This window comes from Poecilia reticulata, chromosome 12 (assembly GCF_904066995.2).
Source record: "Poecilia reticulata chromosome 12, P_reticulata-male-v2, whole genome shotgun sequence".
Taxonomy (NCBI): Eukaryota; Metazoa; Chordata; class Actinopteri; order Cyprinodontiformes; family Poeciliidae; genus Poecilia; species Poecilia reticulata.
In genome coordinates this window covers 2138134-2262917 of record NC_088841.1, presented here as the reverse complement: position 1 = coordinate 2262917, position 124784 = coordinate 2138134, and the positions used below count along the sequence as shown (strand labels likewise).

The 124784-nt window shown below is 40.8% G+C and overlaps 7 protein-coding genes across 14 annotated transcripts; 3 read left to right on the top strand and 4 right to left on the bottom strand.

Annotated features, from left to right (window-relative positions):
- Positions 1–12528: 12528 nt before the first annotated feature.
- On the bottom strand, positions 12529–15931 carry LOC103473152 (cytochrome c oxidase subunit 5B, mitochondrial-like). Its single transcript, XM_008423146.3, has 4 exons — positions 15630–15931; positions 15004–15074; positions 13124–13223; positions 12529–12986 (listed from the first exon to the last, which is right to left on the bottom strand). Exons 1-4 carry the CDS (start codon positions 15724–15726, stop codon positions 12874–12876), a joined length of 381 nt encoding a protein of 126 aa, XP_008421368.1. The 5' UTR covers positions 15727–15931; the 3' UTR covers positions 12529–12873.
- A 1384-nt stretch (positions 15932–17315) lies between these two features.
- Positions 17316–19315, bottom strand: LOC103473151 (cytochrome c oxidase subunit 5B, mitochondrial-like). The gene is made up of 4 exons (XM_008423145.3): positions 19157–19315; positions 18167–18237; positions 17877–17976; positions 17316–17795 (listed from the first exon to the last, which is right to left on the bottom strand). Exons 1-4 carry the CDS (start codon positions 19251–19253, stop codon positions 17683–17685), a joined length of 381 nt encoding a protein of 126 aa, XP_008421367.1. The 5' UTR covers positions 19254–19315; the 3' UTR covers positions 17316–17682.
- Positions 19316–27842: 8527 nt separating this feature from the next.
- LOC103473149 (drebrin-like protein B) lies at positions 27843–47164 on the bottom strand. 2 transcript variants are annotated; one of them, XM_008423141.3, is made up of 19 exons: positions 47087–47164; positions 39243–39373; positions 39104–39159; positions 37904–38016; positions 37109–37183; positions 36873–37013; positions 35621–35698; positions 35389–35540; positions 35254–35308; positions 33579–33656; positions 33359–33510; positions 33224–33278; positions 32560–32625; positions 31295–31403; positions 30470–30640; positions 30026–30094; positions 28917–29011; positions 28660–28732; positions 27843–28084 (listed from the first exon to the last, which is right to left on the bottom strand). In XM_008423141.3, exons 1-19 carry the CDS (start codon positions 47147–47149, stop codon positions 27942–27944), a joined length of 1875 nt encoding a protein of 624 aa, XP_008421363.2. In that variant the 5' UTR covers positions 47150–47164; the 3' UTR covers positions 27843–27941. The 2 variants fall into 2 exon arrangements, with proteins under 2 accessions (XP_008421363.2, XP_008421362.1); XM_008423140.3 differs by lacking the exon at positions 47087–47164 and adding an exon at positions 39524–39640.
- On the top strand, positions 42119–58149 carry hpse (heparanase). Of its 2 annotated transcripts, none has more exons than XM_008423144.3 (12): positions 42119–42527; positions 45036–45151; positions 47929–48057; positions 48129–48302; positions 49418–49589; positions 50262–50309; positions 50589–50682; positions 50766–50872; positions 52127–52241; positions 56035–56159; positions 56341–56487; positions 57588–58149. In XM_008423144.3, exons 1-12 carry the CDS (start codon positions 42301–42303, stop codon positions 57745–57747), a joined length of 1614 nt encoding a protein of 537 aa, XP_008421366.2. In that variant the 5' UTR covers positions 42119–42300; the 3' UTR covers positions 57748–58149. The 2 variants fall into 2 exon arrangements, with proteins under 2 accessions (XP_008421366.2, XP_081469633.1); XM_081613507.1 differs by lacking the exon at positions 42119–42527 and adding an exon at positions 44442–44463.
- Positions 58150–63648: 5499 nt separating this feature from the next.
- ppp3ccb (protein phosphatase 3, catalytic subunit, gamma isozyme, b) lies at positions 63649–100018 on the top strand. 3 transcript variants are annotated; one of them, XM_008423138.3, is made up of 14 exons: positions 63649–64227; positions 80677–80874; positions 82028–82152; positions 86977–87088; positions 87181–87326; positions 88653–88792; positions 90136–90213; positions 90323–90417; positions 90519–90644; positions 91881–91958; positions 93125–93209; positions 95574–95671; positions 96694–96720; positions 98451–100018. In XM_008423138.3, the coding sequence occupies exons 1-14, from the start codon at positions 64176–64178 to the stop codon at positions 98624–98626; spliced, it is 1536 nt and encodes a 511-aa protein (XP_008421360.1). In that variant the 5' UTR covers positions 63649–64175; the 3' UTR covers positions 98627–100018. The 3 variants fall into 3 exon arrangements, with proteins under 3 accessions (XP_008421360.1, XP_008421359.1, XP_008421361.1); XM_008423137.3 differs by having other exon boundaries at positions 98442–100018; XM_008423139.3 differs by lacking the exon at positions 96694–96720 and having other exon boundaries at positions 98442–100018.
- Positions 100019–102889: 2871 nt separating this feature from the next.
- On the bottom strand, positions 102890–119529 carry dmtn (dematin actin binding protein). 4 transcript variants are annotated; one of them, XM_008423135.3, is made up of 16 exons: positions 119202–119522; positions 113696–113743; positions 113529–113609; positions 113019–113162; positions 112684–112728; positions 110509–110617; positions 109758–109802; positions 109536–109670; positions 109247–109350; positions 108360–108465; positions 108228–108277; positions 108085–108130; positions 107584–107591; positions 106216–106281; positions 104536–104616; positions 102890–104047 (listed from the first exon to the last, which is right to left on the bottom strand). In XM_008423135.3, the coding sequence occupies exons 2-16, from the start codon at positions 113702–113704 to the stop codon at positions 103934–103936; spliced, it is 1143 nt and encodes a 380-aa protein (XP_008421357.1). In that variant the 5' UTR covers positions 113705–113743; positions 119202–119522; the 3' UTR covers positions 102890–103933. The 4 variants fall into 4 exon arrangements, with proteins under 4 accessions (XP_008421357.1, XP_017163354.2, XP_008421358.2 ...); XM_017307865.2 differs by lacking the exons at positions 102890–104047; positions 104536–104616; positions 106216–106281 and adding an exon at positions 118771–119023 and having other exon boundaries at positions 107401–107591; positions 108228–108280; positions 119202–119529; XM_008423136.3 differs by lacking the exons at positions 102890–104047; positions 104536–104616; positions 106216–106281 and having other exon boundaries at positions 107401–107591; positions 108228–108280; positions 119202–119528.
- Positions 119530–120307: 778 nt separating this feature from the next.
- On the top strand, positions 120308–122443 carry pbdc1 (polysaccharide biosynthesis domain containing 1). The gene is made up of 6 exons (XM_008423132.3): positions 120308–120459; positions 121265–121330; positions 121401–121460; positions 121544–121684; positions 121935–122046; positions 122124–122443. The coding sequence occupies exons 1-6, from the start codon at positions 120430–120432 to the stop codon at positions 122213–122215; spliced, it is 501 nt and encodes a 166-aa protein (XP_008421354.1). The 5' UTR covers positions 120308–120429; the 3' UTR covers positions 122216–122443.
- The last annotated feature ends 2341 nt before the right edge of the window (positions 122444–124784 follow it).

Here is a 124784-nt window from a genome sequence, read left to right as displayed (position 1 = left end):
TTAATCAGCACATGGGGCTCTGAGTGGCAACACACACTTATTTTGAGCTTTTAACTTGCTGTACATGTGCAACGTTATGCACATTACCCTCCAAATGTCACAGTCGCATAGGAATGTTTTGGACAACAGGGAGCTCTATTGTGCCGTTTTCTTTTTAATAACAACACTAGAAATGGGGAAGTAGGGCAGAAATATGAGATAAATGATTTTGGAGCCATTTTTATTGCTTGATTTTTAACTTTTAGCATCGGCTTTAAGTAGTAGTGCATTTGGAGATCTAAGAAACTGATGTTACAGTGGAATAACTGTTTGAAATATTCTGTACCTGTAGGATAAGAAGATAAAAGCGTTGTTTCAGCGGTACTGATTAGATTGCTGCACCATTTCTGATGACTCTTCTGTCTGCTTTTGAAGTTTTTGATAATGGGACCTTTTTAATTGGTTTCTGTATCACCAACTGAAGCAAATAATGAATGTTGTGGATTCTGTTCCAGCTGCATAATAATTTCTCTGAGACACAATGGAATAATTAAAGATGCTTTTCTCCTCCTGTCGCCTGTCTCCAGTGATAAGACATCCAAAGATCAGCTTTTCACATTGGAATCACTGGGATGAGAACATTTGCAAGGGTGGTTTTTGATGTCTATTATTTATCTCCTTTCTGCTGGTTGTCAGCTGCCTGCTATACAACGGACTTTTATGTGGGTTTCTGTTACACAAAATAAATCAAGATGAAGCACTGAATAAAAGCTCTTTTGAAGGAGCTTTAGGGTGTATTCACACCAGCCATGTTTGGTTCATGATAATCAAACTGCAGTTTGTTTCCATAGAAAGTCTGGTGCATTTTGCAGGTGTGAATGCACAATCAAACTCTGAGGTGGACCAAAAAATGAACTCAGTCCCGTCTACAGACCTAGGTTTTAGTTCAGTTGAAGTGAACTCTGGCGCAGTTCAAATGCACGAGTGAACGCCAATCTGAAACATTATATATTTTAACCATTCGCCTGGCGGCTGGGGGGAGCATGATAGAAGAATGTGCCATTGAGGCAATTTTCAATGGCACATCCATTGTGAGGTTTTAACTCTTCCATTTGAGGTTTAGGAGCTCAACACCTGGATGGTTAGGCAGACCGTCACCAGAATGAGACTCTGTTTGACGGTAGAGGAGAGATGAGGGGTTCAAGAGTGACGGCTAAATGCAATCAATGTGTTCACATTGAGGGAGGTACAAGGAGGAGCATGTTGGGTCACTTCATCACTTGCCTTCTTCAGCTCGGCTGGCTCACTTTTTGCATTATCCATTTTGAACAAATATAAATCCTTTATTTTCATTCTTCATTGTCACACTTTCTAGCTATGATCTAAGACTTCAAGTTGTACTGATGGATGGAGAAGAGACAGTGAGGGTAAGGCTTATCCAGCTGTGTCAGACATACTCCTCTGGTTCAGTAACTGTGCTTCTATTATTCCTTTCACATGGCTTTGTTTAACAGAAGAGTTGAGCAGGTGAATTTAACGTACAATGTGAGATGCTCTGTCTCTGGCATTGAACCCACAACCTCTTCTTTCTCTCACCTTCCCTTCGCCTAATCTGCAAAGAAACCCAGTTAAAAAGTCGAGCTGCAGTCTCATTAACTGCTGAGATGAGGCTGTCCCAATCATCACACATCAAAGTTGGAACCTGCCAGGGGTGGGATGGTGGAGAACTGTTGCCATGGAGACCAAGTGCAGTTGCAGCCCAACCTGGTTTTTAAGAGAGAGCTTGTTTTGTGTGTGTGCTGTGAGGAACCTGCGTGTGCTCTTTCAAGCTCTCAGGTTGGTTTTTCATCTTCCTGCCTGTTATGTAACGCTCCAGTGTCTGCTTCTAAATGTTGGCATCACTTGTTTCTCTAAGATGAAGCTGAAATGCTAAACAGCAGAAGATGGAAAAGGAAAGAGACACGGTGATGTCAGAAATTCACCTCCGCTCTTGTAACACAAACGTGAAAACGTCCCTGTATTTAAATGGAATGTGACAGATCAGATCAGAATAAAGGGGTGCGTAAAATATGAACTGCATGTTTTACGAATTAAAATCTGAAAAGTGTGGTGAGCATTTGTGTGCAGCATCTCTGAGTCGATATACTTTGTTGAACCACCTTTTGTTGTGGCTACAGCTTCAGGTTTAAATGGAAATCTGCTAGGCCAGATGAGAATGGGTTTTTTTGTTTGTTTTTTACATCTCAAATTTAGTCAGATTAGATGGAGAGCATCGGTGAATTTATTATATATGTGGAATTTGACTGTCCCATTCTAATACATGAACATGTTTGCTCATGTAGCAAACCATACATTTGATTTAAAGTTGGTTTCTAACTGAAGGTTTGTTCTTGTTTTGGCCTGTAGTTCCATCCACCTGGCTCCTCGCTCCATGCTGGATTCTTCCATTGCTTCATGGTTCCTGGTTCCCTGTACCTTACTAGGATCCCTCATTATTTGTAAATTATTACCTTTATTGTTTAATAAAACCTCAACCACCCCTGACATTTTGAGCGAGAGGCGGGGTCACCCTGGACAGGTCGCCAGTCTGTCTCAGCACCAGTGGTGTTGGTTTTTCAAAATAAAGTAAATTTTAGCATTTTATGACATTTAAATTCATTTCAAACTCTGATTATGGTTAGAACAAGTTTTCAAATATAGGCTATATACATGTATGTGTCAAAAGCCTTATTTCATTTAATATAAATTATTACAAAAAAATGTAATTCTGAAGGTGCAGAGCTTCTACAATGTGCACAGATAAAAGCTACATTAGCTAAACTAATTTTGCTGGTTTGGCAGTAAGTGCTGCAGTAAATATCTGATATATATCTTATCACAGAGGTCAGCAGAGTACTTAAAAATTGTAATCGAGTAATAGTTGTAATATACATAAATTGTTTATAAGTTAGGAAGGAGGTTGGGGCTGATTTTGTGCTGTTTTAGCAACTCCATAGCAACTGCCTGTCAAGAGGGCTGTAAGGTTCAAAGTTCATGGATGTGTGATGTCACTTGAGAAGTAAATATTCAGGACATTTAAATGTGGAGTTTAGATATCTGTCCCTTCATAGTGCAAAATGTCGACAGAGATCTGAAGTAATCAACATGTCATCTATCAAAACCATGTGAATACAAAACAAAAGATTACTGACAACAAACAAAACACTAGCAACCTAAAAATAATAAACATTTAAGCAAGAAAACAGGGAAAAAAAACTCCAACCATAGAAGCTGATATTTACAATACACAATACAATATAATGCAATTTTACTTATAAAGCACTTTAAAACAACACTATTGGCCAGCACAACATCAAAAGTCCTGTTTTTAGCTTTTCCCATTACAACCAAAAAGATTGTATAGCAGCACCAGTTCATATGACATCAGAAATGCCATTATTTGTCTTTTTGACTCGTCCAATTTTCCTGACAATGGCGACGTTGAGTATGATGACAATTACATGAAGACATTTTGGTATCAACATGCCTGAGACAGATTTTTTGAAACTAATTTATCGAGTTATGATGGGCCTATGCCAGGCAGGTGCAGTGGGGGGGTCTGGGAGTGCTTGAGCACCTGCCCTTTTTGCTCCTTGCCCTCTTGTGACACATAACATGTACTAAAGTTATTATTATTATTATTATTTTATTTTGATTTTTTTTGTACAACATAATAAGCCCTCTGGTCACCTTGTTACCTTTGACCTTTTGCCCGTGACGCATGATGCAGTTGCCTCTCGCACATTGAGATAAGGCGGCTAACTGGAGCTCAACATAGCGAACGTTCCAGGTTACAGAACAGTTTTTGGTGAGAAAAAAAAAAAGTTTTTGGTGAATAAAGTGGAGTAGACTTACTACTTGTCAGATGACGGAAAATGTTGAACATATCGTTTCTGCTTCAGCTCGGAGTCGCTGTTTAAACAGAGAGGTAATGAAATACAACAGACACTGACAGGCCTCTGCGTCTGCCTTTCTCTGAAGAACTACTGAGCGGGAGGAGACAGCCAGGTGAGGAGAAACTGTTCTTATCTATCGATTCAGTGTTTTTATCATACAGACATTAGGCTGTTGTTGTTGTGCTATTAGCTAGCTGATAGCTAACGACTTTGCTAGCAAAGCAAGATAACTGAAAAGCTTCTTCCCTGTACCGTTAATGATATCAGTCATTCTTTAGTAGTTATTATGCAATAAGGGAACATCGCCCGTCCAAAACCGATCATCTCCATAATGGATATATGTCCGATCTTCTAATTTCCTTTGCTGCATAATGTACATTTCATTTATTCTGGCGTTAGGTAAATTTATCTTGAAGGAAAATAACACTTAAATAAAAGTCCAACAAGGATATTCATTTAGAATTTAAAATAACTCACCCTGAATTACCATGATAGATACAATGAATGTAATAAAAGTGTCATTAATGAAGGGGAAAAAAACTCAACCCAGACTTTAAGTGAGTTTAGGGTCTGGTTCGCAGAGTATGAAGTATTTTTTTTTTCCCCCAATTATTCAATGGGGGGAAAAAACTAACCTCAGTTAAGTAAAATAAAATTGTAATCAAAACTTTTGGAATTGTAATGATTCCTTTTTTAAAAACAAATCGTTTTGTTTAAAAAAATGTTTTAATTAAATAACTAATTTTTGTCTTGTGAACATAAAACGTTATTTGCCAAACATAAACTTTTATTTGCACACATTAGAAATCTTTTGTTGTGATTTTAGGCCCCGCCCACAACTCATGTGAGAATCACAAGCCAAACTTTGAGTCACAAACAAAACCTTAGAATATTAAGAAAAGATTTCTGACATGTAAGTTAAGTTAAGTTTGTTTTGCAAAAACAAATTCACTTCATGAGACGAATGTGATTTAAATGTTTAAAAAAGTTTTCTAAGCAAAACTCAGTAGGCTTTTCTCATGGTGACAAACATTAACAATTAAATATTTGCTTTTGTTTTTTTTCTCCAGTTCCACATTAAAGTTTGATGCAGCTCTGCTTTCCTGAATGGACCATCTTCATCTCCACTGCAGCAAACAGGCAGCTCTTTTATAGATTACAGTCACTAAAATGTTGCATTGTGCCCTTGTTTATATTTTTAATAGTGTAATTCTGTAAAGACAAAATATGTCTGGTGGTCCAGCTCTGATTTACATATCTTGCTAAATTGCGGGTTTGAATATTGCAATACTTTCCTATAACAAAATAGACCTGCAGAAAGAAATTACTAATAAAATATCTTACATATGCATAGTGTTATGCTCTATGTAGAGATTCTTAGCTTTGATTGTATATCTCACAATTTGTAATTTATCATTGTTTATTAAACTTTGAAAGCTGAGAGGCTGTTAATATTCTGTCTTAAAATACGGTTGGATGTGCCCTTTTTTTTTTTTTTTTGAGCACCTGCCCCTTTAGTGGTCTCTGCACGGCCCTGGCCTGTGCTGTTTCACAGATGAACAGCCTATGTGCACAGTGTACAGTGTCCTGCACACTGTTTCAATTTTGGAAGTCACATGAAGTCACAGTCAGACAGCTCTTTGTTCATGTCCAGGACATCGTCCCCTGTGATCACGGGAAATACGACTTCCTCAGGTGGTTCCTCAAGTGATGCAGCACATTTACAAAATGCTAATCAATAAAAATCAGACATTGTTTTTGAATTGTAATTCAACAGAATCATTTTTAAAAAAAACTAATGAAAGAAGCCTGGGCAAAAATGATGGTACCTCTACAAAAGATTGGGAATAATTTGGCCGTAGGGACATGTTAGCAATGTCACTATGTTCCTTCACAGAGAAGTGCCACAGTGCAACACTGTACTGCGTCTCCTGACACGCTGCAGGATGGGAAAGGTTCCACATAATTCCCAGAGCTCAGTGAGTCACCAGGTCTTGCTGGGCGGCCGCGTCATCTGACCGCAGCTTTCACTCATTTAGACTTCTCTAGTCCACTCACCTCGCTCCTGCTAATTTATGAGCAGTGATCTGCACTTAAAGACGACCTCTGACATATTCGTCTGCTGCCATCTGTTTGCCCCCCGCTGTGTGCACCAGCGTTCCTCAGCAGCCTGTTGGCAACGTGTTGCTCCTTGCAGCCTGTTTTAATCTGTTCCTGCCTCCAAGCATTTATGACCAGCATGTCGCCTGCCTCCTCCATCTCTGTCCCTCTGTGAAAATAAAATGCTGCTGACTTGCAATGACTTGCTGATTATTCGACCCCGTGCTGCAGGTGAAGTGACACAGACTGTTGCTCTGCAGCTCAGTTGGAACATCAGCCTCTCTGTGCACCTGCCCCCACAGCTCTGCACTGCTTTGACCTAGAACATGGTTCTGATCCAAAGCCTCACCGGCTGGTTCTCTGTGTCAGCTGCGTCCGCCCGCAGGCGTGAAAACTCACACTCCATTAAAGAGACGAGAGGACAGACGGCAGTGCGGGTCCACTTGGGCCTAGCTACAACAAAGTCCCAGTCTTTACTGAGCGTGCAGCATTAGCTACTAATGTTTTAGCTTTCTCTTTGTTGCTGTTTGACATTTAGCGGCGCCTTGCTGATGTGTGAGCTGTTTGCAGGCATAAGCCACATGAGGGCAGTAAAATATTCAGCAGGAGTCTTTTAGCTGCAGCTTCCTGCTGGGAAGTTTGTGGGAGATCAACAACAGCTCTGTCACTTGCACTCGGGGTCGCGCTGGGGGTGGGCTCTAGATCTGCAACTGGTTTTAATTCAGGGTCTAGCTGCAGATTTTTCTGATAATTTTCTGTTTTTCTCGTGTGAAACATCTAATAAAGCTCTCACATTCTGAGGGGATTTACGTCTCTGTGTTTCTTCAGTTTCTTTCTCTTTCTCCTCCAGCTGACACCAGCCTCTACATTTGCGTCATTAGTTATCCCTTTCTGTACAAAAATGCAATGTTTTTTTTTATTGGTCTGACATATTTTAATCTGAAATGTTGTGTTTTCATCTACTGTATGCAGAAAATGATCAGAATTAGTAAAAATAAAGACTTGACAGTGTCACTCTGTGTAATTACTACATGTGTTACAGTCGAGGGGTTCCTAAACTTTTCCAGGTCATGACCTCAAAAACAGCATCAGCTTCTGATCTGTGATCCCCTTTGCAAACCCATAAACAATACAAATATTTAAAGAAACATTGACATTCAGAATGTTTTTTTCCACTGTATTATTGTTATGTTTGTTTAGCATAAATGCTACTGTACACCTTCTGATTTTAGCAGTTTTTAGTGTTTGTCCAGCTGAGTCCTCCACAGAACGGATACTGGAGGATCTTTCTGTCTTTTTCTTGACAGAGACTTTAGCATTTCACACTAGCTATGCTAGCTTGAAGAGCAAAGCAGCTTAATGCTGTGTTCAGACTAAAGGCATTTCATGCAACAAAAAAGCGTCTGACGGTTCAAATTAGATGCGTCAAACACTTGACCACTTGCTCTAGATACGCATCAGGAAGAGTTGTTGTTTTATGTTGCTGGCCTATTTGTGCAGAGGTGGATAAAATTGAGAGAGTGGCTTGGCTGTATTTACTTTGACGTGCGCTGGGAAGAGCCTCTTGTCTTTTTTTTCCTTCCCCGGTTACTTTGAGCAATGATGGATGAAATATTGAGAGAGCGTCTGTTCTGAAAGCAACAGAATGTTGTTGTGTTTGGACTCGGTTGAAATGCGTTCAATGCTCAAAATGGTCGAAAGGCTTCAGGCGTGCAGTGCTAGACTTTGCGTGTAAACCAGACGCCCATTCGGTCTGAACGCAGTATAATACATTTTATTGGCAGCCAATCAGAAGGTTGAGCAATGCAAATCATATTTCAATAAGTTATTCTAAGTTATGCTTCACATTAATGACAGTTTAAATACTATTATAAAAATATAGAACTGGTGGTGTGCTGTGGCGGTGCAGGGGTTAAGCACAACCCACATATGGAGGCCTCAGTCCTCGATGTGGCCGTCGCAGGTTTGATTCCCGACCTGGTGACCTTTGCTGCATATCTTCCCCCTTCTCTCATTTCCCACTTTCCTGTCAATTAACTATCAAATAAAGGTCACTAGAGCCAATAAAACCTTAAAAAATATATATAGAACTGAAATGTTATCATATAAAAATGGCTAAATAAATTTTTTTATTAGTTTTGCATTTTCATTTTTATTTCTTTACTGTCTCACTGAAGTGAATGGACTTTAAAATAACATTTTTGATGTACTTGTGTTCTGTAGCTCTTGTCTTTTATGAATTACATTTGATTTATGACATCTGTTACTAGCTCAACAACAGCATCTGCCAACGTCTTTGTTGACATGTTTCTCTATGATAGATGTGTGTACCTTGGTCTGATAGCCACTCAAGGGTCACAGTCAGGGCCATTAGGCAGCACTCAGCCTTGCTGTAATATTTTTTGACATTCCTTCATCTCCCAGTGGCTGAGATATGAACCAAGTTTACTTGAGCTGTGGATTTTGATATTGGATTCTTTGAGCTTGTTGTTGTTTTCTTGGTTTCCCCTCCACATGTAGACACGATGAAGCTGCTCTGTTTTTTGTTTTGCTGCCTGCAGCCATCAGCAGGGACAGCACTGAACTGACATCAAATTTCTCTAACAATCTTCTGTGATCATGCAATGAGCCACTGGAAATGAAAAGCTCTCCGAAACGCCATAGCCTCTGGTGAGCTATGGTTCCCATAGCAACCAAAAGGACAGAGATTCTCAATTACCCAAATCCTTAAAACCTATTAAAAACTACAGTCACTGTTTTAGTGACGGTGCTGCATTTGACAGAGAAACGGTGGCATTGTCTGGTACTGCTACCAGGATTACTGTGTGTTATTTGGTGATCAAATCTAAGCATGTAAAAGATCACATGTGATCACATGTGGGGAACCTCAGGGTCCTGTTCTTGGTTGTCTCTACTTTTTTTGAACCATTACCTGAAATTATGGAACACATTTTACAATATATGATGGCACAACTTTATATTTGTGCCATCATTGGCCGTTGTTCTCTAGAATTACTTCAGACATTTATAAGCAGCTCCAAAACCAGGACAGTCCTGCTTTACAGCCCAGGTGAAAAAAAGTATGCATTAGTATACTAAATTTTAACATACTTTAGTATACTTTTATCGATTTACTTAAACTGTACTATTTTGGAACAACTAATTTTGTTCTTAGTATACTTTTTAAATATATTTCAGAGCTTTATTATTGTATTTTGATATTATTATATTTTGAGTGTAATAATTCTGTCTCAGATTTATATTAAAAATATATATTTCATATACTTCAAATATATTTTAAATATATATTAGTAATGTATTTAAATTACACTTAATTTTTATTTTTGATTTCCTGCTATTGATAATAAACTACAATTTTAATTACTCGTGAAAGTCTTTATTCCTACGTACCCATTTTGTAAATGACATGTATAACTACACTACAGTACTTACATTGTTCTAGGCTAAAATTACATGGAAAGATTAATTACACAGTAGAACTTAGTTATTTACAATCTTGGAGTTAGCTTGATTATAATCCATTATTCAGCAAACATAGTTTACTCCAAAGTCTGTGGAACCCAAAAAGTAGAAGTGAACAAAAATGTTTTGTTCTTTAAAAAAATAACAGACAAAAAGAAAAGGAGGAAACAATTTGTCTTGACCAAATAGATCAAGCGACAAGAATTCAAAAATTGACAGTGACAAGGGAAATGTATGTAAAAAGACTGAAACATCACCCAGAGGCTTGTGGTGACTCTGGAGCTGAGCCCTGGTCATGAGTGCAGACGTTTGGCTGTGAGAGCTGCTCCTCTCAGCAGCCTGGCTGCAGCTGGCCGAGCCTGAAAGACGACAAATGGACAGCAGCCCACATCCTCCATGTTCACCAGGTAATTTATGAGATGATTTAACTGACACTCTCTGCTTCCCTTTCAGGAGCCAGCGTAATTAAATTGATATCAACAACACCCAGCGGCAAAGAGCTACGACCGCTGCAGCATCTGTGGTTTCAGACACACTAACACCTGAGACTGAGAGCTGGACAAACCTCCGCAGACGCCAGTCCTTCTGGAATGCTGGAGGAACTTAACTCTGAGTGACAGGAAGTGCCAAATACAGATGAACATCATACAAGCTTTTAGTGTAAAACCAATCCTCTCCTCCACTTCAGCACCATGTTGGCCTATCAGCTAACCTCATTCAGCCCCCAAAATATTGAAGTTTATCCTTGTAATGTGACAAAATGTGGAAAAGTTCAATTGGTGTTTATAGTTTTCAACACATCATGAATTTCAGAAATGAGCTGGAATGGAGCCATTTAAAGACAGACAAAAAGATTAAAACGACATATTGGAATTATAAATATGTAATTGTGACCATATTGTTTTGTAGTGTTATTCTTAGGGAGGTTGTTGTAAATCTCTACATAGGTTACACTCACAACTACCAGCTAAAACTTTAATGTGTAATAAAGAAGTCTAGGTTCCAGCCACGGAGCCCACTCTCGTTTTGGGTGGTTTTGGAGCCTGGCTCCCCCTCAGTGTCTCATTAACCATTGTTGACTTCTAAATCTGCTGCAGCCTGTTTCCTACCACCTAATGAGCTGTGCAGATGTCTCTGCGTCTTATGGTGCTCCTCTTTGGTCTATGTCTTTTTCTGCAGGGCTCTCCTTTGAGTTGGCAAGTATTCAGACACTTCCAGTTAACTTTGAGTCAACCCTGTGCGCAGAGAGGGAGTGCACCAGCTGAGTTATTGTAGCTCCACTTTTCCAAAGATATATTTCACATCATGTTTCACAGAACATCATGAAATGTCTGTGAGGAACATCGGGAGGGGGCGCTATTGCGCAGGATAGTGAATTTGAGTTTTTAACTCATAAACCATAGACCCTCCCCTAAAACCCTTGGGAGATTCTCCATCGCTTTTACTCTGGCCACACCCACTTCCTCCTAACTATATATATTTGGCTATAACACAATAAAGACAAAACCCAGTTTTGATTACATCTCACCTATGGACTAAACAATATAGAAAAAAAAAGGAAATAAAAAAAAACTGTTCAAGCAACAAAACAGTGACTCTTGGTGATCACAACCTTTCATGATTGCAGAACAAACACTCAGATCCTAACGGGGGATGGATGACATGTTGCCCCTTTGGTGACTTTTATGCAGTTTTAGTTTTAGTGAAGGTCAGAAAGTTTATGTCTGGAAAACCACTTGGCAGATTTACACCAAACTCTGCACAGATGTTTAAGACCACACCCTGAGTCCATATCCTGAATATGATTATGAAGTGGACATGGCTTATATGCTACCTCATATTGGACCTTTGATCTCAGTGCACTCAAATGTTAATATAGCAGCTACACCTGCTGCTGACCGGATCTCAACCTGGTGAGCACTACAGCGGGACGAAATGAAATTGGCTGTGCTCGTGTTGCAAATAAGACATCAGATCTTAACAGATAAACAGGATGATTCACCAGTGGGCATAAAATATAATGCAATAGTCAATTCAGATGTGCAGGTTTTGAGTTATATTGTGAACAACAGACAGAGTGCTGCCATGGTGAGCAGAAGCACTGAAAACCGAATAATCCATGATGATTACAAAGATCTTCTATAATAAAAAAAAAAAGTCTTTCAGATTTGAAGCACTGAGGTAAATTCAAAGGTTATTTAAACTTTGGATGAGAAACTGTCCAAACTTTCCACTGGCATATGAGTAGGCAAAAAGTTTTGGTAGACAGCGCTCTCTGCTGGTAGACTGAAGAACAACACAAACACGCCACAAGTGAAATCCTCAGTGATTTGATTAAAATGACAGGCTCAGTTCATTTGACCAGTCCAAAAAATATTACCAGCAAGAATAGAACTGCAGACTATGGATCAGAAAGAGGCATAATATTTATAATCCATAAAGATTATGGATCTTAAAAAGTATGTTCTATTATGTTCCATTGAGGTTCTGTATGACCAACATGCGATTCGTCAGGGCGTTTACTTGAACCATGGTCATAATAACAGCTGCCCTTAGGAGTCTTCCTCCTAAGATTGCTTCAACTCGATATTTAGAAGCACATTTTACTCCTTTCACAGCTGATCCTGGGTCAGAGTATCAGACAGTAACAGGAAAATGTAGACTATAACTTTAGTTCAAGTTAAGCTTTTTGTAGTTTAATGAGAACCTGTAGTTGATTCAGAACTTTAGTGTCCAGCAGTCACTGGTTTCATTCAGAACCAACGGGATCCAGAGGAAACTGCATCAGTAGCTAGTTTGACAAGTCATTAAAAAACAAGCTGATCCTCTACTTCCTGTTTTCTTCTTTGTGGTTTGCACCAGTAGTAACATCCAGATGTTTTGACTTGTGATGCGAAAAAAACTTTTGGCGCAAAATTGCCATGTTATAATTTTATTTTGAAAATGTCAAATTGCGCAATTATATGGTAAATGGAAACAACTATTGTCTTCAACCTGATTTAAAAATAAAAAAAATCTGAGCAGAGACAAATGAGTTCAGAACTTTATTGACTGAACAATAGGAGTGGTCCGAATGTAACATCATACAGTACAGTCAATGTAAACTGAAGCTGAAGGTCCCAAAACAAATCTGAGTTGTTTGGAAATGTAACATGTGAAGCCAAAATTGAGGTTAAAATGTAGATCAAGTGCTAAAACAGACAAAATAAACATCAGACCAGGAAATACACCAAGCCCAAACAACAAAAAGACAGCGTCTTCAAGCACAGTGAAAACTTAAAACACTGAGTTTTCTTGGTCTAGAGATAAAATTAACATTTCAAAGAGAAGCCAAATTGGTACTGTAAATACATTTACTAAAAGACTTAGTTTTAAGTTAGTGGGAGAGGTTATGGGGCACCAGTTTGTAGTGGGCACCACAGGAGGGGCAGCGCTGGGGCTCGCCCTCATGAAGCCAGAACCAGATGATGGCAGTGTTGTCTTCCTCACCTGCACAGAGAAAATAAAAACATGAGCCAGAAGTCTGGAAGCTGAGGCTGCTGAACAGCTGAACTGTGTTTTTAGAGAGCTGGCTTCGTTTCTGCCATGTTAGAAATGTATTTAATAATTCTGTTATTGTGACTTACAGATGCAGCCCACAACCCTCTTGTTAGTGATGGAGGGAACCAGGTGGGGGTCGTTCTTGGAGCCAGCGTAGCTCTTAGGCTTCATCATGTTGTAAGGATCCTGCAAGGAGAAGAGGAGGAAGATGATGATGATGATGACAGTAGGACTAACGGTCCTGCCATCCAGGAGCTTGGTCTCAGCTGGGATCAGGGTTCTGTGTTGGCTGATTCTGAAATAGCCTCTGACAACAAACATTATATCAATAAACAGGTTTCCTTAGTAATGGATGATCTAATTAAGATAAGAGCAAGTAGCGCCATGGAAACAATGCACTGAGAAATAAGCTGACAGCTGGAATCTGAGGCTAGATAATAAATCTAATAATAAATTACAACAGAGCTGATCCATGTCACTAAACATGGAACTCTGATCCAGAATCGCTCAGCATTCTGGGTGATGTAGGCAGAGGAAAGACTTTAGCTGCTCAACCTCTCTTGGTGAGTGGCATCAGCTAACTCACTCTTTGGTTACCTAGCAACAACCTGTTGCACAACCTGCACAGCAGCAGTTTCGGGTTTCATCGACAAGCCTCATGACATAAAGAACAACGGAGTGGAAAGAAAACTGTGGATGAAACAGGAAGTGACGTCACTAGCTTGGCTGTGTTTCTGGTATTTAAAACAAAAAAACTAATCAATAATTATCCGTATTGACTGATACAAAATCCTTATATCGTGATAAATTTTCCACCATATTGCTCAGCACGACTGGAATCTGGACATTTTCAGCTTGAACAGCCCTGAGGGCAGCTGGTCAGTGCCACACCAACGCTCCACCGGGTCAGACTGGACACAGCTCTGTGCTGAACGGGGAAAAGTTTGAACACAAGAACCAAACATAAAAAGGTAAGACACTGTGTTACAGCTGCTGTTCTCTCAGTCATGGTGATACTGCCTATGATCCCAGCATATAATTAATAATCACTCAGGCAGGAAAACCAGGCTAAAAATATTTCATTGTTCTTCACGAAAATCCGAGATCATTCATCGGCCACAACAATCTAATTACAGAAACTCCAGAAAACAGGAAAAAAAAACTAAAAAACTTCACAGTCAGGTACGGTGGTGGAGATCTGGGCTTCTTGTGAGGCCCAGAGACCATTACAATAAATAACAACTGTTTGGGGTCATGAACCTGAACAATTGCTATCATGGTTATAAACTTGGTAGGTCAGGATTTGAAATGCAACACTAGTATGTTGATGTAAAACAAGATGATCAATAACAGCCAGCGACATCACTGCAGTGTCAAAACAAGGACAATGTCTGAAGATTCACTGTTGTGTTCCTGAAATGAGTTTAACACATTTTAACGTGCCTATTAGCATGTTTTTATAGAGACAACTGAAATCAGACGTTTAAGATACTTTTCAGTTTATTTTTAAAAAGTTAAATCTACGATTATAAACTCAACTTTGATCAACCGGCACTTCCTGGTAATGCTGTACCAGGAAGTGATCTCACTTAGGATCAAAATAAAACTTGAGCTGTTTTAATTATCACTTCAATTTTTTAGAGGTACTGTTTAAAAGCCCATCCAGGGACAAGTGCTGCGAATTAGCTGTTGCTATTACACCATGACTCAAACATGGGACTGCTTTCTGTTCAGATTGTCTATGTCGATGTCTGTCTGTCCCCATCAAATTAATTTAATAATAATAATCTTCACAACTAATGAATGATTAATTTAAGAGGCTTTTTCTTCAGTACAAAACCTGAAAAATAAGCAGGTGGGATATATTTCCATCTCTTAAAGGAAAGACTTCTTCTAACCAATTATTTCACAGAATATAGTTTCATCTAAGTGTAAAGCATAACTACATGATGTAATGTGACGTTACCTTTCCCTCCTTCATGGCCTTCATGATGACCTTCTCCAGCCCAGTGGCCTGCTCCTCATCAGTGGGAATGCCTGGGAGCAGCAACATGACAGAGGAGGAAACTCAGGATGTACCACAGAGCCGCTCACTCATAATTTCACAGAACTATGAATAAACTACAAGAAACTATCAGTCAAATCCAAACCATTATGTTTATAATAGCGATAAAAAAAATTAAAAAAAAACACGATAAGACCCGAGTAATCACTTTTCTGGGAGATGGGATTGGGTCATGAAGGTAGCAGCTCTGAATAGAAACAAATGTAAAGCAGATGAATAACAGAACCACCGACCCTCAGTTATCTAAACAAAATGTGACCTCTTTGCAGTCACTGTTAGCCTAGTGCTAAGCAGCAGGTTAGCTCCTAGCTTTGTTTAAGAACATCTGGATATTCAAAACCAGCTGAACACAGACAAGCAGAAAATGAACTTATTACAACCGAAGACATTTTGCGGGTTTTTACTACAAGAACCGAACGTGTCCTGGCAGAACTTGGCAGAGAAAAAGCGTTCCGCGGTCAGACGGACTAGCCTAGCTAACACTTCAGTCTGTTATCTAGATGGTTGTGTGTCCGTGTCGGCCTCACCTCCAGCCGCCATGCTGCGGCTCAGAGCCGGAGCCCGGACAGCCTGGCAGGTTGTCACGGCTCTCAGCCCGGAGCGGAGCAGTAACCTTGCAGCCATTTCTCCTTCAATGTACTGTTGTCAGATAGTAAAGACTGATGGACTTCTTCTTCTTTTGTGTTTTATTGGCGAATGGCAACCAACTTAAGGTGCATTTACCGCTACCTACCGGACTGGAGTGTGGTCATCAATGATATTCAGAGGGAATTTAATAATTCACATATGGTGAATTATTGTGTATGAGTGTACAAATTTACACACACTCATAAACACATATGTATGCACATGCATACACACATATACACTTTTAAATACGATTAAATAAACATGTCATTAATGGACTACTTCCTCCGAAGAAGCTTTTCTTCTAATTTAGTTACATTAGCGCCCCCTGTCGGTCTGGTCCATCATAGTACTTCCAGGGCTCTTCGTAACCTCATTCACCACCTTCTATATTCTGTTTTCATTTTGTGTTATCTAAAAAAAGTTTTATTTTTAATAATGATTTTCTCATTATCCACTTCTGTTCTTTAAATTTCCCATTGACTCCGTTCTTTTCCCCTCATTCTCTCGTTAACGTCACATATTTATCTTCATCAAAATATAATACTTTCTTTGTCTCCTCACCTATCACAATTATTATAAATAAATAATATTATACTATAAATAAAAATTCACTTATGTATGTATAACCTACTCAGTCGCCGATCTGTTTTCGCATCCACCTGAATAATGTGTAGTTGCGCCACTGATTAGACCTTCTCTTCTGTTTTTTTCTCTATAGTTCTGTTACAGATTTTATTTTTTTTACAATTGCCTTCCTTTCTTATCTTCATTCCATCTTTTTTGCATTTCTATTTCTTTTCCTTTAATTATTGATTTACCCTCTCTGGAATCTACACTATTTTCTTCCCCAAATCTCTTTCAACAAGTTTTTTTTATGTTTAATTTCGAATTCAACAGAACTGAGTATCTATTCTGCCCCTGAATAAATTGTATTTCTGAAAGATCTGCTATTTCCTGTAGCTTGCAAGTTTTCTATGACTGTCTTGGAATTTGTGCAGTTTCACCTACATCTACAGTAACTTACCCCACCCAGTGAAGGCTAATAATTATCTCTGTTGTAAATACAGATAATCGATTGTTTCAGCATACATACTTCAAAACCTGGAATAAATTATAGAATTTGAATTTCTACATACATCAGTATACTTTTTAAGATGATTATACAGGCTACATTAAACATGTTCAAAACTCCTCCATTGCAGTGGAATTAAAACTATTCTGTAAAAACTGCCAGAAACTGACATCTGGTTCTCTTGCCATCTTTGTCCGGAAAGCTTAGTGAGATGAAAGCTGCACTGAGGAGCTTGTGGAAAACCAGGACATATCTCTCATGTTGAAGCCAAATCCAAAACTCACCTATTCCCTCTTGTGGACAAATGTGTTAGTTTGAATCCATTTTATTATAATAGTTTGACAGTAAAATCTGATTGTAGAATGTTTGAGGAATTTTCTAATATGCACTTTTTTATTCCTGGCTTCACAGTGCAGCTACCAATACTTCCTGTCATGTTTTTGCATGTGTACCATTAACTGTAACATTTATCAGATAAAACATGTAATAAATAGTGCCAAGGAGACATGCATGAGTAGGAGTTCTCAATGTTTATTGGTTGAATAACAGCAGTAAAGTGGACCCACTATAACAGCGTACAGTACATAAACCAGAGTAAACTGCCTGAGTCTTCCAAACACATTGTATCTGTGTGGAAATTTAACATGTAAAGCAAAGACTGATGAGGTCAGCAGGTAGATCAAGTAGAACAACAGAACAAGACGAGCGGACCAGGAAGGACGCCGAGCTGGAAACATCCTGCAGGACGTGGATAATCTCACTCTTCTTGTACTGAAGGAGGAATGAATATTGCGACAAAAAAAAAAAAAGCTGTAAAAGGTACAGATGAGTGCTGAAGGCGTAAACACACACATCTGTACAGGTTACAGGGCTGCAGGCTAGTGGGGCAGCTCATGAGGCACCAGTTTGTAGTGGGCACCACAGGAGGGGCAGCGCTGGGACTCGCCCTCATGAAGCCAGAACCAGACGATGGAGGTGTTGTCTTCCTCACCTGCACAGAGGATGAAGGCAAACATCGTTACGAGCGTATGTGCAATCGCTCCCCACAGCGAGCTGCTACAGGACGACTTACAGATGCAGCCCACAACCCTCTTGTCAGTGATGGAGGGAACCAGGTGGGGGTCGTTCTTGGAGCCAGTGTAGCTCTTAGGCTTCATCATGTTGTAAGGATCCTGTAAAGAGAAGAGGAAGATGCCGATTATGCGAAAATGTAAAATAACTTGTTTTTGTTCATGTTTTATCAATCTAACCCCCTGCTGCAGATTCATACAGCTGACTCTACACAAGAACCCCACCGAGTATTTTTAAAAATTTGTTGGGTTTTTTATGTCACTTTTCTGCACTGCTGATTGTAACACTCACTGTTCCCTCCTTCATGGCCTTCATGATGGCCTTCTCCATTCCTGTGGCCTGCTCCTCATCAGTGGGAATGCCTGGTGGAGCAGCAAATTATTCACTCAGGTAGCATTCATTTTAGTGACATATAGTGATGGTGACAACATTAATGAGATCATTCAGCTGTTTTTTTTGTTGTTGTTTTTTTTTTACCTCAATTGTTCTGCTACACTTTAATTACTATGATTCAAGTAAAATCAGGAATTCTGCCCTAAAAAGTCAGATCTTAAAAGTAACAAATTCTGTTTCTGTATTCCACCTAAATGACATTTATTGAAGCAGATTAAAAAAAAACCACTGAGATCAAAACCTCTTTCAGAAGAGTGACCTGGGCAAGAAAGGCAGCAGCACACATCACCATGGATAAAACAACAGAAGTAACAAAAACAGACATTAGAAATATATAAATGCCAACAGTTAGACAATGAAGGGCAGTAATAATTTAAGATTTAAAACAACTGATACTGTTGACAGTGTATCCATTGTCAGTTTTGTAAAACTTTGCAAAATGCATTCAGTGAAACGAGTTCTGACAATTTTAGTCGACACAATATACCACTAAAACATCATCATTATCTGTTCTCTCAAATTGCAACAATATTTTCTGGAAATATAGTTGCAACATGTTGAGCACCAGTCATCAGCTATTTGCTCTGTATTCAATGTGACGTCTCTCATGAAACCAAAATACTATTTGAAAACCTATTTCATTATTTTCAAAACCAGCCGAAATAAACTAAAGTTCCTACTTGTTTTGATAAATAAACGACGTGGCTTTATAGAACTAGATGAAACTATATTAACAGAAATGGGCAATTTCCCTATGAAGCCCGAGGTCTATGAAGGAACAAACAGAAAGCGGTCCGCCGCCATGAATTTCATTTGTTCTAACTACGGCTAATCTCTCATTTCAGCGGCTTTTCTGGGTGTTCCTGTCGACCAAAGTCCCATCCTCACCTCCAGCAGCCATGCAGCGCCTCAGGGCCGGAGCCCGGGCAGCCCGGCAGCTCGTTGTGGCTCTGAACGCGGTGCGGAGCAGTAACCTTGATGCCATGTTTTCCTGGTATTCTTCGTCGTTTTGTTTGGGCGGACTAAACGACTCAAAAGCGTACTGCTGCCACCTTCTGTTTGTTTTTATACCAATCGGTCTGTGGAGGAGGTCGCGGCCACCACAATGTGGCTTCACAATGTTGAAGATGAGAGAAGAAAAATGCAAAAATAAAAATACTGACTTAGTTTTTTTTCTTTACAAATACATTTTTAATTGTGTTTTTATCATAAAACCTACTCTGTTTTTCAATCATTATTATAAGATATGATATAATAATTTATTGAAATGTTATTTGCCACACTCATCTTTCTGATTGGCTGCTAGTCAAATAGCATAGCTAGCAAATGCGAAATAGACATGTTTCTGATAAGAAAAAGACAGAAGAAACTGTCCAGCAGTGAATAGAAGTGTGACATTTGTTTGTTTACATATTTTGTAGCATTATCTGTGTATTTACAAAGGGGGTCCAAGGTCAAAAACAAATGTTGTTTTGGGGGGGTGGCACCAAAAAGCTTAGGAACTCCTGGGCTAAGATATACAGTTTAAAGGAGTAATGTCTCCTTTAAACTGTTATGCAGTTTCTGCCAGGAGACATGTTGAAGTGTGTCTGCATTAGAGTCATGGTGGACAACTTCTATCATTTTCTGCGGTCTAGAGATGTCCCAGAGGAGGATATTATGCACACGCAATGAGACTAGTTAAATATTACTAATTATATGGAATAATTTTAAAACCAATGCTTCATAACATACTTGACTATCAAGTTTAGCTATCAAGTTTGATAGCCTTAGCCAAGAGCTGCTTTGAATGTTATCAAGAAAAAATTGTTTTATTTCTTAAAATTTGATCACGCATTCTGCAATTTTTCTTTTTAAAAATGTGTTACTATGGCAACGGTACAACAAATTATGTGACCCATTGCTAGCCTTGACAGCAGTGATAGTGTGCATTTTTCTGTATGCACGTCCTCTAAACCTGGAAGAAGAAGATCATTTAAGGTCTTACCATCGCATTTACAGATAAAATATTTTTTTATGATCAGCAAGTATTAAATTGAATAACTCTTGATTGTAGAGAGGACGTGGCAGTATTTTCAAAAGAAGAAAAAAAGGGAGATGGCAAGAAGGCAGAAGAGAGAAGAGAAGACATCAAGAAAAACTGAAATTAGGTGGCCTCATTTTAACATTGATGAATACTAACAACTGAGAATAAGAAATGGAGGCGGAACGAGGAATGCAGCAATGGATAAAAGTACAACCGTTTCTCAAATTCTTGAAATGGGAAAGGAGTAGTTGTTCTGATGGGAACTCCACCGAAGGGTGTAATTGAAGAATATCTTTTTGAGGTTTGTGACTTCAAAAATAATTAGATTCACAGTTGTAATTATCTCCCGGTATGGATATAAAGTATTTTGACAAATTCACTAACATAACATTATGTATTATTTTATTTGGTCAGTCTCCAGAATAATAAAAAAAGAGTCATAGAATAAATTATTTTGGAGTTGGAGGAGCTACAAAGGAAAGGGGAAGCCTACGATGACGATGTCTTTTCAGACAACAGTTTCTGGACTACAGTTTGCTACGGACTTCAAATTCCTAACATGTCAAAGAATTGCTATAGTCTACAGAAGTCATATTTCACACAAGCTGAGGAGAACATTTTGTATGAAGATGTATGAAGCAAAATGCTAAGATGTATGAAGTCTTAACGCTTCATACATCTTAGCAGAAGATGTATGAAGCGTTAAGCAGAAGGTAAATAGCAGAAGGTAGTGATGGGCAAATGAAGCCTCATGAAGCAATGAATCTTTCCAGCCCTTTGCTTAGCAAAAAGGTTTGTTACTAGATGCTTCATTCATGACTCACTAGTGACATCTGCTGGTGAAACTGAAACAACCTAAAATTACTAAATGCAATATTGTGAAAGTTTTCATCAAACTCATGTTTAGTAACAGGAGAATCAATGAAACCATGTTTAATTGTCATATGTTTTAGTTATTAAACTGATTGCAGCCAACCTAATCCAACTATACGTTGAACGTCAGAGTTGGGGTTGTGTTGGGGTTGTGTTGGGGTTTCTTTTATGTCAGACTGATTTGACAATAAATACATGTGATGTTAGTGTCTTGGGAGTGCAGTGCTTGTTGGGGCGTTCACTTTTTCTTGGATTTTTAATTGGCTCTGATCCCTTATATTTGGCCACATGTTGAATTTTAGTTCTGCAACAGGATTAAATCCGTTTCTGCTGTGATATATCTTTGCTAATCAGACTACAAATAGTGGAACTTTCCAGAAGGTGAGAAATTGGGAGGTGGAGGGATTAATTATTGTTATCTAAGAAGAATTTTATTGCGAGCAATAATCTCAAAGAATTCCCAGAAGTCAGAGATTTTCCTCTTGCTGGCTCCATTTCAGACAATCAAGTTTATTTGTGTAGCACATTTCAGCAACAATGCAGTTCAAAGAGATTTACATCATAAAATCACAAAAATATAAAGTCATTTAAAAAAACACTCTACAATTGAGAAAACCAGTAACAAACATTACATTTTGATGAGTGCCATCATCAATACACATCAAATATGTTAGTCAATGTTAATTTTATTTTGGCCACTGAAGACAAATATTCTTCTCTGATGTGTGACCAAATGGACAACAACCCATGAAGCAGCATCGCGCTTTTATTTTGAAAACCGACACGCTAAATGAAGCAGTCACGTGACCCATGCAATAGAGACAAGTGAGGGATCGTTTGTTGCCAGTCACGTGGTTTTCAGAAAGACAACACAAGCCTCCAAGCGGGGCTTCATCGGATACGCCGCCTTTTTATTCGGTAAACACCTCGAAGCCTGGCTTCAGATAGCCCATTACTAGCAGAAGGCTAGGAGCTCAGAACTGGTACCAACTGGAATAACCTGAAAAAATAAATAAATAAAAATAAACAGGCACAGGGAACAGACACGACAAACCACAGTATTGACAAGGAGCGGCAAGGAAACAGACTAAATACACAAGGAAGGTAATCAGGGGCAGCTGGGGACAATCAAAGGGTAGATGGGACAACACAGACTCAACTGAACACAGAAAAACCAAATCCTTACCAACATTAACATAACACTTTATTTTGATTTAGTAACAGGGTTGTTTGAATAACAAACTGAAGCATTAAGAATTACAAAAACAAAACTGTTAGGAAAAACTTCTTTAACCACTAACATTGTTTATATCAGATTTGCTGGAGTCGTATTTGAACTTAAACTATTTCTTTCAATGCTAGTTTATACGATAACTCATCAAGATTATGATGATACAGAAAAGATACGTTGAAAAATTGGCAAATAAAATGTGAATGAGGAACAAACACTTTCAAATTAAATGACATGGAGCCTTCTAAAAACTAAATATTACAAGAGTTGACTCCACTTTTACTATCAATAGCCTTCATACATCTTTAATATGGTTTCATAGGGTTTTGTCTCACAAATACAGTATAATGGAACAAATCATCAGAAACAACTGATGGTGAAGCTGGTTCAACAAGTGGGTAGTTCAAGTATTTCCAAATTAAAAAATATATCACATTGAAATAAAATGTATCTCTTTTCCTCTTGAAAATATTAGGTTATCATAACATTGTCTTAACAGCATCATCACAACTGGCTTGGGGTCCGGGCGAGCCAAGATTCTAGATGACCTTCTCAATATTTTCATGAACAAATGTGTTGTGGAGTCTGAATTAAAAATGGAATTCACTGATGAGATGACTGTGGATAACTGGCGTTTCCAGGGAAGTCTACGCTGCTTTCTGGAAGAAGGAGAGATTTCCAAAACTAAGACTAGACTTTTCAGAAGATCGGTGGCATGCACTTGGAAGTATTTGGGGACTGATTGACCATGGAGTAGTTCTAGTCTGGTATTCATTATTGCCTCTCTACGTGGTTTTCAGTCGGTCGAAGAAGCTTTGATGTCCTCCTTTGCAAGATATTTTCCGACAGTGTACAAATTACCATTAAGAATGTCCTCGATTGAGAACGGGAGGAAGATGAGGGGTAAAATTTGTTGGATTTTTTTCCACAGATGGTGCTCATAGCATTGTCAGGGAAAGACCAAACCAGCTATCCAAATCACGGCTCATAAGCTGTATTACAAGAGCCAAAGTATATAATGAACTGCTTTTCTGAAACTCTAAACTTTAAAATAAAAATAATCAAATATTTTTGATTTACCGGTCGATCTACGTTCCCACCCTCATCTATGGTCATGAGCTTTGGGTCATGACCGAAAGAACGAGATCACTGGTACAAGCGGCCGAAATGGGTTTCCTCCGCAGGGTGGCTGGGCTCTCCCTTAGAGATAGGGTGAGAAGCTCGGTCATCCGGGAGGGACTCAGAGTAGAGCTGCTGCTCCTCCACGTCGAGAGGAGCCAGTTGAGGTGGCTCGGGCATCTGGTAAGGATGCCTCCTGGACGCCTCCCTGGTGAGGTGTTCCGGCCACGTCCCACCGGGAGGAGGCCCAGGGGAAGACCCAGGACACGCTGGAGGGATTAAGTCTCTCGGCTGGCCTGGGAACGCCTTGGGGTTCCCCCGGAGGAGCTGGAAGAAGTGGCTGGGGAGAGGGAAGTCTGGGCCTCTCTTCTGAAGCTGCTGCCCCCACGACCTGACCCCGGATAAGCGGAAGAAAATGGATGGATGGAAATATTTTGTTATGTAAAAGTTAAAATCTTTTAATGCAGGTTAAATTGCCAATGTCTAATATTTACAGGTGATGGTATACACATAAACAGTAATCTGTATTTTATGCAGGAAAGCTCAATCATCACAGATTGAGCTTGTGTCAAAATGTTTCATTTTGACACAATGGTGTCAAAATGAAACATTTTTGTTACAGCTTACAAAAATGGTTTTGGTTCAGTTTCCAGTAGAAACTGAACCAAAACCACTGGGTAGTATTTGGTGTTTTGGCAGTGAATGATCAGTGAACTTCTTCAGCAGCACAGTCCCAGTCAACCGGGCTCCAGCCGGCTGACCTCGGCGCTCAGCAGCAGGTTTTTAGCGTTTAGCTGTTCTTGAATATGACACTCAAGAGACGGAGGAAGCTCTACACGACCTGAAGACCTGGGATGGGGAAATCTATGACAGTTCTCCAGCAGAGCAGTTCAGTTTTGCTTTTGACAGAAAAGAGGATTATGGAAAGCTATGCTCAGAAATTGTGGATAAAAAAGGAATCAACATTTTTGCCAGATTTAAGTAGACTTTTAAAATAAAACCCTTGCAAAAAAAAAAAATTAGCTTGTTTTCATAGCTGGAGCCTGTCTCCATATGAGATACAGGTAAGAAGGGAGACAGTAATTGGCTTAGCTTAAGGAAGTATGATTATTATTACTATTATCTGGTGGCATCATTTTGCATCCTGTTGCAGCATGTCAGCCACTTTTCTGTGGTGCCTACATGGCAAGGGGCTGTGAGTGCCAAAAAACTCATTTTCATTAAGTAAAAAGTCACATTAACTATCAATGCTGTATGATAATCCAGCTGTTGAAGGCCTTTCCTTGGACATAGTGACAGCCTCCACTGTGTCAGATTCAACTACTTTTGCCATCTCCATCAAGTAAGTTCAGTCACAATAGTCAAGGTGTTGCTTGGTTTATTAACTAATAAAATAGTAATTGAAAAAAATTATTTACAAACAGGCAATATAACTAGCACATTTTCCAAAAACTGGCATTGGCATACCCCAAAACGCCAGCAGCGGGCATGGCAGCTCCGACACTCTGGTGACCTAGTGGCAGCTCTAGTGGAAGCTAGTATCAGCTGTTAGAAAAGCTGTAGCATCTGACATTTCATTGCCAGCTGTCTGTGTGTATATACATGTTTGTTTTGTCTTTTTTTTTTTTAAATAAAAGCAAAAACAAAAAAACAATTCATATGAAAAAGTATCGCTATTGTCGATACTGGTGCTGTATTCACTTGGTATCGGATTGATACTGAAATTCCCAGTATCACCCACCTCTACCATAAAGTAAGCAAAGCCTTGACATAATGACATGACACTGGCTCCGCCCATGCAGAAGTAGAGCAAACCCTGACAAACAGTGTTATAATAGCAAAGGTAGTAAAACTCAATGCGTTACCTGATACATTTTTTGAGTCGCCTTATCAGCCAACACCGAGGTAAAGACTGAGGCGGGCCAGAAATTTCTTCGAGTCCTACTCTGTAAAGTTATTAGCAGGTCGTGTTTGTAACCTCGGAAGGTTACTCTGATGCCGGCCTCTTTGCCAACTGGGCATCAGGGAGGGGGGCATCATTTCCTCAGAATCTGAGCTAGCTCCGCCTACAGTCAGCATTCCCTCCCCCCTCACTGGATGTTTCACGCTTCCTTCGGCTCATCTCCTCCTCTGCTGATTCAGGCCCTGGAAGCCTTGGGGGTCCTCCTATTGCTTAATCTTGATTTGATTATCAAAATGCGTCATGACAAAAAATGAGGTTTACGATCGGTGTTCTGTTTATCTGTGCTACCCATAAATCCGTCCTACCTTGTGGTAATGCGCATGCACACATCAATGCTACGTCACATACTGCTTACTCAGCAGATATCTAATAAATACGTCCAACCTGTGGAAGTTTTGTTTCATGTGTTTAATTTGATAAACGATTGCGGGAAGCTTTTTTTGATTTATGTTATACCTGGCTTTCATTAAGCTACTGTATTACTTCATGTTTTAGTTTACATGACAGGCAATTTGGTAATATATTTATAAATTGCTTTAGTTCGTCATGATGTGTTCTGTGGCCCTTAGTTGTTTTTGTTAGCCCGGCCACTTGGGAGTAATTACCGAGTTTCTAATTGTATTGTCCCCAGTTTAAGTTCACCTGTGTCCCTTGTGTTTTGTGGAATCCTCTGCGTTCACTAGCTGTACTTTCAGTTTAGTTTGATTTTCTGTCATCTGGATACGTACCAGTTTGTAAAATAAAGCTTCTGTTAATGCTTTTTACGCTCAGCTGAACTACCTTCATTCACCGCAATGTCTAAACCTGACAGTTTGCCTTTTGAAGTGTCAGTGCCACTGTAAACAAGTCATTGTTTTGCCGGATGTTTTTGTGGGCTGTTACTTATTATTGTATTTGTAGATATTGAATAATTTAATTTCAATAAAAACTTGTTTCCCCTGTCTGATACTGTTTTATTCTTACAAACACCTCTGTATTTAGAATATTTTGAAAAACATAGTGTATTCTAATACAAGGTTTAGTGCTATCTATAGCTTTTGTTGAGAGACAGAAACAACCATTGCTTCAAAAACACATCTCTCTACTAGGGTCTTAGATGTTTTAGGCAAGACACAAAAATGAGCCACAAACTAGAATGTAAAATCACTCACAAGACATTTATTAAAATAATGCCTTTGGCCAAAATGGAGACAGAACTCACCCACGAACACGGACAGCAATGAATCCTTACAGGAGGAGGTCACATCGTCTGAGTACGGGTGAGGACGTCAAACTTTTATCTCTCATCCTCACACCCCAAGACATTGCGAACCCCTCCAACTATTCCCATACACACAAACTATACCTGTCAAATACTTTCCTGCATAAAACACTCCACTCTTGGCTGCTAATCATTTAAGAATTAGTGTTTTCTTCTATGTATACTAGACGTTACACCTTTCTACCAGAAACTTCTGCTTGTTAGAACATTCTGTACAGCTACATGCTGTTCTAGCATAATTTGGGCTCCTTATCCAAATATTGCATGCAAATAAGGTTATTCATCTTATCCTTAGCTGAAACATTTCGAACTATAATGAGAATACAAGTTTGTAAAGGGCTTAACAAAGTGAAGCAATATAAAGCATTATATTTGATATTCAAAAAAGTGTGATTACAATATTCAAAACTCACTCAAAGCATGAATATATACTTTATTACATTTTATCTATCGACACTTTTCATTTTAAAGGGGTAGGATATTCAGTTGATGGAAGTGAGCTTGTTGTTTCGTCTTGTATATAAATTGTTCCAATGCTAAGCTAAGCATAATTCCTAAGCTTCCACTTCAGTCCCGTCACTCAAATAATGTTAACAGATACTCAACATTAACACAACCCGCTATAGTTTTTGGTTTGTAAACATTTCAGTAGCAGTTTTGGACACATAGCACCAGATGCTATCTATCCGTGCTACGGTAGGAAAATCTGACGAGGTAGCACTGATAGAACACCGGTTATCTTCATGCTGACTAATGTAGTAGTTGCTGTTGATCAGTTTTATTCAAGTGATAATGAAATGTTTTTGGATATGACGGTCAGTAACTGTTGGTCTTTTACCGTTTTTTTACCGTTAATTTACTGACTTTTTTTTTTACACAGTGCAGTAAAGAACACAATATTAGCTAATAATATGTTTGCCCTAAACTTCTTAGTTTTTCATGGGGCTCTGGGCAACTTGTCTGCTGATGCTATTTCAGATTAGTTGTATTTTTACCCAACATTGTTGTTCTGCAACCAAGAGTGTTGGTCACATTTGATTTGAACAAGAACTTTAACAAGAAACAGGCAGTTTCCTTTAAGGGAGCATTGTAGAGTGAGACTGAAGATTGGTAACATTTTATTCATTTATTTTCCAAGCGGGTGGTAAACAAAGACATGAAAAAGTTAATAATCCATTTTCATATCATGACTGCCACTGTTTAGTCATTGAGGAGCTCCACGTAGTTGGCAGGGAACAGGCCGTAGTTCCCATCAGGTCCAAAGCCTCTCCACCAGCCTTCATCCAGCATCTCTATCTCTGTTATGATGTCATCTGGGTCAAAGGTGATCTCAGTGTCATCAGCTGTGGACGACAGGACAATCCAGGTAAGAGGGAAAAAATGGAAAGTCCAGATGCTGTTATCTTTCATTTAACTTTTATAACTTGCATACTTTTGTGACTGATCTGTCAGATAACATTTAAGCAATAATCTGGATACACACAGATGAAACCAGGAGTTTACATACACTACTAAAAGGACATCTCAGTTTGAGTTCACCTGGAGTCACCAAAATTATTTCTATTTACTAAATGCCAGAATAATGAGTTTTTTTGTTTTTTTTTACATTCTTCAATGTCTGTAAGGTTCACATCAACTGAGTCTGCCTTTAAACTGTCAGATGGGAGGAAGGAGTAGAACCAAAGTGCAGACAGCAGAACGGGACGTCATACGAGCCACGATTTAATGAATGGAGTCCAAAACATTTACAAAAGCTGGAAACCAGAACATGAGACGAGGGGCAACATGGAATAACACAGCAGGGAGCAAACAGTGAGGGAGTTTAAACTGTAAACTGTAAAGGGACTCTGCAGCAGCGTCACAGTTGTCTGTATCAATGCAGCTCCAACATCAAGACAAGCATGATGTGTTTCCTTACCAGCCTGGTAGTCGTACAAAGCCCTGGCCTTGTACCGCTGCTCTCCATCACCTGGATTATTATAGTTCTGAGACTAAAATTCAAAAACATTTCATTATATTTAAAGGCTCCATACACAGAGAAATATGTGCAAATGATATGGAAACCATGACAATAAGCTGGAAGCACATAAACCCCATTACTGTCATCCAGACGGGTCACAAAGACTCGGGGGTGTCCAGGTATGATCCATCCTGTGACACACAGAGCAGACTCACCTCTGTCTGATCCTGGTAAATATTCTCATACAGATGGTCAGCAGTGCCAACTGGATCTGGACTCTGGTACAGATCCTGCTGTACTGGACTTTCAGCTGTGGGAGAATGACAGGAATGAATGAACATGGCAACAGAGGAATTACAGAGAAAACGTTTTCAGATACAGAGGACAGTTCTCTGTCTGGTCGTACTGTCACCTCAGAAAGGTTGTTAGAAGTCTGCTTTAGGTAGAACCTGGAGAACCAAAAGGCTTCTGTTCTCATTGGCTTGGAGTCATGCTTAAAGCTGCCTTGCAAAATAATTTATATCATTTTTTAACAACCAGAAATGATACTGTATGTCTTGGGAGAAACTGATGTTTGCTTATGAATAAAATATTTAATTTGGAACTCTGATCATTATAAATATGTGAATAACATGGTGTGAATCTGTCTTTGAAAAACGAACTTCCACATTTTTTCTATGTGACATCTATGTAAATATTGCTGTTTAACTTTTAATGGTGATGCTGCAATAAACTCATGAGTAAGCATCAGTTGTCCATAGCAATTTCTTTAACCAGTTGGCTCCTTCAGTGTGGAAATTAAAAATGTTGTTTTCTTTTCTATGAGATGCCATAAAAACGTATATTTTTTCATTCTTCAGCAGACTAACTGGGTTTAGAGTTTCCTGGCACTGGGAACTCTAAATTTACAATTTCTGACTAATTGAATTGGAAGAAAACCATGTACGAGTTTGGATTTTCTAAAATGAAGCCTGAATGGTGAATGGAGTGAACTGATATTGTGGTTTTCCTGTCATACTCACCAATCACACATACACAAACATTTATTTACTTACCATTAAGACAGCTTATTGGTAAGTAAATCCTTATTGTCATTATTCAAGAAAGAAAGCACAACAAAATTTTTATTTTAAACGTGTGACAACAGGAATCTGGAATCAAACCTACAACCATCCAGACGACTGACTGACTGACCTCCTACTGAGTGTTAGCAGTGTTGAGCTTTATAGCTCATGTATAACAGAACTTGAAAGGAAAACACAAATGATGCATTTTGGGGTGTAAAAGGTCAACATGATGTTTGGTGATGTAACAGCCATCATACCTGGAGTCATTTCATCTGCATCATCATCAAACTCATCTGACCCCTCTGCCTCCTCAGTGGAACCGCCCTCTGTAATCAGACAGGAGAAAAACGGAAACATTCAACTCAACACAGTACAGCCTCGGTTCGCTAACGGTGGCGCAGCTGCCATAAGTAGCTGGGATGCGTTTAGTGGAAGCCATCTTAAAGGAAATGTAGGTCTAAAAATACTTGCAAAAATAAAACCACCAGATTAACTGTGATGTAGAGATAATCAGCAGCGACAGCCAAAAAGACGAATTATCCAAACACAAACTATTCAAAAAGAGAAGTTCAGTGCAGAAAACTGCTGCAGTATTTCTGGCAGCAATTTACTGACATCTGAACCAGGCTAATGATACCTGAATGGAAATGATCATGATTAAATTACTGCATATATAGAGCTCAACAGGAAGTGTGTCTGACCTGCAGGCTGCTCATGTGAAGTCACCGTCTCTTGGAGGGTGGGCGAGAAAGCTGCAGCTGAGGAGAAGGGGTTGGTCACTGGGTAGTGGACGTCCGGCGGAGGACTCTGAGGCTTCACCACTTCTTCAGGCTCAAACAATTTCTGAGACAAAAATATACTTTGGAGCTTCCCTGAGGGCAAAAACAGGAACATCAACCATCCATTCTGCTGCAGGTGGTTTAGTGTCAGCAGAGGTACTGTAGAAGTTACATTTACTCAATTACATTTACTTGAGTAACTTTCTTTTGAAAAAAATAACTTTTAGGAGTGTTTTTACTACACTGTACTTTCTACTTCTACTTGAGTAATTTCATTATGAAATCGCTCTTAATTCAGTAAAATCTTTGGATTCTTTATCCACTGAATGAAGAACAAACATGTTTTAACCAAAAATTCACCAGGCACAAACACAGACCTGCAGTTTTTGTTTAAGTTTTATATTGAAAGAAATTGATTTGGAACATTATTCTTTTGCTTGATTTTGTTTTTTTTTTGTTTGTTTCTTATATGAATTATTGTCATTTTGGTCATTAAAATATCACAATTTCTATATATTTTGGTCCATCTGATGATGTAATTTTTAAATATTAAATGGTTGATAAATTTATCACTTACTCTGGAATTGAAAATACTTTTTACCAGATATTTTTTACTCTTCCTTGAGTCATTTTTTGGACGGCTACTTTTTACTTTTATTTGAGTAAAAATATGTTGAAGTAGGGCTACTCTTACTTAGGTACAATGTGCTCTGCCCCCTCTGAGTGTCAGTTTGTTGTGTTTCTGACCTGGTCTGGATGTAACAGGAGACAGTGAGTTGGCCTCAAAACTCTGCTCCTTCTGCTTGAAGATGTCTCTGGGATTGAACGCTCTCTGAGAAATCAGTGACTTTGCCTCCTGTGAATGAAAGAAAAGACACATGACCTGTTAGAATCTGAAAATCTAAAGGAGAGATCATCTACAATGGTACATTTAGATGTAAAGAGAAACAGCCAATCAAAAAGCTTTTAAATTGTCTAATACCTGCAAAAAAGTGCAGGATATTAAAATGACTTTAGAGTCTGATGCTTTAACCACAATTTTTACCTCCGATTTCAGAGTGTTCTGAACTTGTCACTGTGGTGTAGTTTTCTAATCCTGCTGGATAAAGTGGTATTTTGAATTGTTAAAGAGGCAGTACTATGTATTTTTCCTACACATGTTGCCATTTTAAGGAGCTCAGTGAGGGAGGGCTGCTCTGTGAGGCAGAAGCTTAGAAACTGAATCCCTGAGGAGGAGCTTCGCCTTGAGGGCGAGGCGAGGTGCAAGCAGGTGTTTTGCACAGCTGAATGGTTGCCATGAAGATTAAACATGCACAGAACTATCAAGGTAACACACCAGGTATGTTTTTGATTAGGGAATAACTTTGTAACATGATGTGGAGGTCAGAAAGTTTGATTTTACATAATACTGCCTGCAAACATTTGGAAAAACAGCAGAATCCAACTTGGACACCTACAGTTACTAAATTACCTAAAATATTTACTCATCTGCCTTCACACACATGTGAAGACACACTCCTGATCCACAGGGTTGAATGTGACGCTATGTTGCATAGCATCCACATGGTTTTATGGGAGCTCTTGACCATTCTTCCAGAAGTGCATATGTGAGGTCAGACATTGATGTTGGACGGGAAGGCCTTGTTGTTAGCTGCAGTATTAACAGTTACTATCATTGTAACTAGAGAGCTAAGCCCAACTCCTGAAAGACAACTCCACCCCACAGTGCAGTCTGGTAAGTACGGTTTAGATGGCGACTGCCAAACCCAGACAGTCGCATAATTCATTAGTACAGAGTACATGTCTCAACTGCTCTAGAGTCCAGTGAGCCTGATGGAATCTTTAGTAGTGAGGAAATTTCAAGACTTATTCCACACATTTGAGAAGCAGTCTGCATGACTACCTGCTGGATTCTGTACGCCTGTGTTCATGGAAAGGATCTGAATAACTGGATTCAGTGGTTAGTGAATACAAGTGTTTTTAATGAGCTACAGCCAGTCAGCCATACTTACATTAGCTTTCTGCACAGATGCTGCAGCGTTGATTCTTGTTGCCTTCTTCGAATTTTCCTGCTCATTCTACAACATGGACAAGAACATTAAATCCATTATCTGCAGAAGAACATAAGAATTAAAAAAAATTTAAATATCATATGTAAAATATCTTGAAACTCTCACTCTGAACCAAGAACTCTTAACAACAGGAAACATTGACTGGGGGGAGACTAATGAGGAAGAGATAATCCACACACAGTGGAAATGTAACACAACTATTACTTACTGTACTTGTTTTGTTTTCACATCCTCAGTTTTCACTTTGATACTCTTTGCCTTTCTAAAAGTTTATAAGTCACTGAACGGTTCACCATTAAATTCATTAAAGACCTGTTGCTGTTGTATCAACCACCCAGGCCTTCTGGTTCAAGTCTACTTTTCATCCCCAGAGAAATCAAATGGCAGCAAAGCTGAGATGTAGAGTGTAGATGGGATGTTTTAATGTCCAGTACATCGATCAGATGTGCTGGATGAGCAGATACCTGAACAGCTGATAAATGGCATTTACCATAGGTGCTTTAGATTTAGGACAAGGACAAGGGCAGATGGAAACCTCCCAGAGAGAACCAACCTGGAATAGTCCTTGAAGACCTTCAGTCACATCCTTCATGTTTTCACTCACCAGTCGCTGTTGCTCCCTTTCTCGTTCCTCTTCATCTCTTTTTTTCTGAATGGTCCTGCCATGTACAAACATACAAACATCCCCACTGAGTCTTTAGCTGCTTGGTTTGCATGTTACTGTGTAGTTCTAATTCACCTCTCTAGTTCAATCTGATGAGCTCTGTCCTTCGTTCTTCTCTCCCTCTCTTTTGCCTGTTTCTCATCCAACTCCCTCCTTTCCTTCTCCGCATTCTGCCTCTCCTGCTCTGCTCTCTTTCTCTCCTCCTTTTGACGTAACTCCTCATCCCGCTGAGAAAAGACATTTGTCACATTTGTAGAGGCAGATGCTTGTGTTGGTTGTGTATGAAGGAACAAACCTGAGCCTGGACCCAGAAGTTATCCTTGTTGGTTTGCTGGATCTCTTCTGCAGCATTGATTTTTCTGTACACAGAACCCTGCAATATAAGCACATTAGAAACTGGTGAACATGTGACAATTTCTACATTTCCTCTAAAAATGTACTCAGCACAAAGATTAGTATGTAAAAACAAATGCAAAAGCAATGTAGGTGTTGTGGTCAGTTTTACACAGTGTCAAAAGTTTGGGGAAATAAATACCGTATATATATGATATTGGTAAATACTACCAACAGCAGTTTTATTATTGGGTATTGCAACAGTGTCTCTACAGGTCTGACTAACAAATCAATCCTCCAGCTGCGGCTGATCCAGAACGCTGCTGCTGGAGTTCTGACTAAAACCAGGAAGATGGAGAACATCAGCAGTTCTACAGTCCTTTGACTGAGAGAATAGACTTTAAAATACTGTTAGTTTATAAATCACTGAACGGTTTAGCACCACAATACATTAAAGATCTTTTGTTGTCTTATCAATCTTCCAGACCTCTCAGATTCTGGTTCTGGTTCTGCTCCGCATCCAGAACCAGAACCAAACATGGAGAAGTAGCATTCAGTTTCTATGCACACATCTGGAACCAACTTCCAGAAAACTGGAAAACATCTGAAACACTGAGTTCCTTTAAATTTAGACTAAAAACCCACATGTCCAGACTTGCTTTATAACCATAATAAATGAAACATTGACCAATATTTTGATGTACAGTGATTATGTTGATGTTGCACAGATCAAAATGTATTGTTTGTCACTGGTTTCTCAATTGATGACTGTATGTTTTTATGACTTTTTATTTTGTGTTTTTGTGATGTGAAGCACTTTGAACTGCCTCGTTGCTGAAATGTGCAATACATGATTGATTGATTGATTGATTGATTGATTGATTGATTGATTGATTGATTGATTGATTGATTGGCTCAAATTGTCATATTAGCTCATTCCTAATAATCACTCTTCTGTGGAAAATGAACCTGCAACAAAACCAGTTGTGGTGACCTGGCGTTCTGTCCAGCGTGAACCAAGCCTCTTGCCCAGTGATGGCTGCAGACTGGCCCCATTGTGTCCTTCTGGCTGCCTAGTCATTTCCACCAAAGCCCCAGTATAAAAGCTCATTGCTACTCGGCGTTCCTCACTAAAACTCATGTATTATATTGATTTCTAGTGTCTACATCAATGTTAATACCAGGCCAGTATCAGTATTGGATTGATACTAACACAGTCAGACTGTTGTTTTAGTTTAAGGTTCTGTTTTGAAACTTCCGCTTATTTTTTATAGTAGTTTTTTAACGCTACTTTTAAAAGAGATTTTGTTCTAATTTTCTCTCAAATTAGAATTTTTTGCATTTTATCTATAAAAAAATACGCAAACACTTGCTTAGTTTTTAATATTAATAAGTTATTAAAGTATTTTGTTGACATAAACTTTGTCTAATATATGTCTCAGGTTTTAATAAAATAATTCAAATGAAAAACCACAAAAAACCTAAATGTCAGACATTTGATAATATATCAAAATAAAATAACAAAAAGTGTATCAGTATATTGGCATTGTATTTACTTGATATCAGATCTTCATCAAAATATGCAGTACTATACCTCTATTACCAACCATTCATCATAAGGTAACAGCTTAACTCACCAGTCGCTGTTGCTCCCCATCTCTATTCTCTTCATCTCTTTTTTTCTGAATGGTCCTGCCATGTACAAACATACAAACATCCCCACTGAGTCTTTAGCTGCTTGGTTTGCATGTTACTGTGTAGTTCTAACTCACCTCTCTAGTTCAATCTGATGAGCTCTGTCCTTCGTTCTTCTCTCCCTCTCTTTTGCCTGTTTCTCATCCAACTCCCTCCTTTCCTTCTCTGCATTCTGCCTCTCCTGCTCTGCTCTCTTTCTCTCCTCCTTTCGACGTAACTCCTCATCCCGCTGAGAAAAGACATTTGTCACATTTACAGATGCAGATGCTTGTGTTTGTAAGACTGTTGGTTGTGTTTGAAGGAACAAACCTGAGCCTGGTCCCAGAAGTTATCCTTTTTGGTTTGCTGGATTTCCTCCACAGCATTGACTTTTCTGTACACAGAACCCTGGTATACAAGTAAAGGAGAAATTGGTTGAACATGTGAAAATTTCTACATTGACCGGCAAAAAGTGCTGAGCACAAAGATTAGTACTCAAAAAGAATAGTCAAAACGAAGGGTAGAGGTGGAGTCATCACACTTGAAGCAACAGTCAGTCTCTCCAGGATGTTGCAATGTGTTTTGTGATTGTTGCAGCCTACAGTTACTGATTTTGCTCCACCTTTTTTAAAGTTGCAGTCAAAGTTGCAAATCCCAAAAAAACAACAAAAAAACAAAAGTTGGAGTTGCAGCATGCAGTATAACCTTTCTTAAACTGAAAGGTTATGATTTAGTTAGACTGTTTAAAATGCAAATTATATCTCTAAGTACTATCTTGAAATATCATCCTTAATACACATCAAATCATGTTCTGAGGAGTTCTCAATTTCAAAAGAATTCCACATTGGTCATTCAATTTAACATGAACTGTACATACTGTATCCGCAAATTCTACAGAACACTTCAAAATCTCTTTTTCATAGAAAAAGAAAAATAAGTCTGAGAATCATCCGATCTATGGATGAGTACATTTTTTGTGTAATTTCCTTTACTTAGCGATTTATTCTAATTAATCTATATTAGGTTGATTTAGTTAGACTGTCTATAACTGGCTTTATGTTTAGTATTTGGTTGCATCAAATCTAAATGTTTCAACTAAGCCTAAGCCTTCCAATGGAACTCTTTCTGAAACTCATGGGACGATGGCGGTGACAGTAGGAGGGGTTAATACTGCAGTGGCAGGTTGCTGGTTCGATTCCGGCTCTTGTGTCTCGTTGTGTCCGCCTTGCCTGTTGATGCATAGCAGCCAGACTGCCTCAGGACTGCTGTGGCCACGCCCATCAGCATGTGAAAGTGTGCATGAATGAATGTAACGTGAAGCGCTTTGGAGTCCTCTGATCTTGATAAAGTGATAATAAGCACAGGCCATTTAACATGTGTTAAGATTTCACCGTGTCTGTGATAAAGTCTGAACAGCAGCTGTGAAATTGCTGACAAAGACGGAACCTATGAGGGTCTGATAACATAAGAATTTAAAAAGTGTAAATATCATATGTAAAATATCTTGAAACTCTGACTCTGAACCAAGAACTCTTAACAACAGGAAAGACAGTATGTCTTTGAGAGTTTTGTGTCTCCTCACCACTGGTCCTCTTGGTGCATCGATGTAATTTTGCTGTTTGTGAAAGTTATAGTTGGCTCCGGAGGCTTTTGCGACTTTAGTCAAAATGGTCTCTGGCTCCACGTCCTCCTCTGTGCGAGCGTTTATGGTAACGTGAGCTCCCTAAGATCAGTCACATCAAGACGTTAGAGGGAAGGAGACAGGAAGTGTAACTGCTTTCAAACCATCCCATCACAACATAGCAGAATCCCACCTACCTTCAAAAAATTTGCTATGGCGCTGAGATGGTTGGCACACATTCCTTTAAGAGAGTCCTTCACCCCTTCACCAGTCTACATACACAGACATTCATAATCTACGTGTTTTTTTCATCAGGTTTTGCATTATTATTGACAGAAAATGAAAACGTATGTCACAATGTTTTTGTGAATTAACTGGAAAGCTAAAACCAGCCTGTCTTGCTTTTCAACTTTAGCTTTTTTGCCACACTTTAACGTTTTGACACATGAAACAAAGTTTTATCTAAGACAACATAAGATAAGCAACAAATGGAGTTTTCAAATTATGACTTGGTTAAGTATCCGATCCAAACAACCTGACTCAACATTAAGAAGCAGATCCTCCTGTTAAAGAAGATGACTTAGTGGTTTCTGTGCAGGAGGAAGCCGAAGATAGAGGTCAGTGACTTTTACTGGTAGGCCACTGTATTTTTTTGAGCAGCCGTGTTACAGACCCTGTTCTGAAAAACCATTTATAGTTCATGTATGTCACTGCTAAATAATTAAATGAAAGTTTAAAAATCTTTCTGTGTAAATATCTCATGCTTGGAATCCTGGCTGCAGATCATAGAAAAGTGCTGTGTATATGTGCAATTATTTTTTTTCTTTTTAAAATTAGGTGTGCGCAATAGTTAGAAAATTACAGTAGTAATGATTTTAATAACTTCTCCTGTTGTATGGGAATCTGTGTGGGTGCATGTGTGTGTGCTTGTGTGTGTGTGTGTGTGTGTGCGCGTGTGCGTGTAGGTGTGTGTGCGTGTGTGTGTGACTCACCCAGTTTATAAGGACATATTTAGGCAGGCCAGAGTTAGGATCTGGGACTCGACAGAAGGCATACATGACCTTCCCACTGTTCAGCTCCTCCACCAACTCCTCCAACCCTCCACCTGAACACACACCAGAACAGGAGTCTGTTATTTAACATGACCTTATGTTTCTCTAATACGGTGGGTCCCAACACTGGACCAAGCAGGACTACTATCCTGACGGTTTAGATGTTTTCCTGTTCCAGCAGACCTGATATAAAGCAAAAAACATTTAAATTGCAGATGTAAGGTGTGCATCAGTAATCAAACACCTAAGTCCCCGAGTACCAGGGCTGAGAACCACCACTCTAATACAACATTAAATTTCTGATGCATTTATAAGATAGAACCTTTTGATGTCATCGTTCACAACTTATCCTTCTATTCGTTGATTGGCTCAGTCATAAATCAACCGGAGACAATCCGAGTAACGGGGGGAAATCCAGACTTTGCTGGAAGTGAGAACTTTTTAAGTGGAATTGCACAGGAAAGTAATAGACAGGCTCTTTCAAATGTAAGATCACCCCAAACAAATCATCAAACATCAATAGGTGTAGTTAAACTCATTTCAGTCTGAGACCATGGATCCCAACCAGATTAAGAGGAATGTTCCATTCTATTTACTTTTAACCCAACTTGAGTATCTTGGTGTTTTGTTCAGGAGTGATGGGAGCCTGCAGAGGACAATGGATAAAGGAACTGGGCTTTGTCTGTAGCAATGTGGGCACTGCTCTGACCTCTTTTTGTAAAGAAAGAGCTCAACTAAAAAGTGAAGCTGAAGTGTGTTCAGTGGGATTGTGTTCTCTTGTTGGACAAGACACCTCAGCAATCTAAACAGGCAGGTTTATGAGAAGTGACAATGTACTGAAGACAGAAATTTAAAAATGATGGTGAGTGAAGCAGCTGCAAACTAAGGACTGATATATAAATAAATAGATTGTAAAATTCTAACATTCCAGTTAGAAGAAAAATAAAAACACATCCAATGTGATTTTTTTGATTATTTCTGGATTCTGTCCCTCACAGTTGAGGCATAGCAACAATAAAGTTTACAGATCTATCCAGTCTCTGAAAGTGTGGAAGCTCAGTGGTCCAGCAGAATCAAATACTTGTTTTTCCTATTGTACATCACAGCGATGTAGATCCATAGATCATCATGAGCTCTCACCTCCTGTCTCTGCCAGTCGAATGTCGTTACTTTTGCCTTCATAGGTAAACAGAGCCCTGAAAGCACAACATTAACAGATGACTCAACTGAAGAAAACAAGAAGGTCTTGTTGCTTTTGCTTTCAACAGAACCAGCTTACCAGTCCGTGTCCGATTTGGCATCCACCACCTTCTTATAGGCGGCCATCAGAGCTGAACCGTTCTTGCTCAGGTTGACTGCCATTGTAGTCCAGGTTTCCAGAGTCCACACAGGTTGCCAGGGAATCTGATGCTGTCAGAAGACAGAGCAAAGCAGAATGAAAACCTCCACACTTTGAGGAAAGAAACTGACTTTTGTGATCCTTCAGAAAGATTCTGATCTACGGTGATGTGTCCGACCAGTCAGGTTGGTGGATTTAAACCTGAAGAGTTGCATTCTTACACAAGTTCCTCCCCTCTGACTTCCACACCTCCTCTCATCAGAGAAACACATCTCTTTTCCTCTGACCATTAGAACACATTTTGCTTACACTGAGTCAGCTTTGCTAGACTGTAGATATAATGTATCCTGAAAACAGAGTTGGCCTGACAGTCTTGGTGGAAGTGTCATCATGTGATCTGAGGGAAAGCAAAAAGGGTGTGACTGATTTCTATTGTCTGCCATTCTTTGTGCATACAAGGAACAAAAGTCCCAAAAACAAGTTTGGACAGAGCTGGCATAAGAGTCTGAGACAACAAGGAGTGAGAATAAATGATACTGTGGATGGATGGTCTTCACCTGGGCTGAAAATCAAGTAGATTATAAAAATACAAGAACACCTGACTCATCACTTATTGTCATGATTTAAGAAAAAAATACTTTATTAAGTAACATAATTTCATCACAGTCAGTTTGCTGATGTGCTGACTTTCAAATGTTCCTACATTCGACAGGCAAACATCCAGACTTGATCATGGAGCAATGTGTGAACTGTTCCCACGAAATCAGGAGTTTGTAATTGTTCAAAATGTAGTGGGATGCTGTACTGGGTTTGGTCCTTTATTGACTGGAAGTAAAGGACCAAACCCAAAAGACGATTGTACACCACCTCTACTCCAAACTTTACACTTTGAACAAAACACTCATTCAAATTCTCTTGGGAAATTCAAAATCCAGGTTCATTCAAGGGATTCTTGGACAGAGAACCCTGATTTATCACTCCACTGTTCTCTAGAGCAGTAGAGATGTGTTCTCTACCTCTCTGAGTCCAGTAGTGACAAATGTTTTTAGCGCTGAATTGCATTTGTTGAAGATAAGACTGTAATTCAGTTGCTAGAATATAGTAATCCATTCCAAGAAGTTCTCCGTTTGCCGTTCTTTAGCTAATCAGAAGGTGAGTCTCAGCATCCATTGACTCTTACCCACCTCTTCATTGGTGTGTAGATGCCATTCTCAATCGCATCCGCTTCATTATGATATTGATCAGTTCAATGCGGAATATTTAGCAGTGAAAAAATTCCCTGACTGGATTTAGTGCACAAATAGCACTCTGTCATGGTACCACACTGAAAGGCTCAAAGATCCTGAAAGTGACTCATTACATGTAGAGGCAGTCTGATGGAGTTTACACCTCTGGCCATGGAAGGGACCAGAACACCTGAATTCAATGAATGAAATGTCAGGATGGCCCAGTACGTTTGACAGTTTGTAAAAAAATAAAATAAAAATAAGTACATATGTACAAAATGGGTTGTTCACAAGTGCACAATTTAAAGGTTAAGCTCAATTAGCAAGACTGGATACAAATCTTAAGACGTATGGAAGAAGTTTCCGTATCTGACAGATACTAATGAATGCAGTAACACTGCATTCATTTCACTCGAGTTTTCTTTTCACTTCCTGGTGTGTTTATTTATCAAATCAGTGGAAAAACACAGAAGCTTCCTTTGTCCGCCAGCAGGGGGAGCTGCAGCGCAGATGGAAGCTCCAACAGCAGCTGAAGCGCCTTTCCTCCTTTTCCACATTTCCAATTTCTGAGACATTATTTTCTTCCCACGTCTTGAGACAGTCGGACATTATAGACTAGAACAAATTATAATATACTTTGGAACTGATTATTTGTTGACAAGTTTCTCCATCCAAATTGTTAAAAGGACAAATATAACTATAAGTGATAAAATGAATATGCTCTGTTGATCAGAGGGTTGATAATTTTGGAAGTTATTCCAGTTTTTCAGAATAACTTCTGAGAAAGAGGAAGTGTCTGATGTTTTTATGGTTTAAAGCACTTTGAACTGCCTTGTTGCTGCTGTAGAAATAAACTTCACCTGACTTGAGACTCAGGCGAAGCAGCCATCGAGCTTCAGTCCAGGTTTTCTGCCATCTCTGTATCATTTCCAGAATGTCTGCTTTCCCTCAGGATGCTTCCGGTTCAGTGGGTCGGGTGACATGCATGGCTGCAGAATGTTGCCACTCCTGCTCTGCTGATCTTTGACTCAAAGTCAGGTGACAATACAGACGGGTGTAGCTGTAGCTGAGGCTGTAGTAAAGCTGATTCTTTATTAAAATCATGCAGCTGTTTATTAACTACATTTTACTGAAGGTGTGCATGCTATGAGGGAATGCCCACCTGTTAATGTGTCATCAATACACTTGAAATATCTGTAACACTTCTTATTATTTCTGTTATCTCTCATGTATGCAATCACCACTGTACTGGCATTGTGCAGTATATGATCACCTTCCTAAAATAATGGCCTTTTTTTACATAAAAAGTGATTTTTTTTTGGGGGGGGGGGGGAGAGAAACACTTTTACAATTTTGATCTTTGTTATTCATCTGTCTGTCTATCTAGACATGTCATAAATAAACCCTGTTGGAGGCTGGAAAACTCTTCATTTTTCAGCAAGACAGCAACCCCCCCAAAAAAACAGCCAGCGTTACAATAAAATTGATTACATCTGGCGTTACAACTGGATTAGTCAAAGTCCAGACCTAAAATAGATTGAGAGTCTGTGGGGGTTGTGAGGCAGCCAGCCTTGAACCTGTGGATCTTATTAGGGCAGAGAAGCAAAAGCTTCAGTTCGTTTTAAGACACCCGGAGGTGAGTGTCCCTCCGTAGAGCAGTCTGTCCCTCCTCTCCGGTCCTGCCTGGGGCAGACGGCTGACTCCCCGCTGGGTGGTGCCAGCAGAGTCGGGTCTCCGACCTGAACAGCAGGAAGTGTCTCTCAGCTGGAGACATGCACTGCGCTCTGTTGCTCCTTCTAACTTTCTTCTCCTATCGGAGCGGAGGGGACCGGCTCTTCCATGGAAGCCCGCTGGACCAGGACCTGGTCCTGGACCTGGTCCTGGACCTGGACCTGGACATGGACCTGTCGGAGGTGCTTCGCCGGGTGGACCCCCGCTTTCTGTCCGTCACTATCGACGCCAGTCTGGCATCAGAGGAGAGGTTCATGCTGCTGTTGAGGTGAGGGTTATGGCTCCAAGCAGGCAGGCAGCCGCTCACACTGTCAGTCCGCACAACTCTGCGTCAGATTCACCTTAAAGCTGCTAAAGTCAAGGCTTTGTTCGCTAATCTTCGCCGCTGCGCGCAGTCTGGTTTAAAAGAGGACGACGAGCGCAGCAGCAGCAGCAGCAGCAGACACACAGCCTCTTATCCGGTTAAAGCTCCTGATGTTGGAGACAGACTGCAAATCATTACGTCCATGTGAGCTGAAAAGGAAGCTGCTTCAGATTCTGACTCCTAAATTCAGGTTAAAGTCAGAATAAAAACGGTTCTGTTTGTTCTGATTGTTCTGATTCTGACTCAAAATGACGCTCTGAACTGATTGCTTTCATTTCACCTTTGAACTGAAAGCCCACCCTCGCTCACTCCTGCAGCTGTTTTACGGATCGTTTTTCTTTTTTCCCCCTCGCTGTTGTTAAGGAAGAATTATTTGTGTGATTAAATTTAGAAAAGAATCTGGCTCTCCTTCTTCCTGTTTGGATCCCGGGTTCTATTGAACGGTGGTGCGTTTGGGACAAAACACAACAATGCGTGATGACGTCATAGAATTTCAGGATTAAATCCAAATCGGAACAAAGTGAGAAGATACAACAGAAAAAAAACTATAAAATAATAGAGACACACATTCATTACCTGAGACAAGAGATAGGGACAGCAAAGATATCTTTAGAGAAATTGCAAGAACAATTTCTCTAAAGGAGGAGAGTAATTTGTTACTCTGTGTGGAAAGTTTTATCTTCTTTTCTTTAATTTATTCAAATAAGGCGTCTCTTTGCTCATCCAATCAGGACCTGTCTCTGACCCTTTTTAAAGTTAGAAACTCCCTGCAATTTGTTCACAAGATCAAACACCAGTTTCTCCATTGTCTAAATAAGGTGGAAACAGACTCTCCTGATCTCCTGCTGTTTCATGGCTTTCACAGATCAGTGTGAAAAGCTGGAACTTCCTACTGATTGCTACTGAGGGCAGATCAAAGGTAAAATAAAGGTCAATAGGCCAGAATACGTTATAAATTTTAAAACTATAATTAGGCTATTTCAATCAAAACATGTCAAGTTTTAAAACTAACTTATTTTAAATTTATTTTTCTTAACACTGTTCATTTAAGACCTTATTAATTTATTCTCCCTTTATTGTTAGAAATGATTTAGTTTTGTTTTATTATTGTAATTTAGAGTTTGAGCCCTGTGTGTTTCTGTTGTGAAGCAAACATGTGGCGGTTCATGCGTCAGTGGCACCTGGGGGCATCTGTATATGGTTTGTGGGATAAATGTGTGTTTAAATGAAAATTCTGTCCTAAAGAATTTTATCTCATCCTCTGCTGTGAAGTGACGTATAATGCATTTTAAAACTGCACCAATTTCAGCAGTTTTAGTACTACTCTCTACTGTAAAGCTACAATTGCACCATGAAATGTTTCACAACCTTTTCTTTCAGATAAAGAAAAGATCAATTTACTTACTAATAAAGTAAATGGAGAAGAAAACTAAACTTACAGTGAAATACTGGCAGCCACAGACGCCAGTATATATTTAGTTTAACTATATTTATTTTAACAGTAAACTACTTTAAAAATTACAGTGTTCAATATGTACATTTAAAGTAAATAACTGGCAGCTAAATTAACCAGTATTTTACTATTTCTTTACAGTATCTGTACTGTATTTACTTCAGCAGTAATCTACTGTCAGATTAGATTACGGTGCAGATATTGTAAATTTACAGTAAAATGCTGGCCTCTGTACCTACCAGTATTTTACTGTAAATTTACAGGATTTCTTATAGCTCATTTCACAGCTCAGTAAAAAGATTTAAGTAAAAAAACAGCATGAGTTGCTATGGCAACGGTGTCCGTGTGGCGTAAAGGACACAAAGAGTGAAAAGAAGAATACAGGTGGTAAGAAATTGCTCTATTTTTAGGCATTATTTTACTTTTGCTCTGGCGAACCAAGCTGCTGTAATTTATTAACTTTTTCTTTTGTTTGTTTGATAAGGGAACAGCATTAACATGATGTAGTTCATTCATGACATCAGTTGCCTTCTTTACAGACTGCTTGGGAATCATAAAACGTTGTTTTTCTGGATTATTTTTTTATTATTCTGTCCCTCACAGTTGAGGCGTACCTGATGCCACTTACAGATGTCTCTGTTCTTTGGAAGAAGGGAAAATTGAAAAATCAGTGGTGTGTAAAATACTTATGTTCCCCTCTGTATGTCAGCGTGTGCTCCTCAGAACCTCCATGAGACACGTTCAGAAAGTAGCAGAGTAGTGACAGAGCTTCTGCCTCTAATCTGATGATGATGATGATGATGATGATGATGATGATGATGATGATGATGATGATGATGATGATGATGATGATACAGTTGTTCAGAGCAGACAGTCAGCAGGTTACATGAGGACCAGAGTGAGGGAGGCGGTTGTGTTCGGGTGTTTGAGCTGAACTGTCCACCATGTTTCCTCGGCAGGTCTCAGAGGATCCGGACTCTGGCCACGGCTCTGAGTCCAGCCTTTCTGAGGTTCGGGGGAACCAAGCAGGACTTCATGGTGTTCAGTCCTCAGAGGAGCCAGCAGCTGGATCCAGGTCTTCTTTTTTTTTCTTCCTCTTTCTCTTCCTCCTCTTTCTCCTCCTCCTCCTCCTCGCAACATATCATAAAGCAGGGGTCCCCAAACTACGGCCCGCCTCCACATTTGGTCCAGCCCCCTGAACAATACCAGAGAGCATTCAGATTTTTTTTCATCTACCGTATTTTCCGGACTTTAAGCCGTTTATATGTGGATTTTTCTTCAACCACCAGGGGGCTCTTTAGCAGGAAGTGAATCATTGAGCCCACAAGCAGCAAAATGAGTAAGAAACAGATCAGATGTCTTTGGAAAGTTTCTTTGCAAAGGGGAAAAGGCCCAGAGAAGAGACAGGAGAATGGATTTATCCCGGACCGGTAGGTGAGTCCCACATTACAAGCCCGCTCTGCGTAACATGCGGCGACCGGCTGCTAATGAGGCAACGTAGAGACCAAGCAGGCTGTGGATATAAGCAACACTTCAGGTGTTATTGTCTCTCATCACTCCCAGATGGGACTGTCTTGTTGCAGAGAAACAAGCTCAGGGCTCCCGTTAGTCATCGTGAGTTAAAATATTTCGAAGGGATATATAAACGTTACCATAGCGACCAGAGTCGGCGCGTTTGGGCAGTGGTCGAGAGGAGATGAGTAGAGCTTGTGAGTCTTAAGTCTGGTTTAGACGGAAAGATTTAAGATTTGTCAGCCGATTCTCCAAACCTCTGTGACCACAGAGCTGATAAAAGTACAACAGGTTCGATCGGTTCGTGTGTCCAAGGCAGGAGGAGCAACACGAACCGATTCCAGAGGATAATCCAGTAAAACCCCCAACATAGCAGGAATTTAGAATAACCAAACGCGGATGACGATGTAGAAGCAATACTGATAGTTTGTGGAGTCATTTTAAGAGATAAAAGAAAAGGCGGTGGATGAAAGACAACGTGAGCAGCCGCTCTATTTGCTGCACTATGATTTGGAGGTCAATATGTTTTTTCATAGTTAACAATTTTAACTGAATAAACATAATAATGACCTTTAGATTTAATAATAAACATTTCCACATATGATCTCCGATAACCACCGGACTCTCAGATATGTCAGCTGTTTGGGATTCCCCTCTGTTCTGACCTCACCGCGCTTTCTGATTGGCTACCTGTCACATTCAGCAGGTCGTATTCTCGTTCCAAGTCAGGGAAAAAACCCACAGGCTGCATAAAAGGGGCCCGGGAAACCCAAATAGGGCATATTCAGTATTTAGTGGGAACACCAACATGCAGAAGCCTTATCTGACTGTTCATCCCTCCCCCTCTCCTGGGCCGCAGCAAAATTTCCAAGTCTTGACCGGTCCGCGGTAATAAAAAGGTGGACCACTGATTTAGCACATGCTAGTATCAGACACGAAGGATCAGCACTTTTAGTGTTACCATTCGGAAACTACCGTAATCAGTTCAGTTAAATCTGGCAACTTTTCCTTTCTCAACCCTAATAAATGTGATATTCAATTGACCTGTTATGACTCAAATTTTGGGTGTCCGCCCCCCTCTGCTGCTGCTGCATTGTTGAGGAAAACCTGGAGTGGCAAAGATATCTGCGTGTATGTTTACTGGCAAAAAAAACAACTTTGGGGTTGTGGCTTACAGTCCAGTGCGGCTCATAGTTCCGAATGAGCCGTCTGTATACAGACTATTATCCTTCCTGGACTTTTCTGTGAAGAACCCAGATAATGTTATTTGGTTGTGCTTTCTGGAAAACAATATATTTTGACATTTAGGCACTCCTGCAATTGTCACACCTTTTCTGTTACAAACTGACTCCGGCCCCCGACCAAAGAAAGGAAAAGTTATGTGGCCCTCACAGGAAAAAGTTTGGGGACCACTGTCATAAAGGGACAGTCTTATGTGAAATCAACTTTGTTGAGATTTACATCATGTTATAATGTTATTCCCTCTTCAACAACATACCTGGAGTGTTGTCTTGATTCTTTCTTGTATGTTGAGAAACCCTTCAATCTCCGTGGCAACCATTCAGTTGTGCAAAACGCCGACCAAGCGCCTCAGAGAAGCAGTTTCTTGTCTGAGCTGTAGTTTCCAAACTTCCACCTCACAGAGCAGCCCTCCCCCATTCAGCTCCTTCAGACTAGTCAGCAGCAATTAGCAAACACCTGGTGGAACTGTGGATTCCACCAGGTGGAACTCATTATAGCAGCTACTTCTTACTGCAACATTGGTAAAAACGTTGTTAAAGGGTTAATTGAGCAGCCATATTGTCATGACTTCCTGGAGGTGGAGTTTCAGAAAGAGCAGGAGTTTTTAAAGAGACAGAGGCCCAATTACAACACAATAAATCAGAAAGTAAAATTTCTTTTCAACCATATTTGATATAGAACAGCATTTTTATATCAACGGATTTTGCTAGAAAAGGACATTATGTGCCTTGAAAATGAAAAATACTGCCCCTTTAATTGTAACAATATATAATATTGATAATATCAATACCAAGCCAGTATCATTTTCAGATTGATAATGACTTCTCTTTGATGACAGTTTTCCTCCTGAAATGTTATTTCTAAATAAGTATTGGTACTATTGTTGGTGATACTTTCGCTGTATTTACTTGGTATCGTATTGATACTATGCAGTATCACACTCCTCCAGCTTACAGGACTGCAGTGTATTTGCAGACATAAACAACACAACACATTCTCACTGTGTTGAAATAAACGCCATGTTCAGCAGTTTGTGTTCTGATGGCTTACTTTAGCCAGGAGAACTTGTCCTCTGACCAGCGGCTCTCGCTCCCTCAGGTGAGCCCTGCAGCAGTGTCCGGCTGCCCTGGTGGCTGGAGCAGAGACTGAAGCAAGACTGGGCCCAGCAGCAGATCGTCCTCACCAAGGAGGAGCAGCAGAACCAGTACAACCCGGTCCACTTCACGGGTAGGTTGTGGATGTCTGGCCGGCTGTCTTCTGAAGCTGCGGGAGTCTCTTGATGGCTGTCTGTCTCTCAGAGCTCACCGTGGACCTGCTGCATTCCTTCAGCAGCTGCTGCAGCCTGGATCTCATCTTCGGCCTGAACGCGCTGCTCCGGACGGCAGACAACAGCTGGAACAGCAGCAACGCCCGCTCTCTGCTCCGCTACTGTGACTCCAAACAGTACGAGATGTCCTGGGAGCTGGGAAACGGTTAGCATCCGCTCTCACAGTTCTGACTCAGACACCAGCCTCAGTGAGGGAGCAGGGTGGGCTTCAGGCAGTGGCATGAACTGCTCAGCTGGTCAGGTGCATCTAACTAAGTCTAACTCACAAAGGAAAGAGACATTGACAGATTCAAACACTGTGGTGACATCAATGTAGCCTTAATCTGCTCACTGTGATGAAACTCAGTCAGTGATTAATTAACGTCTCCATCTGTGGTGTGTTAAGAACCAGGAAGTTATTATTTCGTCTTCACTCTGCTGAGAAGGCTGAGGAAGGAACAAGAGGGCGTCTTTATCAGGAAACGTATCCTGTTCAGAATATGGCGCCTTGCAGAAACATCCATCCCTGAAACACTCTCACATTTTGTAATCTTACAATCACAAAACATAAAATAAATTTATCAGGATTTTGTGCAATAGCCCAGCACAAAGTACCACATGCAAGCTTCTTTTCTGTTTAAAAATTGTTTTAAAATAAAAATCTGAAAAGTGTAATCTGAAATTGTATTTAACTCCCTTTAATCTGATACCCATAAATAAAATCCAGCTGCCTTGAGCAGTCCTAAATTCAGGGATCCGACACCCGCAGCTCTTTGTATCTAACACAAAACCCTGAGAGCTTTTTTTACGTTTCCACAAATTTTAAAGGAGCAGTATTGTGTAAAATCCACTTTTTTGAGCTTTACATCATATTATCATTTTATTCCCTCATCATGAACATACCTGGCGTGTTACCTTGATTCTTTCATACATGTTTGAGGAATCCTCAAGTTCCTTTAGAAAACAAAGTCTGTTTGTAACAGAAACAGAAAGCTGGATGGACTTCTGAAGATTGTTCTTTTGTTGTAGAGAGGATCTAAATCTGTGTGGTTTTATCATGATCCAAATTCAGCAGTGAACGCTGAGCTTTATGGGAATCAGAAAACCTTTTAAGCCGATTATCAGATGAGCTTCTTCTTTCTCTCTTCCTTTTTTACAGATTATTGCAGCAAACCTGGAGTAATACTGAAACTCTGTGGTTTCTTACGTGACGTCTGAGTTTCACTTCCGTGTCTCCATGAGGTGAAAGTCTCATACTGACGGTGTTCTGTGTGTCTGCAGAGCCAAACAGCTTTGAGAAGAAGGCTGGGATCCGTGTGGATGGAAATCAGCTGGGAGTCGATTTCACCCATCTCAGAAAGATGATGTCAGAGTTCAAACTCTACCGGGACGCCGGGCTGTTCGGACCCGATGTGGGCCAGCCACGGGACCGCAGGGCGGATCTGCTGGAGAGGTCTGCACCGGACGTGGATCTGCATCACAAATGAAACTATAATGCTTTTGTTTTCTTCATGAAAATGTATAGTTTTTATGAATAATAAGGAGAGGATCTATACAAAACATGTGCACGTCTCATTTGCTAATAGAGCAAAATAGAAAAAAACTTTTATTGAACCTCAGAGGGGAAATTCAGATGTAACAGCAGAATGAAGATATGAAAGTTCACACAAAAAAGTTTCAAATAAGTTTTTAAAGATATACATATATAAAAAAAACAAGATGAACAATAACAGCAATAATAATGTACTGTACAAAATTCTAACATACAAATACTGTGCAGTAATTAGAATAGAAATATTGTACTCGCAATCCAGGAGATGCGCTTCTGAGTAGGATGACTTTAAAAAAAGTACATAATGTGTGAACATAAAAAAACACAGAAAAACTGATGTGCAATAACAGCAGAAATGATGTTAAAAATTAGCAAAGCTGCAAATGGTTGAGCAAATGCCAGCAAGGATGTAAACAGTGACTGAGTTTGCAGGAAGCGGTGATGGTTGTAGAGTCTAACCTGCTGACTGCTTCATTACTGGACGGACTGAAGATGACGTCAGTGGATCCTCACTCTGCTTTAGTTTAACTTTATAAATTCACTAACTGTTTCCTCCCCGTTTTTCTGCCATAGCTTCCTGCAGAGTGGAGCCAAGGCCATCAACGCCTGTACCTGGCACCAGTGAGTTGACTGTTGCCACGCCAACCACATTCCTCAACAGCACAGAAACATCAGCTGCAGCATCATTGCAGAAGCTCTGTCCAAACGGATCTGTAGTCACATGAGGGTTTTTGGACAGTCAGTGCTGTTGGAACTGCTGCAGCTGCTGATAGATTTTGGTTCCTCTGTGGTTTCACACCCTGAGCTCAGCCAATCATTGATTAGATATGAAATCATCCCGAAGCGATGGCTGCTGTCACATGGTGGTTCCATCACACTGTCCTGTCCTCTGTCTCCTAGTTACTATGTGAACGGCAGAGACACTTCACTACAGGATTTTCTAGATCCTGAAGTTCTGGACACCCTGGCTTTGAAAACCAATGAAGTTCTGAAGGTAACGCCGTCAGACTGCAGCAGCTGGGTGGCTGAGGGTTTGATGACAGAGATGTTTCATTGTTTGTTCCTTGTGTGGCTCAGAGAGTACAGCAGGAGTCTCCGGGGAAACCAGTGTGGCTTGGAGAGACGAGCTCGGCCTACGGAGGCGGCGCGCGGGGACTGTCAGACACCTTCGTCTCTGGATTCATGTGAGTCCAGGTTTATTTAGGAAAACTTCACATTTAACCAGAATAAAGTCTGATTCATTCAGTGATCACTGCTGCTGAGAGAGGATCATGTTGAGGATCAGCTGAAGCTGTACGATGTGTTCAGGCTGTAATTCTGAGGGCTGGAAAAGGAAACAGAGGCTCCTGATGATCATCAGAACCAGAAATACTCAGCTGAAGTCTGAAGTGTAGAGAGTGAAAAGGAATGGTGAGAGAACAGAGCCCTGTGGTGCTCCCGATTAGACACACAGTCCGTCAGTCTCACAAACTGTGGTGTGTCACAGATCCATGTGATTGTTGAGACGTTCACTTTTGACCTCTGGAGTTTCTCACAGAGCAGATCAGGCTGAATTGTGTTAAATGAACATGATCCTCACAGTGCTGCTGCTTTGACCAGATGACGGTAGGTTTGTTGATGACATCATCAACTCCATGTTTAATACTTCACATTACTGCTTACCATCACTCAGTTAATTAGAATATAGAAAAGTTCATTTCACTCAGTAGCTCAATAGTTCAATAAGTGAAACATATTTTATAGACTAATTCCACAGAGATGGATTTTTTTCAAGCCTTTATCCTGGATATGATAATATTCTGTTAATGAAAACATGACATTTGAAATCATAGTATTACATCAGACCAATGAAAAAAATTTTTAACACAGAAAGTGTATTTAATTCCTGGTTCAACCTGGTTGTTAGTCTTAAAAGTTACTCTTAATCTGACAAACGGGACTAATCGGAACAAGAGTTTCTGAATTTATCTTTACAGATGATGGTTGTAATGTTTAACAGGTGTGACGACGTTCACAAGGTATTACTGAAAGGTCTGTACAGTTTATCAGCAGGTGTATGATGTTATGGTTTTATGGTGCAATGGTTTTTGGATCCAAAAGGGGAAGAAGAGCAGCTGACTGTTCTACTACAGTCTCATAAAAATGATAACGTAACAAATCAGTACTGAAGTTTATCCAAAACCCAGAAACCTTTTATTATTAATAAACCTCTTATTTTACTACCGAAAGCCTTTGACTAAAGCTAAAACAACCTGACAAAAGTGAAGAAAATCATTCAAGAAACAAAGAAGGAGAAAGAGAAGACCGAAAATAAAACATTAATTGCAAGAATGTTAGCTCGGTAGCAGCTCATGCTAACATGAGGGCCTGTGCTAAGCTCACATTTAGAGCTGGATATTTTCAGTTGTGGAAAACAAACAGACTTGTGGTGTGTGCAGGTGGTTGGATAAATTGGGCCTAGGAGCCAGGTTGGGCCTGGATGTGGTGATGAGGCAGGTGCTGGTCGGCGCTGGGAGCTACCACATGATCGATGACGACCTGGACCCCCTCCCGGTAAGACGGCTCTGATCACTGATCAGTTCATGATCAGTTCACCATGAACTGATCACCAGTTCATGGTGATCACCATGAACTCAGTTTCAGTCATTTCAATCCACTGCATCTTTACGAGGTGACTCAGTGAGTTGATGCAAAAATAATAAAAAATGAGTGAAAAATAGATCTAGAAGTTGCTGATAAAGCATGCATGGAATGATAGATATGAAAAATGCTGATGTCCGGGGGAAACTCCAGGATCATCGTCTCATCCTGAACCCTGTCGCCGATCCCGGTCCGGATGAAGCCATGCTGCCAGAGACTCCCTGCTCAGCCGGGAATCTGATCTGGGATCCTGCTGACTATCGGAGTTACTTTGGCCATTTTCATTTACCGTATTTTCCGCACTATAAGGCGCACCTAAAAACCTTCAATTTCCTCAAAAGCCGACAGTGCGCCTTATAATCCGGTGCGCCTTATATATGGACCAATATTGAGCCACAACAGGTCTAGCAACTACGGTAAGCAGCCGCCAACTTCATTTTCCCCCGTAGAAGAAGAAGTGCGCGGTGCATGCTGGGATAGTTGTCAGAACGCTGGTTTGTTAATACAGTTTGACTGACCTATCTACCCATAGACATAATATAAGAGTATACCCCGCATTGGCTGTTCCAGCGCATGAAATACGTCAGCCATCTTGGAGCGGTACTCCCTCGGCCTCAGCACTGAGGGATATTGTTGTTCGGATCTATGGATTATGAATGTGAGGGCTCCACAGACAACATTTCACAAGTAAGATGGACATATTATTGTGTATATATTGTGATTAGAATATTACTTAACTGTATTTATGTCCACCGGCGAGATACCAGCTAATACTGTATTAGCTACAGTGCTTGGTGTAATACAGGTTCAGCCCCGCTATGAAGGATAACCGAGATTCCGTAAATCTAAAAAAATTTATTATTCTCTAACATTGACTTAGATTATCTGACACAAGAACCTATATTAGAAATGAAACAATATAACACATATTATAAAACTTATATGTGTTATAACATTCACTAGCAAAGTTTACACAGGTGGTAAAGACTATTATTTATATTTATATGTAATTCTTTCACTAGTAAGATACATCCTAAATCTTCCGTTTTTTGTTTTGAAAGTTTCCTAAAGACACGATGTGAGGAAGAAGAGGGAGATATCTATAGAGAGACGGATTCACTGCAGCACGGATGAATCTCACATCGGATTTTGGACTCAATTTCAGAACTCCTTGGCTGAAAAAAAAAATATATATATATATATATATATATACTAGAGATGTGCCGATCAGGGTTTTTCCTGCCGATTCCGATCATCCATGAGGGCCGATCACCGATACCAATTACATAATTATTATTTTTTTAATCATAAGCACTACGGTTACCATCCATCCATCTTCTTTACACCCTTGTCCCTCAGTGGGGTCGGGAGGGTTTGCTGGTGCCTATCAACGTTCCGGGCGAGAGGCGGGATTCACCCTGGACAGGTCGCCAGTCTGTCGCAGGGCAACACAGAGACACACAGGACAAACAACCATGCACACACACACACTCACACCTAGGGGCAATTTGGAGAGGCCAATTAACCTGACAGTCATGTTTTTGGACTGTGGGAGGAAACCGGAGTACCCGGAGAAAACCCACCATGCACAGGGAGAACATGCAAACTCCCGGGGCCGGGAATCGAACCCAGAACCTTCTTGCTGCAAGGCAACAGCTCTACCAACTGCACCACTGTGTAGCCCCACGGTTACATTATGTGGAAAAAGGAACTGTGAATTCACCTTAATTTAGACGAAAGCTTTTAAATAGCTTTTTCCAAGAAAAAAACAAAACAGGCATTGTGTAAATTGTACTGCTATCAATAATACCATCTTTAACAGACTGAAAACATATGAAGGCTCTGAAGAGGCTAAATGATGTAAAGAGTCAAAATAAAACCTCTCAACATTGCCAAAACATTCAAGTATAAAACTTAATATTCAAAGGCAAATACAGGATCCATTACAATAAACAATCCTGAGTTACTGAATGAAAACTTCTTGTTAGCATGGCGGCTAGCTGATTACTGCTAGTTCTGAGTGGCTGTTTCTGACTGAGCGGAGTAATTATGCAGAGCAGGGAGGAGGCAGAGGAAATTGATTCTTTTTCCAGAGATTATCTGTCTCATGTTAGGACAGTGAAAGTTTTAATACGTATGTAAAATGTATTATTTTAAGTTAGACGCTGCTGCTTTAAGCAGAGGTTCGGTGTGAGAGTCACTACCAGGTGGAGCAGAAGCGGCGTTCCGCTTCTGCTCCACCTGGTAGCGCTACTACAGGTAGTAGCGCTACTACCTGTAGCGCTACAGGTAGTAGCCGCAGCTCGAAGACTTAAATAATTTTGCGGGTTATTTGTTTAGCTTTCTGACCGTCATGCTAATCCGGGTGAGTGTTTGTAGCTGTGCGGTGCTTTACCTGCTATCTGATTGTCTTTTTTACTGCAGTGAGCCTCGATGTAGCCAAACTCCATCAAGTAGGCTATGCCATTATTTTTATGCCATATTAGATTCGTGGTGTTGATGCATTTTGACATGCTTCAATTTTCCGCCGCAACACGCAAACGTCCCCGTTCACTCAGTGCGTTATAGTTCCACATGGCTTAGGATTTGCTGCTGCACGTTTGCGCAGTGTGAAGGAAAGAGGAGACCAGCTGCACAGGCAGGCTGCGAAATAAGATGCAGGTGATCAGTTTGTGTGATCGGCAACAAAAGACCGTGATCACGGAAATCGGCCGATTATGATCGGTGGCAGATCGATCGGCACACGCACACCTCTAATATATACACGTACATATAAACATGTATCCAATATATATTATTCAGTATTAATCATTATTTATTTGTGTTTGTATAGTTATATAAAAAAATATATATTACAAAATAATTTATTAAATGTTTAGTAATAAATAATAAATAATAGTCGGCTGTGTGCTTTGTAATATGCTCATCATACATCAATATCAGAATATTCCATTCCTATTCTATTGTTATAGCCACTAAGCATATTTAAATATGCTCAACTATGTATTAAAACATACTTAAATAATACAATTGTTTATAAATGTAGCATTGATAGATGTTTGAATATGGTTTCCAGTAACAAAAAAGCGTGTTATGATCGATTAAATGCGCTGATACGTCATTGTGCTGCTAAACACATAAGCTGAGTGGAGTGGTGGACCGCTCCAAGATGGCCCCCTAAATCTGGTCAGCGACAATAGGCGAGAGCGGTCCATGAGGCGTCTATCCTTATATTATGTCTATGTATCAAATATCATAACTTCTATCTGTCATTAAATGGTGGAACTGATGGTGTTACTTTGTCCACAGTCTCCTCTAATACAAAAAACACCTTCTCCCACCATAGTTGTTAGGCAATAGCATATACACAAAAGAAAGGGCAGGAATAAATCTGAAGACTTGACTGTCTAATTTCATCGTAACTTGCTTCTGGTCTTCATGCTGGACCAAGGATCAATCTTTGCTGAGTTTAGACCCACCCTGCATAGAGGAGTCTTAACCAGTTTTAAAAGACACAAGTAAAGAAACCCAGAGTGTTTGAAAATCAGTTTAACATCATAACATCATACTCACAGAAACTGGAACCTTTATTTTGGTTTGATTTTATTCACCCATACTTTTCTCTCTCTACTCAGTCATCTGATTTGATTTTCTGGCATCTTTTTGAATCACCCACCTCTGTCTGAATTGCTGGCTCTTCTTCCAGGATTACTGGCTGTCGCTCCTCTATAAGAGACTCGTCGGACCGGAGGTGTTGAAGCTTCATCTCGTTTCTGATTCCGGCAGAAGTAAAAGAGTGAGGCTGTATCTGCACTGCGCCAACAGGAAGAGGTACTCACAGAAACTAGACAAACATGTTCAGGAAGCATGGAGAAACAAACTGATCAAGAGGTCGAGACAAAAGAAATGTTTGCTGCGTTTTTTAACGTCCAAGGCGGTTCAAAGAGGTGAAGCTGGTGTAAAGATCTGGTGACAGCCCAAGGTGAGATGCTGTGTTTTGTTTTGTGTGCAGTTACCCTGACGGAGCCGTGGTGCTGATATGGATGAACCTGAGCAGGAAGCCAGTGAGGATCTCACTTCCTGCCCGCGTCTCCAGCAGCACAGTGGACGCTTTTGTTCTCCAGTCCAACCAGCCGGGGGAGGAGGGACTGCAGTCCAGGTGTCTCTCTCCTCTCAATACAGCCTTTTATTCCCCTAACTGAGAGCCACCGAGTCACGCAGAAGATTTAATTTATTTTTGTCTGGTGCTTCCTGTCATGTGAAATGTTGACAGTGGTTTAAATCAGAACACTTTCCGAGAGGAAAGAGAAACGTTTGTGGACAGTGATGGAGCAGATGCTTGTGGCAGCGGCTGTTTTGAGAAGTTATTTGTTTGGAATGTTTCTGTGCTAAATGGTTAGAGAAAGTCTGAGTTTTCCCCCATTTACATTCTTGATCCTTCTTTAATTCAATTTAAAAAATACCTCATTTCTAGTTCTTCTAATAGTGGTAGATGGTGATGTTGTGGGCAGAAGGGTGCACCAGCAGCAGTCTGTGCTGCAACAAATCTGAACTTACCTCTGACTGAATCAAATTAAATTACATGTATTTATACAGCACCTTTACAAACAACTGCCGCTGGCCAAAGTGCTGCACGCAAAAACAACAAATAACAATAATTCCAACATTAAGAAAAATACAAACACAGCATAAGAGAGAAATGGGAACAGAAGGAGGGACAGGAGGGAGTGTAGAGCATAACCACTGACCCTGGTGCTTTCAGAGTTCTTCTTTTCTCCGGGTTCCTGACATTACAGTGACATTGTGGACCACTGTGTGCTTTTGTAAGGGTCATTAATTCTTCAGACCACTGCTTGCTGGACGCTTTGGTTCAGTCAGGTCAACATCAGAAGTTACAAAGGACACAAACACACCAGACCGATGCTGCTGGACCTTTGCTTTCAGCCACATTGCTGATGTGAGCAAAACTAAGGCTTTTGTGTTTGACTGACAGTGCATTCTAATGATGGACTGTAGCAATCATGTAGCAATAAGGTATGAGCAGGAGTAGGGTGACATCTAGTGGTGAAAGGGACAAACTGACCAGATGAACTTCGAGAGTTCTAGAGGAAGTTACTGAGGCTGATGCACCGACCTTATTATGAGCAGAATTTCAGTAAACGTGACAGTCTGGCTCTTTGTGGACTGTTGGAGCTCTGCTTGATTCTCATTGCCCTCACGTGCATTGTCCTGACTGTGTGTGTTCTGTTTTCCCTGCAGGTCTGTTCAGCTGAATGGAGAGCTGCTGAAGATGGTGGATGATAAAACTCTCCCTGAGCTCAACGGCACTCAGCTTCCTCCTGCTGAGCACCTGAAGCTTCCGCCATACTCCCTGGGGTTCTTCGTCATAATGGATGCACAGGCGTCGGCCTGCAGCTGAGCCTAGTACTGAGTCTGGTTCTGAGTCTGGTTCTGAGCCTGGCTAACTGCTGCTGGCTAGTCTGAAGGAGCTGAGTGAAGTTGCTGAACATTCTGGGACTGGATATGATCTTCTGCTGTCGAGTTTCACTCACACAAGGCGCTGCTGCAGTGTTATGCTCTGAGAACACACACTGTTTGTAATCAATTTCTCCTGCTGGGTAAAACTTTGATGTGATAATGTCTACATGTTTATCCTGATAGATCTCAGGTTAACTCACAACTGCACTACTTTTCAAGAGAACATCTTGAAAATCAGTTACTGGAATAAGGGAATCTTTTAAAGATGGTTAATAATTTTATAACATTTACAGCTGAGGCCTGTTTGACTTTATTTCATCTTGAATAAAGAACATTCAGGTTACTTTTTTGGCCTGTATTTGACAAAGATGCTGCAGCTAGAAGTGTACCTCATATTTTAGTATCAATCCAATGACAAGTATATACAGGGTCAGTGTCATGATACCAATACTGATACGGATACTGATACTTTGAGTTTGAGTGATAGAGCTAAGCCCCTCCTCCTGGCTCTGATTGGTTGTTTTTGAACGGGAGCATTGGGTTTCTTCAGACAGCAGTAGCAGCTCACGGAGGAAGTGGAAGAGAGGGATCTTTTCACAGATTATCTGTCTCATATTGTACTGCCACAACATGGTGACAAATATGTAAAAATCATATTCTTTAAAGGTTACATATTGCAGCTTTACCAAACTTAGAACATTAATAAATAGCTGTCTCTGCATTCCATAAGTACGTCTTGAAAATAAATGATAATGCACATCTTTTTACAATGATGTAATCAGTTAGTATACTGATAAAAAAAATCTGCTTTAATTTTATTGATAGAATAATATTTAAGCACACAACTTTTACCATAAAAGTTTTATTTATGTGGCCCTCTAAAGAGTAGAGGGCCACATAAATACTTAGATGCCCTGCGACAGATTGGCGACCTGTCCAGGGTGACCCCGCTTCTCACCCGAAATGTTTTCTGGAGATAGGCACCAGCAACCCTCTGACCCCACTAAGGGACAAGGATGTTAGAAAAAGGATAGATGGAAAAATACTTAGAAGAGGCCTGACTTGGCCCGCTGTGCTCCACTGTCACTTCAGATTTCTGTTGTTTTTTTGTAGTTTGGTCGGTGTCCACACGGGGGCGGGCTTGCTCCACTCTGCTTTTCTGTGCTTGTAAAACACATGTGAATCAGCAGACACCAGATCAGCAGTACTTCACTGAAGGTTTCACAGTCACTGTGGCTTCAGTACTTTTAATATTTGTTTGCATATTGCATTAGCCCTATCTAGTCTTGGGTCTAAATGGCCGTTTTGGTCTAATTTTGAATTTACCCTTATATTTTCACCTTAAAAACTATTTACCTTACCTTGTTTGGTATCATTATTTTCAGAACATCCTAAACTTTGTGATTTTACAGTGTTTGTTTCCTTTTGACAAAATTTATTATCACATTGGAGCAAAAAACACACACAGAAACAAAATCCGAGTAGAAAAAATATTGATATTTTTACTATAAACTCACAAAAATATTGAACAAACCATTTTTACAGTCTAACATGAACATTTTTTAAGTAAATATGAAGAATTTTTGTACAAACTTAGTAAAAAACAAATTAGTAGTCATATTTTCACCATATTGTGGGTAATTTCCCAGGCGTTCTTTTACAACTATTTACAAAATATGTCAATATTTCCATCACAAACTTTCTGCAACATCACAATGTCTCAACCCCAACCCCCCCCCCCCCCCCTCCACTTTCAACTATTTACAATATTTACAAAATGGGTGCCACAAGACAAACAAATTACTTGTGCCATTGTGCAAAGCAGTTTCTGTCCATCAGAAGGCACAGTGGCACATCACAGCCCTCACATTTCCAGGGAGTGTCCTTCCTGACATTGTTCACCTGGAGGCAGTGTCTGCACTGCAGTCTGCCATTTCTCATTTTCATTTCATTTTGCTGAGCACTAATGGGCACAGGAATGTGTTCAGCTGCCTTTCTCTTTGGAACACCTGCCATGTCCACACTACAAAGCTGACTGGCCATCTCCACATTGAAGTCTTTGTGCGTCATGGGCTTCACTCCTTTGGCTCACCAACCTAGAGATGGAAATTAGCATGTAATCTGGTTTCGTGTGCATCTACTCTGATTATAATAATTTACTGTACATATCCCATGGCAAACAAAGAAATAAAACAACAAGAACAAAACAAAACAAACCTCATCGTCAAGCTCAAACTCCGAGTCCGAGCCATCTGGCAGCGCGCCTTCGTCCTCTTCACATTCATACATGTACTTCAGGGCTTGCTCCGCAGTCATGTAGCGACTCATTTTGACACACTAACACACTAAAAACGTCTACAGACACTGCAAACACACACTAGCACACTAACTAACACACGTACGGTCGAAAATCTACTACAAAACACCACTAGCTAAATCCGAAATGTCAACTACGCGCCGTTCTCTACCCCACAAAACTCTCTCCGCGCTGCTGTTCCGATCGCAAATCAAATGCTTTCTGATTGGTTGCTTCAGAAATGTGGTGAGTTTGCAGGAACTCGGAAAAATGGCTTTCATGATGCATTCGTTCACTTTTTGGTCATAAACATCCACTGATTGCACTCAACGTGCGTAAATGCGCTTTACGCTATGGCGAAAATGATCGATCATATTCCTGGTTTTATTTGGAAGTAAATATAAAACAAAATCAATATAAAAACACTACTTTTATAAAGTTTGAAGTCTCTACTGTCCAACAGAACTGAAATGCACACTTCTCATGCCGTCTTTTTTTTATACGGAAGCCTTTTAAATGCATGACGTCATGCCCGCCACATGGCGGGCGTCGGCCTGCAGCTGAGCCTAGTACTGAGCCTGGTTCTGAGTCTGGTTCTGAGCCTGGCTAACTGCTGCTGGCTAGTCTGAAGGAGCTGAGTGAAGTTGCTGAACATTCTGGGACTGGATATGATCTTCTGCTGTCGAGTTTCACTCACACAAGGCGCTGCTGCAGTGTTATGCTCTGAGAACACACACTGTTTGTAATCAATTTCTCCTGCTGGGTAAAACTTTGATGTGATAATGTCTACATGTTTATCCTGATAGATCTCAGGTTAACTCACAACTGCACTACTTTTCAAGAGAACATCTTGAAAATCAGTTACTGGAATAAGGGAATCTTTTAAAGATGGTTAATAATTTTATAACATTTACAGCTGAGGCCTGTTTGACTTTATTTCATCTTGAATAAAGAACATTCAGGTTACTTTTTTGGCCTGTATTTGACAAAGATGCTGCAGCTAGAAGTGTACCTCATATTTTAGTATCAATCCAATGACAAGTATATACAGGGTCAGTGTCATGATACCAATACTGATATGGATACTGATACTTTGAGTTTGAGTGATAGAGCTAAGCCCCTCCTCCTGGCTCTGATTGGTTGTTTTTGAACGGGAGCATTGGGTTTCTTCAGACAGCAGTAGCAGCTCACGGAGGAAGTGGAAGAGAGGGATCTTTTCACAGATTATCTGTCTCATATTGTACTGCCACAACATGGTGACAAATATGTAAAAATCATATTCTTTAAAGGTTACATATTGCAGCTTTACCAAACTTAGAACATTAATAAATAGCTGTCTCTGCATTCCATAAGTACGTCTTGAAAATAAATGATAATGCACATCTTTTTACAATGATGTAATCAGTTAGTATACTGATAAAAAAAATCTGCTTTAATTTTATTGATAGAATAATATTTAAGCACACAACTTTTACCATAAAAGTTTTATTTATGTGGCCCTCTAAAGAGTAGAGGGCCACATAAATACTTAGATGCCCTGCGACAGATTGGCGACCTGTCCAGGGTGACCCCGCTTCTCACCCGAAATGTTTTCTGGAGATAGGCACCAGCAACCCTCTGACCCCACTAAGGGACAAGGATGTTAGAAAAAGGATAGATGGAAAAATACTTAGAAGAGGCCTGACTTGGCCCGCTGTGCTCCACTGTCACTTCAGATTTCTGTTGTTTTTTTGTAGTTTGGTCGGTGTCCACACGGGGGCGGGCTTGCTCCACTCTGCTTTTCTGTGCTTGTAAAACACATGTGAATCAGCAGACACCAGATCAGCAGTACTTCACTGAAGGTTTCACAGTCACTGTGGCTTCAGTACTTTTAATATTTCTTTGCATATTGCATTAGACTACAGCAGAGCAGACGAAAAAAAACCTGATGTTTCAAAGCTTTATGAGGAAATACATCAGATTTCCAGGAAGCACACTTCAGTTCAACTGAATGTTTTGATCGTTTTAGGCACTGCTCCTCCTTTAGCACTCAGTCTGCTGATTAGATGGACAGAGGGAAGCTGTGGGATCCTTATCAGCTTCAGCTTCTCTAATGATCAGACTGTGAAGCTTAAATAGATGGTCAGTTTGTATACAGTATATCCATAATGTTGATAAGTCGACATTATAAACTTTAGTTTCAGATTCCCTCTTGAAATGTTATTTTATTTTTGTGCTGTAGTTTCTCAATTGTAATTTGAAAAAAGATTTAGCTTTGGTTTAGTTTCACATTATAATCTTTTGCACTTGGTTTATTTATAAATCAGTGCACACAAGACGAGGTATTGGTTCTGTTTATCATATGAATGTGCTATCAAAGCATTTTGTTGACACCTAAACAGTTTATCTATATACTGTTGTTGGTTTTAACAAAATATTTTAAAGGAAAAACAACAAAAACACCTAAAGGTACAAAGTCTGATAATATATCATATTCAAATAAAAAGTATTGGTATAAGTATTGGTATAAGTATTGACGATACTTATACCAATACTTATACCAACAGAGCCAGTACTGGCTCTGTTTTTACTTGGTAACAGATTGATACCAAAATATGCAGAATTCCACACCCCAAGTAACCCTTGGCAAAAATATGCAAACAAAGATTTCTGGGGGGGCAATTTATTAACATACATCTTATTACTGTGAATATAATCTCATAGGTGAATTGTCAGCATGAAAAACTGTTAGCACATCAAAACATTGTTCTTAAATTCCATCCATCCATTTTCTTTACACCCTTGTCCCTCAGTGGGGTCAGGAGGGTTGCTGGTGCCCATCTTCAGCTAACGTTCCGGGCGAGAGGCGGGGTCACCCTGGACAGGTCACCAGTCTGTCGCAGGTTCTTAAATTCATCTTTCATAATAACATTTTTAAGCCAAAAGTGGACCAATCAGTGACATCAAGTTCTTTTCAGGAAATTAAGCCACTTTCTTTTTGAGAATACATTTAATTTAAACTATCAATAGTAATAAATATATGCATTTCTGAAGCTTTAATTTGTAACTCCCGCTTTTTGAAATGATACAAGCATCCCAATAAATTAGAATATCATTTAAAAGATGATTTAATAATTCACTTAAAAATGGGAACTTAATGTGTAAGTGATTCACTACATACAGTGGTTTATTTTAGACCACACCCTCCACAAAGACATAAAACCACTAAAGGCAATTGCTTAAGAAACTGGTTGTTCACACTCAGAGTGCTTTGTCCAATCACGTTAACAGAAAGTTTAGTGAAAAGAAAAAGTGTTGTAGAAAAAAGTGCACAAGCAGCAGAGTTTACCAATTCCTTGTTATCTGCTTTTTGGACTGAATCAGTAACATAAACGAACTTTCGTATGATATATTTAACTGAGAGGAATATGTACGTGACATGTTATTGGAACTGGACGAGGTACATTGAGCTAAAGAGCTGCGTGTCTGGGCCCAGGCAGATGCATGGAGTGGCCTCAGCGACTACAGCATGAAGGCGGCGCCTAAATTCCCCATTAATACTACACTACCCACAGATCCCCGCGTCGAGCCATGTTATAGGAAATCCGCTTGCGGCGGATTATTGTAATCCGACAGAGGGTCTGGACGACACATCGGATCACGATAAAAAAAAACCAAAGCGCAGCGGCCTGTAACAGATGCAGCTGGTCCGAGAATAAAAGGATAAAGTCGGGATATGATCTGAGGCGCGGCGCCGTGTTGCTGGAGCCAGAGATCGGTGCTGCCCCCCCCGGGCCGCTTCATCCGACACACACACGGTGACAGCGGCTCGGTTTTTCTGCACCGCAGAGCTCGGGAACGGCTACAGTTAGCTGGACAGAGACATTATCTCCGTCAGCGCCTTCCTCCTATCCGCGTCGGGGTTGAGTCCTGCTCGGCCTGAAAGCTGACTGCGGCTGTCCTCTCTGCCGCTCTGAGACGCCCCGCTGCTAGCGCGGCTAGCCCAGCCCAGCTAGCCTGCTAGCTGGAGAGGAATCTGTCAAGTTTGGTTCGGATTCAGCTCCGTGTCCGCCCGCGGCCAGCAGGCAGCGAGGATGTCGACCAAAGACCAAAACAAACTCTCTACCGTTGAACGGCCCATCAAAGGTAGGCGACTTTTCTTCCTGTAAACTTCTCTCCTGGTGCAGGAAGTGAGCGGGGCGGTGGGGGGTACAGGGAAGGGCTAGCAGGAGAGCCGGAGGTAGCAGCCGCTCAGCAGCTCACCTGCTCGGTGGTCCCCCGCTGGCCACCGCCACCTGCTACCTTACAACAGCCACAGATGTGGGACCTCACGCGGGCAGCTGTTCTCGGAGACATATCCCCCGTTTCCGGGTGAACGTTTTGGTAAAGGGGGTGGGGGGTCTTCATTTGGACGGACACCGTCCAGAGTAGCTTTCTTGCTGGGACGGTTATCGGTGCAGATGTCCCTCAGTTAGCTCCGTTCTAGTGTCTTTTTAAAGACACGTTTGCTTTGAAATGCCTCATTGAAAAGTATCGAGCAGGTCCAGAGGGGGCGTCTCTTTGTGTTTCTAGGGGAAGACTAAAGAGATGCCATGAGGGGAACTGCTGCTGCATGAGGAAGTCGGGTCTAACAGTGAAGTGAGGGGTTTTGCAGCCAGACAGTGGTGAGGTGTGCGGTCTGAGTCCGGCTGGGGTTAGAAATGTGCCAGAAGAGATTCTCCCAGTTTGACCTTCAGTTGGTTAGTAGTTTCACAACAACCTAATACCGTAATGTAAATTAAGTAACGCATTTTATTTAATTTTACTTAACCTTCATTTAACCAGGTGAGTTATTAATAACAGATGATTTACAATAGTGAAAATTCTTTTACATTTATGATATTCATACTGTTTCAACGTCTTAAAAGAAACACCAACTAAATTTAGTATTACTTTTCCAGTAAACATGCTGATAATGCAGACGTGAATTACTTGAGAGAGCCTGGGAGTTTAACCGGCTGATCCCAGCAGGTTTAAAAACTGGTTATCTGCTCTGGTAGAACCTACAGTCAGAGCTTCTACCCTGTAGTTGCATGTATAATTTGTATAATGTATAACTTCCCTGCCATAATTACGTTTTTTGCAACTGGCAATTTCTTCCCAATAACTTTCTAAGAAAGGCTGAAATGATTAATTGGAATAATCGATTATTGAAATAATGGTCAACTAATTTAGTAATAAGGTAATTGTTAACTGCAGTGTAAAGACAAAAAAAAGCAATTTGCTGAAAGAACAACGCACTCGGAGGTAGCCTAGTAAAACCTAGCCCCCAGTTCTCCATTTTGCTTTGTCCAGAGGGTAAGGGCTCGGTGTGCCTCACGCGGGACGGACTGGCTCAAACACCAGGTCGACAGTCTCCATGTTTGCAGATGAAGATGAGATCTGCAGAAATCAAGACGGGGTCTAAATGTGAGAGAGCCAATCGGAGCAGGGCTGGATGTGGAGCAGTTGGAGTTTCTGTGGTCCAGAGCAGCATCCATAGCAACAGGAAGTGAAAAAAAGACCCGTCAGTCCACCTGGGTCGTCAACCTGCCGGTGGGTCAGGTTTAGAGGCAGTAGGTCAGATAGCAGGTGGCCATGTCTGATGGACTCAGGACAGGTTAGACAGGCTTATGGAGGCAAAGCTGCCTGAAGAACATCAGTCCATTAAAGCTGGAACCTGTAAACTGCAGGTCGACCCGACCCGTTCTGATTGGCTCCTCACTTTTAGCTCCGTCTCCTCTCACGTCTACTTTCATCTCTTCATTTGATTATTTTCCGAACTTCATGAGCCGCTGGCTGTTGTCCTTCACCTTTTCCCGTCACAGCAGCTGTTTAATTGTTGTGCTCCACATAATTAGCCTCTTCTGGTTCCCAGAGCGCAGTATCGCCCGGCGAAATGAGGCAGAGAGACGCAGCGACCGAGCACGAGAGAGGCAATTTAAAATGCATTTAGTGCTGCAGTGAAAAAGACTCAGATATCCATCTGCCCGAGATGGCGTGCCTGTCTTTGACTCCAGTATGCTGCGTCGAACTGATTAGATGAAGGCTTAGACTGTCAGTTTAACACAAGAAAAGGAGAAAAATGAGGCTTCATAATATGTGACCAATATCTGGTCATCGCAATATCAGTTCTATGCAATATTTATATTGCATAGAACTGTTTGGAGTGTAGTAATTGTTTGACTGATGTATTCCAGCTGTTATGATAGTTGGACAGCGAATTGTCACTCTGGACACAGATGCTGCCCAAAATGCTGAAGGTCACAGAGGAACGGAAACACAGATGAGAAAGAAAGGAAAGAAGAAAATATGCTGCAATATTTACCAGCTTTATCGCCATCGCTAGATTTTCTAATCTCTTGGGAGGGGAAAAAAACCCACATTTTGCCTTGTAGACAGATTCATGTTCTATTTGGCTTCAGAGGCTACTAAGAAGTAGCAGATGGTTGTGAAGTAGAGAATAAGTTTCTTTAGCAGTTTGCCTCAAGTTGACAGCGTAGCCATGTTCACCGCCGATCCCTCCAGGATGTCATGATGTTCTTTGTGATTGTTACGGACTAAAATTACTGATTTTTTTGCAGCACATTTTTTTGAAACTTTGAAGTCAAAGTAGCAATTTATTCAAGCTTTATTTTTACTATTACCCAGTTTTACTAAAAAGTTGAAATCATTGCACATGACGTTCCCAAAAAGAGACAGGATTTTTACATGTTCAATGTTTAAAGTGCAAATAACATTTTCAGACAAATCAAATGCTGTCCTGAGGAGAGGTCAAAGTGCAAAAGAATAATTCCATATTGTCTCATTCAGGTTAACACAGTAGAAGCACATCTCTCAGAACATCTCAGAAAGAAAAAGTCTGATATTAACATTTAGAGTCACTCATGCTGTCAGGTTTGGCTTTCAAGATACTGTGGGAAACAGGAAGTTGAATTAGAAGGGGGGGAATGGGATTGGTCAAGATTCAGCTGAATTGCAGTGACTGGTCAGAAAAGAAGGAAATACAGAACACATTAAGGTGATTGTAATTTTTCTGTAAATCTGACCAATGACCAAGTGTGTGCAATGTTGAGTTGCAATCTCAATATTGTAGCTTCACGGAGGAAGTGAGTAATATGAATAATAATAATAGTATTAATAATATGCTCTTGTCAGATGAGACCACAATTGAACCTTAAAGCTCACAAGCTAATGCTGACTAGCTGCTGGTTCGGTTAGCTTCCGTCTGGGTCGGTTTTAAGACAAACTCAACGACCTGAAAATGTGTGTTGGGCATAATGTTGTCAAATACTTCAGACAAATAAAAACAACTAAAACTGTCTATTTTAATAGTTTTTTCTAATATGCGTTAATAGTGGACCACTGCAGAAGCTAGCACACGTGATCGTGGTAACCTCCGCTCCCGGACATGCAGCCAATCGAGCCAAGGAAAAGGAATGACTTCCTGGAGGAAACAGAGGGGCGGGGCTGGGAACTCTCCAAATGATTCTACTTTGACTACAAAGTCAGTGGCAGTGGTTTCACTCTTCTCAGCAAATGGTGATGTGAAGTTGTTTGCAGCCTTAATAAAAAAAGAGTAAAAACAATCAAACTAAAAGTGTTTTACTTTAAGATGATTCAGCAACTTGGTCGCTTAAGAGGTGAAAGTGATTCCCGTCTGTATCGATTTTTTTTGTTATTGAATAATTCTATCGCAATAAGAAATAAATCAATTAATCACATGATAAATTTAAATGATCTCAGTAGTTTCCATTCTGATGATGAATATTTCTTGAAGGTCAGTTTTGTTTACTGAGACATCATAATCAAGTTTATTTATGGATTTGGTTGCATGTTTTTTTTTTTTTTTTTTCCTTTATTGTTTCTGTCATGTTTTATTTTGGACATATAAAATATCTTCCCGTTCCAGTGTTCCAACTTATTGAATGTTGAGAGGGCCAACTTGTATTATTATGACATTTTCCATATATTATTTATTAGTTAAATTATTTTAAAATGATCTGAAAACAAAATATTATCGTTTATCACAATCATTTGTGTGACAATTTATCGTCCAGTAAAATGTCATATTGTGACATGTCATTGAAATATTGATTATTCTTAGCAAACCTAAATTGGAAGTGTTTGTTAGAACAGCCTAGTCAAAGCTCAAAGTTGAGAAATTGTGGCCAGGCTTTTTGAAAATCCTGTATCCTGTTTAGGCTTGGGAAATTATTGTATAGTTTGCTGCTATTGCACTTACATTTTTAATATAACATCAGATCGTTACAATAAGCTCTAATTGATTGTTTTTTTTTTCTTCTTAAAAATAAATTACAAATGACAAAAAATATTTTCTCTCATTTGGCTTTTATTTCAGGCCCTGACGTTACCAGAACGTAGTCATATGATTAGCAGAATAAAAACTCAACCACCTCTTAAAAATAAAAGAAAAAAGCATTTTAATAATAAAGTAGCTCAGTTATCAGGATCTGATGTCGCCGCCTCAGTTCATGTTTAATTTTTTTTTAATATACTCAGTTGTTTGCACAATTGTTTCAAAGTCTTGCTACTGCTGATCATTTGAAGCCGATATATTTAAAGATTATTTCTATTTTGAGTAAATCATACACCAAAGTATACCTTCACAAGATGCTCAACATCCCTCATTTAATCTTTCCATTTTTCATGCCTGTGTTCTGATCAAATTCCCTCTTTATTCTGGTAATATCCTGTAATAATCAACACTTGAATTCAAAGTCTAAATAAATAGTAGCTGTAAACAGTGATGTCAGCAGCCTGTGTGTGCTGACATCACTTACTGGAAACCTACAGAGTGCATTGGAGGAAAAAAAAAATCCAGATTTTCCAAAAATTAAGTCTTCAAAAACCAATAATTGGATTACAGTAATTGATAAAATGCATGTATAGTCCAGCCCTAGTTGGATGGCAGAAGACGGCAATATGAACGTAAAATAAAAAATTATGCTTTGTGGTGATAGTGTTGATTAAAAAAGTGATAATAGGAATTATTACTGTTTTTTAAGTAACCTTATGGTTATGACTGCATGGCACATCATTCACAGCTCCACAGGTCTAATTAAATCCTGCTCTTGAGAAACATTGAGTTTGTAAAGTACTTCTTTAGGACAACTTGATACATCTTTATTGAACAAACGGTGGATAGAAATAGTAAAAATAGTAATCCAGACCAGACGGACAGTTTGAAGAGATTTTAAATATCATTAATTGGAATTTATCATAACAATAAATCAAAATCGTATCGTGATTATTAATTCATTAATAACATTCATGATAAACGTTAAATGCCCACCTCTTAGAGGGTGTGAAAAGTTTTTCTGGAGGCGCTCTGCTAGCTCACGGCGGAGTGGAGCAGTCCGTGGTTATATCTCCATGGAAACAGCTGCGACAGGCACGCCGATGCATCACTGCTGGCTCCTTTCAGCTTCCAGCTTACTTACTGATGGTAATCCAATCAGTCCTGCCTTTTGCCTCGCCCGCCATGTGTAATGATTGTGTCTGCATCCATGATTGATGAGGCCCGCCCAGTGAGGAGCAGGGGGCGTGTCCTCTGTGACGCTCCGTTCAGGGATCAGGGCTCAACTGGCGCCTAGCAACAACAGGTTGGGGTAAGTGTCATGTTTTCCCTCATTTCCACCCATTCCTGTCCACACAGCAGCAAAGTCATGCTGCTTCTTGCTTTCTCTGCCACTTCAGAGAAGGTTGCAACATGTCAGTCGGCGGTCTGCCCTGTATTGTCCTGGAACGCTGCAGCAGCAGTTCAGCTCTGAAGACCCAGGTGTTTCTCACTCTATGGGCATCAACGTTTTTATCCAGGAGCCGGACTGATGGGAGCTCAGGCTCTGGATCACTTCACCAGTAACGGTTGCTTGTTTGGCTCTAACTTTATTTTATCGGGAAGACAAAACTCACTGAGATAAAAAAAAAAAAAAACAATTTCATTACCAGAGTTTCTTGGACTTTGCAGATACAAACAAGGCAATTTCAATTTTCCTACTTTAAAATAAGTAGCTTGAAGCACTGTTAATACCTTCAGTAAGAGTTGTCAAAAATCATCATTTCTGTTTAACTTTCATTTAATTTGAAAGATTTAAGGATGTCTAATTTTTAACAGAAATGATGCCGAATTGAGCCCGTGCTCACTTTTAAAGGCAAATAAAGCTGCAAGACAAAGTAAAATTTATAGTGTAAAATAATTTGACCTGGGCTGCAAGGTGGTGCAGTAGGCAGCACTGTTGCCTTGCAACAAGAAGGTCCTGGGTTCGATTCCTGGCCCAGATTTGCTCTGGTTTATGCACAATAAAGTAGATAAATCACATCAGTTATGGGTCATATTCCCTCATCATCAAACTGTTTAAATCTTTCTAAGGATTGTAATCCTTAGAAAGAATTATATATGGAACTGTGCACTATTCCTGTGCACAGTTCACAGGAATAGTCAAAGTGTACTGTTTGGAGTCGTGTGGTAAATGTTTAAAATACCTCAGGAAGAAAAGAACAAGCCTAAACTTGAGCTGTCCTCCATGCTGAGCAAACAGTCACATTTTGACAGCGACACAAATGTTTAATGTTTTAATATGCTGCCCATTTTCACGTTGTCCTGAAGAACAATAGAAAAGCCAGTAGTGGCTGAGAGCCTTTAATTGAGCTGACCGTCAGTGTGAGGTTTGTCTTTTAAACACCCAGAGCCATTAAATTACATAAGCATGCCACAAAAATGAGCAACGAGGGCGGCAACTACAATTGTTTTAATAATCATTTATTCTATCAATTATTTTTCTGATTAATCGGGAAAAACCTTGTGGCAAGTTATGCAGATTTTTTATATAATTCTTAAGCCTATTTTATATAATATAAATACAATAGTACAAATAAACTGTTTATTTTTAAATAAGAAATCTAAAATTTTATTGCCCAATATACAAGAGCTTTCTTTTAGTGAATGCTTGATCACATGTAGCAAAGGATGCATCTGCAGATAAAAAATCCTTCCAACATCATCATGTGAAAAGTTCAGACCTTATCAATACAGTGGAGGGCTCATCTGGAGATTAATTTATTGGATTAACAAAGTAATAACTGGACAGTAAAAGGTGCTTAATAGAAACTAGTAGAACATATTTGCAGACTAAATATGTTCTATCAGTACAGTTTGGACTTACTGTTATGACTGTGATGTTCTTCCAGTAAATGGCTTGTTTGAGTTTGTATGTTCTAGTTAATGATCAACCAATTACTGAATTTGTTGACAATTATTTCAATAATTGATTTATCACAATTGATCAGATTAATCGTTTCAGCTCTAACATACTCGAAAGTAAATGTGAAACTGAAATGCCTCGGAGCAATGCTAGCATTAGCCGTTAGCTTGTGTTTACCAAGCAGCCAATCCAGGAGCATCCTTCATTTTCCGTGCTGCTGATTGGCTGTACCCCCAAGAGCATTTGTTAGGAAGACTGTCATATTCGACAGTTGTCTATTGATGCATGTTGAGGTAAATTTGGTGTTGAATTGTTAAAATAAGCAGTTCTCAGCATTTTTAAACATGATATCAAGTTTCTGCTATACACATAGCATCAAGAGTCTATGACTGCTGCACACAGACACGAATACTCTAAAAACTTTGCTTATAATCAAATGTGCCTCTCAAGTAGCCACTTGGATAAAGTAGTGCTACTGTATAACAAGGCAGTGTGCAATAGTTTGGTATTTTTGAAATGTATTGAGCTGCCTTTAGGCAATCGTGGAAAAGCGCGGTTCAAAAAGTAAAATGATGTCAGACATGATCACTTCCTTTACTGATATCGCCCTAAATCCCAATCTTTATCAGAGTTTTGGTTCCCAGACGGGCCCCTCTAACAGTGTAGAGCAGGCTCTGCTCCCATGTTACCACCGCCCTGCAGCTCAATTCTCAGAGTCCTGCTGCTTGTATGCTGTTGGACTTCCTGCAGCCTCCCTCGCCGCAGCAGAAGCTAACATGTTGAAGTTCCTGATGGTCCAGATAAGTTCTATCAGCTGCTGCAGTTTCCTGCCTGTGAGGCCATTTTCATGCAGATGATTCACACTGTCTACAGGTTTCCACCAGAACACGACACGGCTCTCTTTACAGCAGTCAGTCTTCATTATACTCTGACAATGTGAACCCACACCACAAAACTGAAACCACACAATTTTACAATTTACAAAACACATCAGTGTGGTTCTGCACTGAATGTGGGTGTTGCTGGCTCTGAGACGAGCCTGTAGGGTTTAGAGTCCGTCACTGAGAGCAGAGCTACCAACAGACGGAGACTTCAGCCGTCCAGGCAGTGCAGTTAAAGCATAACCAACTTCAACTTCCTGAATGAAGAGCGCTGAGCCAATCACAGCGGGGGTCTGCTGCTGTTCATGGACAGGTGGTCAGTAGAAGTGTAAGGCTGCATTCAGATGGTCACTGAAGCAGCAGCCATACTGTCAGCTAATTTGCGCATGTGCAAAGAGAAATATATCCAAGGAGTTTTTTTTTCTTTTTGTATGTCATTGTAATTGTAAAAATGGTAAATGATTTAAAGAGAATAACATGAAGTAAAAGTAAAAACATTTTTAATGCATTTTGCAAGATTTCTTTTGAAAATATAAAATCAAGTATGTCCCCCTACACCATAATAAAGCATGAAGAAAGAGTAATAAATTAGTGCTTTCCATGAACTTATTCTATATAGTCATGTACTCAAGGAGTCCATTAACTCATGTACATTAACTGTACATGTTAATGGACTGGTCAAGTTTATTACAGGGTATTGACAGTTAATGGACTGTACATGTCATAGAAGATGTAATTATTCCAAAAATTACACCAGGAAGCGGTCTGCAGCACAGGGCATTCTGGGTAAATGCAACCAGAACAAACATGTAAAATCTTCATGCCGTTTCTTTCTGGTTCTTGGTGCAGCGCCACCACAGGCGGGGAGGGGTTTTCACATTTTCTGCTGAAAATGTAACAAATGTTGCAACTTTGGTTGCAACTTTGGACTATCAGGTCTAAAGACATAAAAGTGGTCCACAGTGGAGTTTACTACTAAAAGCGAGCTGGGTTTGTACGGTGGCCATTGAGGACCCAGCTGAACAAAAAGCAATACAAAAAAAAAAGACCAAAAGCTGAGCAGTGTTTTACTGAAGCTGTTGACACAGTTTGATGAAGTCTTCTTCTGTCCCTCCAGTCGTTGATTATTTGACTACCACTTCCTCCTGCAGTCGATGAAGCCTTTTTCTCTCGCTTGTGGTTTTTATTTTCCTCTACAGACTCGAGGCTGGCTTCACAGGTTGCTCTGTTCAGGCCGCCTCTACACATCGTCACTGGACTGCTTTCTGCCTTGCTGGTGATGAACCAGTTCAGGAGCCAGCGGCATGATTGGCTGGATGTGTGCGACCTGGTTTGCTTTCATTAAACTAGACCACAGAGCCTGCTGTGTGTGTGTGTGTGTGTGTGTGTGTGTGTGTGTGTGAGTAATGTATTGGGAAGTTTTCTTTCAATGAATGAGAAGAATTGTGTGTGTGATGTCAGTTTTCAACAAAATGTCAGTTATTTTAGAAAACAGTTTCATTTATTGCATTTGTACATGTTATGAGTGCGTGTGTGTGTGTGTGTGTGTGTGTGTGTGTGTGTGTGTGTGTGTGTGTGTGTGTGTGTGTGTGTGTGTGGTGGGGGTGTCAGCAGTCTAGGTCCTCTGTAAGCCGTGTTTACAAACATGTTCTACTTAGAAAAAGCAGAAGTCTCCTGACAAACGGGGAGATGTTCACCTTTAGAGCAGCTCAGTTTCTTTGCATCAATAAACACATGGTTCAGTGAGTTCATGTGCTTTATTCAAAGCTTTATCATATTCTGTCAACAATAAGAACATCAGAAATAAGCAATGAGATAACTGTGTATATTGAAGATTAGAAATGAGGACGAGCTTGAGTGTTTCATCCTTCATTGTTGTTTTAACCTGAATGCAATCTTTCCATTTTTAAAACAAATTAACTGACAGAAAACTAGACAGCGACTCTTATCAGAAAACCATTCAACTCATGTTTTAAATGCAAACTGCTACTTTAAAAATTGGCCAAACATCTTGTGTTATATCCAGCTAATGGAACACGATGATGATTGAGTTCATGAAATGAGATTTCTGAGAGACTGAGTCAACTAAAAATCTACCTTTTTTCCACAAATATAGTAAAAGTTCAAGGAATTTCAAACTTTTTATAAATCGTGCGGAATATTCCAATCCAGAGTTCTACTCGTTTTCACGCTGTTTTTATGTAGGCAAATTGGATGTATTCCTATTGCTTTTCAGGTTCAGGTCTTTTGAACTACATGTGTTCATACTGAGTTGAGGTTCCTTTTATAAAAACTTTTAAAAAGCTGTTTAGTTTAGCGCTGACAGGAAGCTAAGCCTTTCAAGTCCAAATGCAACGGCATTTTGAATTTTTTCTTTGCTTTTTGTGTATTAGTTGACAATGCCACAGGTGCACCAATCCGATAATAATATCGGAATCAGTACCAGTATTGGAGAAAAAAAAAAGTCTACATTGGATATCGTTGACAATGTGTCCGATCCATCGGGGTAGATATATTCAGTCTATTTCTATGCTTTGTGCTCTGAGCGACATGCTTTATTTATTTTACATTATACTGTATTTAGAATTCCTAACTGCACTTCCTGAACTATTTGAACAAAGGTTTGTTGCAGTTTATTTTTACATGTTTGACAAAGGTAGTCAGCCTATTGTTGGTTTTACAGCTGTTCTCCTGATTGCTCTGACAGAACAGGTTGGACTTGTTGTTTTTAAATGTTTGACCAAGCTTGTAAAACTATTGGTGTACTTAAGTGTGCTCTACTGGTGCAGTGTTATCAAATAAATTTGTAGCATTTCTTTATTTTGACTAAACAAACATTTTAAGTCAATTCAATATCTGACTGTATCGGATCAGTATTGGCTGATACTGAACCTCAGATATTTGTACCGGTATCGGAAGTGAAAAAAGCAGTGATCTGATATTATCTTTTAACAGAAGAAAATGTTGGGCATTGTTAACTAAACATGGTTATGGAAAAACCAAACTGGTAAAATAAAAAATATTCAATGTTTGTGAAAGCTTCTGAGCTGTCAAACTGTCATGTTGAACTCTTATGCTACAATTAGGGAAGCACCGATAAAGAAATTTGGGCCATTTTTGATATCTGATATTGATAATATGATCAACTTACCAATATTATATATATATAAAATTTCACTACTGCTTTGACACCTTTGGGAAAAAAAAACTCCAGCCAGAAACAAAACAATATATTAATTGCTCATATCAGCCCAGTTTTATTTATCAGACTGATACGGATGTTAAAAATTGACTAATATCAGCCGATACCGATGTTGTGCTGATATATCGGGCATCCCTAGCTGCAGATTTATTTACAGGTTTATTACAGGGTATTGACATTTGCATGTTTTACACTGTACTTTACACATGATAAGAGGTTTTATAGCTGCAATAAAGATATAAGTTTGATCACATACCAATTTTATTACCAATACTTTACATTACTTTGCTGTTGAAACTGAAAATTTAGTGTAGGGTAACACTGAAGTAACTTACCTTCAACTTCCAACTGCTGCTCTCAAATTCCTGTTCATCAGAACTCTCATGCAGCTTTTACAGTTCATATGATGAGCTCAGCAGGCTATAGTTCTACCAGATATTTGCCAGTTGCTGCTGCCGCTAGTCTGAAGGAATTATGCAAAATTTGTGTTTGAATTAGTGTCCTTTCTGGTTTTGATTCTTTGACTTGACCAATCAAAACACTCCAAAGAATGCATCTGACTGCCAGCCAGTCGGTGTCTATTTCTTCATTGGGGGGGAAGTTCACAACTTGCAGAGCAAGAAACGGAATAAAATGAGAAGTATTTACACACATGCTCGTACATGGCAGTCACTGAGGCGGGAAAGTGTGTAAGAAAGCTGCTTGGGCTGTTCTTGAACGGCATCGTTGTGGCGTCGATTTTTTTATTTATTTTTTTTTTAAGGCACACATGTCAAATTGAAGGCCCGCAGGCCAAATTTGGCCTGCCTATCAAATTTTTTCATCTGTATAGTGCCAAATTAAATCAGTGTGGAAAGATGTTTCATACTTAAATTTGAGAAGGACTTGTGGAATGCAGGAATTGCTATTTATTAATATTTGAAGAGTTTGTTGTTGGGTAGTTTTATTGATGCATTCTGCCACAATGAGCCCTCTGACATTTCTCATCTTGACATGGCCCAAAGTGAGTTTGCTGCCGCTGTTATCGGACTCAACCTGCTGAGTCCAACATCACAGGACCGTGCTGAATGTCTAACCTGGTCTGAACTCTGACCTTTAGACAGGTGTTGTAAATTAGCCCTTTACAACAACAACACCACAGTACAGTGAATCAGATTATTTGGTTAAGGTGGAAATTCCACTTCTAGTGTTACTGTGATGTTTATGTAATGAGAACTAAGCCCTATAATACACTTCACCTTGGAGACGGGGACATCCTCCTCCGAATAAAGTAACATGCATTGTCACTTAACAGTTGTAAACTACATTAAACAAATTTTGTATCAAAATCTTTGCAAGTTACATTTTTGCAAACATTGAACTAAAATTTGTACTATTTTAACCAAAGCAAAGTCACATAGTCCAATGGTCCCCAACCTTTTTATTGCTGCGACAATTCTCAATTCCCACTATGTTGGAGGTTTTACTGGATTATCCTCTGGAATCGGGATGTTCGTGACTGGAATCGGTTCATGCTCCTCCTGCCTTGGACACACGAACCGATCGAACCTGTTGGACTTTTATCAGCTCTGTGGTCACAGAGGTTTGGAGAATCGGCAGACAATTCTTAAATCTTTCCATCTAAACCAGACTTAAGACTCACAAGCTCTACTCGTCTCCTCTTGACTGCAGCCCAAACGCTCTGACTCTGGTCGCTATGGTAACGTTTACATATCCCTTCAAAATAAGATACAGATGCGCCACAAAAACGAACATTTTACTTTCGTGAAAACTTTAACTCACGATAATGACTAACGGGAGCCCTGAGCTTGTTTCTCTGCAACGAGACGGTCCGATCTGGGACTGATGGGAGACAGTAACACCTGAAGTGTTGCTTATATCCACAGCCTGCTCGGTCTCTACGTGGTAAAGCAGCTTGAAGCTTCATTGCCTCATTAGCAGCCGGTCGCCGCATGTTATGCAGAGCTGCTTGTAATGTGGGACTCACCTACCAGTCCGGGATAAATCCATTCTCCTGTCTCTTCTCTGATATCTGATCTGTTTCTTACTTATTTTGCTGCTTGTGGGCTCTGTGTTGGCGCACAAGTAACCGAGAGAATCCGGTTAAAGGATTTTCAAAATAAAAGATACTCCAGACTCAAATAATACATAAAACGGAAATATTTCACTATTTCTTGCGCGGTCCGGTACCAATTGGTCCACGGACCGGGGGTTGGGGACCACTGACATAGTCCACATCTGTATCTCAGGTTTATCAGCATATTTATCAAGCATCTCATTAGAATGCTTTACATTTATATAACATACTATTTAAAGTATGCTATTTACTTTAAATAGAAAATAGAATACTTACTATGCTTTGTACTGTGACCTCGGTGTACCACTCCACCCTGCAGAACATTTTAATGAGCGGCCAGTAAAACATGATGATCGCAGTATTCTGTTCAGTTTTACTCTTTGTATTTGCATAATTGTTGAGATGACAGCCCGTTAAATTGAGTATCAGGAATGTCTTGAATAAAGCCAGTAGCTGCTGTTGTTGGTGTGCTGTCACACCCTCAGCCAGCTACACACAGCCAGTTTTTACGATTTTCACAAACTGCTAGAGACGGTGCAGATTATTGTGTTCACCTGCCAAATCTGTACAGGGAACGCACAGCTCTGCAGAGTGGAGGAGGGGTAGTGGTATGGACTGCTGCCATTAACACTGCATTAGTTGAAGTTCAGTTCCCACTCACTGAAGTTTGACAAACTCCTCAAATTTATTGTGATCTGAAGGAGCCGATGTTCTCAAAGCAACATTGGTTAGTTGGTTACTAAGATGAGGTGTGGTATGTTTACAGTCAGGGTTCTAATAAATGGTGTTCTCTACAGGGTCTATACCAATAAAAGGCTGCTACAGCAGAAATGAAAAGATCTCTTGGCTTTGCCGCGGCCTCCTCCATGTGATCTGTCAGATTTCTCTGTGAAACTGGTATTTTCCAGGAATCGAGCTGCTTGGTATTTCCTCTGGGGGCTGGGCTGGGCTGTGCCGCACCGCACTGCACTGCCAGAGTGTCTGGTCAAGCCTCAGCATGCCATCGTAGCTCATTGACTTGATTACAGCTCTATGAAAAAGTCTGAACCATGTTGACTTCCAACACACCGACAAAGTGTGTTGGAAGTCACTTTATGCTCTGCACAGACATTCCTGGTTCACACTTAAACATTGCTGAACTTTGTTCTACCTGAAACAGAGAGAAGACGCTCTGAAATGATGTAATCAGAATGAAATGATCAGACTGAATGGATGCTCATGGGAAATAAGGTGGTGACTGAAGGGTGGGTGTGGGGGTAATGGAGTAGGAGAGAAATGTGCCTTTGGAACAGAATTGGGTAGAAGCAACAATTAATGACGAACCGGTTAGGTGACATCATTCTAGTTCACGCTGCCAGATTTTTGTCCCAATTTTCTCCTTCCGATCATCTTGAGAGAGATTCCTGCCATGTGGGGTGTGTTAGTGTTCTGGTCTGCTCGGAAAGACGTCGTCATGTGTGGGAACTCTCAGGTTTGGAAAATCGGCCAGCAGTTTCCAAATCTTGTCGTGTGAATAAGGCATTAGCCATCTATCTGACGCTGGAGCAGCGCTGGGTGATGTGACTTGAAATGATCAGAGTAACTGTTCTACACAGCGGTAAAAAAAAAAAAAAAAACACACTCAGGATGAAAAGAAAAGCAACTCTACAGCCGTCCTCCTTCTCTGATCCAACAGTGCAGCTTCAGTACAAAAGTTAAGGTACAGAAGGTTTGAAATAACAACTGTTGCTTTGTGTTTGTGGTAAAATTCAAATGCTGATGATAATCCCAACTTGGCATAAAGTTGCTTAACAGTGATAAGAGTTTAAAGTGGATTAGGGGAGACCGGGAGTGATTGTAACACTTGTTCCTTTGGTATATTAACTCCTTGAAGTTTAGAGACAGAGTTCTCAAAATGTTCTTTAATATACCCGTGTGTGTTTACTACAAACGGCTCTGGTTAAAAACGCTGGAAGAATATCAGGGACTTTGTAAGTTACACAGATGTCCTTTGTTACATCTTACCTCACACTTTGGTAGTTTGTAACAATAAGACCAAAAAAAGCAACTATAAAGGCAACCGGTTGTGCCGTCTCTCAACCTTATCAGCTCAGTTCTGCATATAAAACAGTTCCACTGCCTGCCGCAATAAGCAACTAATGTCATGATAATTTAAAATGAGTTAAATAATTTCCATTCTATTATCTTTTGAAGGCCAATTTGTTCAGAGCTGTAATAATAATCAATTTTATTTTTTGGTTGTGTTTGGTTTTATTTCCATTTTATTTATTGTTTTTGGTTGTTTTGCATATTTAAAATGTCTTCCAGTTCCAGTGTTGTTCTGTACAAAATGATGCTCCATTAGACTTTGAAAGGGCAAACCTGTGTTATTATGCCGTTATCAATATATTACTTAAAAAATGGACACAAAAAATTTTAATTTCTGGGACAATTCTTCATCCAGCAACATTTCCTACCTAGCAGGTCTGACTGTTTTCTTATGAGCAGTCTACTGAGACGCCGAGTGCATGGTGGTAAAAATGGACTCGGACAACACCGAGTACATGTGGTCTGAAGAGATGTGTTCAGGAGTTTTGTGGCATCATTGGTAGATGAAGGAAGCTAAGCCCCGATGGGGAAATGATGCTCCATAGTGTGATGAAGCCATTTCCCCCGTTCTGCATGGAGCTTGAGCGAGAACGGATTTCTACTGCGAGGATCTGAAGTTGTGGCAGCTGTCGTTCTGAAAACGTCTTCGTGGCATTCAGGTGCTTTGTCTCTGTGTCCTTGTGGAGGATACTTCCTGCTGCAGCTCCGTTTTCAAAGCATTTCTAAAGAGCTGCATCCTCCAGCAGAAGCCACTCATTCAGAGGACGGAGCTGCCTTGGCAGCAGGCGTTTCACAGAACAATTCCATCCAAATAACTTTTTGAATGAAGCACATTTTATAAAGAGACATTTGTCGTCAACATGTGGTAAGGGTTGAGATATTTTATTAAAATCCACTCAGAAAAGAATGTGCGTTTTTCTGCCTCACCTTGGGTTTTCAGTTTGGGTAAGAGCTCTTCCTGCCTCTGTAAGGTAAAGCATATGAGCAGGAGCGGCTCCATCGCTCATGTCCTGTCCTCACAGTGAACCCTGGGTTTATCAGTGTGTTTGTGTGGTTGACGTCAGAGCCTCACCCCCCTGACCTTCTCCCCCACCATGTTTGCAGCGGTGCCATATCCTCCCGGTACACGCCTGTCGGTCAAAGACCTGTATGCGGATGGGAAGCCCAGCCTGGAGCTGCTGAAGGCCCATTTGGTGAAGGAGGGCCGGCTGGAGGAGGAGGCGGCCCTGCGAATCATCAACGAGGGAGCCAGCATCCTGCGCAAGGAGAAATGCATGCTGGAAGTGGAGGCGCCCATCACAGGTACACCAGCCTACATTCTTCTGTATCTATGAACGCCCTGAAAACTAGATCCTTTGGTGGTGAACAAATTTGTTTTGGGTAAATCCAAGTGAAGTAGCAGCAGCTGTAGAGTCTGATGTTTTACTGTCCCTTAGCAACAGTTGGGTTCCTAATGAAAGCATGGAGAAAAGAACGATCTCTTTATAGTTTCTATGGCCACACAGAAGTTTATATTTCTATTCATATTAGGACTTTGTATTATCTTCCATTTGTTTTAGTAACTGCATTAATGCCTAACCCAGACATTTTCCCTAAGCATAAACTTTTCTAATTTATTCAAAACCCTAATCTTAACTAAAACCTAATTCACATAAGTTGATCAAGGTTTCATTTGCTTCTAATCAAAGCAACACTAATCAGCTGGATTTTATCCTTGATTTAAAGGGACTCAGTGTTTCATCTGTTATGCCGTTTTCTGGACAGGTCCTGCTGCAGCAAACAGACAGGCTGGTTCAGATAGGGCTCTTCCACTTTTTAATAAATGAAGTAATAATTTAAATAGTGATCACACCAGCTCACCTCCTGGCTCCTTGCAGTTAGAACCATCAGGAGCACGGTCACTGCTCCACAATGGGACCAAACTACATCCCAGATGGTTACTGCCGCTTTCTGCAGTAATCATATTTCCTGAAGTCTTCCACCGTCTTTGCAAATAATGCAAACATGTTAAACTCAGTATAATAACCAAACATCTGTCTGTCTGAAGTTAGTTGTTAAAACAAGGATCCAACCAGTTTTTTTTTTCATGGAAATAATAAAAGCCTTCCATGTAACTCTACACCTTCCCTTCAGCCAGTAGACACTGATCTCTGATATGCAAATGATCCCACCTTGCCCAACTGCAGCTTCCAGTCTGTTCAGACACACTCCACTTTGTTTCTGTCACACACACACCAACGTAGATTTGTCTGAAACCTTTGCAATCTATTTTTGACTTTAAAAAAAATAGGAACTATTCCAAATAAATGCTTTGTCTCCCGTTTTCCATTTGACAGCAGAATACCGAAGCATAGAAATAGTCCTCCTAGATTCCACAGGTTTTCAGTTGAGACCCAATGCAGAGTTTTCTAAACGTTTGGAGAAGCTGAACCCAGCTGTGTGTGTGTGTGTCCAGTGTGTGGTGACGTCCATGGCCAGTTCTTTGACCTGATGAAGCTTTTCGAGGTGGGCGGCTCACCCAGCAACACCCGCTATCTGTTCCTTGGAGACTACGTGGACCGAGGCTACTTCAGTATCGAGGTAGGACTGCCCAGGGCTCCACTTCCTGCCTCCTGCTGGAGGTGCATGGGGAAACTACTTGGTGTAAAATTATAGATCTTAAAGGGAATCAATCTGGATTGGCTCATCGGTGCTTTTCAGAAAGTATAGATTGGAAATCATCCACAGATCTCAGCTTTCTCTTGCTCATTTAATTTAATCTGTCTTATTTAAAGGGGCAGTATAATGTCTGTTCCAGGCACATAGTACCTGTTTATAGCACAATCAAGTAACTATGTTACCTTAAGTTGTTATAAAAATGCTGTGTGTATTAAATATGATTTAAAAGAAATTTGACAATATTTAACACCTTAAAATTGGGTCTCTGTCTCTTTAAAAACTTCTGTTCTTTCTGACACTCCGTCTTCAGGAAGTCATCACAACATGGCTCCTCTGACGTTTTTTACTACGTTTCACTGAGAAGTAGCTCCTATAATGAGCCCAGCAGACGCTCAGTTCCATCAGGTGTTTGCTAATTGCTTCTGGCTAGTCTGAAGGAGCTGAATGGTAGAGTGAATCGGAGTGAATCTGTGAATCGGAGTCTAGGAAGCTTGGAACTTGCAGCTCTTAGGAGGAGCTTCATCCTCATAGGCGGTGCTAGGTCCACACAGGCATTGTGTACAGCTGAATGGTTGCCATGGAGATTAAAGGATTTCTCAAACATGCATGAAAGAATCAAAGCAACACTCCAGGTATGCTTTTGATGAGAGAATGACATAATATGATGCAAATCTAAAAAAAATATAAATTTTACATAACACTGCCCCTTTAACCTTCTAGTCATTTAACAGTGAAGTTTTGTCCGTTTCAGTAAATGAAGGCACAGACATAAAGAACTGTTCCATAATTAGAGGCGTTAGTTGGGGATGTAACAAGTGAACCTTCACAGCTTTAAATAGTGTAGGAAATAAAAGACGCTTTGTTGGTCTTCTCACACCCCTGACTGCCCCACCCATACAAACACTCTTGGTTAAACACAAGCCTGCCAACGCCTCCCGCTCTGACTGTCTGAGGGTTCTGGGCTGAGGAGTGGACTGTGTGTTTCTGGCTGGCAGCCTTTCTACAGCTGACTTCCAGGAGCCCAGAGCTCATTAAACAGCCACTGCTTCTCTGGGCTCCTTTAATGGAGACGCCGTTGGTCTTCAGACTGACTCATCATCCAGATCACTCGGTCAGCTTGACCACTGCACTGTCATCTGCCTATAAAAATACACATAGTGTTAAAACTTTGGAATTTTTGGTTTGACAGATTTAAAATATTCTTTGAACAAACCCTGATGATTTCCTCAGATTGCATGAATTAAATCTCTAACAAAGGTAATCATTAACTCCTCCTTCCAAACGGTCTTCCTGCTATAGCTAGCTACAGCAGGGAGTCAATTATAGCTACATAGGGTTTTTCTCCTGTGTCTGAGCCAAATGAGTGATTGTTCATCAGTATTTTTTCCATTCACACAGCAGGTGAACACAACCCAAATCCAAACAATCCAGTTCCCATTTGTTTTCAGTCCCCCAAAAAATCAGCTCTTTTGGATACAGATCCGATTGTTTTCAAAGTGTTCGGCGTCTGAACCATTTTATCCGACTTCTGTCACTGTCATGAGACACGCATCATAAATCTGTACCAGAAGAAGCCAGATGTGGTAAATCCAGACCTGAACGATGACTGAAAATTACAATTATGAACTTCTGTCATAAGTTATATTATTATTATCATTGTATTATAATCCCATCACTCCTGGCTTGAACTCCACATCCAAACAGTCTTTGCTACAGGAGTCGAGATTTATGCTCTGCCGCTGTTAGTTGTGCTTCCTTCATCTTCATCTGTTCATCTGTTGCTGAATAATTGTAAATCTATCCCTGGGCGGCCATTATTACTGTGATGAGCAGAGCACTGCTGTGTGACATCAACCTTCTTCTGCACATATGGATCAGAGTCTGACTGCAGTTACATTTAATTAATTCATTCATCAAAAAGTAAGATTTGAGCATCAAGACCTGCCATGTGAACGTAGCCTGGTGTGAAACCGTCAGTGAAATCAGTCGAGTTTATTTGTACAGCACGTTTCAGCAGCAAGGCAACTCACATCATAAAAAACAAAAACAAAAGTCATAGAAACAACATAAAGTCAACAAATGAGAAACCAGTACCAAGCATTCCATTTAGATGAGTGCTATCATCAGAATCATCAAATATGTTGGTCAACGTTCCAGTTATTATGGTTCAAATCAACTCTGACATGTGGGGTTTTTAACTTTGATTTAAAGGAACTCTGTGTTTCAGCTTTTCTGCAGTTTTCTGGGAGTTTGTTCCAGATTTGTGGAGCATAGAAGCTGAATGCTGCTTCTAACATGAGAAAACTAACTGCAGACTAGCTTAGAGCTACTAGCCTTGCAAGCAAAGGACACAGCAGTTATGTGGAGAAACATGAGGCTTTCAGCTGCTTCCATTCGGCTGCAGGGCTGATGTATACTTGGGAGATACAGGAGAAATTGATGAGTTGATACAGAAATATAGAGTAACAGTGTTGGTCAGAAGTGGAGCAGAAATTATATCTACCTTAGTGCTACTAGAAATATAAGTTCTAAGTGCCCACTGTAGTAAATTGCACATAGACTGTTGCTTAGAAACGGTTGGTAGGGGACCAGGGCCTCTCAGAGATGTGATCTGAAGCAGGCCAGCCCCGACCTCAGAGCGAATCTCAGCCAGGAGACCAGAGACTTCTGTCTTAGTGAGGGGTTTGGTTGACCCCGTTGCTAGGTGTGGTTGACCCCGTTGCTAGGTGTGGTTGACCCCGTTGCTAGGTGTGATGCTGTCTTCTAGGGTCTGTGATCAGTAATCCACCCCAGTAATCAGTTGATAGGTTAATTTCTATCATAGAATCTAGACAGATGAAGAAAAGTATCAAGTAGGACTAATACAATTAATCAGATGAATCAGTTGTTTAAGCAATTAACTAGTTTAGTAATAGATCAGTTAATTGGAGTACAAGAACAAAGTTCCTAGAAAATAAGATCTAATAAATCAGAAAAATGTCCATCTTGGCAAAGGCAAGACTGTTTTGGTAAATGTTGCCTTGATGTGATTCTCTATAGCCTGAGGCAGACTGAAGCGGAGACGGAGAGGCTTGGGTCTTAGTTCTGGCGAGCAGATCGGTCCGATAAGCCTTGAACATTCAGAACTCAAGAGTTGTGTTCAGAAGATGAGCGCAGCGTTTCTAAGGTCATTGTGTTTGATCTGATGGTGCCTGCTGTCTTATCCTGGTTTGTCTGGGCAGAGAACCGTCTGTGACGTCTGAACCAAACCGATAAGGCCGCCTTCTCTAAAACCACCTGAAAGTCCATGTCCAGCCCGCTGCTGCCTTCCTGCTGTGTCAGCCACCTTTCCACACTTGTCAGATTTGACTGTGTGTGAGAACGGATTGAGATGAAGCAGGTGTTTTGAAGCGTGTGTGACGGTTCAGCCCAGCAGCATGTTTGCGTTCTGACTGCTTTGTTCCGCCGCTGATCAACCCTCCAGTATTTCCAGTTGTTCCAGTCGTCAGGACAGGATGTTGATCTCCAGTTGCTCCCATGGGAGTTTCTGTAGAGCCTGGCTGTTGATCAATGATCACATCGGCTGAATCCCTGCACCGGTTAATGATTCTGTCCCTCTTGATCCGGTGTTATCCTGGAAATGGTTACAGATGCTTATTAGTGCTGCGGGGCGGCCCGGTCCAACCCGGTCCCGTTTTCCTGTGCAGTTTGCTGGACTCTGGTTAAACTACAGATCAGATCAGCTTTATTCTGGTCTGACTGGTACTTTGAAATACTCCTTCAGTTTTCTTCTGCCAGGTTAGAGCTACAGTAATACAGTAATGGCTTCCATTCTTCCAACTGAGAGAGAATTACATCCCACCATCTTCTTCATTATGGAGATTCAAGAGGGTATATAAAATATAAGTATACAGAAGATTATTTGGATTATTGGGAGAAAAAAAATTCTGACTTTATTCTCAAAATTCTGACTTAAATTTTTCCTTTGGGGTCAAGAAAGTGTTTTTGAATTGAATTTCCGAATTCTGACTTTTGATCTCAGAAGATAAGTCAGAATTGCTTTTTCCCCCAGTTGCTCTAATCCTCTTCTGTACTAACTACACAAAATAAATAACCTATGAAATAATTATTCAAATAAATATTCAAATTTAAAAATACCTCTATTTATTAAAAATAGATTTAATTATTTGTGCCTCATGTATTGATTTCATTTTTAAAAACTAGATCTAATTATTTCACTCAATAAACCATTTCATGTTGCTGCATGAATTGACTTAACTGTCAACTCGGTGGGCTCTTCTGATTGGTTGCAAGACTGCCTGCAGGAGATCCTACTGGCCAACAGCATCACCATCCATGACCACTTCCTGAAGATAATTGCATGAAATTAGTTTGATTTCAATTGGAGATGAAGTATTTCTGAACTTCTGATCCATTTGCTTCCTAAGTTTTTTTTTTCTGGATCCTTGTCATTTGGTCTGTTTCTAGTGAGGAGGAGTCCCATGTAGGTCTGATTTCACAGTTTATTGATTACTGAGGTGATTACATGGAGGTGAATGATCAGATGGATCTTAACCGTGGAAACGTTTCTTCCACTCTGCTGTATTTTTTTATTTTTTAAGACTCAACAGGAAAGGGAAGTTGTCAGAAATCTCCCACTGGAGCTGCTGGGAACAAAGTGATTCAGGCAGAGTGGCTGCTGAAGCAGAAAGTCGGCAACTTGTCTTGTTGGACCAACCGTCTCTTCCCATGTGTGTGTGTCTGCAGTGTGTGCTGTACCTGTGGGCTTTGAAGATCAACTACCCCGACACGCTGTTCCTCCTCAGAGGGAACCACGAGTGCCGACATCTCACAGAGTACTTCACCTTCAAGCAGGAGTGTAAGTCGGGCCGCTCGGCTTCCACAGTAAGCGGCTGGATTCTCAGAGCGGTAGCGCCGTGTGCTTAGAGTGTGTGCCTGTGTGTCCTCCAGGTAAGATAAAGTACTCTGAGCAGGTTTATGATGCCTGCATGGAGGCGTTTGACTGCCTGCCTCTGGCCGCCCTCCTCAACCAGCAGTTCCTCTGCGTGCATGGAGGCCTGAGCCCTGAAATTACCTGCCTGGACGACATCCGAAAGGTGAGAAAAACTTAAACAAAATGCTAAAATATAAAACAAACAGGCTTTGGTCGTTAACAGTCATGATTTCAAGTCTTGTTGAATGCACATCTGAGGTTTTCTGTATGACTTCTAATAACCTGAGGAGTGTTTGGCGGTTCAGACCTGACCTACTCTGTAACAGTGGGGACTGAAGGTGCACCAATGAATCGGCCCCGATTTCATTAATTTTGGGAGATTGGTGATCAGCCGATACTTACATGTGAAGCTGATCTTATCTTCCTCTGCAAAGGTCTAAAATCATCCGCTGTCCTCTGTCTGCTGTGAGGTCTGACTGACAGACCGGCCCACCAGGTCATGTTTGCACTTTTGCCATAGTCACCCCACTGCTGCCAACTCAGCGATTTTCTTTCTATAATTAGTGACATTTCTGACAAAAAAAAATAATAATTAGTGTCGGCCAAAATTGAAATGGTCAGGTCAGGTTTTTTAAAGATCAACCAGAAAACTGCAGTCAGCATCTAGTCGGACCTGTGGTGACTTGAAGATGCAAAGCTGATCTCATTAACTTTACATCAGCATAGGTGTGGAACAAGACGCGGTAACGCCCTATAAACTTGGCTGTGAGTTGCATGTCAAAACCGAGTAAAAGGAATTGAGCCTGAGAATGGAGCCTTGAGGAACTCCATGTGCTCAGAGTATGATGGACCAAATCGCACAAATTAGGACTGTGGTCAATGTGGGGCAGTTCCAGAAAATGTTTTCTGATTTTCCAGTGAGATCCAGTATTTGTTGACCGAACATTTTGATACCACAAAGGTAAAACATAGTCGTAGTCTGAGTGTTGAAGCAGTGCTAAGAGGAAGAGTGGCCACTAATTCCTCTTCAACGTTGATCCGGTCACAGGGAAGACAGTTTTTATTGTTTTTGTTGCTATTGCAGCTAAAGTTTGCTTTGCAAGATGCTAATTTCCAAACAGCTAACATTGAGTCATGCTAGTGCAATGATGAACATAACACACTAATACGTCTCATGTTTGTTTGAAGCAGTGACTTTTTCTGTCACCCAATCAACGGACTGAGTTGTGTGACTCCAGTAGCTCCACCCTGACCAGACTGTTGTACAGCTGAACGGGGAACACTACTAATTCAGTTCCACAGTGGCTGAAAGATGACCAGATCAATGTTTTGGGTTGGCCAGCAACTAGAAAACTGGTGTTTGTTAGTGAGGCGGCCTACAAACCCAACTGAGGAGGAAGGGACCAGAGCTCCTGAAGACAAATGCAAGAATCCTGAAGAAGGAAACTAAAACCATCAGTGTTGTTGTCTAATAAATGTTTGTGTGCAGCTGGACCGCTTCAAGGAACCCCCTGCATTCGGGCCCATGTGTGACCTGCTATGGTCGGACCCGGGGGAGGACTACGGCTCAGAAAAGACCCAGGAACACTTCTCCCACAATAGCGTACGAGGCTGCTCTTATTTCTACAGGTATGGCCCTCTGGCAGCCTCACACGCCGTTAATCTGGCCTGATTAAAGCGCTCCCAAACAACGGCTTATCTCCAGATAAGTGACGGCTGGTTAAATCCTCCGTCACACAAATATTGGAAACAAATATTAGCATTCTCCTCTCTGTCTTAATATTTGTATTGAATCGGCCATGTTGACACCAAACATGGGTCATAAAGGAGACGGAGCCGCTTCTGCCTCTGCTTTCTATTGGCTCAGAGGCAGAGCACACACAGGATGGGGGGAGGAGGGGTCTGGCTTCAAACTGGAGTCACTTTCAGGATGATAGAAAATAAACCACATGAGCACTAGATGATGAATTCCAATTCACTTCAGACCACTGATCTGAACTGTTTTTTGTTTTTATGGTTACAAACATCAGTAACACAGCTTAGCAGTCGCTTCAGGAAATTAGAATGTTGCGATTGCAACTATAAATGCAAATTCTCATCAACAAATTTTGCGCAGAGTTGCAATTTTCAAATGCAACTTTTCTGTGAATCTATCCAATCACCTCATAGTTTTCTGTATGTGCCTTTCTGACCAATCACTGAACCTCAACTGAATTTTGACCAATCCCCTTCATCCCCTTCTAATTGAACTTCCTGTTTCGTGTCTTGAAAGCCAAACCTGTGAGATGGAAACATGAGTGACGTTACAGGTTAACATTTGCTTTTTTTGTAAAAACTATTCTGAGATGTTCGGTAGGATTTACTTCTACTGTGTTTACAGTTCATGTCAACCTGAATGACCAATATGGAATTCCTTTTTTGCACTCTGACCTCTCCTCAGGACAGGATTTGATTTGTATCAAGGTACCTGCAAATGTTATTTGTACTTTAAACATTAATTGTGTTCAAATCCTGTCTTTTGGGAACGTTTTGTGCAGCAATTTCTACTTTTTAGTAAGACCAGGTTATGGCAGAAATAAAACTTTCACAGAATTTGCAACTTTGACATCAACATTTTGAAAACGGTGCGGCAAAATCAGAAATTTTATGCCACATCTATCACAAATAAGTCTGCTCTAATGTTGCAAATGACGAGTGGATTTGCATTAATAGTTGTAATCTCAACATTGCAGCTTCCTGCAGGGACTGCTAACTGCATGCAGTGTGCTGTGTGTCCTCAGAGACCTGCAGTGGTAGAAGTGGGTTAGAAGCCCCCACCCATGGCCCCCCTAAAGCCTCGACCTTATTAAATTCCTAATTTTAGTACTGCTACCGTCTCCGGTAATCATCTAGTTAAAGCAGCCATCTTTACTGTCATGGCAACCGAGTTGGAGCGGAGGCGAGGCAGCAGTAACCCCATGTTGTTTGTGCAGTTACCCGGCGGTCTGCGACTTCCTGATGAACAACAACCTGCTGTCTGTCATACGGGCTCATGAAGCTCAGGATGCAGGGTGAGTCTGGTAACCTATGGAGTGGGTCCATATTCTGACTGTTTACGTTCATCCTGAAATGTCCTGTCCTGATGTCCCGGGGACGTCCCCTCCTGTCTCTGTCCTGCAGGTATCGAATGTACAGGAAAAGTCAGACAACAGGCTTCCCGTCTTTAATTACAATTTTCTCCGCTCCCAATTACCTAGATGTGTACAATAATAAAGGTAGGAGAAGCGCACACCGGAAACCATGGATACGGGCAGGAGACCTTGGGTCCCTAGCAACAGAACATGGAGATGTTGACGTGTTTGTGTTTTGTCCTCAGCTGCGGTGCTGAAATATGAGAACAATGTGATGAATATCCGGCAGTTTAACTGCTCCCCCCACCCCTACTGGCTGCCCAACTTCATGGACGTCTTCACCTGGTCCCTGCCCTTTGTTGGGGAGAAAGGTCAGCCTGCCGAGCTCTGCCACACATACACACGCACACACCTGCACACACATACACACCTGCACACACACACACACACACATGGCTTGAGACCAAACATGTTAGAAAGGTACAGACAACCAGAACTGACCCTGTTATTCTTCTGAGCAGCTGTTGAAGGAAGCCACAGAGGGAACTGGTTCATCTGACTGAGGCAGCGGGTTAAAAAGAAAAGAGAGAACATTTTCTTCTTCTTTTTTTATCCTATATGTAAAGTCTTAAAGGAGTAGTGTTAGTAAAATCGACTTTTTGGAGTTCTACATCATGCTATATCTAGAGTGTTACCTTCATTTATTTGTTCATGCTTGAGAAATTATTTAATCTCCATGTCAACCATTCAGCCGTGCTGAACACCTGGGTGGACATAGCCCCGCCTTTAAGGATGAAGCTCCTCCTCTGAGCTGCAGCTTCCGCCTCACAGAGCGACTCCCTCACTCAGCTCCTTCAGACTAGCCAGCAATAATTGGCAAACACCTGGTGGAGCTGAGCATCAGCTGAGCTCATTATAGGAGCTCCTTCTCACAGCAACACTGCTAAACGTTGCAGTGTTAATATAGGACAGATGTTTTGATGACTTCAGAGTATCAGAAAGAGCAGGAGCTTTTAAAGAGACAGAGGCCCAATTTGAAGACGTTAAATTATAAAGTCACACTTCATTTAAGTCATATTTGACATATATAGAATTTTTATAACAACTGATGTTAATAATGTTACTTGATTTTGATATAAAATGGCATTATGTGCCTGGAAAATACACAATGCAGCCCATTTGATCACTTAAATTTTTTGTTGAAGTTTATTATTTTAGAAGCACCTAAAATTATTTAACCCTCTCTGTAAGTTATGCTTTATTCCCAATATATTTCAACTGAAAAACTGATGAGAATAATTGAGATGTTTGAGCTTTATATGCAATGTCCCATTTAAATGAAATCATCATGTTAGCATCCTTTTGGTTTCCAAAGTCTATTCTCTGAACTTCTAGGGCAGTTTTCTTAGTTGCCATGATGAGTCCAGGTATTCAGGCATCAATACCTGAATACCTGGTGCCTCAGGTTTGACCCCAACCTGTTCTAAAGGTACCAGGTTCTTCTCCAGCCACTTTATTCTTCAGCCGTCTGCTTCACTGATCACGTTTCCAGCCTGTGCTGCTGTAGTTTTAACCACACGCTGCCACCTGCTGGTGTGTTTTCACAGTGACGGAGATGCTGGTGAACGTGCTGAACATCTGCTCCGACGACGAGCTGATGTCCGAAGGGGACGACACGTGTGAGGGTAAGAGTTCTTCTTCAGTGTCTGCTGCAGCTCACATCTTCAGCTGGAGAGGTGACGGCTGACAGGAAGTGTCGTCATGTCCAGCTGTCGCTAACAGAAGCTAGCGCTGAACCTGCAGCTCACTGACTGAGAGCTGAGAAGATCTGGGTCTGTCACACACTGGTGCAAACGCACCGCAGTGTGTTAGTGTACATGAAGGGACATGTCGGCCTGAGCGCGCGCGTGTGTGTAAGGCCTGGCATGCTGCCATGCTGACACACAGCAGGCGTTTAACACTGAATTTGATTAATCAAATATAGCGAGGCCAGATGAGGAAGTGAAACCCTGGAGGAAGTGGAGCTGTTCAACTTCTTCTCTTCCAGCTGCAGAACAAGTCAGGCTGCTGCCAGGCTGCGCTCACACCGCCTCAACGCTCCAGAAGTTTATGAATAATTAGTAACAAAATGGATGATGTAGTAAAATGACCAGCATGGTGAGAAGCTGACAAATCACAATACTGACGAGGATGTACAGTAATTAAGGCCATCAAACATGTTGGTGCTGTGTGTGAAGTTGGCCGGATTTCTTAATCTTGCTTCGCTCCAGTGGAGGAATTCCCACAAGCCTCAGTGGTAGAAATTTTTCGTGATGATTTAGTTCAAAGTAAAGCTGGACGGAATATCAAGGAACGAAAGTGTTCCGCGGTCGCTAGGGAAACGGCTTCAGCAGGACTTTGGTTGATGTGACAGGCCCCACCCACTTTGTAGTTTGTATTCTGCTCAATGAAGAAAGGCCTTTCGGGTCACCAGGTCTCCATGGCAACAATGAGATGCAACTGCGTGCTTCAGTGAAGTGAGACTGAGCTTTTCCACCATTAAATGAAGCGGTAGCTGGACACCAGGGCTCTAAAGAGACTGACCTCTGACCTCTCAGTCAGCTTCACAACGTGTGAACAGCAAGGCGGCCTTTTATTTTTGTACTTGTGTTTAAAGATATCAGTGGAATATTATTTAACTGCAGTAAAATGATTTAGTTTCACTTTACCTCATTTTCTGTTGATGGTCATAAATGTTCACTGCTTATAGCAGGATAATTAGGATTTTATCAATAATTAGCTAATTATTTAGTTTTGTGGCCAGAGGATGTAAGTGTGTGAGAACTCATCCTTTTTCTCTTCCTACGTTCAGGTGGAGCCCCTGCTGCCAGGAAGGAGGTGATCAGGAACAAGATCCGCGCCATTGGAAAGATGGCGCGCGTCTTCTCTGTGCTCAGGTGGGCCCCCAGTCTTTCATGGGCCCCCTGTCTTTCATGGGCCCCTTGTCGTGCTGGAGGGAGATCAGAGTGACGCTGTCGGCATCTTTCATGTCCAGCGGATGATGTTTGGATAGAGCCGTCTCTCTCTGCTCCACTTTCCTGCAGAGATAATGACTTTGTCCGTTTCAACACGTCCTCCTTTAACTCTGAGGAAGTGTGTCACTCTGCTTCCATGACCCAGTTCAGCCTTAGAAATGAATGAACACATGAATAAGTCACAGCAGCGCAGATCATCCATGAAAGGAGTTTTCCAAACGATGCCTGAGATAAATGTTCATCCTGCCGGTCAGCAGCTGACCTCAGGCAGAGAGACCAGCATGCTTTTTGTCCTCTGTGGCTTACCATTGCTGACATGCTTGGATTGTGTTCTAAACTCTTCATGTTCACATGAGGACCAGGCTTGTTTCCTGGAATCCTCCAGTGATGTGAGCAGCTCAGAGATGGATGTGAAGGGGAACAGACCGCACTGTTGCCCTCTACTGCCCCCTGGTGGCTGTAGACCTTACTGACCCTGTCCAGGTAGCACTGTATTTTATTTCAGAGCATGAGAGTAAAGGGGCTGAATGGAAGAGTCAGCTATGGGTTGATTTCTTTTGGGCCCTTGATAAAAAAGAAAACTCAAAAGTAAATTTTTCAAGTCTCCACACTAATTATTGGTTCTCTTCAAGTCTGGACTTTGACTAGGTCAGAGGTTCCCAAACTGTGGGGCGTGCCATTGCAGGGAAGCCGTCTGGATGAAAAAAAACCCAACATGAACGCTGTATGCGCTGGGTTTTTACCTCAGAGTGGCCAACTCTCTGTTATTCCTATGTCAATTTGATACAGTAGGGGCTTCCACACTTCCCATATCTGTGTCCTCTGTCACTTTTATCAGCAGTTAAAACTGTTTAATCTGTAGTTAACATGTGGTAACCTGTTTTTCCGAGGCGCCTTTAAACCAGGGGTGTCAAACTCAATTTCACCGAGGGCCACTTCAGCATATTGACCACCCTCAACGGGCCACATTGACGGTACAAATCAGGAGAGCCCAGGTTCAGTCCTCCAGACTGCAACTTTTAGATGCATCCCTGCTAAAACACCCCAGACAAAAGGTTGACTTCCCTCATCAGCAGCAGCTCAGTTCTGTAGAGGCTGATAATGAGTCAATGATCCAGGTGTGTTAGAGAAGGAACGCATCTAAAGTTGCAGATGGTAGCTCTGGAAAACTAGACTTGAGCATCCCTAGCATAAATGTATGAAAATACAATGTTAAAAATAAATTAAACACCTCATATTGTTAAATAACGCTTTGGAGCGTCTGGTTAGGAAGCGCATTCAAAACCTTTGGTTGAAATGGCGCATTAAATTCAAGTCTCCATTACAGACCAGAGAAAACTAAAGAGAATGCAACGTTGTGTTAATCCATTTGAGGAGCCGGCAGTTTATCTTGAGGAAATAAATGATGATGCAGAAGTTAATTAGACTGTAACATGCGCAGTCCGCTGTTCAGCCACTGCGGACGCGGCTCCGCCGCTGCGAAGAATTAAAAACCACTGGAAGTAACTCATCTGCTGGAAGTAACTCATCCAGCGGTTTTAACAAATGGAGCTTTCTTGGTGAACGTTACCCAGGAGAGCGGCGTTCTGGAGGAGCTGCAGACGTAACATCTGTCTGTTTCGGAGAAGCGAAACCACGCAAAAAAAAAATAAAATCCTGGTAAAAGCGCACACCGGACCGCGCAGGGTAAAACACTCAGAGTTCAGTTGATCTGTTTGGACCAGACGGATCCAACTGACTGATGAATTAGCACATATTTTTCTGCAGATGGGAACCAGGAGGAAGTGCTTTCAGACTCCAGCGGGTGAAGTGCTGCTAATTTAAGTGAAGCCGCTTAATTTAATTTATTAAAAGTTATTGGAGCCTGAGTGAGTGGTTTTTGTCACTACGGAGAAAAATGTAAATGCATGGCATCATGGCAGCAAAACGCAAAGAACTTTTCACAGTTTTTCCCCCAAACTAACGGAGTAAAGCTGTTGGATGCAGGTAATGTTAGCTAAAAGATGACTAGCTAATATCAATACGTCACTTTAAGCATAACAAGTAGCCTGTATGCTGCTGGATTAGGTCATCCTAACTCATAAACACACATGGTAGTTCAGACTGTTGAAGATTATTGTGGAGAATCTCCATTAGCACCTTGCTAATGAATACTTTAGCAAGGCGCTGTAGTCTCCCCTTCAGAACCAGGTCATCTGGGCTCATCTGGGGGTCATCCGGGGGTCATCTGGGTGGATCTGAATCAGACCCAGCTGTCAGTCAGTCAGTTGTGTGTTTCTGTTCCAGAGAGGAGAATGAAAGCGTGCTGCAGCTGAAGGGACTGACTCCCACCGGGACGCTGCCGCTGGGCGTTCTGTCTGGAGGCCGGCGCACTCTGCAGAGCGGTGAGCCTCTCAACACACACACACACACACACACACACACACACACACACACACACACACACACCATCTTGAGAGTTAGCTACCACTAACTGCCCCTGTGCCTGTACTTACACCCTGAGACTAACTCGAGCCCCCAGGCCCCCCAGACCCCCCACCCTCCCCATCTACACACAGATTATAGACATGGGGGGAGGAGGTCTGTCCTGCCTAAAGTCCATCATGCTGTCCTGAAGAGACAGACATCTGATCTAAAGCTGCAACTTCTGATTATTCTAGTAATGGTTTGATTATTCTGACGATTGAGTTAAGATGATTAATCAATCAATCGGAGAACAAACATTGGAAACAAATGATTTTCATTTCATCATTTCAGCCTTTTTCTGTACAATGTTGGAAATGCATTAAAAGATACAAATAAACCAATATTTCAGTTCATTATTAAATGAGAAAATCAACATTTTCTTGCCTAAAATGCATAATGGAATGAACTTTAGTGAATCATTTGTAGCAAAGCTAAAACATCAGCATGTGGAAAGTTCAGGGCTTTCTGCTGGACTGAACATCAAATTAAACAATAATTACATAAAATATACAGTGCAGGATTGATGCAGTGTAGGTTATTATATTAAGTGATTAATAACTGGACAGCAGAAGGTGCAGTTTGAAAAAAGTGACAATAAAACTTCCACTATTTACAGACAAAGAAGTTTTTATTATTATAAATGCAAAGTGTTTCTATTTTTTGTACAGTTTTTGCTAAGTTACTGCAAAATGTCATCATTTCAATAATTGACCAAACTGATTGTTTTAGCCGCAGTGTTGAGCACTGAGTGCTAATAGATGCTAATGGAATGGTTCTGCTCCGTTTCCATGGAGCCGTGCTGAGGATGGGGGCGGGGCTTGGTGTGATGTTAACAGGACTGATGGATTGCATTGATAAAGTGTCTGACTGAATGCATTGATAACGTTCCCACTCTCTCTCTGTTGTTTTGGGCATGGCACTTCTACTCACGCTTACACAGCCACCGTAGAGGCAGAGGAGGCACGAGGTATGCTACCCTTTCTGTCCGTCTGTCTGTGTCCAACACTGTCTCTGTCTCTGTGGAACTCTGCCTGTGCTTCTGGAAGCTTCTCTGTCCGGACAGGAAACCTTAGAGCAGCAGCTGACCTGGAGGGCAGAAACAGGTTCCATGTAGAACCGAGTTAGAACCTCCACAAAGAGCAGAAGTAGATCTAGTTCAGAACCTGAACTCCTCTGAGTCGGACCGGACCGGACCGGACCATCCAGAGATGAACTCTGAGCCTTCATCTGTTTATCTGACTAAACCGACTCCAGAACCTTTTTTTGCAAGGAAGTTTGCAGACATGGAAGCCTGGCCGTTCAGGTTCATTGTCCTGTTGACCCAAATGCAGGCCCATCCCAGCTGGGCAGCCTGCTGCTGTCACTGGGGACGTTCATCATAACACTTATCATTTATCATGGTACATATATTATAAGATTTTTGATTTACTCCCCAAACTGTCCATATTATTAGAATTGTTGGTTTTGCTATTTCCACCATTGAAAGTAACAATAAATTAGAAAATATGTCAGAGTAGAGTTCCAGTGTGCAGCCTGGTGTGTTTGTGGAGCTGTGACTGCTGCGCTGTGCAGTCGCAGCTTAACGTTACCCAAGAAAGAAGAAATGGCTCTTACTGCTTTTATCATTATCACAGTAGAACCAGATATTAATAAATCAGAGCTGATATTCCACAGAAGCAGGACCTGGTTGACTCCTTCACTGCTGCTCCACCTCCTTTGCTTTTGCCACTCCTCGTTACGTCTCTGTGTGGTCAGAGAGACGGAGTGGGGCTCTGATCCTGCATCATGTTCCCTGGAACGCCATAATTAATGTGAACTCTGCCTGCGTCCTCGTTTTGGACCTGAAGTTCATCCGGTTGTTTCCTGCTGCCGTAGAGACGGACGGAGCAGCAGACTGACAGTCTCTCTCTCTCTGCATCCACCAAGCCTCATTTTCAGACTTCATGTGTTACTGAGCTTTTGAGATGCCAATCAGCTGCTCCCAGTTGTAGAAACGATTGCTTGTTGCCATGGTTACACATCCCTGCTGTCCAAAAGTGAGAGCAAAAATCCATCCATCCAGCCGCTCGGCGACCGTAACCAGAGGGTAGGATTGTCAGAGCCACCGCAGCAGAGCTGCTCCAACCCGCTGCCATGTCAGTGATCACTGTGGGCTCAGAGAACAGAGCTGATGTTTCTCTGATGGGAGAGGTCAGTGAAGTTTCCAGATGCTGCAGCAGGTTCTAACAGCACAGAGGAGCTGAATGTAAAATTCGTGTTTAATGAAACTGACTCTCATTTCCTCCATGCTGTCTTTGTCTGCTCATGAAGTAAGTTTGTCTTTTGGTCACTTTACAGCACTTTGTTCATGTTGATGGGCAGCAGACGTCTGAATAACGTCTGCTTCTGGAGCAGCAGTATTATGGGATGTGCTGTAGCTGCAGCGCTAAGTGGAGAAACAAAGTCTTTAGCTTTTTTTTTTCCAAAACGTTCATTTTTATGTGTTATGCAGATAAAGTTCAGCTTAGTGATTAATCACAGATGGAGACGGCAGTCTGGAGCTGACCTTTGACCTGTCAGCTCTGACCTTCCTAACATGGCTACTGCTGATCCAGTACAAGTCTCAGACTGGTTCTGACTCTGCTGCCGGTACTATGTCTGGTTCTGGTTCTGGTAGTGCCTCTCTAACGGACTGCTCCCTCCCTGCAGCCATCCAAGGCTTCAACCCTCAGCATAAGATCCAGAGCTTTGAGGAGGCTCGGGGTCTGGACCTGATCAACGAGCGGATGCCCCCGCGCCGCGACAGCAAGCAGAACGAGGGCCCCGCCTCCTTCAACAACCTGCCGGCCGGCACCGGGCCCCTCGACAAGAACGGCACCAACGCTCAGGCCTAGCTCCCCCAGGCCTCTCTTCCTCTCCTCGTTTGTCCCTCCCTGCTTCCTGTCCCTTGGCCTCCAACTTGCTGGGGGAGGGGGGGGCGAGGCGGTCCGGTCCGAGTGCTTATTTATTTTCTCATAGAGTAAATATCATAGTATGAGACTGAACCGAGGAAATCTCAAAGCGACCAGGACTGGATGCTTGCTGGTACTCCACACCACACCTCTGTGCCAGCTGTCTTTCTTTCTTTCTGTTTTTTTTTTGTTGTTTTTTTTGTTTTGATTTTTTTACCATTGGGGGAGGGGGAGGGGGGTGCTGCTCATTCAAATGCTGTGTTTGTCCTCACACACGCACACACACACACACACACACACACACACACACATCCATCGTTTTCTTATGCCAACAATAGTGTGACTGAGCTCTATGGAGCAAGTATTGACATTTATACTGTATATGGATATTTTAACTGTTCCTGCTTTTCAATGTGATGGTTTTTCTTTTGGGTTTCTTTTGTACAGCACAGAGATGTGGGAGCTAAAGGGTCATTCCGCTACGTTCTGACTCAGAAAGACCTGCTGGGGTCTGCAGGAAGTCTGACAGTGAGATCTGCTTACTAAAACTGATCATTAGAAGTAAATTAATGTTTTTATTTGTGGAAAAAGAAAATAGTGAAATCATGATGAAATGAATAAATCATGACTTTATCTGGAAGTTGTGACAACATGGGGTCTTCCTGCAGTCCATTCCACCTTCCATCTCATTTCTGATTTCAAAATAAAGGTGGAACTTTTTAAAGACGTTGATGGAATTTGAGGTTTATTAGGAGATAATTATTCTAAAGAAGAACTTTGATTTGGAAAAACTTGGGAACATTTTAAAAATGTAATTTACAGCTATTAAATATTCAAGTGGGTTTACAATCTTGTTATAGCCAAACATTTCTTGAAATTGATATTAAAATGTCAAGGAAAGGCCTTTAAATTCAATAAATTCCTAAAAAATCTTATTTTGGGAAGCTGTATATTCAATCAGATAGTAAAAGGTTTTATTAATCTCTGAGGCTGAATAATCTAACAGTAAACAGAGAAAAACAACTTAAATCCTAACATGAGTTCAGGTTTTTCTGGTAAATGTTATTAGCTCTTATGTGGCTGAAAACCAAAGTTTTAAACCAAACCGATCTGAAAACGACGATCCGGTCCCAGTTGGTATGAAGCGTAGCTGGACAGGCTGTGGTGGGATTCTGGAGGGAGGGGCCGGGGGTCTGAGCCACGCCTCACCTCTCTGAGCGTCTCAGATTGTTTTTTTCTTTACAGATAAATTTAAGTTGTTTTTTTGTTCATGTACTGCAAGGCCTCGTTTATGTAGACGTTTCACTCCATTCAATAAAAAAAACTGAAAAAATCCTTCTTGTGTGTGTGGGTGTGTGTGTGTGTGAATCCTCTGCTTCTACCTGCCGACCCTCGTGTCTCCTAGCAACACGGAGCCTCTGCATCGCAGCTGGCGGAAGGTCACCATGGTGAAACCTTGAACAGTGCGGGGGCGTTTCAATGCTCCCCAGCCTGATCACCGTCTGGAAACTGTGGTAACCACACACACTGGGAACATCAGATCTGTGTGTGTGTTTGTGCAGGGATCAGAAAGCACATTCAGAGCGGTTACAACAGCATAGAACCCAACAGGTTCTAAACTACATGTGTCAAACTTGAGGCCCACGGGCCAGATGTGGGTTGCCATGACTACATATGTGGCCTTCTGGGCTCGAGACGGACTTAAACCTTGAGGTTAACTTATGCTCTTAAATATAATTTCATCAGTCAAATCAAAGCAGTTTTCATCTGTTTACAGTCCAACTTGATGTCAAAATAATTTCAAGGACTCATGGAATGCAGAGACAGCTGATTATTTATATTTTAACTGTTTGATTTCTTGTTTTATCGATGCGTTCGGCCACAACCAAAACTCTGAGGACATTTCTGATTGACATCTGTTTTCTAGAGCGTCTGAAAAACCAATTATAATAGGATGGAACGTTGAGGCAGCAGAGATGTGAATCCAAAGATGACAGTAGTGTCTCATTATGCAGTCAGTTTTTTTTTTTTTTTGGAGAACTACGGCTTATAACTAATGAAAATCCAGACTTCATTATATCAGAAATTCCAACATTGCATAAAAATCTTTAAAACACAAATGTTATGTTGTGGTCTATGCAGTCAGGTAAGGCTTGACGGTTCTCCTGAGAACATTCTGCACTGTAAAAAAAAAAAAAAAAAGATGTCCAAAATAAATATGCTCTGTAGAAATATTAAAACAAGTCAGAAAAATGCTGAAGCTTTGAACATAACCATCTGGTGTCTGTGATAGGACTTGTGAAGAAGACTCATCTAGGTGACGTGATCTGAGTTCAGCTACTGACCCTGACACAATTAAAGGACACCAAAAACAAGTTTTCAGTCCAACAGATTTATTCAAGTCACATGACACAAACTGAGCACAGTGTCCTTTACTGGTACCAGTGACACCCTAATGAGCAAAAACCGCCCCTTTAATGTGATGAATACTAACATCAGTGCTCATTAAAAAAGGATTAGTCTCCAACAAAATGGTTCACAGTAAAAACACAATCTATAAATAAAGCTGCCTGAAATAAATAAATTCACTATTGGCTACTGAACGAGGTGAAATGTCCTTCAGTCGGCCGTTATTCAAGTTATAGCGCAGGAAGCTGTCAGAGTTGGATCAGGAAGAGACTGGACTGGTACCATGAAGCTGCTTCCAGTTTCATGTGAGTTCAAACAGGCAGAATGGCTTCTTTAAATCTTAGATTGCCCTCTTTTGGATTACCTGTGAACTACAATGTGGCAGAGAAAGTCTTACTATTACAACTAAATTGGAAGTAGATTTCCACCCATTCCTTATTCCCTCTCAAACTGTGAACCAGTTCAGTTCTTTTGTTCAGTTCTAACCTTAGTTTGGATGAAGACAGACACTATCCTGGTGAGCTAATGTGAGTGTTAGCTAAAAGAAAAAAGAAAGCATTTAGGAAAGGCTACTGAAGGATAACTGAGCATTGAAGTCTGAAACTTTTCTTCCACTATCAATATTCACTTTAGGGCAACAAAAAAACCTTCTTTTATTGTCTCTCAAACATTTTATTTTATTACTTTCCTCCAAAACATTCAGGGACATTTGCTCAAGGTCGCAGCCAACTTTCTAACAACCCTTCCTGAAAATGTTCTCCTAACCTTCATACCTTGCATTATGTTAAAGGCCATTGTTTTTATTCAGAGAAAAAAAATCTTCCTTTTCTAAAGTTGAGTCCTTAATGGTTTAAGCTTTGGACAACAAGTTAGCTTGTTTTAATGTGTCAATGTTTGGGATTAGGCTGGCTACAGAATATTGTCTTTAGCTTTAGGGTCATGCATTTAACACTGCTACCACCACTACTACTAATAGTATAGTTACGGTCAAATTAAAGCATACCTATACTAATTGAAGTACCAGTCAGAATGGCCCACTGATGTTCTGGATGTTACTAACAGAAAACACTTCGTATCCTAATAGAAACACCGTAAATAGTCCAATCGAATTGGTCATTTCTGACTGTATGATAAAACTCCAAAAGGTTCTCCTTGTATGTATGTGTATCAGGTTTCATCTGAATATTATTCAATTCAGAAGCTGAGTTAAAGAAAGAAGCAGGGCTGGGTGAGGTCCTCACATGCTAACAGGAAGCAGCTGGCTCAGTGAACCGAGAGAACAGAGCAACAACATCTATAAGTTAGAAGTTAAAGAAGCTCACTAACAAAAACTAAACTTTTGAATCTTAGGATTTTTAGTAATTCAACAGAAGCTCATTATTAGTAAGTTTTCTTTACAAGTAAATGCCTTAAGATGTTTGTTTTGCTTCCTCCTCCTGTTTTTTAAAGTGTGATGATCAGAAAGAACTAACACCTCAAAATAAATGGTACTGAAAGCCATTAGAATATTTTGATATTTCAATATCAATAAATAGATGGAGTGGTTCCTGTGTAAAAAATCTGAAATTGTAGGATTTTCCTGTAAAGTCATGATTTGTGGTTCTGATTTATAGATCCATCACACTGTCCCATATCTATGGTGTATGAAGACGTGCAGCTTGGACAACAGTCACCTCTCCACATCTAGTACAGTTCAACCAGCTTGCTACATTTTTGAACAATATTTCATGATAGTAGAGTCACAGTTCTGAGACACCATTCATGTATTGTACAGAAGTTAAATAAGTTTATACTCAATACAGCTTATCCATTTAATAATTTGACTTGATCTCATGTTACATCATGCACACACTCAGTTTGTACTGAAGAGTCTCAGTTTGCTGGATCTTCAAAGTAGCTCCAACAGGAAGGCAGGTTAAGCAACTTTCTGATCAGTTCAGCTCATAATCATTGTGGTGTTACTGACTATAGAACATTACACGTCATCCTAAGATGGTCAGATACTCATTAAGTACGGAAAAAATAATATGTTTGACAATTTATACAACGCAGTCCTTACGCAGTAACATTCTTCATCCTAACACACACTCTATACAAAACAGTGGCAACATATTTCCTTTATACACAAGAAAGGACTTGATGTTCATTTATTCATGTTTTGACCCATGAAAGGCTGAACTTTAGATATGCCAACATACATGGCAAAATAAGAAAGTGATGCCAGCTCAAGCATGTGCAGGAAGACGTTAAGCTGCCTCTCCAGGCATAAAACCCCCCAATACTCTTAAAGTACCACTTTAGAAATAACTGACACAGTAAGAACTATGGGGAAGGAAAGTAAGTGTAACACACAACAATAGGTCTTGGATGGACATGAAGGAGGTTTAACAGACTGAGGGACTCCTGTAGGAAGCAGCTACTGGTCAGCAGTCGGCCTCTTTTCAACCCACAGATTAGCAGCAGCTTCACAGTACAGATAACGGCTGATCTCTCTTCAAGATGGGGACCTCTGGAAGTGTAACTGTGAGACTAAATGTCACATTAACAATGATGATGATGATGATGGTGGTGGTGGAGGATATATGGTAGGAATGGTTTGCAAGCAGTGGTGGTTATAAGTGCAGTACTGGTAACATGTCAGAGCATCACTTAAGTTTAGATCTGAGAACAACTGGTCGTCATCAGACGTTCTGATCCAGTCTTCCAGGGATGGGAGCTGTTAGTTGGGGGGTCTGCTGATCTGCTGATTGGATAGCTGACGTTATGGCCTGTTCTTTGGCTCCTCCTCCTTGCAGAGGAGAGGCTTCATCAAGTATTGGTTGGGAATTAGGTCACTTCCTGTTAGAAAAGCGAGGCTTTTTTCTTCAGTTCGTTTCGTCTCCATAACGACAGGCGGTCAAACTCGCCGATGGGCATCCCGAACACTTCCTGGAACTCCTCCTGGGAGAGATGCCTCTGTCAGGACAGGAAGGACCCAGAGTTGGTTAAGGTGCCTTCAGCTAGCGGACGAGCAGGACGACTTTTAATCCACATCCAAACCTTTAGCCCTGGAGGCCAAGACCGGTCAGTTTAAACTACGAGGGGGTCACTAAATTCATTCATTTAAAAAAGCAAAAATTAATTTGTTTTATCTGTGCAACAATAAACAACATTTTTTATTAAATCTGCATATAATTAAAGATTCACAACTTTAAAGGGGCTCCAGACTGTTGCCTTAAATCTGAAAACTGACAGTTTCCAAATGGTCTGGGTCATCAATTGTTTTCTATTTTGTTGGCAAATTTTATTTTTATTTTTTTACCATTCTTGAGTTGTGGTCAGGGGCCAAACAAAATTGTCTCATGGGCCACAAATGGCCCTGGAGCCACACTTTGAACACCCCTGTTTGATTCATTTTATTTTGTTCTCACAAGCTAAGCTGCCCCCAGCAGGCAGATGCTCACCTCCAGCCGTGTCCGGTCCACTCCAGGGGGCAGCTTACAGCGCCCTCTGTGGGTTACAATCAGGGCTTCATACGGATAAATCTGAACAAAGAGCAGAACATTCAGCCGGTCATTTGCTTTCCTTTAATACAGTCAAAATGGAAGCATAACATGACTGAAGCTAAACCTCAGTGTGTTTTAATGGGATTTAATTCTGTATCAGAGGAGACACATGGCTGAATCCACTTCAGGAGAGTATGGAGTGGCATTAAAGCTGCAGGATGAAACTTTTATAAAAATGTTTAAAAAATCAGCTTTTCACATATTTGTGAAAACTGTCACCACAGTGTAATATGAGACCGTCAAGTTGTGAAAAAAAAACTCCTCCACCACCTCCTCCCTGATCGACTACTACTGTCTGAAGAAACTGACCACTCCATCAGAAACAACCAATCAGAGCCAGGAGGAGGGCCTTAGTGCTGTCAATCATGCACATATACTAGATGCACTATTTGCTAATGGTGGACCATTACTGGAAATTTATTCACTATCATCAGTGGCTATGCTAAATAGCCTGAGCTGTAGCCTAGCAGAGAGCAGGGGGGAGGTTCTGAGCAGAGGGTAAATGAGAGTGATTGACGGTGCTAAGACCCTCCTCCTGGCTCTGATAGGTCGTATCTGACCGAGTGGTGAATCTCTGCAGATGGCATAAGGACTACAGGAAGGAAGTGGAGGAGTTGGATCTTTTTCATAGATTATGTTTTATATTGTGTTGAGAAGACATGGTGACAGTTTTAACAAATATGTAAAGAAAATATATTGTTTATAAAAGTTGTTTGAAGGTAGTTTGCATATGGAGGAAGGGGGTCTGCTCAAAGGAGACTGAACTGTTACCATCCTCACTATGAAACATGATAGAGGCAGCATCATGCTGTGGGGATGCTTTTATTCTGCAGAAACAGGGAAGCTGGTCAGAGCCGATGGACAGATGGATGGACATACAGAAGAACTCCTAATGCAGAAGGTACTCCCATGATATTCTTATGCTAGGACGAGCTAGTCAAAGTCCACATCTAGATCCAGCCTGCAGTCACTGCTGTGGCAGGACGTTAATATTCACAGACACTCTCCAAATCTCAGTGGAATAAGTTCATGTTTGCAACCTGACAACATATTTAAACCTTTTTGTGCTGTATTATGTGTGTGTGTGTGTGTGTGTGTGTGTGTGTGTGTGTGTGTGTGTGTGTGTGTGTGTGTGCGTGTGTGTGTGTGTGTGTGTGTGTGTGCGTGCGTGTATGTATAAGTATTAGTTATTATTTATAAGTTCTACATTTCCATCAGTAGGCGAAGGAAAATTATGGAAATGTAGTTCCCTTGACTTTTTAACTTGTTTCCCTTTAAACACGTTAAGTTTCTTTTTAATTTTTTTCCAAAGAAATGAACTCAAAGTAAGAAATATGTTTTGTACTTTTAGTTTCTTAGAAGGCAGTGAAATCATATCCATCTTCTCAGTTATTGAATTTCATTCCACCAGTCACCCAATAAGATACAAATTTGTTTCCTGTTTCTCCTAATTGCTGGTAAAGTGACTTTACATTTTAAAATGTAAAAGCCTTAATAACTGGAGCTGGCTCTGAGATCAGTGTTCATGAACACAGACCCAAAGGCTGGTCTGGATTTAACCCTTTCATTAGGTCTCACCTTCTGCTCCAGGATGCTTGGCAGGGAATTCCCTCTATCCATGCGATCTCTCCGGCTCTCTCCATTCTACACACACACATTTCAGACACACCCTGTCCAATAGCTGCTAAAATATGAGCTACACAAAGAGCACGTCAGAGGAAGCTGAGCAGAGTCACACTGTTAGGTTCCTGTTAGGTCCTGAAGCAGCTAAAGCTGAAGGTTAGCTGTAGTTTCCTGCAGTTCCTCTCCAGACTGCATGTTGCAGCTCCTGTTTAATGTTTCATATCATAATTTAAATGTAAAAGAACGATTGCTTGTGTTGCTACCCAAAAATAAGCTAAGTAGGGCTGCAACTAACAATTATTTTAGTAGTCCTTTGCTTTATCAATTATTCTGTTGATTAATTGATATTGCTGTGACAATTAATCTGAGAAAAAAATTGTCACATTCTGTAGATTTTTCATTTACTCATGTAAGCATATTTTATGCAATGTTAAAAATGAATTTAAAGATGCAAATAATTCAATTCATTAAAAAAAAAAACATTTTATTGTATAAAATGCAATAACAGAATTCCTTTAGCATCGCTTGATCATTTGCAGCAAACATGTGAAGTTCAGGCCTTTCTACTGGACACAGTGTAGGGCTGGTCTGGTGATTATTTCTCTGATTGCTTAATTACTAATTGGATAGTAAAATGTGCTTGATAGGAGATTGTTTTTTCCTACAGAAATTGAACCAGGTGAAACTAAAACTGACACTTGAGGAGTTCTAGATAGAACATATTTACAGAAAAATAGGTTTTTGTAAAATGTATGTATTTTTGTACAGTTTTGATTTAATTACTGTTCTGAATGCGTTGTTTCAGGAAATGACCATTTTTAGAGCCAGTTAATGATTAATCAATTACTTAAGTAGTTGACGGTTATTTCAAAAATCAATCATTATCATGATTAATCCGATTAATCCAATTAATTGTTTCAGTCCTAAAGTTAAGTTTGCTTTACTGCCTAAAATAAAAACATATCTTAGCTACATTTTTCTCTTGAACATGAGAGACAGAAACACAGAAAGCTGAGAAAGAACTGAAAACATAGTAAATAAATGATTACTCAATTAGAAAAAGGAATAGTGACTGAAAAGTTAAATTGAAGCAATAAATAAATGTACCTTTATACACCAAATAAATGAACATCTTAACAGTAAAGAGTTGATTCTTTAATCTTAAGTATTCTCTCATACTCCATCCATTAAAAGCTGGCCAAATGGGTTCAGACTGGTTTAGAAGTGGTTCAGAAACATGGTGTGAAAAGATTGGTGCAGCAGGTCAGCAGCAGGACGTTGACATGGCCATGCACATAAGCACACACATGAACACACACTTACCTGAGCAGCTGCAGGACACCAGGACAGAAGGAGAAAGGACACAGAGAGGTTGAGAACAGGAAGTCATCATCACAGAGATTCATTGGGACAAGAAGTGTTCCTGAAACTTCCCATCTAAATAAAGTTCCTTGCAAAAGTATTCACACCTCTATATATTGTCCATATATAGTATGGATATGTTACAACCACTAATAATCTAATATGAACCAGTATAGAGTTGGGAAGTAGAAGGAATCTGTATGGTTTACAAACCTTAGAAAGTTTGTGGTTCAAAGGTTAGCTACTACTTTAACCCAATTAATTGTAATTTTCCTATTTACTTGCATAAGTCCACCTTTGTATTTGCCTCTGGTATTTTTAAATCTGATGCAGAAGCAACATCCACAAACAGCAGCAATGGACAACATAGAGGTTTCTCTATGTCGCCTGAGGGTCCATTTCTGCATCAAAACGATCTGATTGGACTGCTGTTGTGTTCAGGTTGTGCTAAAAGGCTCCCACCTGGCCGTCCTTTATCTCCATCTGTAGAAAACTCTGCCGACTGCATCTAAGGACAGCAGAACAGGAAGCATTCAGGATACCAGGAGCAAACATGGAGGCTGATGTCTGACGCTGCCGGCCTGAAAGCCAGCAGTAACACTCACTCTGGTCAGGGCGGAGCGGGACGGAGACTTTGATGCACTAGCTGACACACCTGCTGAGGAGAGGGAAACAGTGTGGGGTCTGACCGGTTCTTCAGCTGGAGAGGAAACATGTGAGACAACCGATGGACTCACTGCTGTGCATGTGTGTTCTGTCTGGCAGAGACTGTGTCTTCCTCCTGATGTGAATGCTTTTCTCCTTCTCCTCCTTCAGGATCAGACGGCCCAGGTTGGACTTGATCTGCAGACAGAACACAGCCGGTGGTGGAGGATGAGCAGAACACGTCCACCACTGCTCACAAGTTTACATACGCAGCCTTTGAACTGCTATTTTCCAGGGTTATTATTCAGCAGCCTGGATTCAACATTTTTCAACATTTCTTAAGACAACAGTTTGAGGCACAAGCTGGAAGTTATTGGGGATTTTCACTCATCCAAGTCAAAATTATACATATAGGCTGAAACATGCAATTGCAATAATGTCTCTTTTTTCCCTTCAGTTCATCAAACTGTTCCCAGAATCCTTTGAGAGAATCTTGGCCACTAAAAGTGAGCGTCCAGCCAACAGCTAATTATGTTGTTGGCATGCATGACACTTCTAATATGTTATCCTACCAAACACTGCATCATTGCTGTCCTTTGAAATATTAACAGTGCACACACTAATACTTCAGTTATGTCTGAAAGACAATGCATACTGCTGCGATAAAAAAATTAAAAATTCTTCCAAACATTAGAACTGGTTGTGCAGCTAAAGCTGCCATTGACTGTTTCTGATTTCCACAAAAGGCCAGAATGGTCTAAAAGAATTTAAGCATGGCAAGAAAGTCAAAACAGTCAATACTTTTTATGTTTCTATATCTTTCACAGTGAAAGTTCCATATTTTCTACCTAAATGCTGTTTTTAAAAGTTATCGTTTGCTCTACATTGATTCTCCACTTGTAAAAAAAACAAAACACAAACAAAAGAATCAGGTCTAATGAATCGACTTAAAATGTAAACAGTCAGGATGGGTCCAGACCTTCTCCAGCTCCTGCTCCTGCAGCTCCTGCTGCTCCTGCTCTTCTTCTGTCACGTCTTCAAACTCATCTTCTTCCTGAAGTTTCTTCTTCCTCCACTCAATCTCTGTGAAGGTCATCATTGTTAAAGATGCTCACCATGAGTGGTCACTATGGGAATGATAAGTGTGTATTTTGTATGTGTGTGTGTGTGTGTGTGTGTGTGTGTGTGTGTGTGTGTGTGTGTGTGTGTGTGTGTGTGTGTGTGTGTGTGTGTGTGTGTGTGTGTGTGCGTGCGTGTGTGTGTGTTACCCATAGCAGCCAGTGAAGGTGGGCAGGGCCAGTACTCTGTCTCAATCTTGGAGGGCTGGTTGGGGTCTGGAGGCTGGGCAGCGGGGAACTTGGCAGACTGAATGACCCCACTGCCCTCTGACGGTTTGTTAAGGTCTGTGGGGCAAACAGCATCTGAGTGACAACAGCAGCAACAACAACAACCGCTTCATAGAAAAAAGACGGAGAGAACCCAGAGCTTACCCTGTTTGTAGATCGGAGGCTTCCTGTAGATGTTGGAGCCATTATCTGGAAGTTCAAGAGAAGAAGAACAGCTTCTGTTATCAAATTTATCAGATTTACAGTCTGTGGTAGCAGGAGTGTTTGATTAACACCACACACATGTCAGTAGGAACTGCTAAACAAATATTAAACTGTTAAAACAACAACATATATTTCATTTATTGAGCTCTACCTAGAAAAAAAAGTAATCATTGAATGTACTGATACTGTCTTTAGTGTTTAGCTGCAGCTGGGTTTACTTTAGAGTTGTGATGGGAAGTTGCTGCAACGCCCCATGGTGGATGACAGAGGAACTGCATGCTCATAAAAAAAAAAGGTTTAAATGTAAGATTTAAATTTCCAGGATCAAAGAAGACAACATGTCCTTCTAGTGTGTATTTGCGGCTTTTACAGTTTTATACCTCATGTTAGCATTTTAATGAATATTGAGGGTTTTATACACATTCATCCCTTTCGACCATTGCATGGAATTGGACCTGACTCAACACGACTCAACTTGACGTCTCTCTGGGTTGCTGGGCCCAACAACTTAAAGTAATACCACTTATTTCAGGTTGTCTTTCATTTAGTGTGGGGGCTAAAATATCTTTAACCAAAGACAGCACTGCAGATGTTCTCTGGATGGAGTCAGCAAGGAATCCAGAAAATAGCCACATTTATTATGTCTGTGCGAGTGTGTTTGTGTGAATATTTGTGTGTGCGCACTAATTACCTGGTCGATGGAAATGCTGCAGGCTGGTGCTTATCTTGCGACCTGCTTGCAGTTGCAGCGTGGATCCTCCAGGGGAGCCACTGTCGCTCTCTGCTCTGCGACCTTTCACCTGAACAGGAAGCAGCAATCAGATTAAACACAGATTAAACTCTCTCCAGTTTCAGGAAACAATATCCATGGACAGGCTAGGATGGCTACAGTACAATACTACAGATGTATTCTGGGTAATTCAAAACATCTCTAATAGACAAAAAGTGTCCAACACTTTGACACAAAACTCAGACCTGTTTACACTGGTTTATGGTGTTGGAAGAAAAAACATAACAACTTTTCTTTCTTTTTAATTCATACACAAATGATTTGTGGTGGAATTTGTTCAAAAGTCTTGTGGAAATCTCCACACATTCCTGTGAGAATGATGCTCAGCTCCAAAATAAAAGTGCTGTTATACTATATATTGCAGTAACAGTTACTATGGACTGAAGAGCTCTATTGATGGAAAACATAAGTCATGTTTTCCCGTTTGCTTCAGTTCCCGGCCCTCCAGGCAAACTGCAAATCAGTGCCACATTTTTTTATGAGCAACACAAAGCAGCAATTGATGCTGAAGAATCTGATGAAAAAAATCTGAATGAGTGAAACGACCAAACAACTGAGGGCTAGACCTTCAAGTAAGGCGTGGGACATATCAGAAGGGTCTCCAGAGGGTCATCTACTGTGTGAAACATCACAAAATGACCAAAACAGATTTTTACCAAAATACTAATTTACATGCAGTAAGACTGAGTGCAACAACAAGAACCAACAGGAGTTGCAGAGGCACAGAATCAAGACAACTAAGAAGAAATCTGTCAAAACTCAGTTTCTACAAACAAATGGTAAAAATGTCAGTTTACTAGAAAATAATAAGGTATTTATAAAGCAGTCCCCAGACTCCCCAAAAACAAATGAGTTACTATTTACTATTTAAATAGTAGCCTATTTAGCTGATAAGGCTAAAATGAAGCCAAATATTTATGTGTTTGGAGGTTTCTTGGAGGCAAACAGGAAAAAATAAAGTTCTGAAGGATGCCACGTGCTGACTGTGCAGTACTACAAGCTAATGCTACAGCAACTTATAAAGGTCAATAAAGCTGCATCTGCAACAGTGAAGCACTTAGCCTACCAGATGACATAAGCTAAAGCTAACACTACTGCCATCTGTTTAGCTTCACGAACACGGAGAGCTATTATGGTAATCTGACAGTCGGTTTGTGCTCCCATGTCAGAATGTGCTTCTTACTTGCAAAGTTCTGAACCACACAGTTCTCCGATCTACTGTGGTACCAACTACTGAAGGAAAATAATTGAGCCAACAGCTCTGACAGATCCTTAACACTAAAGCAACAAAAGAAACCAGTAACCCTTCGGCTACCCCAAAAAAGAAACATAAAACATTTCCTGTGGTATCAAAAAGTAACAGTTTTTCTCTTTGAAATTCTATGAAAGGTTTGTCTTTGAATAAAACCAGGAGGCTGGCATCAGGTATGGCTGAGAGAACATCTGAGACACCATCCAGCAAGAAAATATTTCTGGAGTGGATTAGAAATGCTAAGACACAGTCTATGGCAACATAAACAAACTATTAAAGCAGAGGAGAAACAGAAATCATTACTGAAGTATAATCTGCTGCACAGGATGGCAACTGGCTGACATCAGGAAATTAAACTTATGGGTATAGAATACCCAAACAGTTCCAATCAAACAAACAGCCAGCACACTGTGCAGAAATTTGAATATCTCTGTGTGGATATAATTATAAATATTTTATGTATATATGCGCAGTATGGTGCCATAGTTGTCTTGCAACAAAAAAGTCCTGAACTTGAATCAACGTTGGGGTCTTGCTGTATGTTCTCATGGACACATTCATTTTTTTCTAGGAATTCCAGGTTTTTCCTTACAGTTCAAAAACATTAACTACAATAAATGATCACTGAGACACTGCATGCATGGTTTGCTGTCTGGAGATGAACTGTCCAAGGTGTATCCTGCCTCTCACCCATTGACTTCTCAAGGCAGAAAACAGTAATGACAGTGGGAACAAAAAAGTTACAATTCAAGACTTAATCTGAAGCAAACACATCAGAGGAAGACATAAACTGTAGCATCTAAGCAGCTTGTAGCAGATCCTACCTCAGGAGACCTGGAGGGAGACATGGCAGGAGGGGAAAGAGAGCGCTGCAAAGACAAAACGATTACCACTTAATGGTTAAGTACTCTGGTACTAATTCTCCAAACCTGAAGAAACATTACAGGTGTAGAGCAGTCTAAGTGTACTTATGCATGCAAGGTAAACAGGTCTCCCATTACTGCTACCCATGTAATGGTGTGTGTGTGTGTGTGTGTGTGTGTGCGTGCGTGCGTGTGTGTGTGTGTGTGTGTGTGTGTGTGTGTGTGTGTGTGTGTGTGTGTGTGTGTGTGTGTGTGTGTGTGTCCATGTGCGTACGTGCGTGTGTGTGTGTGTGTACCTCTCTGCGTGGCGGGTCAAGTGATGAGAAGCTCAGGTGGGGCTGATAGGTCATCAGGTCGGGTCTTTCCACCTGCAGGATGGCTTTATCTCTGGGCAGTGCTGCAAGGTCTTTGTAGCCAACCATTTGGTCATTCAGACGAGCCTAAACACACACACACACACACACACACACACACACACGCACACACACACACACACACACACACACACACACACACACACACACACACACATAGAGTATTTCACTGCTAGTAAGAGGAATGTGTTGCAGACAGAAGATAGAGGAATTTCAGCAACAACAACAATTTGTATGCGAGTGGCTTTGAATAACATTAGGTCTGCAGTGTACAGTCTCTGAGATAGCTCAGGTAGGCTATGAAGCATTTCTTATCACGAAACCCAGAACTAAGCCTGATGTTGCATTACTAAGATCCTGCACACAAAGGAAACCTGACAGAGATGTCAACTTTTCTAAATGAAAGAAGCAACATGTCTGTGTTGTATTTACCATGATGCCAGTGGCAGGAGACCCCGGAGCACTCGGGCCCCTAGATGATGGAAGGTTAACAGGAGTTACACGTCCCTCCACCTGCAAGAACAGTCAGAAACATTCTGATGTCCCAAACATTTTTTTTTCCTTTTAACTGTTACTGATGATACAGGAAAATGAATTACCTTTTGCATGGCTGTAGAGAGACTGCCCTTCTGCTCAGTTTAAACCAGCTGGGGGAGGATAGAAGGACAGACGGTGAGTCAGTGACATCTTCCCTTTTACCCAACATGTTACCAGAGTCTGGCATTTTAGCATGAATGAGTTCTGGACTGACTCATCTAGATCCTGATTCTGAGTGAGAAGCATATTAACGATATTTTCTTTTTCTTATCACGAAACAGCTGAACATCAGCTGTGGGATTTTAAAAAGCTCTCTGCTGTTATCCAACAGTAAAACAGCCTGGCTTTTAACCAAAAACAGAAAGCAACATAGAGACACAGTTACTTAAAACCATTCGTGCTAGAAGAATGCGTTCACATGTAAGACACCATGTGTTCATGACAAAGACTGATTGAAAGGTTGGCTGACTAGTTGTAGCAGAGAATATCCATGTTTGATTCCTTTCCTTATAATTTGTCAGGGGGGAAGAAAAAAATAGTGGAAGAAGGGTTAACATTCTATACCAGCTGAACATCACAGTGGACAACTTCAGGGACTACCAAACATGTTTCAACCAGGAAAGACGTCAACTCTATCCTGGTCATTACTGTCCTGCAATTCTCATCTCACTTCAGTGGTCAGCCTGGGTTTTCTCCCATTGACCTGGGTTCCTCCAGAAGAATTTCAACTGGGCCAATCAGTGAACAGAGGAAGTTGTGAACAATGACATTGATTTTCTGCGTTGTTTTATAATTGCAGTTTGCCTGTAGTTTTAGCAATGGCAGTGGAGATAGTGAACAAAGCTGTTCAGTCCATGTTGCTCACACTTCCAAATAATGAATTCACGTTAACAGTCTCGTTCAGATCAGCTATTCTCTCTTTGCAGTGAAGGATGGCTGTTTACAACGCAGGCAATTTCCATCCAGAGGTGGATGGTACAGCTTCAGCTTAAGATATAAGCTATAACTGTACCAATGAACCAGTTTTCATTACTCCTTCAGGTTTTAATCAGGCATCAGAATATTGGTTTTGAATCAGAATTAGTCACACGAAGTGAGCGTGTTAATTGCAAGTATTGCCAGTACATTCAACTAGATTCAGAGTTTTTGCTAATGGCTGGTTCACATAGCAAGATTTTGAAATTTTCAGTCGATTTTGGTGGCATCAAGAATAAAAATTCTTGATGTGTGAAGTTAGAAGAGTCAGTGAGTTGAATTCATGAATTCCATTTATTAATACCAAAATACAGATGGTCCATTTCACGTGCTACCTTTAAGAGCTAACAAGACAAAAATGGCACCCAAGAACAGTTTGTGATCTGCTTTGTTAGCCTCTTTCTAAGCTACGCCCCAAAGAGGGCGTTACCTAGTGAGTCATCACTTACCCCTAGCTCTCATTTGCATTTCCTAACATGTAATTTCCTTTACGTTTAGCTTAGCAACTAGCTAACAGATAGAAGAAAAACACAGAATTATTTATTCTCAACCATGATCAGATCAATAATTCATAAATCATTTTCTAGAATCTTTTTACATGAATCATAAGTTTATTTCACAGTGGGGGAGTCGGCATTTGATTCCAGGTTCTTCCTGCCACGTGTTGATGTGCCATTGGGTAAGACACATAATGTTGGCAAAACCTAACAGGATTAAATATGACGTGTGTGTGTTTAGTTTCTTATAAGTAAAACACTGAAGTGATGTTCTGATTGTTAAAAAGAATTTAAAATTTCAACAATATTTTCTATAATCTTGCCACAAACCCATCCATTAGTCATTGCTAAATGCCTTGCTAAGCAGCATTAGTGGATGCTGTGCTCCATCTGAGCAGTGTTACAGAACCAGGACTCCAGTTTCAAACCTTCATATTCACATGGACAGTCTGTCCCTGAGGTGAACAAGGACATAACGGGGCAAGGAGGCTGAGACGCCATTGAGTCAGTTTCAGGGCTGACTGTTATCCGAGCTTCCTCTAGGGACAGCTCAGAGCGGGTGGGGGGGGGAGGGGGGGGCGCTGTGTTCACAGTAACTACACCTTGTATCTTAAGAACATGAGGGCCAGTCTGCTAATGCTTCGCCGAGGGGTTAAAGCTTCCAGACTTCCTGTGAAGCAGCTTTTTTCATTTGCCTCTCTCCTCCCCTCCTGTTTATCAGCTCCTCCAGCCAGGCCAACGCCCAGGCGCTCCTCAACTGTTACTGCTGTGGTTACACTCCTCCCTCCAGAGGGACGACGGAACACAGCCAGCAGCATCCAGCAGCTCATGTCTGCAGCCCAAAGTTGCTGAGGTATCAGCCAGAGAGGAGCTCCCTGCTGGCCTCACTTGACCCCGACCTGAGCAGACAGGGAAGCATCGTTCACCAGACACTCTGTCCAAAATACCACAACACTTCATGGTGAACAAGCACCTCCATAAACAAACACTAAACCAGGAGAAGAAGAGCTGGAGGAGGAAAGAAACAAAAGGTGTGTTTGATGCTAAGGAGGTTATTTGACTATTGGAGTAGGAATCCATCTGAAACTGCTGGATTAAAGCTAAACTCTCAATGTTAGCTCAGGTTAGCATAAAAATGAAAAATAATTAGCTTGTGTGCAGGGCTGGAACAATTAACTGCATTAAATATGAATGAATACATTTTTTAAATAATCATTAATTAATTTAGCAATCAATTAATCATTAACTGGCAGATGCAAACTCAAAACACTCATTTGCTGAAAAAAATAACATCAGAGGAGTAATTAAGCCAAAACTGTACTAAAACATCTACATTTTGCAATTGAGTTAAAAAAAAAACCTTAGTGTTTTTTTTTTTTTAACTCAATTGTTAAAAATAAAAACAGACAGCAGCCTGCGCGGACATCCCGCGCAGGCTGCTGTCCCTGCGCGGGATGTCCTGAGTCTTCTGAACTCATTAATTGGGAATTTTAACTTCACCTGGTTCAAATTCTGAAGAAAAAGAAACACCTTTTCCTGTCCAGTTAGTAATCAGTTAATTAAAAAAAATCACCAGATCAGCCCCACATGTTAACTTCAGAAGAAATGCCAGAGTGTTTCACATGGTGATATTTTAGCTGTAGATGCATCCTTTGCTACCAATGATCAAGTGTTCACTAAAGGAATGCTGTTGATGCATTTTAGGCAATAAAATGTTGATTTTGTTGTTGAAAAAGGTATTTGTTTATTTGCATATTTTAATGTATTTCTATTAAAGGGATAAGTTGTTGAATGAAAAATCTGTGGTATATGCCATTTTTTAGTCCAATAAATCAATTAATTGTCAGAACAATTGATAGAATAGTGGATTATTATAATATTTGTAGGTTGCAGGCAGCCCTAACTGTGTGTCAGAACATCACACCTGTAAGCATCAGTAACACACACATCCAGCAGCTGTTTTGCATCTTTCTCCTCAGTTTGTTTTTTGTGGGTAACTTTTTGTTTCTGTCATTTCTTTGTTGTCACTACTTAATCCATGTGGTGAATTGTTTCCATAGCACTTTTTCTGTATCTTTTTGGTCATTTCAAATATGTTTTTAATATTATAAATTTCTTTGATCTGTGTATGTGACTGCACTTGTAGTAGCACTGGGCCTTTGCAGAAAGGAGGTTCTGGGTTTGAATCCCAGCCTGGGGTCTTTCAGCATGGTGTTCACATGTTCTCCCTGTGCATGTTCCTGGGTACTCTGGTTTACTCCCACAGGAAACGGTCAAAAACATCCATGTATTACTTAGAATCTTTAAACTTCTCTTAAGTGTGAGGTGCAGAGTTGCATTGGCATGTGATGGACTGGCAACCTGTCCAGAGTGAACCACGCCCTTCGCTCCATGATAGGCCCATCAGGTTTTGCTTATTGCCGTTTTTATTTTTTAGTTTTTTATGTGTTGTCACTTCTTGTGTACCATCTTTACGCCTCCTTGTGTTTGGTGGCTATGTTCTGTGCAGGCTTCTCTGTCTTTGGGCCTCTTTAAACATTGCAGAGCAGAAGATTTTAGTTTAAACAAACTATAATCAATAGGAACATTGATCCCCTGTTGTTTCCCCTTTGTATATCAAGGTTTAAAACAACCAAAAGTGAAGCAACAAAGATATGTTTGTGTCAATAAATGCACAGTAACTTGTAGCTGGTAACTGTAAAGTGGGCAAAACTACTGAGTAATAATGTGTGTGTATGTGTGTGTGTGTGTGTGTGCCTGACAGTGATCTAAGCAGCTGCAGTCTGAGTGTCTGTACGGCTGATAGTCTTATCACTGAGAGCTTTTAGCTGCCAGAAAGCCAGTGATGGAGCTCGGCTCAGGGTGTGTGTGCACCATAATGGGACACACACTTACAAGAGACCGGCTGAATGTACAAAGTCAGGCAGGAAGGATGTTTCCCACAACATTACATCTATGAATACTGACCAAGCTTAGTAAAATCCTCTAATCCACCAAAAACAGTCACTTCATCTGTACATGTTTCATTTGTTTTCACAGCATAAAAAACTGAGACCAATTTATGTTGTTACTTTTAATTTGATTAAAACAAGATTGTCTGTTTCAACTCTGCACTAAAATATGTCTAGGACAGATTTTTTTTCTCTATGGTTCAAATAATCTTTCAATTCTGCTTCACAAATATCCACAGTCACAATGTTTAAACACATTTTTTAGATAATGTGTTCATCTAAAAACAATCTAGATTGTGCTTAGATTTTAGAAGATTTTAGAAGAAGTTAAACAGATGAAATTTGAGACAATTAAATGCATATGATCTATCTTTGATACATAAAAAATGAAATGAACTAGATGTGTTTTCAGGAACTCTTTTGGTATCTTGTGAGAAAGATTTGCAGCTTTTATGTTTCATTTCACTCAATTTTCAGATCTTTTGATCTTAGTTTTCAAAGTTTTGAGTGAAAACAAATCAAGGTTAAAATTTTATAGTTATGAACAATTTCTTTATTTTGTTCTTTTAGGTCTCCTGAACTTTTCACATTTAAACAATAAATATTAAAAAGCAGATTTATGTGGAAATGGGATCGCTAACCATTTCTTTGAATCCGTAATCTTATCATTCCTCCCTCTGAAATCTGAATTCAGCATGAATGAGTTACACAAACCTCCCAGTTTAACCCATCAGGAAGGATCCCGCTCCTCGCTGCTGCAGCCTCAGGTCTGCGGGTTTGGTGATGGCAGCAGCAGGGTGAACATCTTCTGGAGATGTTCGAACCAGACAAAAGCCCATGTGACGGCCTTCCCCTCACAATTAGATGCGATGTACTGCTAAAGTGGCGTTTCGACACATTTAATTCATTTTGTTCGGTCCACCTGATCCCCGAGCAGAACCCCCGCCACGAGGCCCGGAACCTTCACCTGCACGCGCAAACAAGCCCCATTTGGTTTGTTTTCCAGCGATAAACGACGGCGAATAAGAGGAGAGGAGGATGCTGCGGGTCATGTGCGGGATGCGGGAATGCGGGGAGGCGGGTGACGAGAGAGGAGGAAGGACTGATGAAAGAACAGACGGAGAAGAGGCTGAAGACGGTCCTACCTGGAAACAGCGGCCCGGAGCTCAGACCGAAAACATCCAGCAGAGAAGCCGAGCCGCTCGGAGCGATGAAGGAGGAGGAAGAGGAGGAGAGGAAGAGGAGAGGAGGCTGTTTTCCTGTTGCTCTGTCGTGGGCCGGTCCACTATGTGCTGACGGGGGGAAGAGAACAAGCAGCAATGCCCCCCTGTGGGCACGCGCTCCGTCCTCCTGCAGCTCGAGCACGCTCACTAGTCACAGCTCAAGCCCATTTACGTCACCAGGCTGCTGTCCCTGCGCGGGATGTCCTGAGACGGGACGAGCCCATCGTACAGCAGTGAGGCGACAAACAGTGGGACTCTATGGAAAGCCACTTTTGCTTTAAGTCTGGCTAAAAAGGTCACATAAAAATCTCATGACACCATATGACGCCTGATATAACGTTCAATGACCAGAATGAATGCCAAAATGTTCACTATTCAGAAGATAGTCTCAAACGGCATTTTGAAGGGATTTTACAGCGTGATTTTTATCTAGACATTTAATAAAAGTGGCACTTTTGACTTTCTATAGTACCTAGCTTGAAGGTCTCCTTTATTAGGATATATGGCTCTCTGCCCAGGATGGCATAGCTTCAGGGGAGTGATTGGCAAGAATTATGCAAACGACTACTTCTGTCAAGTCAAAGTTAGGTTTAATTGAACCCAGATGCATTAAGTTGATGTAGAAGTATTTAAGAAAAGCAAAAATTAGTAAGTGAGAATAAGTTGTTGGGGAACTTGATTACTAAACAAGGAGCGGATGGCTGATTAGAAACAAGCTGCAATTTCCATATGAATAAATAAAGTATTTTTTAATTGAATTTGAGATGTGAAGGGAGCGCATTAGGAGAGTTGAGGAGAGAGAGAGAAAAAAAATGGCATAGGGGGCGAGGGAGAGAGCCAGTAAACGGAATAGAAGAAGAAAACCTGTGACGTCACGAAGTGTCATAGTTTAACACAAAGACTTAAAACGTTCAGATGTCTCACTCTGTGGCTGAAAAGGCTCAAGTGAACAATGTAACATGTCTCACTCCAGTAACTGGATTTTTAAATAGACTTTTAACAGGACTACTTATGGCAGCTTGATGAAGACTGTTATAACACATAAATATTACACTGTCCTAATTTAAAGACAGTGTTTTACAACTCCGGTTTTAGCCCGACACATGGAGTAATACATCTAGCCATATAGACTATCTTAGTTTGGAATAAGATGGCGTCGCATGAGGGACTAGCAGCTCTGGTAGGACTTTAATCAGAACCTGTTGTGTTTTCATGTACTGTGTGTGATGTGTCTGTCTGTGAGCTGATCCTGGTTAGAGGACGCGGAGTCCCTGTGTGGAAAAAACACAGTAGGGTGCGAGTTTAAGCGAAGAACCGCGAGAATTAGCGAAAACACGTGTGGAGACTGACAAGCAGACAAACAGTGGTCTGTGAGGAACTGCACGTCCAGATTCAGAGGACGTTTCCCCTGAAGCTAGGAGCTTCCTGATCACAGGTCCAACGTCTCAGTGTTCTGGTCTTCATAATGGCTTCATAGTGGTTCTCGGATGGTTTTTCCACTGGTTTCATTGTGGTGTTTTAGGTCAAATTGGGAGGGAGCCCACTTCTTCAGATGAGCAGCAGTCCCACCCATGGCTCCCACCAGTATTCCCCTCTTCTTCTCTGGAAAAATATTTTTCCAGCTGTCCCAAGCAGTCCAAATTGGGAATACTCAGATACACTTGTAATCTCAGCATTACAAGTTGCATTCCCATCTCTGTTTTTGTTTTTATTTCTTTGATTTACTTTTATTGGAGTCTTGCAGTGACATTTGAATGACAACAAAGCCCCGTGTTCTATACATTCCACTGCATATGCTGTCAGACTGCTGGCAGTGTTAGACAAGCTGTGCACTGGTGGCAATACAATTAATTTAAAGTTCTTGATGGTCCAGGAAACACACACACACAGAATCACAACTACTGAAACACACACTCTGATTCCACTATGGCTGCTGCATCCATCTAAACAGGAGTGTGTGTATGAGTGTGTGTGTTTGTTTCCAGGGGGTGGACGGAGCTTCGGCGGCTGCACACGCTCTGTCTCTGCCGGCGGAAGCTTACGGAAATGACGTGAGTGTCTTCCGTCAGATCCAGACTGGATGTGTGTGTGAAACACTGATCCACCTTTCTGCTCTTTCAGCCCCGGCTTGAAGTCATGTGGGCGATGAAGGCCTACAACCACGCAGAGGTCTACTTCAACGTAATGATCCGACTGCCCCGCTAAGAACCCATCATACTGCGGCGTTCCCTTCCAGATTCCGACATTTTCTCCTTCTCTTTCAGCTCATCTCATCCGTCGATCCCAAGTTCCTGAAGCTGACAAAGGTGGACGAACAGATCTACTCGAGTTTCAGAGAAACCTTCAAAGACCTGGATGTGAAGCGGCTGAAAGAGGAGGACCTGAAGTCAGACGAGGCCAAGCAGGTCAGTTTGGTTCTGCTGCAGCGGAATGTTCCAGAGGATTCCAGGGTTCTCAGTCCGTTTCTCAGTCATATCAAAGACATTCTATAAAAAAAATAAATAAACATGAGACTCCAGGGATCATAACATCTGCAGTGAAACAAGAAATATTAATCTAAAGTGAATAATAACTGTTGATGAGATTTGCATGATTGATTTTTCTTGTTCATCCAACCGATGAATATGAACGTCGTCCCACTGCTGCTGCGCCCAGACCTGGCGCCCCTTCTGCAACCAGTTTGAGGGAATCGTGGAGGACTTCAACTACGGCACCCTGCTGCGTCTGGACTGTGAGAAGGACTACAGCGAGGACAACACCATATTTGGTGAGTTGGAGTGTCTCAGTGGACCAAACGGCGTCTCTCAAGGCAGAAAGTGAATATCGTGTTTTTGGTGATTTCAGCCACCAGAGTCCAGTTCTTTGCTGTGGAGATCGCCCGAAACAGAGAAGGCCACAACGACACAGTGTTCACATCCAAACGGGCAAAAAGCTAACCTCCAGTTCAACCAGCAAACACCAGTACGGACCCGTCTCACCTGCTCGCCCTCATCAGATGAACTGCAGGCGCTGAGCAGACATTGCATGTTGTCAGTCGGCTCAGCGCCGTTTACCATCCAGCTTTTTTATATTCCCTCTTAAGATTTATCCAGCGCTCAGTTCAGATGGAACTGTGTGTAAAAATATAAAGTTCTTGGTAATTGGAATAAATAAGAAGCAGTTTACCACAGTGTGTCCGGTCTGTTGTTTTTAGTTCCAGAAGGAAAGACGGAAGAAATCAGAAGAATGAACCGACTAATATGCTGAGGAAAGATTTTCACGTTAGCTGATGGTGCTAACGGTTAGCGTCTGGCAGGAGATTCTGCAGCATCCGTTGTACAACAACCAAATAGTGACCTCCCACAATCTTCATCTCCATAAAGCTTTTCAGCAGATGGAGCATGAGGTGCTCCAAAACCTCCTGATAGCTGCTGCATTGACCTGCCCTTGATAAAACACAGTGGACCAACACCAGCAGCTGACATGGCTCCCCAGACCATCACTGACTGTGGGTACTTGACACTGGACTTCTGTCCTTTTGGCATTTCCTTCTCCCCAGTCTTCCTCCAGATTCTGGCACCTTGATTTCGGAATGACATGCAAAATTTGCTTTCATCCGAAAAAAGTATTTTGGACCAATGAGCAACAGTCCAGTGCTGCTACTCTGTAGCCCAGGTCAGGCGCTTCTGCCGCTGTTTCTGGTTCAACAGTGGCTTGACTTTTGACCTGGGGAATGCGGCACCTGTAGCCCATTTCCTGCACACAACTATGCATGGTGGCTCTGTATTTTTCTACTCCAGACTCAGTCCACTGCTTCCCCCAAGGTCTGGAATCAGTCCTTCTCCACAATCTTCCTCAGGTTCCGGTCACCTCTTCTCGTTGTGCAGCGTTTTCTGCCACACTTTTTCCTTCCCACTGAGGTGCCTTGATACAGCACTCTGTGAACAGCCTATTCATTCAGAAATGTCTTTCTGTGTCTTACCCTCTTGCTTGAGGGGTCAATGATGGCCTTCTGGACAGCAGAAGGTCATCATTGACCCATGATTACGGTTTTGAGTAATGAACCAGGTTGGGAGTTTTTAAAAGCCTCAGGAATCTTTTGCAGGTGTTTAGAGTTACTTTGTTGATTCAGATGAATAAGTTAATTGCTCGTTCAGAGAACCTTTTCATGATATGCTAATTTTTTGAGACAGGGACTTTGGGTTTTCATGAGCTGTATGCCAAAATAATCAGTATTAAAACAATAAAAGACCTGAAATATTTCAGTTGGTGTGCAATGAGTCTAAAATATGTGAAAGTTTAATTTTTTATCATTACATTATGGAAAATAATTAACTTTATCACAATATGCTAATTTTTTGAGAAGGACCTGTATATCTATAGGCCCACTTACAGATTTTCAGCATTTTTTCTGTATACTCTGGTACTCAAGCATTTTGTTGCCAAATTCACTGTTGTGTCTTTGTGCAATGACAAATTAAGTCTAAAAACACAATCTTACCAAGTATTTTTGTCTAGTTTCTAATTTTCTTAGTTCACTTGAAATATGATAAAACTAAATTTTAAGAAACATAAGAAATTGTTTTAAGTAAATTGCTTAACATTGATGAGAAAGTGATAGTGCCACATAAGTATAACTAGTAATTTTTTTTTTACAAACTGACCTTTTTATCTACAAAATAACTAACACTTGATCATTTAATAATTTTTACACTTGTTTCAACATTTTAATTTGCAAATTGGCCGGGTTGAAATGGGAGAAATCGCAGACAGAGTGCTGATGAGAATCAGATGGAATTGTAGGAAGGTCCTGGCTGATTAGACAGACTTGGCTTAAGTCCTTTTACACTGAATATGATAAGGTAACTAAATTTGATCAGTTGCTCTAACTGTGATCCAGCTAGGTAGTTTTTTTTATTTTTTGCTAAACAACCAAGGTGCTGGTGGTGTTTTTCAAAGTGGGGGCTGTGGTTCCCTGGGGGTCCTCAGAATGTTGGAGAGAATCTGAGAAAAAAATTAAAGTATAAAAATGTACTTTTTTTTTAATCTAATAATTTTTTTTATTGTTTTAATCCTAAGATGTATGGTTTTTCAGCCATAATTAGCTGCTAGTCAAATAGCATAGCTTGCAAATTTCTGACAAGAAAAAGACAGAAGGACTCGACTGCTGATTCCTTCTGTAGGAAATTTCAGTTTCCTACGCACTCCTAGGAAACTGAAATTGGAAAGCAAAAGGCAGCGTCTGTGTCAAAAGAATGTGAGACTGAATCAATATCAATTTTGTAGCATTGTGGGTTCTTGCAAAGTGATTCCCTAACAGGAGCTAAAGGTGTTGCCAGGGTTTCCTCCAGTGTATTATAAGCCTGACAGGCCACCAGACTTCACTTGTGCCCCCACCAGGCTAAGCATTGCTTATTTAAGTTTTTTTTCTCTTTTGTTTGCATTTTTAAATGCAAACACCAACTTTGTAGTTGGTGTTCAGGTGTTAATCTTCCAATCTTTCAATAACACATGATTATCAAGTGA

Coding starts and splice junctions, on each gene's coding strand:
- LOC103473151 (XM_008423145.3), bottom strand. CDS start 19,253: ATGGCATCAAGGTTACTGCTCCGCACCGCGTTCAGAGCCACAACGAGC. Junction 18,238..19,156: donor GCGCTGCATGGCTGCTGGAG/GTGAGGATGGGA, acceptor CTGCTCCACCAG/GCATTCCCACTGATGAGGAG. Junction 17,977..18,166: donor AGGCCATGAAGGAGGGAACA/GTGAGTGTTACA, acceptor TTCTCTTTACAG/GATCCTTACAACATGATGAA.
- ppp3ccb (XM_008423137.3), top strand. CDS start 64,176: ATGTCGACCAAAGACCAAAACAAACTCTCTACCGTTGAACGGCCCATC. Junction 91,959..93,124: donor AGGGGACGACACGTGTGAGG/GTAAGAGTTCTT, acceptor TCCTACGTTCAG/GTGGAGCCCCTGCTGCCAGG. Junction 95,672..96,693: donor CCGGCGCACTCTGCAGAGCG/GTGAGCCTCTCA, acceptor ACGCTTACACAG/CCACCGTAGAGGCAGAGGAG.
- LOC103473152 (XM_008423146.3), bottom strand. CDS start 15,726: ATGGCTGCAAGGTTACTGCTCCGCTCCGGGCTGAGAGCCGTGACAACC. Junction 15,075..15,629: donor CCGCAGCATGGCGGCTGGAG/GTGAGGCCGACA, acceptor TGCTGCTCCCAG/GCATTCCCACTGATGAGGAG. Junction 13,224..15,003: donor AGGCCATGAAGGAGGGAAAG/GTAACGTCACAT, acceptor TTCTCCTTGCAG/GATCCTTACAACATGATGAA.
- hpse (XM_008423144.3), top strand. CDS start 42,301: ATGCACTGCGCTCTGTTGCTCCTTCTAACTTTCTTCTCCTATCGGAGC. Junction 50,310..50,588: donor AACGCCTGTACCTGGCACCA/GTGAGTTGACTG, acceptor TCTGTCTCCTAG/TTACTATGTGAACGGCAGAG. Junction 56,488..57,587: donor GAGGAGGGACTGCAGTCCAG/GTGTCTCTCTCC, acceptor TTTTCCCTGCAG/GTCTGTTCAGCTGAATGGAG.
- pbdc1 (XM_008423132.3), top strand. CDS start 120,430: ATGGCGTCGCATGAGGGACTAGCAGCTCTG. Junction 121,331..121,400: donor CGGAAGCTTACGGAAATGAC/GTGAGTGTCTTC, acceptor CTGCTCTTTCAG/CCCCGGCTTGAAGTCATGTG. Junction 121,685..121,934: donor AGTCAGACGAGGCCAAGCAG/GTCAGTTTGGTT, acceptor TGCTGCGCCCAG/ACCTGGCGCCCCTTCTGCAA.
- dmtn (XM_008423135.3), bottom strand. Junction 112,729..113,018: donor TTGACCCGCCACGCAGAGAG/GTACACACACAC, acceptor TTGTCTTTGCAG/CGCTCTCTTTCCCCTCCTGC. Junction 104,048..104,535: donor TGGACCGGACACGGCTGGAG/GTGAGCATCTGC, acceptor CTGTCCTGACAG/AGGCATCTCTCCCAGGAGGA.
- LOC103473149 (XM_008423140.3), bottom strand. CDS start 39,592: ATGGTCAGAGGAAAAGAGATGTGTTTCTCTGATGAGAGGAGGTGTGGA. Junction 38,017..39,103: donor TCGACTGGCAGAGACAGGAG/GTGAGAGCTCAT, acceptor GTGTGTGTTCAG/GTGGAGGGTTGGAGGAGTTG. Junction 35,309..35,388: donor CATCAGATTGAACTAGAGAG/GTGAGTTAGAAC, acceptor TGTACATGGCAG/GACCATTCAGAAAAAAAGAG.